At 48.9% G+C, this 142,455-nt stretch overlaps 2 protein-coding genes, 1 long non-coding RNA gene and 1 pseudogene across 4 annotated transcripts in view; 3 read left to right on the forward strand and 1 right to left on the reverse strand.

The window, feature by feature from the left end:
• The first annotated feature begins 2,540 nt into the window (after positions 1-2,540).
• On the forward strand, positions 2,541-60,802 carry NKAIN1 (sodium/potassium transporting ATPase interacting 1). Of its 2 annotated transcripts, XM_004025336.5 has the most exons (7): positions 2,541-2,625; positions 52,326-52,463; positions 55,196-55,276; positions 56,509-56,706; positions 57,925-57,985; positions 58,597-58,678; positions 58,826-60,802. In XM_004025336.5, exons 1-7 carry the CDS (start codon positions 2,572-2,574, stop codon positions 58,833-58,835), a joined length of 624 nt encoding a protein of 207 aa, XP_004025385.3. In that variant the 5' UTR covers positions 2,541-2,571; the 3' UTR covers positions 58,836-60,802. The 2 variants fall into 2 exon arrangements, with proteins under 2 accessions (XP_004025385.3, XP_063556966.1); XM_063700896.1 differs by lacking the exon at positions 55,196-55,276.
• A 22,017-nt stretch (positions 60,803-82,819) lies between these two features.
• On the reverse strand, positions 82,820-83,556 carry LOC134758512 (uncharacterized). Its single transcript, XR_010133769.1, has 2 exons — positions 83,468-83,556; positions 82,820-82,922 (listed from the first exon to the last, which is right to left on the reverse strand). It is a non-coding gene; the product is annotated as an uncharacterized lncRNA (long non-coding RNA).
• A 48,329-nt stretch (positions 83,557-131,885) lies between these two features.
• LOC115934015 (large ribosomal subunit protein eL21-like) lies at positions 131,886-132,366 on the forward strand (annotated as a pseudogene).
• A 5,607-nt stretch (positions 132,367-137,973) lies between these two features.
• Positions 137,974-142,455, forward strand: part of LOC134759130 (selenoprotein W-like) — a 7,572-nt gene continuing 3,090 nt past the window's right edge. The window contains exon 1 of the mRNA XM_063709599.1: positions 137,974-138,031. Coding sequence (XP_063565669.1) covers positions 137,974-138,031 — 58 coding nt within the window. The remainder of the gene's footprint in view (positions 138,032-142,455) is intronic.

The raw sequence follows: 142,455 nt of genomic DNA on the forward strand, positions 1-142,455 counted from the left end.
TCTTATTATTATTTTTTTTTTAGATGGAGTTTTGCTCTTGTTGCTCCAGGCTGGAGTGCAGTGGGACGATCTCAGCTCACCACAACCTCTGCCTCCTGGGTTCAAGCAATTCTCCCACTTTAGCCTCCTGAGTAGCTGCGAATTACAGGCATGTGCCACCACACCTAGCTAATTATTTTTTGTATTTTTAGTAGAGACAGGGTTTTTCCATGTTGGTCAGGCTGGTCTCGAACGCCTGACCTTGTGATCTGCCCGGGCCTCCCAAGTGCTGGGATTATAGGCATGAGCCACTGCGTCTGGCCGAAATTCTTAATTTTTTAACAAGAAGTCCTGCATCTTCATTTTGTGCTGGGCCCCCCCAAACTATGTAGCCAGTCCTGGAAGAAAACAGTGACACATTTATTTGCATGCTTACTATGTGAGCAGCAAACAAGTGACAGTGCTGGAACCGGGACCCAGGCCGTTTGGGTCCAAAACCACAGGTCCTAACCTACATCTTACCATACTTCCTGTCTCTCGAATCAAGAGAGCTAGTGAGAGTGGAAAGGAAGGGAAAGAATAAGAACCTTCTGTTTCTCCCACCAGAACACTCTTCACTCCCCTGCCTCTCCTTCCTTCCTATTGTCGTCTCAGTATCAGTTTCATTTCCTCAAAGAGGTGTTTCCTGGTCCCCAAATCTAAATTATGCTCCTCTCATTCTCTCTTTTCTCCCTTAGTATTTTATTTATTATTTATTTATTTTGACAGAGTTTCGCTTTTGTCGCCTAGGCTAGAGTGCAATAGCATGGTCTTGGCTCACTGCAACCTCCACCTCCCGGGTTCAAGCGATTCTCCTGCCTCAACCTCCTGAGTAGCTGGGATTACAGGTGCCTGATACCATCCCTGCCTAATTTTTGTATTTTTAGTAGAGATGGGGTTTCACCATGTTGGCCAGGCTGGTCTCGAACTCCTGAACTCAGGTGATCCACTCACTTTTGGGAGGCCGATCTCCACTCAGGTGGAGGTTGCAGTGAGCTGATTCGGCCTCCCAAAGTGCTGAAATTACAGGTGTGAGCCACCGTGCCACGTTTCTTCTTTAATATTCTTTAGTGTATTCATCAGAACTTTGCGTATTTATTTGTATATTTCCTTGTTTTAATGACAATCCTTCACTAGACTGTGTGCTCAATGAGGGCAAAGATTTTGTCGGGTTTTGTTCCCTTATCCCCAGCAGAGAACCTGGCACATAGTGGGTATTTCATAAATGTTAGTTGGAAAGTACAGTTTATAGAATGTAATGACAGATCAGATGTAATTGTAGGGAAGCCTGGAGGATGACCTAGGAAATTCCACTTGGGTGATGCTAATTGCCAAGGTGAATATAGGAAGTTAGGAGTGGGACAGGAATGATTATGTGGATTTGAGATGTGTCCAGTTCGAGGGCTTTTGGGGGTGGCTTGGAGAAGGCAATCTTCTGCTGGGAAACTTCTGACTCTGTCCCTACTGCAGCCCAGGGTAGGGGCTCCCTACCTCCACCTGGGCAGATCTCTGCCATCACCCATCTCACTGGCGTGCTCTTGGGAGCCTATCTGTTCCCTGGGTGGTGCAGCTCTACGGGATTTGGAACAGTGTTGCAGGTCTCATCTCTGGCTCGCAGGGCCCCCAGGGGTGTGTATGCAGTCAGGGCTCAATAAATGCCAGTAGAAGGAAAGAAGGAAGGCGAAAAATGTGGCCAGGCACTCAGGGGAGAGGCTGGGGTGAGGAGCAGATCTGGGTACGTAAATAGAACTAGAAGTCCAAGTTGGAACCCTGGAGCCCTAGAGACAGGGTGGACAAAAAAGTGTTCCAAGCCAGGAGGCCAGGCACAGGGCTAAGCGCTTTATTCACATGACTGCATTTCATCTTCATATCTACACTAAAGAGGCATAATTATTCCTACTTTGTTCATGAGAAAACAGGTCCAGAGAGGTGACGTGATTTGCCCAAGGTCACACAGCGAGTGAGCAGCAAAGTCTGGATTTGACTCAGGGCTGTTGTCCCCTAAGCCCGCACGCACTCTTCCACTTCACTCCCTGGCTCTCCAACCCTCCACCTCCCTATCCCTCTCCCCTCCCCTCCCGCGGCTGCCCCGCCCCACCCCTCTGCCGTTCCCCCCCCCCCAACTCCCTCCCTGTCGGTGGCGGCGGCGGAGCCACGTGGTGGGGCCGGGAAGCCGCGGCCGACGAGAGCCCGGGCGACTGCCCCAGCTGGGCAGTGCTGCTCTGCGCTGCGCCGCGCTCGGGGCTCGCTCTCCTTGCTCCGCGCTCCCCGCCAGCCGCCCCGGGGCAGGAGGCGCGCCTGACGGACGGCCCGCTAGACAAAGGAGGCGCGGCTCGGCGGGGCCAGCGCGCGGACGGACGGACCATGGACTCGGAGCGCGGGCGGCCGGCCCCAGCCTTGGGGACCGGACACTCCCGGGCCCGGCCCTAGGCGCCCGGCCCCGCCGCCCGGCGCGCCCAGCGGGGAGGACGCGGAGCCCGCGCGGCGCGAGCAGGCGGCGGCCGCGGAGCAAGAAGGGCGCCGCGGCGGGCGGCCCACGCAGCCCCCGGAGCCATGGGCAAGTGCAGCGGGCGCTGCACGCTGGTCGCCTTCTGCTGCCTGCAGCTGGTAAGCGTCGCGTGCCCAGGCAGTCGGGGCAGGGTGGGGCGCGGCGGGGCGCGGTCCCAGGGCGTGCGGGTGGGGTTGCGTGTGTCTCTGTGTGTGTGTGTGGTGCGTGTGCCCGGGCGGGGGGTGGTCTGGAGTCTCGGAGCGGTCGGGCGGAGCCTGCTCCCGCTGGCCGGGCTGTCTCTTTGTGTGCGCTTCTCGCTGCTGTGCCCGGCGCTCCTCCGGTCCCCAAGTGCGTCCTGTGCGCGAGTCCCCGGCCCGCCCGCACTGTACAAGTAGCCTCCTGTTGGGCGATGCGCTGTGGGACGGTGGCTTGCTGGGACTGGGGGTGTGTCTGAGGCTGATCTGTGGATCCGCTGAGGTCCTGCTGTGTGTTTCCCTCTAGATCCCTCGCTTGCATGGGTCTCTCCCTTCCTCTGGGTCTCTGCCTCTGATCACCACCCCTGTGTGAGCGTTTCTCACAAAGTCTCTGCTCCGGCGTGTGTCTCTCTGGGTTTCTCTTTGGTGTGTCTCTAGATCGCTGACCATTTCTGGTCCATGTTCATCTGTGTTCTGGGATCTTAGACTCCAAGAACCCTCCAATCCTTTGTGCTGTTTCTGCCTCCCTTCACCTTCCTGACCGGGCAGTCCCGGGAAAGGAGAGCCACCTCCCTGGAGAGGGTCACCAGGAGCTGCCAGATCCTGGGCCAGCCTGACCCAGCCTGGACCACACTTTCTGCTTTGGTCTGGCCGCTGTGGCCATGGGGGTTCCATCAGTCATCAGTTCCACCCACCAGAGCAGCTCCTCTGCCGGGACCAGCAACAGTGGGGGTGGGGACACATGGGTGCCCCAGGGAGGACCAGAGCATCTGAGGACACTGTGCCTAGCCCCAGCATAGGGAACTCAGGTTCTTGTCTCAGGGAGGAGTGACTGTAGTGGACCAGAAGAAACAGCCCTGCCCTTCAAATCAGGCCCTGGCAGGGGAATTTGGGGGGGTGGTTAAGGAGAGGCAGGGGTCTCCTACCTACCCTAGAGCTGAGATTGAACAATTAGGGAGGTTGAAGCTGTGCTTCTCCTCTAGGCAGAGGTGCATGGGGACCTCCATCGCCAAACCCAGGTCTGAGAGTGGGCAGCGAGGAGCCTGAGCACCCCTCATGCTGGACTCCTTGTTCTGGGTTTCCACTCTTGCCTGCATCCATCACGCCCTCCCCACCACAGGAGCCAATGATAATGTAGAGTGAAGCTTTGAGCCTGGACATGCAGACCTCCTCATTCGTCTTGCTTCTCTCCTCCTGGGGACACCAGCTTCAAACATGCCATCCACAGACCTGGCCTGGGCAGTGGTGGAAACAGCCCTAGCTCTGGAGATTGTAGCCCTGCTCCCAGCTGTGGGAGACTGGACAAGTGACTTCCCCCCACTGGCCGGCCTCAGTCTTCTTATCTGTAAAATGATTATCCCTGAGGATTGCAGAGGGGATTAATTTAATTAAGATCAGGTGGAATGGGAACTCCAGAAGGGCAGAGATTGTCTTTTTTTCTTTATCTACTTTGAGGAACATGAAATGCCAAGAAATGTTTAAACCTTTCAGAGGATTCTTCTGTGTTTGTTAATTTTTAAATTTTAAACTAGGGGTTTTTTTAAATTAGAAAAGTAATATACATATATTGTAAAAAATAAATACATACATAATCAAACAGGACAGATAAATAAAAAGTAAGTTTTCTAGGCCAGGCATCGTGGCTTATGCCTGTAACCCCAGCACTTTGGGGGGGCGAGATGGGCAGATCACCTGAGGTCAGGGGTTCGAGACCAGCCTGGCCAACATGAAGAAACCCCATCACTGCTGAAAATACAAAAATTAGGCGTGGTGGCACGCATCTGTAATCCCAGCTACTCGAGAGGCTGAGACATGAGAATCACTTGAACCCGGGAGGCGGAGGTTACAGTGAGATGAAATCACGCTGCTGCACTCCAGCCTGGACAACAGAGTGAAACTGTGTCTCAAAAAAAAAAAAAAAAGTTTTCTTCTCTCTATAACTAGACACCTCCCCAAAGGTGAACCTGTTAGCAGTTTGTCCCATGCTCATTCTCTGTTGGCGGTAATAACAGTTAGCTTTGGAGAGCCCTTGACTAAGTGTCAGGTACTCTTGGAAGCACTTTTCCATGTATTAACTCATTTAATCCTAACAACCCTATGAAGTAACTTGTCCAGAATTCTACAGGAACTAGGACCCAGGCTTTGTTTTGGGGGTTTTGTTTTTGTTTTTGTTTGAGACATGGGCTCGCTCTGTCATCCAGGACAGAGTGCAGTGGTGCAATCATAGCTCACTACAGCCTTGACCTCCCAGGCTCAAACAATCCTCCCACCTCAGCCTCCTGAGTACCTGGGACTACAGGGGCACACCACCATGCCTAGCTAATTTTTTTGTTTTAGAGATGGGTCTCATTCTTGTTGCCCAGGCTGGTCTCGAACTCCTGTGGTCAAGCCATCCTCCCACTTCAGCCTCCCAAGTGCTGGGATTATAGGCATGAGCTACCACATCCAGCCAGGATCCAGGCTTTGAATCCAGGCAGTTGGCCAGGTCCTCTGTTGCCTTCTTAATTATAAAATAAGTAGTTCTGGCCCTGGTAAGTCTGGGGCCCCATGGGAGGAGCTCATGGCTCTAGAGAGAAATGAAGGTGGTAGAGAGTCTCTCTGCCTCCCACTTCCCTTCCTCCATAGTTCTCCCTTGCTAAGCTAACCCCACTCTTCCACTTAGAGGAGCTCACTAGCACTAGAGGCTTGAGTTAGATGAGACCTGGGTGGGATTCCGGTTCTCCCACATCCCGGCTGGGTGGCTTTGGGCAGCTTGTGAAGGTTGCACAAGATCATTTGCGGGAGGGACTTGAAAATTGCTCTCTTGGCTCTGTTGCACTATCTGGGCTCATTGCAGAGTGGGCCCTCCGGTTGTCACTAACCCCCATGAGCCCCTACTGCCTGATAGCTTCCATAATGTGCCCCGGGATGTTGGAATTCACCAGCCTGAGGGGAGAAGGGAGTCTTGGTTTTCTCATCCAAGGGACTGAAGGGAAAAAAGAGGCTGTTAAATATCTTTCAGCTGAAAACTCAGGAGGAACTGTGTCATTTTTCTTTCTCAAATGGAGTTTAACCGTTACAATGAATCAGGCCAATTCGAAACATTCTTCCTCAGTTGGGATAGATATGATTTGGGTGAGGGAGTGAGATGTGAGGGTGCCATGGGGTTTAAGGGAAGCAGGTAGGGACTGTGCCTTTCAGATGGATAAGTGTGGGATAGTAGTTAAGGCTCTGGAATTTGACAGGACAGACCTGGCTTTTAGACCTGGTTCTGTCACTTCCTGGCTGTGCAATTTTGGGCAAGTTGCTTACCGTCTCTGAGCCACATAGTTTTGTCATCTGTTAAATAGAGAGAATATAAACCAGTTCCTAATCCTTAGGGTTGTTGTGAGGACTCAGTCCATATAATGAATTTAGCACTCTGGCAGGTACAGAGTGAGTACTCATTAAACTGTAGCTTATTGTTATTATCTTAATGATTCATATCATGGGATGTGTCTGTGGCACTGTAGCCCAAACATATCCAGGTGACCCCCTGCACTGTCCTTTGTGGACTGTCCTTTGTGGGAAGTAGCAAGTAGTTGGGCACTGAGCTGAGAGGCAAAAGACCTGGATTCAAGCCTGGCTCTGCTTCTGACATCCTGCAATTTGGGGCAAGTCTCTTCCACACTCTAGGCTTTGGTTTTTCCATCTGTAAAATGGGAGGAATTATTGGTCTGGCTCGCTGGGATCCTGCCAGCTGTACTTGTCAGAAACTCAGGGTGATGCCTGGACTTGCATGTTTTGTTTATTTATTTTTTATTTTTTAGAGATAGGCGTCTCGCTGTGTTGCCCAGGCTGGAGTGCAGTGGCAATCATAACCCACTACAGCCTCAAATTCCTGAGCTCAAGTGACCTTCCCACCTCAGCCTCTCAAATAGCTGCAGCCTGAAATCCCTGAGCTCAAGTGATCCTCCTACCTCGGCCTCTCAAATAGCTGGGACAACAGGTGCATGTCACCACACCTGGCTTTGGCATGGCAGTTTTGTTGCATCTTGATCCGGGTCCTTTCTGTAGAACATCTTGGGTCCCTTGCTTTCCAGAATTCTTTTTGGTGTATCATTTTGACAACATTATTAACATATTCACCCTCTAATTTTTTTTTTTTTTTTTTTTTTTTTTTTTTTGAGACGGAGTCTCGCTCTGTCGCCCAGGCTGGAGTTCAGTGGCGCGATCTCGGCTCACTGCAAGCTCCGCCTCCTGGGTTCACGCCATTCTCCTGCCTCAGCCTCCCGAGTAGCTGGGACTACAGGCGCCCGCCACCACGCCCGGCTAATTTTTAGTATTTTTAGTAGAGACGGGGTTTCACCGTGTTAGCCAGGATGGTCTCGATCTCCTGACCTCGTGATCCACCCGCCTCGGCCTCCCAAAGTGCTGGGATTACAGGCGTGAGCCACCGCGCCCGGCCTTCACCCTCTAATTTTTAATCCCGTGCCTTTTCTCTCTCCTGTCCAAACCCAGCTCTTCCTTGTTCACCTCCTTCCTGAAACCTTACAGGCCACTCTGTTCTTCCTGGAAGGGGATGAACCAGTGAGATTTGCCCTAGGGAATCCCCATCAATTTCTTCATCATCATCATTATCATTCCCATTTCAGGAGTCCTGTGCTAAGCACTTTATATGCATTACCTCATTTAACCAAATGAGCATACATATGTAAAGTGCTTGGCAAAGTGCCTGGTACATGTTAAACGATCAATAAACGTTAGCTCTTTTACTGCTTTCATCCTTCTTATTGCAATTCCACACAGTGGGATAGATGTGTTTATTATCCCCTTTTTCAGGTGAGGAAATTGAGGTGTGAAGGGGTGTGATGTTTGCCCAAGCTCGCTAAGCTAGTCAGTGACAGAACCAAGATGCGAGGACTCTTCTGTCTGAACAGAGAGCCACCCTCTCAGCCCCGTGCTACTCTACTGCTCGCGTTTAACCAGTGTCTCACCCCAGACAGGTCCAAGCCTGCGTTTCCTCATCTGAAAATGAAAATGATCATATTTCGGTAGCCTCATGTGTAGTGCCTGCACTGTGAGCCAGTGAGTGCCCAATAATAGATCACTGCCATGGTTGTTTCTGTCCCAGCTCTGTGTGACCTTGGACACACGCATTCACTCCTCTGGCCACAGTTTCTTCCTTTGTAAAAGAGGAAGAGTCATCTCTAGCCCACAGAGTTGTAGAAAGGGCTTCCTTGGCCAGGTGCCAGACACATAGTAGGTATCCAGAAAAATGTTGGTTTCATTCTTTTCCCTTCTAGAAAGCTCTTTGCCTTCTGGAAGGTGGGGGCGGGGGGCGGGATGTAGCTTCCAGCTGAGCTGCGAGTAATGGTGTGAAACATGGTCAACCTGATTGATGTCGTTATTAGCAATAGTGACGGCGAAGACCAAAGGGAGATGGGCTCCAGCAGGGGCCTGCACTCTGGAGCAGCTGCAGCTGCAAGCTCACGGCTTCCTCGGGAGGGTCTGGTTCTGCTTTGGGTGCTTGAGGTCCTTGGGCCGGGTATCAGAGTCAGGAGCGTGAAATTATGCAGGCCACTGGCCCCTTTTGTTCCTCATACCCCTTTGGACAGAGTTGGCAGGGATGATCAACTCCCTTTTGTGAATGAACAGACTGAAGCCAAACTGCCCTCAAGGCCCTTATGAGATGGGCGGAGCAGGGTAGAATGGAGAAGAAGGCCTCCAGGGGACCTGGGGATGGCCCTGGTTCTCCTCTTTTATAAGGGTAGGTGAGTGGATGGTTTTTAAATAAGCAGCCCATAAATGGCAGCTTCGCTGAGATCTGGCACAGGGGCTAGGAGCACTACATCTGGGATCAGGCCTTGCTTTGTGACTCCCAGGAAGTCCTGCACCCTTTCTGAGCCTCTGGCTTCTTACTTACAAAGTAGTCAGAAGAACAGCTTCTACCCCACGAACGAGCCCATGGCAGTTTGGGGAATTCGCAAGCTGATGCCGGGATAGCCAAGTACGGTCCCTGGCCTAGGAAAGTGCTCTCCAGGGCTAGCTATGATTTGCCTTGAGACTTGGACAAGTCACGTCAGCCCCATCTCTGCCTGTATTAGAGGATTTCGTGATCAGGGTCATTCCCACAAACACTCCAGCTCTTCTTTATGTGGAAAATATGGGGCTGAGTGGGAAATTAACATAATGAGAATTTCTTTTTGTTTGGTGTCTGCTATGAGCCAGGCATTGTACTAGGCATTTTACATATGTCTCTTGCTACTGTGTGGCTTATCCGTGGCCACATAAATGATAGGTACAGAATGAGTATTCAAACTCAGATCTGGGACTCCACAGCTTCTCCCTGCATGCCCCATTGCCCCCTGCTAGTATTGTGGGACGCTGGAGTGGAAGCAGGTGGAGAAATCCAAACCTTTCCTCAGCCACAGGGCTTGTTACCAGATGCCAGATCTAACTGCTTACACAGATGCCCCCTCTCCCCATTCTACCCACCCCCAAGCTCTGTGCTGGACTTAAAAGAGCTGTGATGCATGGCTGGGTGCGGTAGCTCACACCTGTAATCCCAGCACTTTGGGAGGCCGAGGCATGCGGATCACTTGAGGTCAGGAGTTCGAAACCAGCCTGGCCAACGTGGTGAAACCGCATCTCTACTACAAATACAAAAAATTAGCCGAGCGTGGTGGTGGGCACCTGTAATTTCAGCTACTCGGGAGGCTGAGGCAGGAGAATCATTTGAAGCTGGGAGGCAGAGGTTGCAGTGTGCCGAGGAGCTGTGATACAGGTTGAGAAAACCAGGGAATAAACTAACCTGTATCTACAAGTGATCCATCCTCATAACAGCTCTATGAGATAGGTGTGGTTTTTATACCCATTAACTGATGGACATACTGAGGCTCAGAAGAGTAAAATGACATCTCTCCAAGGAAACAGGAGATAATAGTCTGAGCCTCAGAGTAGTCATCAAGGGGAAAGGGTTTGAGAACAATTGTTATAAAATCTGGACCAAGCAGAGATAGTCAGCTCTGATCACTGGAACATGTTGTCTCCTCTAGTCAGTCCTTTTATTTTTTATTTTGTATTTTTTTATTCTATGTGGTAGGAGACTCCCAAACTACTCTTCTCTAGTATTAAGGAGAGATGGGTGACAGGAAGGCGGACTAAGGCTACAGGTATATTTTTAAAAACTAGTTCCAGGCCAGGTGCGGTGGCTCACACCTGTAATCCCAGCATTTTGGGAAGGCAAGGTGGAAGGATCGCTTGAGCCCAGGAGTTTGAGACCAGCCTGGGGAACATAGTGAGACCTCCCCCACTCTCTCTCTCTCTCCCTCTCGCTCTCTCTCTCTCTCTCTCTCTCTCTCTCTCTCTCTCTCTCTCTCTCTATATATATATATATATATATATATATATATGAAGTAGGCCGGACACGGTGGCTCATGCCTGTAATCCCAACACTCTGGGAGGCTGAGACGGGTGGATCACCTGAGGTCAGGAGTTCGAGACCAGCCTGACCAACATGGTGAAACCCTGTCTCTACTAAAAATACAAAATTAGCCAGGCATGGTAGCTCATGCCTGTAATCCCAGCTACTCGGGAGGCTGAGGCAGGAGAATTGCTTGAACCTGGGAGGCAGATGTTGTGGTAAGCCAAGATCACGCCATTGCACTCCAGCCTGGGTAACAAGAGCGAAACTCCGTCTCAAAAAAAGAAAAAAAAAAATGTAAAAAGTTAGCTGGGCATGGTAGCATGCACCTGTAGTCCCAGCTACTGAGGCAGAGGGGAGGATTGCTTTTGCCCAGGAGCTTGAGGCTGCAGTGAGCCATGATTGCACCACTGCCCTACAGCCTGGGCAACACAGTGAGATCCTGTCTCAAAAAAAATTAAAAAAAAAAAAAAAAGCTAGTTCCAGCCAGGCACAGAGAGACAAACTTCAGATGTTCTTACTTATTTGTGCGAGCTAAAAATTAAAACAATTGAACTCGCCAGGTGCAGTGGCTCACGCTTGTAATCCCGGTACTTTGGGAGGCCAAGGCGGGCGGATCACAAGGTCAAGAGATCGAGACCATCCTGGCTAACACTGTGAAACCCTGTCTCTACTAAAAAATACAAAAAAGTAGCCGGGCGTGGTGGCGGGCGCCTGTAGTTCCAGCTACTCAGGAGGCTGAGGCAGGACAGTGGCATGAACCCAGGAGGCGGAGCTTGCAGTGAGCTGAGATGGCGCCACTGCACTCCAGCCTGGGTGACAGAGTGAGACTCCGTCTCAAAAACAACAACAACAACAACAACAACAAACAACAACAAAAACAATTGAACTCATGGAGATAGTGTGTAGAATGAGGAGGTTGGGCACTGTAGGTCACGCCTGTAATCCCAGCACTTTGGGAGGCCAAGGTGGGTGGACTGCTTGAGCTCAGGAGTTGGAGACCAGCCTGGGTAACATGGCAAGACCCTGCATCTATTTAAAAAAAAAAAAAAAGAAGTAGAATAAGGATTACCAGAGGCTGGGAAAGGTAGTCGGGGAGTGGGGAGGTTGTATAAAAACATGGTTAGATAGGATGAATAAATCTTGTCTTTGATAGCACAACAGTGTGACTACAGTCAACGAAATTTACTGTACATTTAAAAATAACTGGATGGTGCAGTGGCTTCCACCTGTAATCCCAGCACTCTGGGAGGCCGAGGCGGGTGGATCACTTGAGGTCAGGAGTTTGAGACCAGCCTGGCCAACGCGGTGAAACCCCATTTGTACTAAAAATACAAAAAATTAGCTGGGCATGGTGGCGGGCACCTGTAATCCCAGCTACTCAGGAGGCTGAGACAGGAGAATCACTTGAACCTGGGAGGCGGAGGTTGCAGTGAGCCAAGATTGTGCCACTACACTCCAGCCTGGACAACAAGAGCAAAACTCCGTCTCAAAAAAAATAAATAAAAATAACCCAAAGAGTATGACTGGATTATTTGTAACACAAAGAAAGGATAAATGCTTGATTTACCCTGATGTGACAATTGCACAGTGGATGCCTATATCAAAATATCTCATGTGCCCCATAAATATATATACCTACTATGTACCCACAAAAATTAAAAATTAAAAACATTTTTTAAATTGAACACTAGATCCAGGCCATGGGGGGAGAGCTGGGTTTAGGCCCAGGAAGCCAAGTCCCAGTGCTTTGCCTGGCTTTCCCTGCCCTGGCCTGGAGAGGGATGTCGATTGATTCACAGACGAGGGAGAGCTTCAGACAGCAAAGCAAACTTCACCTAGAGGCACTGAATGAGCACTAAGGTTTTAGAAGAGCTGTTAAGTGTGGCTGCAGGTTTTCCTGATTTACGTTGGCCTCCTGGCCCCTCTCAAAGCAGCTGACAAATCCAGAGACAAGGAGGTGGACTGGGAACTGGGAAGAACCCGGGCTTTGGGGTCAGGCTGGGATTTGAGTTCCAGCTTTGCCTCTTTGTAGCTGGATGACCTTGAGCAAGAAGACACCTAACCTCTCTGAGCTTCCACTTGCACTTCTCTAAATCAGGATAATAATCATCTACTTCAGAGAGTTGTTGCGAGGCTCCTTTGAAATAAAACGTGTGGAGTGGGAGCTCACAAAGGGGGTACACTCTTGAATGCCCAGGAAATGAGGCTGCAGGTTCTGCAATCCGAGTACTGCGGGGTAGGAAATGAGATGACTCCCCTTTCTCAATGAATGGAAGGCTCAAGCTGGAGCAGCAGTTCTTCTTCATCTGTGTGGTCTTGGCATTGCTGGACCGTGGTCTTCTCTTCTGTAAAATGGGAATAATAATAGCACCTACCTCATAGGACTGTAATGAGGGCAACCTGAGATAATGCAGGGAGAGCCGTGGGCACAGGCTGCCACTCACTAAGAGGGGTTCCAAGATGAAGGCATGGCCTCTGTGGGCCTCTCTCTTGCTCTGTACGGGGAAAAGGTTGGACTCATCATCTCAAAGGACCCTTCCAGCTCTGAGTCAGTAATGAGCTCCTTCTCTTCCCAGGTGGAGGTCAGAGGTGCTGCCTGGCCCACCTTGTTGTAGGCAGTGGTGACTGATGGAGTGTCAGGGCCTGGGGTCAGGAGGAGACTTCTGCCTCTGATGGCTTGCTCAAGACTTTACACCTGGGTGTCAGGTTGTCAGGGATTCTGGTGACCTCATCTTTCTCCTGTCTGTCTGTCTGTCTGTCTGGTGAGCTGAGATCATGCCATTGCACTCCAGCCTGGGTAACAAGAGCGAAACTCCATCTCAAAAAAAGAAAAAAAAAAAAAGTAAAAGATTAGCTGGGCATGGTAGCATGCACCTGTCATCCCAGCTACTGAAGCAGAAGGGAGGATTGCTTTTGCCCCGGAGGTTGAGGCTGCAGTGAGCCATGATTGTACCACTGCACTACAGCCTGGGCAACACAGGCTGCACTGCTCCCACCCCAGATGCCCATGTAGCATATTTTGATTGTAAGATCAAGTCTCAAACTACAGAGATTCAGAGCTGGGAGGCTTGTGGCCCATCACTCACCTCCAGCTCACCATAGGTGAGCTTCCTGAACTACAGAAAGACTAATACTCTTGGGTCAGAGAGTGAGAATTGCCTCTAGCTAACTCTACCTGGAGTTGAATCCAGCAAATATTTATCAAGCACACACAAACTGCCATGCATGATTCTAGGTGCTGAGTCACCTTAGGGTGTGAAACATGCCCTCAGCTGCAAGACAGAATGCCTGGGTTCTAGTACTCACTGCTGTGCAACTTTGAGTTGGGCCTGGCCTTCTCTGGGCCTCATTTATCACAGCCTATGAAGTGGGAAATGAGAGGAGAGTACTGAACTCTGTTAGCAGCTTTCAGACCCTCCAGAGGCTGGCTCTGCAGGGGTGGGGGCTGATAACCAGGTGGTGAGTTTCCTGTCCTAGGCAGTGGGATTTATGTGTGGCCAGGCCTGGTGGCTCATACCTATAATCCCAGCACTTTGGGAGGCTGAGGCCGAAGGATGACTTGAGGCCAGGAGTTCAAGACCAGCCTGGGCAACACAGTAAGATCCCATCTCTACAAAAATTTTTTTTTAATTAGCTGGGCATGGTGGTGCCAGCCTGTGGTCCTAGCTACTGAGGTGGCTGTGGTAGGATGATCACTTGAGCCCAGGAGGTCAAGTGTGCAGTGAGCCGAGATCATACCGCTGCACTCCAGCCTCAAAAAAAGAAAAAAAGCAAGAAAGAATTTATGTGTAGGTCGGATGACTGCTTGGACATGTAGTGGATCTAGTGATGACCCAGATCCCTTGGAACCACTCAGTGCTGGTTCTAGGTCCTGAGAGGACAGTGCTAACAGCACACAATGATATCTATAATTATGAACATTTCTGTGAGCTCACCATGTCCCCTCTCCTTAGCATACTCCTTCCCACCCCCTACCTCAAATCACAGGGCCTGGTGAGCTCATGGTACAGGCAGTAGGGGAAATGGAAATCTATAGGCATTTTATCCCTTTGCCTGCTCTGGCCACCCCTTGCCCTAGAAGGACAAAAATTCTGAGATTTTCAGGATAAGGATTGGTTCCTAAGCCTGTTTTTTGGGAGGAGGTGGGCATGTTCCACAGCCCCAGCCTGAACCAGAGATGTGGGTTTTCAATTACACAATTAAATGCACAATTAGGCATAATTACCAGTGCTCAGAGCCCGAGACTGCTCATAATAGGCGTGTAATCTACTGCAGCCTCTGTTTATACTACTCAGCGCGCTCCCTAATGATGCCAGGATGCCTTCACACTGCACTGTTGCCATGGAGACAAGCCCGCCACCACCATGCAAAGCTGACAAATGGTGTTCTGGTCTTGGGCCTTTGGATTGTTTCTGAGGCTTCTAACAGCCAGCACTGGAGTGCAGGGGCTGGCCAGCGGGGCAGGAAGGTGGGTCAACCCTCCCTGGACTCTGACTCACCCCACTGGTTCAGGCCAGCGTTGGAGCCACCAGGGAGGACAGGGGAGAGGAGCATCAGCCACCTCTCACTCCTAGAGTCCTCAAGCCATGAGCAGGATGGCCCGGGGCCGTGAAAGGTCTTGTGGTTATCCATTCATACATCTCACGCTATCATGGAATCAAAGGTCTGGACAGGGGGTCCTGCCTACACCAGGTTCAAAGATAGGCCTGTCTCTGCTGTGAACTGGCTCTGTGACATTGGGCAAGTCCTTGGCCCTCTTGGGGGCTGTGCTTCCCCGTATATAAAATGGACTGCAGGGTCTCTGCACATGGCATAGTCTAATAGAGGAGATTTACTGAGCACTTATGACCCACCTCATTCTGCTGTAACTGCTTTACCTGGAGTGGCTCATTCATCCTCATGGCACCCTGTGGGGTGGGCACAGCTACTACCTCTATTTCACCGAAGCAGAATCTGAGGCTGAGAGCAGTCACATCCAGCAGTGGCAGAGCTGCGCAAACTCAGGTCTTGCCCTTAACCCCAGTGCCACATAGCTTCACATGTGCCACCTGAGGTCATCCTCACAACAGCCCTAGAGGTGGAACTTTGTCACACCCATTTCCGTTTCCTAGATGAGGACTCTGAGGCTCAGAGAACTGAAGTCATTTGGCCAAAGTCACGCAACGAGGCAGCGGCAGAGCAGAGTCTGGCTGGTGCCAACAGCCAGGGTTCCTACCTTTGGCTTCTTAGTGGAACTCATAAAGGGGTAAAAAGATTTCCTTTGGCTGGGCACAGTGGTTCACACCTGTAATCCTAGCACTTTGGGAGGCCAGGGCAGGCAGATCACTTGAGGCCAGGAGTTTGAGAACAGCCTGGCCAACATGGTGAAATCCCGTCTCTACTAAAAATACAAAAATTAGCTGGGTGTGGTGGCGTGCACCTGTAATCCCAGCTATTCAGGAGTCTGAGGCACCAGAATCACCTTGAACCTGAGAGGCGGAGGTTGCAGTGAGACGAGATTGCAACACTGCACTCCAGCCTGGGCAACAGAGCAAGACTGTATCTCCAGAAAAAATGATTTTCTGGCCGGGTGCGGTGGCTCACGCCTGTAATCCCAGCACTTTGGGAGACGGAGGCGGGCAGATTACCTGAGGTTGGGAGTTCGAGAACAGCCTGGCTAACATGGTAAAACCCCGTCTCTACTAAATATACAAAATTAGCTGGGTGTGGTGGTGCACGCCTGTAATCCCAGCTACTCCAGAGGCCGAGGCAGGAGAATTGCTTGAACCCGGGAGGTGGAGGTTGCAGTAAACCGGGATCGTGCCACTGCACTCCAACAACCTGGGCGACAGTGAGACTCCGTCTCAAAAAAAAAAAAAAAAAAAGATTTTCTTCAACAAGCACATACCATGGAGCCCCGATATCCCCATCTGGCCTGGCTCCAGCCACCGAGGAGTCAAGGAGCCCCAGGGTCCCTTAGACCCAGCACTTCACTTTGATCTTGAAGGAAATTTTGGTCTAGCTCTTCCTCTATCAGCTCACCCACACCTTGGTCACTAGAAGTGGGGCTTGTTTTTACAGGATTTTTTTTTTTTTGCTGCATTTCTCTGTAATTCAGCACATTATTTATGGATACCTACTATGTGCCAGCCCCTGGGGACACAGATGGATCACACAGTGGGTTCAAATCCTGGCGCTTAACGCGGGATGCTGGGCAAGTTGCTTGACGTCTCTATGCCTTGGTTTCTTCATCTGTAATGAAGGCGACAGCCTGTTCCTTGCAGGGTTGTTGGCAATGTTAGCAATAACAACTACCACTTATCAAGCACTATGTGCCAGGCAGTCAGCTAAACCTTTTATATTCCCTGGGTGAAGCTTCATAACATAATCTGTCATTCCCATTTAACAGATGAAGCAACTTAAGGCTCAAGAAGCATAAGTTGAGTGAGGTAAGTGGCAGAGCAGGCACCTGAGTCCAGAGCCCTTGCTCTTCCCCACCCAGTGTCCCACCAGCATGGAGGTGGCAGTCACCGAAATGTGAGTTTCTCCCACCTCTTCCCTACAGCCTCCAGCCAGCTTCTCCTGGAGGAATGAGGCATTTGAATGGAGGGGTAATCTGAGGGAGGCAGTGCCCACCTGAGAGGGGCATAGCCCAAGACTCTATCTAGCTGGATGAGTGCCCCCTGGACATCTTAAATTCTAGTTTTCTGAGAGGGGGGCTCTCACACATCACCTCCACCTTCACACTATGTAGCTGGGAAAACTGAAGTCCAGAAATGGACTATGAGGCGTGGTGGCTCACACCTGTAATCTCAACATTTTGGGAGGCCAAGGTGGGTGGATCACTTGAGGCCAGGAGTTCAAGACCAGCCTGGCCAAGAGTGCAAACCCTGTCTCTACTAAAAATACAAAAATTAGCCAGGCATGTCGGTGGGTGCCTGTAGTCCAATCAGCTGGGTGAGGCATGAGAATCGCTTGAACCCAAGAGGCAGAGGTCGCAGTGAGTCGATATTGTGGCACTGCACTCCAGCCTGGGCAACAGAGTAAGACTCTGTCTTTAAAAAAAAAAAAAAAAAGGCCGGGCGTGGTGGCTTATGCCTGTGATCCCAGCACTTTGGGAGGCTAAGGCGGGCAGATCATGAGATCAGGAGATCAAGACCATCCTGCCCAACATGGTGAAACCCCATCTCTACTAAAAATACAAAAATTAGCCAGGCGTGGTGGCGGGTGCCTGTAGTCCCAGCTACTCGGGAGGCTGAGGCAGGAGAATCGTTTGAACCCAGGAGGTGGAGCTTGCAGTGAGCCGAGATTGTGCCACTGCACTCCAGCCTGGCAACGAAGTGAGACTCCGTCTCAAAAAAAAAAAAAAGAAAAGAAAAAGAAATGGGCTATGGCTTGCCCAAGACCACAGTCTAAGTCAAGGGTATTTGATCCACAAATCTCCATGTGCAGTGTCCGCTGGCTTCGGGTCCCACTCTCAACTCTACCCTTGTCAGGTGGGCACTGCCCCCCTCAGATTGCCCCTCCATCCAAATGCCTCATCCTCCAAGAAAAGCTGGCCACCCTCCAAGAGAGGAGGCACTAGGGAAGAGGCGGGAGGAACCCACATTTGGTTGACTCTCACTTCCGTGCTGGTGGGACACCGGGTGGGGAAGAGCAAGGGCTCTGGATCCAGGTGCCTTCTCTGCCACTCACTGGCTCTGAGGCCCTGGGCAGGGCACTTACGCTTCATGAGCCTCAAGTTGCTTCATCTATTAGGAAACTTCTTGTTAACTTCCTTTTATCCCCCACCAGTCTGTTGGAGAGGGACATTTGGGGGCTGTGGTATGTTTCTGTGTATGTACAGCTAGCTGGTCCCCAGCTTACAGCTTACAGTGGTTCAACATGGTTTTTTGACTTACGATGGGTTTATTGGGGTGTGGAATGCATTTTCGATTTAGGATGGCTTGATTGGGACGTGGCCCCGTCGTAAGTCAAGGAGCATCTGTATTCGAAACTGCACACTGCTGCATGCCCCAGCATTTGTGGGGCGGACACTGGCACGTAGAGATTTGTGGATCAATAAACATCCCTTCCCGCTTCCTCCCTGTTCATTTATTCATGAACTCTGAACTCCTTGGCTCCAGAGAAACTGCCTGGAAGAAAGCAATTAGAGCATAATTAGAACGACTCCTATCATCGGCTCTCAGAGGGAGGGAAGGGGGGGGCTGCTGGGGCATGGGGGGATGTCCCCAACCTCTGCAGCTGCCCATTCAGCTCCTACTCACCCCATGGAGCTCAGCCTCCCCAGAGTCCTGGACACTGGAAACCGCTTTACAGGGAGATGCCTCATCCCTGGAGGCATTCAAGCAATTGATAAGGCTAGGGAGGAGAGCTGTCTGTCTTGCATACTGAGTTAGAGTAGATGATCTCCAAGTCCCTTCCTTGCTGAGCTTCTTGGGTGCTCCCTGCCAGGGACTGGAACAGGCATTGCAGGAAAACTAAAAAGTATAACATAGCTCCTGCTTTCTAGAAAACATTCGTTCAGCAGATTGTAGTGAATGAAGACTACAAGGACAATAGGAAATGCAAATTACCTGGAGGAAGCAATTTACCAGGCAGGGTTCCATTCATTGCCAGGTGATTAATGGTAATAATAACAGTACCAGCAGTCAGCTGGGCGCGGTGGCTCACGCCTGTAATCCCAGCACTTTGGGAGGCCAAGGCGGGCGAATCACGAGGTCAGGAGATCGAGACCATCCTGGCTAACACGGTGAAACCCCCGTCTCTACTAAAAATACAAAACATTAGGTGGGTGTGGTGGCAGGCGCCTGTAGTCCCAGCTACTTGGGAGGCTGAGGCAGGAGAATGGCGTGAACCCAGGAGGCGGAGCTTGAAGTAAGCGGAGATCGCGCCACTGCACTCCATCCAGCCTGGGCAACAGAGCGAGACTCCGTCTCAAAAACAAAACAAAACAAAACAAACAGTACCAGCAGTCAATGTTTATGGAGTATTTCTTTCTTTTTTTTTTTGAGATGGAGTCTTGCTCTGTCTCCCAGGCTGGAGTGCAGTGGAGCAATCTCAGTTCATGGCAACCTCTGCCTCCCAGGTTCAAGCAATTCTCCTGCCTCAGCCTCCCGAGCAGTTGGGATTACAAGCACCTGCCACCATGCCCAGCTAATTTTTGTATTTTAGTAGAGACAGGGTTTTGCCATGTTGGCCAGGCTGGTCTCAAACTCCTGACCTCAGGTGATCCACCCACCTCAGCCTCCCAAAGTGCTGGGATTACAGGCGTAAGCCACCGCGCCCGGCCGTTTATGGAGCATTTCTGATCCCAGAGCCGCTGCTTTTCCCCAGCAAGTGTCCCAGCATCAAGGAGTAGCCGCCTGAGAGCAGGTGTTCCTCCCTCCCTGAAGAAAAGAGGACAAGACGCAGGGAGGTGCCAGGCACTGTGCATCTCACTTCAGATGCATTTCCTCAGTTGGTCCTGCAGTAACCCTAAGAGGTAGACACTATTATATGGATACTATCTCCCATGTACAGATGAGGAAACTGAGGCTCAGGGAGTGACAGAGCCTGCCCAACATCACACAGTATTGGTTCAGGACTCTAACCCAGGCCTTTTGGACTCCAGACTCCTTGAACTTTGCACTTCACCAGGTTTGAGGGTGCAATTTGCTCTCTCTTCCTTTCCCCTCTCCTGAGCTTCAGTTTGGGCCTCAGTTGTTCTGAGCTTCCTTGTTGGGGAGCCTTGAAAAGCTGTTTAATGTGCTCCTCTGCATCTGTCTCCTGGTTGAAGGGGATGCATTGAGTCCTCCTGTTCCTCTTCCTCTCACCCTGCACCAGCTGAAGAGAGAATGGGAGAACCCCACCACTGGTGACGGGTCACCACCCCCAGATGGGTCCATACCCTGCCTTGGCAAAGGAAAGTGAAGTCCTGGCAGATGACAGTCTCTGGCCTCTTGAGTGAAGGTCCCCATGGATGCAGAAGCCTGGGCTGTAGCCAAGGAGACAGCCCCCCAGCCCTTAGAGTGTGACAAGGAGGGTGTAGCTTCATGATGGGAAGGGGAAGAAACCACCTCCTGGGGCCCAAATGGACAGAGGAGGGGAGGATGGGCTAGATGGGGTCAGGGAGGAACTTAAGGCTTTGGGGTCAGTGGTGGTCCCTCCAGGGAATGGGAGTGAGGTACCTGGGGACATCCAGGCTTCCTTCTTCCCCTACCATGCCCGACCTGAGGGGAGGTTGCCATGACAACCAGCTCCCCAACTTGACCCTCTGTAGGACTGTGCCCCCTTTATCTGAGTGACAGGTGGTCACCCTGGCAACAGGCCCTTTGCCCAGCAGGGGTCCCTGACTTCCCAGTAGCCACTTCCCTTTCACGTGTGAAGATACACACATGTTCTGCAGCCACAGCAGCTCTGTCCAGCTGGAGGGAGTCTCCATGTCAGGCCAGCTTTCAGATGTGGGTTTTTACCAGCCCCTCACCAGACTGCCCTGGACCCAGGCTGCGCAAGCAATCTTAATAAAATGCAGTTCTGCCGGGCACAGTGGCTCACGCCTGTAATCCCAACACTGGGAGGCCGAGGCGGGTGGATTCCCTGAGGTCAGGAGTTCAAGACTAACCTGGCCAATATGGCGAAACCCTGTCTCTACTAAAAATACAAAAATTAGCCAGGTGTGGTTGTGGGCGCCTGTAATTCCAGCTCCTCAGGAGGCTGAGGCAGGAGGATTGCTTGAACCCGGGAAGTGGAGGTTGCAGTGAGCCAAGATCGCACCACTGCACTCCAGCCTGGGTGACAGAGTGAGACTCTGTCTCAAAAAAATAAAATAAAATAAAATGCAGTTCTGATACTGCCTCGCCTCTGTTTAAACCCTACCCCTGGCCCCTCATTGCCTTCAGGATAAAGTCTAAAGCTGTGTTTCTCAAACTTTAGCATGCATCAAAAGCACTTGGAGGGTTTGTTGAAATATGGATTTCCAGGTCAGGTGCAGTGGCTCATGCCTGTAATCCCAGCACTTTGGGAGGCCGAGGTGGGCAGATCATGAGGTCAAGAGATCGAGACCATCTTGGCCAACGTGGTGAAACCCCGTCTCTACTAAAAATACAAAAATTAGCTGGGCTTGGTGGCGCGTGCCTGTAGTCCCAACTACTCGGGAGGCTGAGGCAGGAGAATCGCTTGAACCCGGGAGGCGGAGGTTGCAGTGATCCGAGACTGCACCACTGCACTCCAGCCTGGTGACAGAGCGAGACTCCGTCTCAAAAAATATATATATATGGATTTCCAGGCTTCACCCCCAGAGTTTCTGATTTAGGAGGTCTGGGATGGGGGCCAAGAATGTGCATCTCTACCAAGTTCCAAAGTGATGCTGATGCTGCTAGTCCAGGGACCACACAATGAGAATTATTCGTCTAGACCAGAGAGACACTGAAAGCCTGCCCAGGCTTGCCTGCTAACCGAAACTCACCACTTCCGTGTCCCTAAACTCAGGTTGCATGGACCTAAACACCCTGGGTTGTTTCACACCTCAGAGCCTTTGCCATTTGCTGTGCCTGCCTCGCTGGAAGCTCTTTCCTTCTTTATCTCCTAGGCCTGCTAATCCATCATTTCCTCCTCGGAGCATCTCTGTACTCCCGCATCCTCACCACACTGACTTCTTCCTCTGGGCCCTGACAACTTGTCCCCTGCCTCCATCACAGCAGGTACTATGCTGTTGTAATTCTGCTCTATTTCCATATCAAATCCCTCTCCCTAGACTGGGAGCTCCTTGAGGCCTGGAAGTGTCCACTGAGTGTGGACATGGAGTGTGGCCCTCAGAAGGAACTCAGTGAATGTGTGATGCTTGAATGAACCCCAAGAGCAGATGGAAGGCCCAGGTGAATAATCACAAATCACAAAGTTTCATAGTTTATCCAGCCAGTCAGATATTCACTGGATGCTTTTTTTTTTTTTTTTTTTTTTTTGGAGATGGAGTCTTACTCTGTTGCCAGGCTGGAGTGCAGTGGCACGATCTTGGCTCACTGCAACCTCCACCTCCCAGGTTCAAGTGATTCTCCTGCCTCAGCCTCCCAAGTAGCTGGGATTATAGGTGCATGCCACCACACCTGGCTAATTTTTATATTTTTAGTAGAGACAGGGTTTCGCCATGTTGGCCAGGCTGGTCTCAAACTCCTGACCTCAGGTAGTCCACTGGCCTCGGCTTCCCAAAGTGCCAGGATTACAGGCGTGAGCCACCGTGCCCGGCCACTGGGTGCTTATTCTGTGCTAGGTAGGTGCTGGGGATACGGTAGTATGGGAGGCAATGTCCCTGCCCATGTGGACTCAGATGCTATCAGTGATCATGTTGGGACACAGATAGTGAGCGTTATACAGGAAAAGAAGATCGTAAAAGATCTGAATGTTGCCAGGTGTGGTGGCTCACGCCTGTAATCCCAGCACTTTGGGAGGCCAAGGTGGGCAGATCACCTGAGGTCAGGAGTTCGAGACCAGCCTGACCAACATGGAGAAACCCCGTCTGTACTAAAAAAAAAAAAATACAAAATTAGCTGGGCGTGGTGGCACATGCCTGTAATCCCAGCTGCTCAGGAGGCTGAGGCATGAGAATCGCTTGAACCCGGGAGGCAGAGGTTGCAGTGAGCCGAGATCACACCATTGCACTCCAGCCTGGGCAACAAGAGCAAAACTCCATCTCAAAAAAAAAAAAATCTGAGTGTTCTGAAGCAGGTTTAGCAGCAGTGACCAGGGTGGAGTTGAATAGCCTGTGCAAGCAAGGCACAAACATTTCACAGACCTTACTGCACTCATTTGCTCCTTCATATAACTCTGCTAGGCAGAAACTGTCATCCCTGTTTTACAGATGAGCAAATGGGAACCAACAGGGGAATTTGCTGGGCCACAATCACAGCCAGCACATGGCAGAGCTAGGACTTGAGCCTGCATTTCCTGATCCCAAGGTCTCCAAACCCTTGGGCTACTCCTGGAGTCTAGGCACCTGTGTGGCCTGAGACCCTCCTTTGGGAATGTGTCTCCAGTGATGATTTACGAGTTTGCTCACAACAGACACCACAGCCCCGCTACAGGGGACCTGGGCGGTACCGGAAGCATTAGGGGGCCTTCTGTGGCCCTCCTCTGGCCATGCCCCTTTCCCCAAGGCGGGCAGTCCACAGGATCAGGGGGACATGCTCACTGGAAACCTATGCCTACGCTCCCACCCTAGACTCCACCCCAGATACTCAGGACCCCAGATTCCCCCATCCAGTCAGCCCCAAGCCCACTGTCAGGGCCTGCCGGGGCTTCTCCAGAGGACAGCCTGCACTGCCAGTGTGTGTATGTCCACCCATAGACAGCGCCAGCTGCTTGGAAGGAGGGGCAGGTGTGGACATAGCTTACACATGTGTCCTAGGATCCAGACCTGCGTATGAGACCCCAGCCAGAAATGGGACTGCTAGCTGGGGCTGGCTTTCCCATATGCTGGAAGATGCTACTACCTTCTGGCTCAGAACTCCAAGAAGTCAGAGGAATTGAAATTCACAGCCTGGCCTACCAGACCATTAAGTCTATTAGAAGACAGAACATATATTTAGGAGGTTGTTAGTTTCGTTTGTAACTTAGATATTTAGGCATGTGAGGGGTAGACCTGCATTGGTGCTCCTGCCCTGGTCCACAAGGCCCCCAAATGTTAGAGAAGGGTCTGGACTTGAGGGCAGAATGCAGGCCAGGGCTCCCCTGGGTGTCTGATCAGCCTCGGGTGATGCCAGCTGCTCAGCCTGTCACTGCCTGTCTGCTGGTCAGCAGCCCCACGAGTCATCTGAGCGCACTGCCGTCCCCAGGCTGCCGCTAGCTGTCATCCTCAAGACAGGCCACCAGAGACAGGGATCATCCACTGAACTGAGAGGCTGTCTGGGGCCCAGCCTGGGAATCACACTGTGGTTGTCGACTATGACAGGCTGGGCTGGTTGGTATCAGGGACAAATAGGACAGGAAGTGGGGACGTGAGGAGGAGGGTACAGGGGCACAGTTTATCAAGGCCTGCTATGGCCAAATGCTTGATGCACCTGATCAACTCTCACTCTCCCAGCAGCACGAGGTGATGGTATGATTTCCTCCCGTTTTGCAGAAGAGGAAGCTGAGGGGGTGGAAATCCTGCATCTGTTACTTCCTAAAAGTGTGAACGGAGGCAAGTTGCCCAGCCTCTCTGAGCTCAGTTTCAAGTTTCTTCATCTGTAAGGTGGAGATGAGTGTACCTGCCTCTTAGAGCCATCCAGCAAATTCAGTGAGAGAATCCATGAAATGCACTCAGCACAGCAGCACCTGGCACTTAGTTAAGGCTTAGAAAATGGTAGCTGCGGCCAGGTGCGGTGGCTCATGCCTGTAATCCCAGCACTTTGGAAGGCTGAGGTGGGAGGATCATGAGGTCAGGAGATCGAGACCATCCTGGCCAACATGTTGAAACCCCCATCTCTACTAAAAATACAAAAATTAGACAGGCATGGCAGTGTGCACCTGTAGTCCCAGCTACCCGGGAGGCTGAGGCAGGAGAATTGCTTGAACCTGGGAGGCAGAGGCTGCAGTGAGCTGAGAATGCACCACTGCACTCCAGCTTGGGTGACAGAGCAAGACTCCATCTCAAAAAAAAAAAAAAGAAAGAAAGAAAGAAAGAAAGAAAATGGTAGCTGCTGTAATTATGGCCAATACGAATCATTATTAGATGCTTAGAGGACAGGAGTGCCTATGAAGCATAAATCATGATTGTTTGCTGAATGGAGTCCTCCCAGGCACAGAATCCTGGAATCCAGGAGCCAAGAGGGTCCCTAGAGAACATCCCTGCAGCCCTTTGTTTATACAGATGAGTACACAGAACCCCAGGGACACAGTGGGGCCTGTTAGGTCCAACTCCTGTCTCCTTTCCTCACTGCCCCAGGAGAGGACAGGGAGCCTGGCACTGAGGCCCTTCATGTGCTGTTCCAGGAAGCAGGCTGATGCCACTTCTGGGAGGGATGGAGACTGGGCGTGTAATTCCAGACAAAAATACCTGGAACAAGAATAAGATCCCCCAGTGGGTGGAAGCAGTCAGCTACTCTCTGCCCAATTCTGGGCAAGAGTCTGCTGCTAGAGCCTTTCCCCATGGTCTCGATGTTTCCGGGTGGGGGTTGGTAGGGAGCAGTGGTGAGGGTGCCCATCAGTCTAGGAGGTGCCACTAAATAAATCATAATGCAAGGCCAGGCATGGTGGCTCACACCAGTAATCCCAGCATTTTGAGAGGCCAAAGCAGGAGGGTCTCTTGAGGCCAGGAGTTTGAGACCAGCTTGGACAACATAGTGAGACCCCCGTCTCTACAAAAAATACAAAAATTAGATGGGCATGTTGGCACACACTTGTAGCCCTAGCTACATGGGAGGCTGAGGCAAGAGAATCACTTGAGTCCAGGAGTTGGAGGCTGCAGTAAGCTATGACTGTGCTGCCACACTCCAACCTGGGCAACAGACTAAGACCCTGTCTCTAAAACAAAAAGTCAATGCCGCGGCACGGTGGCTCATGCCTGTAATCCCAGAACTTTGGGAGGCCGAGGTGGGCGGATCAGTTGAGGCCAGGAGTTCAAGACCAGCCTGGCCAACATGGTAAAACCCTGTCTCTACTAAAAATACAAAAATTACCTGGGCATGGTGGCACGCGCCTGTAATCCCAGCTACTCGGGAGGTTGAGGCGGGAGAATCGCTTGAACGCAGGAGGCGGAGTTTGCAGTGAGCCAAGATCGCACCATTGCACTCCAGCCTGGGCAACACAGAGAGCCTCCATCTCACACACGCACAAAAATACAAAAATTAGCTAGGCGTGGTGGCAGCCACCTATAATCCCAGCTACTCGGGAGGCTGAGGCAGGAGAATCACTTGAACCCCGGAGGTGGAGGTTGCAGTGAGCCGAGATGGTGCCACTGGACTCCAGCTGTCTCAATAAATAAATAAATAAATAAATAAAAGTCAATGCCACAGGCGTTCCTAGGAGATCAAACCCCACTGATGATTGCCTCGCCCCTCCTCTGGAAGAAAAGTCCTCCAGCTCTCCTAGCAGGGCAGCGAGTCTGTTAAACTCATGGACATGAGCCAGGGGACCTGGTCCAAATCTTAATCTGCCATATGACCTCGGGCAAGTTACTTTTTGATGTGCTTCAGTGCTTTCATATGCAAAGCGGGCTTGACCTTAGGCTGTACCTGGCATGTTTCTTTGAAGATTAAATGAATCAAAGTGTTCTAAACTTGGAGAGATGCTTGACATAGGGTAAGCATTAGCTATGATTCCCTCACAGTGTCATTCTGGGGATGAAAGGAAATGCCACCTGTGAAGAGCAGCGCTCGGCATATGCACATTCAGACTAGGCCGTGAGAACCAGGCCTTCCTTGCCCTCCTCGCTCCACTCCTGCTCCCACGTGCAGACGGCAATTGCTTCCTCCAACAGATCCAACCAGCCGTCTCTGGCCCAGGGCCAGGAAATGATTGTTCCATTCCGTTCCCCCGTGCTCCTCTGCCCTCCCCTTTAATCTTCCCAGCCTGCCTGTGATATAGAGGGAGAGAAAGTCTCCTCCCAAAGCTGCAGTGGGGCCTGCAGGTATCTGCTTAAGAGCTCAGGCTCTGGGACCAGACCACTTGGGTTTACTGCAGCTGTGCCCCCACTCCAGCTCTGAGATCTTGTCCCCTTCGTAGAACGAGGGGGCAGTAGCCCATCCCTCATTTGTAGTTGTGAGAGCTGAATGACATGGGGCACAAAAAGTGCTGGCCCAGAGTCCATGTGCATATCTTAGCCATTGTTATTAGTGCTTGTATTATAGGTCAGAGCCAGGTATTCTGAAGGGAAACCCTTCTAGCATAGTCACTGGGGGTAACCCGTCAGAGATGCACCACTCATGGCCTCTGCCATGATTCCTTCTTACTGCTCCAGTGGTAACAGGCCCCAGGTCATCCCTCCCAGGGCCTTCGGTTGGGCCAGACACCCCCATCCCTCATATATGATGGATTACCAGGAAAGGGACTGAGGGGAGGGGTGGAGGAGGTGTCATTTATTCCTTCGTGCTGCAGGAATCAGAGCAGGAGGCCTGTGCTGATAATCAGAACCTCAGCATAGGGATGAGTAGTGCAGTGCCAGGGAAGGACACCAGACTGACAGACCCCCTACACCTGTCTGAGCCTCAGTGTCCCGGGCGGTCTGATGGGGATAACAGTCCCATATCACGGGCAGCGTAAATCACAATCTGAGTGGTGAAGTGCTGTCCAGATGTTGGTGCCTGCTGTGATTCTCCACTGGAAAGAGAAGCGGGAAGCTGGGTCCGAGCCAAGACTGGGACAGAAAGTAGGTAAGGGGGATCCCGAAGCCCTGGGTTGGGGGGAGTACTGCTGTGCAACTTTGCCCGAGGGGCTCCTGACACCCACTGCTGTTGCTAGGCAGACTTCCCCACCTGGCTTTTAGTCGGAAGGAGAAGTCAGAAGTGGTTGCTGTTGCCATAGCAGTGAGACTGGTTTTCATCAGAATTTCCTTCCTGGGAGAATCAGTACAAGGAGCTGCCGCTAAATAAGTCAGGGAATTGGATTTTTTTCTCCTCCCACGAGGTCACATGAAGAGCGGCCTCAGCCAGAACAAATGACCTCCGGGCTCCTTCCAGATGCTGACCGGGAACACTTGACTCCCCACCATAGGTGCTTAACGCCTCCAGCATGATGTTTGGCCCTAGGGGGCACCCGGAGGGCTTAGTGTCCCATCCCAGGCTGCTTTCTCTGTTCAGGCCATAGGGCACGACGGCCCTTCCAGCCCTTCCCTTTGGTGTCCCTCCCTCGCATTCCCCCAGCTCTAGCCACCTGGGTCCTTTCCAGCGCCTTCTATTATGTCCACCTCCCTCCCTCCACAGGACCTTCGCACAGGCGCTCATCTCTGCCTGATTCTCCCTCCCTTTCCTCCTTATCCTGTTACCTCTTCCTTCAGATCACTTCCTCGCAGAAGTCTTCCTTGACCACTCTCATCATAGCTCTTGTCCTTGGCACCCTTCCTTCAGAGCACTGGGCACAACAAGGATTTTGTGCTGCACAGGTGTGCACACACACGCATGCACAAACACATGCAGACACACACATGCATGCACACAAACACATGTACACATACACTGAATGTAAGCTCTATGAGGCCAAGATCCGTTTCTGGTTTTTTTCTTTTTTTTTTTTAATTTTATTGAGATATAATTCACATACCATAAAATTGTTCCATTTTAAAGTGTACAATTCAGTGGTTTTCAGTGTATTCATAAAGTTGTGCAGCCATCGCCACTATCTGATTCCTGAATATTTTCATCATCCTAAAAAGAGACCCCCAAACCCATTAGCAGTCACTCCCCACTCCCCCTTGCCACCAGCTTCTGGCAACCACTAATCCACTTTCTATTTTTCTGGATTTGCCTATGCTGGACATTTTGTATAAGTGGAATCATACAGTAGGTGATCCTTTGTGACTGTTATCCTTCACCTAGCATAATGTTTTCAGGGGTCATCCATGTTGTAGCAGGTATCAATACTTCATTCTTTCTTATGGCTTAATAATATTCTGTTGTATGGATATATCACTTCTTAAATTTTTATTTTGTTTTATTAATTAATTAATTAATTAATTAATTTTTTTGAGACAGGGGCTCACTCTGTGGTCCAGGCTGGAGTGTGGTGGGTGATGTGATCACAGCTTATTGCAGCCTCAATCTCCCGGTCTCAAGCAATCCCCATGCCTCAGCCTCCCAAGTAGCTGGGACTACAGGTGTGCACCACTACACCCAGCTAATTTTTAAATTTTTGGTAGAGACAGGATCTCCCTGTATTGCCCAGGCTGGTTTTGAATTCCTGGGCTCAAGGGATCCTCCCGCTTCACCCTCCCCAAGTGCTGGGATTACAGGTGTGAGCCACTGCACCCAACTTGTGTTGCAGTTTTTTATCCATCCATCAGATGATGGACATTGGGTTGTTTCCACTTTTTGGCTGCCATGAATAATGCTGCTATGAGCATTTATGTACAAGCTTTGTGCTAACTTTGTTTTCACTTCTCAGGTGTATATACCTAGGAGAAGAAATGCAGGGCCGCATGATATCTCTGTGTCCAGCTGTTGGAAGAACTAGCCCCATTTTCCACAGCAGTTGCACCATTTTACATTTCCACCAGCAACACATGAGAGTTCCAGTTTCTCTGCATCATCATTAACACTTGTTATTATCTGCCTTTTTTATTAGAGCCACCCTAGTGGGTGTGAAGTATGTCACACTTTTGATTTGCATTTCCCAAATGACTATTTTAAGCATATTTTTTTGTGCTTATCAGCCACTTGTATACCTTCTTTGGAGAAATTCTTTGCAAATCCTTTTTCCATTTTTAATTGGGTTATTTATCTATTTACTGGCGAATTGCAAAAGTTCTTTATATATCCTGGATTTTGGACACTTATTAGATGTATGATTGGCAAACATTGTCTCATATTGTATGGGTTGACGTCTCACTTTTTTTTTTTTTGTAACCTCAACAACTTTATCTGTACAAATTTTCACTTTCTTGATAGTACCCTTTGATATACTAATGTTTTTCAAAAAAAAAAAGAAAAACAAAGCTTTTTATTTTGTGTATTTATTTATTTATTTTTTGAGACAGAGTCTTGCTCTGTCACCTAGGCTGGAGTACAGTGGCACAATCTTGGCTCACCACGAGCTCCACCTCCCGGCTTCACACCATTCTCCTGCCTCAGCCTCCTGAGTAGCTGGGATTACAGGCGCCCGCCACCATGCCCAGCTAACTTTTTGTATTTTTAGTAGAGACAGGGTTTCACCGTAGCCAGGATGGTCTTGATCTCCTGACCTTGTGATCTGCCCACCTCGGCCTCCGAAAGTGCTGAGATTACAGGCGTGAGCCACCGCGCCTGGCCAAGCTTTTTATTTTTATGGCTGGGTGCGGTGACTCACGTCTGTAATTCAAAAGTTTTGGGAGGCCAAGGCGGGCAGATTGCTTGAGCTCAGGAGTTCGAGACCAGTGTGGGCAACATGGTGGCACCCTGTCTCTATCAAAAATCCAAAAAGTAGCCGGGTTTGGTGGTGTGTGCCTGCGGCCCCAGCCACTCTAGAGTCTGAGGTGGGAGGATCACTTGAGCCTAGGAGGTGGAGGTTGCAGTGAGCAGAGATTGTGCCACTGCACTCCAGCCTGGGTGACAGAATGAGACCTTGTCTCAAAAAAAAAAAAAAAAAAAAAGAAAGAAACTATTACCTAATCCAGAGTAATACAGATTTATACCTATGGTTCAGTCCAAGGATCTTATAGTTTTAGCTCTTACATTTAGGTTTTTGACCCATTTTCAGTTAATTTTTGTATATGGTGTGAGGAAGGAGTGCACCTTTATTCTTTTGCATGTGAGTATCCAGTTGTCCCAGCAACATTTGTTGAAAAAACTATGCTTTCTCCATTGAATAGTCTTGGCACCCTTGTTGAAAATCAATTGACAATAGATGTATGGATTTGGTTTGGGACTAGTCTGTTCCATTTATCTGTATGTCTATCCTTATGCTAGTACCACACTGTCTTGATAACTGTAACTTTGTCATTGTAAGTTTTGAAATCAGGAAGTATGAGTCCTCAAACTTTGTTCTTTTTCAAGATTATTTTGTTATTTGAACTCCATATATATATATATATTTTGTTTTGTTTTGTTTTGTTTTGTTTTTGAGACAGAGTCTCGCTCTGTCTCCCAGGCTGGAGTGCAGTGGCGCAATCTTGGCTCATTGCAACCTCCGCCTCCTGGGTTCAAGCGATTCTCCTACCTCAGCCTCCTGAGTAGCTAGGACTACAAGCATGCGTCACCACGCCTGGCTAATGTTTTGTATTTTTAGTAGAGACGAGATTTCACTATGTTAGCCAGGCTGGACTCGAACTCAAGCAATCCACCCCCCTTGGCCTCCCAAAGTGCTGGGATTACAGGCATGAGCCACCGTGCCCAGCCAAGATTCCACATATTTCCATATGAATTTTAAGGCCAACTTATACATTCCTGAAAAAAAAAAGGTAGTTGGAATTTTGATACATTGCATTGAATCTGTAGATCAATTTGGGAAGTATTACCATTTTAACAATATCAAGTCTCCCAATCCATAAATTTGGGTCTTCTTTAATTTCTTCAATAATGTTTTGTTTTCAGCCTACAGGTCTTGCACTTACTTGGTTAAATTTATGCTAAGCATTTTCTTCTTTTTGATGCTATTGTAAATGAAATTGTTTTGTTAATTTTATGTTTAGATTGTTCTTTGTCAATGTGTAGAAATTCAAGTGATTTTTGTGTATTGATCTTGGACTCCGCAGCCTTGCTGACCTAAATTAGTAGCTCTAGTTGTTTTTTGGGGATTCTTTAGTTTATTCTACATACAAGATCATGTCATCTGCAATTAGCAAATAGTTTTACTTCTTCTTTTCCAGTGTGGATGCCTTTGATTTCTTTTTCTTGCCTAATTGTCCTGGCTAGAACCTCCAGCACAGTGTTGAATAGCAGTGATGAGAGCGGACATCCCTGTCTTGTTCCTGATCTTAGGGGGAAAGCTTTCAGTCTTTTACCGTTAAGTATGATGTCAGCTGTGGCTTTTCTGTAGATGCCCTTCACCAGGTTGAGGAAGTTCCCTTCTCTTTCTATTTTGTTGCATGTTTCTGTCAAGACAGGGGCTATGTCTGCTTTTGCCTTTGTCCACTGCTTTGTCTCCACTGTCTAGTGTTATGATTGACATCCAATAAATATTTATTGGTTTAACAAATCAGATAAGAATGGAGAGGACTCACAACAGCTGATGGAGCCCAGCCTCCCCAGGCCCTTCCTTCAGGGATTCTAAATGTCCATGTCCCTAACTTCAGGGTTGGACCCTTTCTCCTTACTCACCCCTGTCAACCTTTCCCTGGCCTGATGCACAGATGTGGGTTCTGTTAGAAATGATCTCCATTTCAGATGAGGAAATGGGCTCAGCTGTGTTGAGTGACCTAATGTTAGGTTTGGTGCAAAAGAGATTGCGTTTTTTGCCATTGAAAGTAATGGTAAGCCGGGTGTGGGGGCTCACGCCTGTAATCCCAGCACTTTGGGAGGCCAAGGCGGGTGGATCACCTGAGGTCAGTTGTTCGAGACTAGCCTGGCCAACGTGGTGAAACCCCGTCTCTACTAAAAATATAAAAATTAGCTGGGCGTGGTGGTGGGCGCCTGTAATCCCAGCTGCTCAGGAGGCTGAGGCAGGAGAATTGCCTGAACCCAGGAGACGCAGGTTGCAGTGAGCCAACATGGTGCCACTGCACTCCAGCCTGGGCGACAGAGTGAGACTCCATTAAAAAAAAAAAAAAAAAGAATGGCAAAAACCACAATTACTTTTGCACCAAACCTAATAGCTTTGTGGCCCGTGGGTATGGCTGGCTTCTGAGGTTGCAGTTCTTGTACCTGCTGGCTTGGGAGAAGGAGGGCGCTGAGCCCTAAGAGATGCATTACTAAGACATAATGCATTTCTGCAAAGCATCATTCTACCCTGAATTTGGTGGGCGTGAACTAAGGAGGAGGCTCTATTTCAGAGTAGAATGCTGGATGATGTGTTGGATGATGCTGGATCAGCCATTGTGAGTCCTCTTCATTCTTATCTTTTTTTTTTTTTTTTTTTAATAAGACAGGGTCATGCTCTGTTGCTCAGGCTGGAGTGCAGTGGCCCAACAATAGCTCACTGCAGGCTCGACCTCCTGGGCTCAAGGGATCCTCCCACCTCAGCATCCTGAGTAGCTAGGACTACAGACATGCACCACCACACCTGGCTAACTTTTTTCTTCTTTCTTTTTAGAGACAGGGTCTCACTCTGTCACCCAGACTGGAGGGGAGTGATGTGATCACAGCTCACTGCAGCCTTGACCTCCCAGGTTCAAGTGGTCTTCCCACCTCAGCCTCCGGAGTAGCTGGGACTACAGGCATACACCACTATGTCTGGCTACCTTTTTATTTTTTGTAGAGACAGGGGTCTTACTATGTTGCCCAGGCTGGTCTCAAACTCCTGGGCTGAAGCAATGCTGCATCAGCTTCCTAAAACATTGGGATTACAGGCATGAGCCATCATGCCTGGCTATACGTATTCTTTTAGGATAAAAAAGAGTTCCAGGAGACTCCCTTTTTGCAGGAGACTCCCTGGAGGTAGACTCTGCTGTTGGGATTCTCAGCTGGGAGAGGGGTGGAGGCTGTACTCTGCTGGGCTGCTGGTTGTTTTTTTGTTTTGTTTTGTTTTGTTTGAGATGGAGTTTTGCTCTTGTTACCCAGGCTGGAGTGCAGTGGCGCAATCTCGGCTCACTGCAACCTCCGTCTCCCGGGTTCAAGCGATTCTCTTGCCTCAGCCTCCCAAGTAGCTGGGACTACAGGTGCCCACCACCAAGCCCAGCTAACTTTTGTGTTTTTAGTAGAGACCAGGTTTCACCGTGTTGGTCAGGCTGGTCACGATCTCCTGACCTCAAGTGATCCACCTGCCTCGGCCTCCCAAAGTGCTGGAATTACAGGTGAGAGCCACCGCTCCAGGCCTGGGCTGCATTTCTTGGCCCAGTCTTGGCCCAGTGAGATGGTCTTCCTGTTAAAGCCACGGAGGGCATCTTCCCTGTGAGGGGAGAGCTTGATGGCTCCCAGGATGTCAGTTACCCCATTGGATCCACTCCCACCCCCTGGGAGGTGAGAAGGGTAGGAGTTATATTGCCCACTTTACAGATGAGAAAACTGAGGCCCTGGAACATCAAGTGTGATTTGCCCAAGGCCTCAGTATCACAACTCGCAGAGTCCGACAGCATGTTACAGACCCACACCAGAGTGTGGCACGGAACAGGAAGAGCCAGAGTTCCTGAAAGTCAGGAGGTTTGTGTAACGCCTCTGCTGTAGACAAGGGCTGACCGCTCTCCAAGTCTGGGGCAGCTTCAAGGGAGCATTTTGAGGGAGGCCTGTGGCCTAACAAACTGTGCACTTACATCAGAGGTTTCCAGGGCCCCCCTCCACTATGTGGGGGCCACATAGACCTTGGGTTAATTGCAGGATCCTGTGAGCTTTGGTGTCTCTGTGTCTGGGATCCCCACCCCCAGGGGTGCTGTGAAGGCAGGTAGGCTTCCCTGCTTGATAGGGTAGCAAAGGCCTGTGGGTAGGACTTCTGCATTTTCTCTTATTAGCAAGGAAGAAAGGCTTCTGGAAAGAATGAAAGAAACCTTCACGAAAGGAAGCCGGGAATGAGAAAGCTGCAGTAGAGGCGGATCTCCAACAGAACACAAGTTTCCATAAGCGGGGGGTGGAAGAAAGAATTGGACTCAGAGGAGACCAAAGAATGGCATTTGTTGGGTGCTTCTTCTGTACCAGGCATTATGCTTTGCATCCTTTAGTGTCACAGTGACTCTGAGGTTTTATTCTTTTCCTTTTTATAGATGAGGAAACGGGCTTAGGGAGATTTAAACACTTGCCAGAGGTCACACGGCTAGTAAATGATGGAGTGGGGATTTGAACAGAACACATCTCAGCCATCATCGGTGGCATGAGCGGATCCATTGGGAGAGTTTCCAGTTCCAGTAGTGCAGGGAGTCAGGCCACAGCGGTGATGCTTTGGGGGCCCAGCGGCCATCTGTGGACCAGGAGAGCTAGTGGGGAAACCTGGGGTGGTGGCAGACAGGCTCTAGAGCCTGCAGATCTGTGTTCCTGCCTCTACCGCTTCCTGACTGTGTAACCTGGGATCTGTTACTTCACCTCCCTGGGCCTCAGTATCCATGTATGTAAAATGACACTTCTCCAAGGGTTGAGAGGAGTACATGATATGGACATCAAGCAGCGTGTACAGGGTGGGCTCAGTGCAAGTCCCCAGAGGGTGGGCAGCATCAGTTTCAGTCCTTGCCCTCTTCCTTAGGCTTGTGTAATTTGATAATTGAAGTTCGTCTGTGTCACCATAGACTTGGCACAGCTCGTGGCCAGGGCAGGGGCTGTTCCTCTTTGCACCCAGGGTCAGTGCCCATGAATGCTTCATGGGCAAAGAAGAACAAGAGTGGGGCAGGGGTGTCAGGCAGCTGCTGGGCTGCTTGGGGATGAGTGGGGTGAAATACCACCTGGCCTCAAAGCGACCTGCACATTAGGACAACTGTGATCCTTTCTCCTTCAGTACATGAGTCCTCTGTATGAGCAACACAGGCCCAGAGTCTGCACTACAGGGAACAATCATCGTAGCTAACACTTCTATGGCTATGAACCAGGCAGTGTTCTGAACATTTGACACATATTCCCTACTTAAGCTTCACAACATTCGCTTGAAATGGGTACTGTTATCATCATCCCCATTTTACAGTTGGCTAGTAAATGACAGAGCCGGGATTTGAAATTAAAGAACAGAGAGGTTAAGTGACTTACTGAAGGTCACACAGCTAAATAAGTATTAAAGATAGGATTCAAACCCAGATAGTTTGGCTCCTAGGCCATATTTTTAAGCTCTATGGTGTACAACTTCTTGGGGAACAAGCAGCAAGAATCTGATCTTGGTATGAAACCAAGGATTTAACAATTATCCTAATAATGGCACATGTGGGCACAGCACTACACAGTTTAAAAAGCACATACAGCCAGGTGGGATTACAGGATCACACTTTTAATCCCAGCACTTTGGGAGGCTGAGGCATGTGGATCACTTGAGGTTGGGAATTCAAGACCAGCCTGGCCAACATGGCGAAACCCCATCTCTACAAAAAAATAAACTAGCTGAGCGTAGTGGTGCATGCCTATAGTCCCAGCTACTCAGGAGGCTGAGGTAGGAGGATCTCTTGAGGCTCAGAGGTTGGGGCTGCAGTGAGCCATGATCATGCCACTGCACTCCAGCCTGAGCAACAGAGTGAAACCCTGTTTCAGAAAAATAAAAACAGGCCAGGTGCAGTGGCTCACACCTATAATCCCTGCACTTTGGAAGGCTGAGATGGGCAAATTGCTGGAGCTCAAGAGTTTGAGACCAACCTGAGCAACATGGTGAAACCCCGTCTCCACCAAAAATACAAAAAATTAGCTAGGTGTAGCGGTGTGCACCTGTGGTCCTAGCTCCTCAGGAGGCTGAGGCAGGAGGATCGCTTGAGCCCAGGAGGCAGAGGTTGCAGTGAGCCAAGATCACGCCACTGCATTCCAGCTTGGGCAAAACAGTGAGACCCTGTCTCAAAAAACTAAATACATAAAATAAATAAAAATTAAAAAAATAAAATAAAAATAAAAACCACATACTACTATATAACTTGCTTTCATGGAATAAAAACCACATACTACTATATAACTTGCTTTCATGGTTGTGATTTACTCAGTTCTCTAACTTCTCTATGAAGAAGATAGGGCTTTATTGGCTTCTTTTTTTAAATGTTTATTTCTCATTTAAACCAGAGAGTTTATTTATTTTTATTTTATTTATTTATTTATTTATTTATTTATTTATTTATTTATTTTTGAGACGGAGTTTTGCTCTTGTTGCCCAGGCTGGAGTGCAGTGGTGGGATCTTGGCTCACTGCAACCTCCTCATCCCGGGTTCAAGCGATTCTCCTGCCTCACCCTCCCAAGTAGCTGGGATTACAGGTGCCCACCACCACGCCCAGCTAATTTTTGTATTTTTAGTAGAGATGGGGTTTCATCATATTGGTCAGGCTGGTCTCGAACTCCTAACCTCAGGTGATCCACCCGCCTCGGCCTCCCAAAGTACTGGGATTACAGATGTAAGCCACTGCACCTGGCCTAAACCGGAGAATTTAAAATGCTTGTCTGGGCCGGGCGCGGTGGCTCATGCTTTTAATCCCAGCATTTTGGGGTGCCAAGGCAAGCGGATCACCTGAGGTCAGGAGTTCGAGACCAGCCTGACCAACATAGTGAAACCCTGTTTCTACTAAAAATGCAAAAATTAGCTGGGTGTGGTGGCACACACCTGTAATCCCAGCTACTTGGGAAGTTGAGGCAGGAGAATTGCTTACACCTGGGAGGCGGAGGTTGCGGTGAGCCGAGCCGAGATCGTGCCACTGCACTCTAGCCTGGGTGACAGAGTGAGACTCCATCTCAAAAAAAAAAAAAAAAAAGCTTGTCCGGCTGGGCGTGGTTGCTCACGCCTGTAATCCCAGCACTTTGGGAGACTGAGGCGGGCAGATCACGAGGTCAGGAGTTCGAGACCAGTCTGGCCAACATAGTGAAACCCCATCTCTACTAAAAATACAAAAATTATCTGGGCATGGTGGGGCACGCCCGTAGTCGTGGCTACTCAGGAGGCTAAAGCAGGAGAATGGCTTGAACCCAGAAGGCAGAGGTTGTGGTAAGCCGAGATTGTGACACTGCACTCCAGCCTAGGCAACAGAGCCAGACTCCGTCTCAAAAAACAAACAAACAAACAAACAAAAAATTAGCTGGGTGTGGTGGCAGGCACCTGTAATCCCAGCTACTCGGGAGGCTGGGGCAGGAGAATTGCGTGAACCCGGGAGACAGAGGTTGCAGTGAGCCGAGATCGAGCCATTGTATTCCAGCCCAGGCGAGACTCCGTCTCAAACAAAAAAAAAATTGCTTGTCCAGTCCGTGATAATTTATTGAACAGTTACATGCAAAGTCATTCATTCACATTACCTCATTGAATCCTCCCACAAATCCAGGAAGTAGATATTATTGTTCCCATTTTACAGTTGAGGAAACCGAGGCACTAGGAGGTGGCTTTCCCAGATCTTACAACTTGTGAGAGCTGAGACTCACTTCCAGGCCTGCCTGAGTGCAGAGCCTGAGCTGATAATTACCGGGCTCTCCAGCAGCCTCAGTCCCATCCTGGGTAGATGTTACCTCCTGCTTGTTTTCATTCTGGCCTTCCCCCCATCACTTCCATCCCTCTAGCCACTCCTGAAATTCCGAACACTGCCTTAATTAATTCTCTCTACCTAAGTGCCCGCTTCATTAGGTGCTTTCTGCCGTGAGTTTTTGGCTTAATTATGTGGTGTTCTTCATTGTACTTAGTTGGGGAATCTGATTAATCACCATTTTATTTATCCAAATGTTCATTTATCTGCAGCCGGCGTCTCCTGGGAGAGCCTTGTTTTTGCTGAGCTTGCCCTTCCTGGATTGTCTTCCCCTTCACCCCTGTCTTAAGTGCTCCTCTTTGGAGGGCACCTTCTTTCCAGGCCTTGGCTGCCCACTCCAGAGCTTGCCGGGGTCCCGGCATCTGGGAGATGGGACTGGGGATGCCTCAGTAGTTTAGACATGGGAACATGGGCAGAAGTAGAGTAGGAATTGACAAGATGGGAGTCCTGGGAGAGTGGGACCTCAGGCATGGAGGATGCTGGGCCCTGTCTCAGCATCTCCTCCTGGTCTCCCACTTCCAGTCCATCCTCCTCCTGTAGCCAGACAGCACTGCGCCCAAAGCACCCAGCTTCCATGTCTCTATGCTCAGACCTTCCCTGCCTCCTAGGGACTAGCAGAATAAAGCCCTGGGTCCAAGGTCCAGCCACATCTCTTCCCCACCCTGCCACCCCTCATTTCATTCATCCAGAGCCACCCCAGGCCTCCAAGCTGTCCATACCCTCTCCATATCATGTGGCCAGCTTGTCCCAGTTTGCCCAGGACTTTTGGAACTTGTCCCTGAAAGTGCTGTGCTCTAAGAAATCCCATGGTCTCAGGCACACTGGGACAGTTGGTCATCCGCAGCTCAGGGTCACCCACAGTCTCAGGCAGACTCATGGGGGCATGCTCATTTGTCCCCATCAGTTTTGTCTTTGAATGTGTTTGTTTACTTATAAAAATATTACTCATAGGCTGAGCGCAGTGGCTCACACCTGTAATCCCAGCATTTTGGAAGGCCGAGGTGGGCTAATCACTTGAGGTCAGGAGTTCAAGACTAGCCTGGCCAACATAGTGAAACCCCATCTCTACTAAAAATACAAACATTGGCCAGGCGTGGTGGTGGGTGCCTGTAATCCCAGCTACTCAGGAGGCTGAGGCAGGAGAATTGCTTGAACCTGGGAAGCAGAGGTTGCAGTGAGCCAAGATGGTGCCACTGCACTCCAGCCTGGGCGACAGAGCGAGACTCCGTCTCAAAAAAAAAAAAAAAATTACTCCTCTATGTAAAAACCTTGCAGAAATACATCTGGCTGAATCTCAAAGGCCCCCATAATCCCATTCCCTAGAGTTAACAAATTAACAGTTTGATGATTCTTTGTTTTGTTGTTATGCATGAAAACAGCGTTGTCCTACTCAAGTCGCTCTGCAGCGCCGTTTCAAACGTGGTAGCTTGGCCCTCTTCCCACACTCCATCGTAATGGCTGCATTGTGTTCCATCGCGTGGAGGCACTGTCATTGACTGTGACCCCTTCTGAGGGACATCCACAGTGTTTTCATTATTTTTTATTTATTTTATTTTATTTTTTATTTTTTTGAGATGGAATCTCGCTCTGTCACCTAGGCCAGAGTGCAGTGGCGCAATGTCGGCTTACTGCAACCTCTGCCTCCCGGGTGCAAGTGATTCTCCTGCCTCAGCCTCCCGAGTAGCTGGGATTACAGCCACCATGCCTGGCTAATTTTTGTATTTTTTGTAGAGATGGGTTTCACCATGTTGGCCAGGCTGGTCTCGAACTCCTGACCTCAGGAGTCCGCCCACCTTGGCTTCCCAAAGTGCTGGGATTACAGGCGTGAGCCACTGCCCCTGGCCTTTTTTTTTTTTTTTTTTTTTTTAAGACGGAATCTCGCTCTGTCACCAGGCTAGGGTGCAGTGGTGTGATCTTGGCTCACTGCAACCTCCACCTCCTGGGTTCAAATGATTCTCTTGCCTCAGCCTCCCGAGTAGCTGGGACTACAGGTGCACACCACCACGCCCAGCTAATTTTTATATTTTTAGTAGAGACAGGATTTCACCATGTTGGCCAGGATGGTCTCAATCTCTTGACCTCGTGATCCGCCCACCTCGGCCTCCCAAAGTGCTGGGATTACAGGGATGAATGAACCACCCTGCCTGGCCCCTGGCCTGATTTTTTTTTAGACTTCCGCTTGGTAGCACCCTGGGCCGTTTGGCTCAGGATTTATGCAAATTAATGTAGATATATGCTAATTAGATCACTGCCAGGCACTTTGTTCTAATGGAGCTGCCAGCTCAGAGGTGTAGTGGATCTGCCCAGAAGGGGCTTGCAGAGCCCCCCAGCTGGGGAAGGGGTGGGGATGGGTCAGCGGTCACTGAGATGAGGGGATGGGGTTACCATGGAGACAGAGGCCAGGCCCCTGCCGCTGCTTCCTGACAAGACCAGGGCTGGCCCAATCAGTCGCATCCTGGGCCTCCCTAGCAGCTCCAAGCTGGTCTCTGAGGGCTAATGATGCAGAAGGTGAGCAGATGCTCCCTGGCTCCCCAGGCCCAGCGGAGGTAGAGGGCTGGGCCGCAGCAGGAGGGCGTGCAGACAGGCAGATGGCAGTCAGGGGATTGGGGGTCCAGGACCTGTCCCGAGGAGGAGGAAGATTACCCCTCTAGGGTGGAAGGCACCTCCAGCAGCGCCATAAGGGGTGAGACTCCCAAATGCTGGGGCATGCAAACAGGCTGGGCGGCCAAATCTGAAAGAGCACCGTGGTAAGAAGTGGTGGAAAAGAGCAAGGGTTTGGCCCCAGACTGGTTGGAGTCAGCCGTTCTGCGTCCCCTTAGGCAAGCCTGCCACTGCTCTGGGCCTCAGTTTCCTCATTTATAAAAAGGGGTAGGATTGGCCAGGCGCGATGGCTCACGCCTGTAATCCCTGCACTTTGGGAGGCCCAGGCGGGAGGATCACGAGGTCAGGAGATGGAGACCATCCTGGCTAACACGGTGAAACCCCGTCTCTATTAAAAATACAAAAAAAAATTAGCCGGGCATGGTGGCGGGCACCTGTAGTCCCAGCTACTGGGGAGGCTGAGGCAGGAGGATGGCATGAACCCGGGAGGCAGAGCTTGCAGTGAGCCGAGATAGTGCCACTGCACTCCAGCCTGGGCGACAGAGCGAGACTCCGTCTCAAAAAAAAAAAAAAAAAAAGGGTAGGATTAAAAGGTGTGACATGAGCATGAGGTTTATAGACAATGAGCGCTCCATAAAGTATCCTAAGGTAGACCCCTTGAGAGAGGTTACTGATCTTCTGGGAGATTTGGTTTGTTTTGTTTCCTAATGGGACAGATGTTACTGGTGTCTGCTCTGAGGAGGGAAAGGGCAAGACTGTCATCCCCAAGAGGACAGGAACTGGGTGCACTGTATTCACCACTGTGTTCTCGGGATTTAGCACACAAGAGGCACTCGAATTCCTGACCTCGTGATCCACCCGCCTTCGCCTCCCAAATTGCTGGGAGCGTGAGCCTGGCCAAGATGGCGAAACCCTGTCTCTACTAAAAATACAAAAATTAGCCAGGCATGGTGGCGGGTGCCTGTAGTCCCAGCTACTCAGGAGGCTGAGGCAGAGAATTGCTTGAACCAGGGAGGCAGAGATTGCAGTGAGCTGAGATCGCACCACTGCGCTCCAGGCTGGGCGACAGAGCGAGACTGTCAAAAAAAAAAAAAGGCACTCGAGAAATGTTTATAAGACGAATACATGTTATGTACTCAGAATACTGTCTAGATCAAATAGGAGATAAATAAATGTGGCCGGGCACAGTGGCTCACACCTGTAATCCCAACACCTTGAGAGGCTAAGGCAGGGGAGGATCACTTGAGCTCAGGAGTTTGAGACCAGCCTGGGAAATATAGTGAGACCCTTGTCTCTACAAAAAAGTTTTAAAAATAGCCAAGTGTGGGTGGCAGCTGCCTGTAGTCCCAACTACTCAGGAGGCTGAGGTGGGAAGATCACTTGAGCCCAGGAGGCTGAGGCTGCAGTGAGCCTGGATCATGCCACTGCACTCCAGCATGAACAACAGCAAGACCCTGTCTCAAAAAAAAAAAAAAAAAGAGAGAGAGGAGACTTCTGGTCCAACTTTGTTGTAAGACATTCCGGAACTATAGAAGTGCATATAGTTAAGATTCAAAGTCTCCCCATCTCTCCACTCCCTAGAAATAACATCTCATAACTGTTTATGTAACTCCCTGGCTTTTGGTTCTGTGTTTACAGTCGCACGCGTTTGGTGCCTTTTGGGGGAGGTGTTTACACGAACGGAATCATGTTGCTTTTTTCACCTAACAGTGATGGTCTTGGCCATTTCCCAGTGGGATCCGGGCTGGGATAGAGAGGCAGAAAGGCTGCAAAGGCCCTGGAAGAAAGACAGGAGAGAGGGGTGTGCGTGCGTGTGTGTGAATGCGTGTGCGCGCATGTGTTTGTGCGTGCGTGCGCGTGTGTGCGCGTGCATGTGTGTGCATGTGTGCATGTGTGTGCATGTGTGTGCATGTGTGTGTGTTCGGGGACTAGGGAGGCATCTTCACAGGTCCCTAGGCACAGTGGAGGGGAACCTGGCAGAGAAGCCCCCATCATCAGCTCATCAGCTCCCAGAGGACAGTGGTCTCTGTCTCCAGACGAGCTCTCTGAGGCAGGATCCACGCCATCTTGTTCACTGCCATATGTCCAGGGCCCGGCACATTGTAGGTGCTCAAGAAATATTTGCTCAATGAATTGAGTCCTTACTGGGCCCATCTTCTTTGGCAGGGTCAAAGACCACTTGGTCTCTGTGACTGTTCCTTTTAATCTTATGTTGAGTTAAATCTCATTTCAACTCATGCTCAGATGGCAGTGACCCCAGATGGACCCCCGGAGATGGGGAGATGGGGGCAGAGCTCAGGGAGAGGGAGGAGCCCCTCCCCTCAGGCACATCACTGCCGCCTCTGCTGTCAGTTTGCTCACCTCCCTAATGAGGGGGTTGGGCCAGCAGATCTCAGGGGTCCTTCCAGCTCTGTTGTCTGCGGCTTTCATCCCACTCCCTCATTTCACGGATGAGGGGTTGAGTCGAGTTTAATTTTGTCAGCTGCCTCAGAAATCCATTGGGAAAAGGGGGGTCTGAGGTTGGGGATGCAACAAAAGCTGTTGCCATATAGTCAGCACCAACTGCGTGCCAGACATCCGGCTGGCTGCGAGCTTTATGGGCACCGTCTGAATCCTCAGGACATTTCACTAATGAGAAAACTGAGGCTCAGAGAGGGGGATAACTTGCCGAAGGTCACACAGTAAGTCGATGAGAACTGGGGCTGGAACTCAGGCCTCCCTGTCCTTAAATGGAGAGCTCGTCCCTCAGTGGACTGAAGTCAGTGAGAGAGACAGAACCAGGCTGGACCAAAGCTTTCTCCAGAAACTTCAAGGGCCCATCCCTCATCTTTCCCCAGACAGGCTGACTTCTGTGTCTAAGGCCTATGGCGACATGGCTGGAATTTTGTCCAGGAAAGTAGTTGACTTGCCAAATTGGCTGGCAAGGGTGGGGCACGAGAGACTTCTGATGGGTTCAATGGCCCTGAGCCTGGGCCCTACGCTACCTTCTCTCCCAGCCAGCTTCCTGGGGCTAGGGTGGGCCCATCTGCATTATTCAGCCCTTGTCCCTCACTCCCCACCTTGTGTGGGCTCCTGGGGTTGGCGTCTAGACAGACAAGAGCATCCTACTGAGAACAGAGGCAGCCCTGACTCGGGGCTGAAGGTTCCTATGGCAACAGCATCCCCCTTCAGCTGGCAGCTACCTGATAAATAAATAATTAGGGGTGGGGGCGGGGAGCGAAGGGTAGGGGGAGGGGCAGCAGAGAGCCTCAGGGAGGCCCCACTCTGGAGAGCAGAGGGGCCAGTTAGGTTTGAAGTAGGGTGGAGGGCAGGGGGGTTGGCATTGCTAGGTGAGAGAAAGTGGACGGAAAAAAGTGGCCAGATATGAGAGATTTGGAAGATCCCAGAGAGCCAGGGCTTGAGGACAGGCTGCGGGGAGTGGGAGACATGGAACAAGTGGGGAGCATGAGGGAGACTGAAACCTAAAGTGTAGGTTCCTAGCTCAAGCGGCTGGACACATCGTGGGGCCCAAAACACTGGACATGGACCAGGTTTGGGCATATGGAGTTCACAATGAGCTGTTCACTGAGTCATTGGTTAGAATGCAGCTGGGGGCTGCACGTGAGCAGGTAGTCACTGAAGCTTGGGTGGGCATGCGTTTCCTGGGATAAGTGTGGCATGAAGAGGGCCTGGGGTGTAGCTTTGGGGCACTCTAATAGTTAGGGGCCTGCTGCTCTAGAACGGGGTAGTAGCCAAGGAAGGTGGAGAATTTGGTTTTAGCACCTGGAGTGTGCCAAGCACTGCTCTCACCACTGAAAATACGGCAGTGAACCACACAAGCAGAAATTCCTGCCCTCACAAAGCTTGCCATCCACTGCAGGAGACAGACCATAACTAAATAGTGTGTAAAACAGTGTGTTTGCCAATGATAAGCACAGGCCAGCGTGGTGGCACATGCCTGTAGTCCTAGCTACTCAGGAGGCTGAGGTGGGAGGATTGAGCCAAGGAGTTCAAGGCTGCAGTGAGCCGTGATCACACCACTGCACTCCAGCTGGGTGACAAAGCGAAAATCCCATCTCAAAAAATAAAAATAAAAAGTAAAAAACCACCAGGTGCAGTGGCTCATGCCTATAATCCCAACACTTTGGGAGGCCACGGTGGGCAGATCACTTGAGGTCAGGAGTTTGAGACCAGCCTGGCCAACATGGTGAAACCCCATCTCTACTAAAAATATAAAAATTAGCTGGGCTTGGTGGCAGGTGCCTGTAATCCCAGCTACTCCAGAGGCTGAGGCAGGAGAATCGCTTGAACCCGGGAGACAGAGGTTGCAGCAAGCCGAGATCGCGCCACTGCACTCCAGCCTGGGCGACAAAGCTAGACTCCATCTCAGGAAAAAAAAAAAAAAAAAAAGGCCAGGCACGGTGGCTCATGCCTGTAATCCCAGCACTTTGGGAGGCCAAGGCGGGCAAATCACGAGGTCAGGAGTTCGAGACCAACCTGACCAACATGGTGAAACCCCATCTCTACTAAAAATACAAAAAATTAGGCCAGGCGTGGTAGCTCACGCCTGTAATCCCAGCACTTTTGGAGGCTGAGGCGGGCGGATCACGAGGTCAGAAGATCGAGACCATCCTGGCTAACACGATGAAACCCCATCTCTACTAAAAATACAAAAAATTAGCCGGGCGTGGTGGTGGGTGCCTGTAGTCCCAGCTACTCGGGAGGCTGAGGCAGGAGAATGGCGTGAACCTGGGAGGCAGAGCTTGCAGTGAGCCGAGATTGTGCCACTGCACTCCAGCCTGGGCGGCAGAGTGAGACTCTGTCTCAAAAAAAAAAAAGTAAAAATCCAATCATAAGCACTGTGGAAAAAATAAAGGAAGGAGGGAGGTAGGGAGTTTTGCAGAAAAATATAATTTTAAATAATACTGACTCTTCTCCCAACCCTATGAGGAAGATACTGTGAATCATACCCATTTTGTTAACCAAAAAACAGGCACAGGAAAGTTAGTGCCATGCCAAGAGTTGTATAATAACCAGCACACCAGGATTCTGACTCAGGCTTTGCTCCTGACCACTAGGTCATCCTGCCTCTGGGACGGTGCCATGGGGCAAAAGCCAGAAAAGAGTGCTGCTGGCAGGAGAGAGGGCAATTGAGGTCAGGTAAGATAAGGACTGAAATTCATCTGCTGAATTTATTATTTATTTATTTATTTATTTATTTATTTTTGAGATGGAATCTCTGTTGCCCAGGCTGGAGTGCAGTGGTGTGATCTTGGCTCCGCCTCCTGGGTTCACGCCATTCTCCTGTCTCAGCCTCCCGAGTAGCTGGGACTACAGGCGCCCGCCACCATGCCTGGCTAATTTTTTGTATTTTTAGTAGAGACAGGGTTTCACCGTGTTAGCCAGGATGGTCTCGATCTCCTGACCTCGTGATCCGCCCGCCTCGGCCTCCCAAAGTGCTGGGATTACAGCGTGAGCCACCGCACCCGGCCAATTTTTGTATTTTTAGTAGAGGCGGGGTTTCACCATGTTGGCCAGGCTGGTCTCAAACTCTTGACCTCAAGTGATCCACCCACCTCAGTCTCCCAAAGTGCTGGGATTACAGGCCTGAGCCACATCACCCGGCCTTATCTGCTGAATTTAATGACAAGGAGATCGCCAGTGACCTCAGTAAGAACTGTTTCAGTGGCCAAGCAGAAAGTCACTCTGGCAGATTGAGTGGCAGGGAAGGCCATGGAGACCTTTTATGTAGTTTTGGGTGTGAGAGTGTTGAGATAGATAAGGCTGATATCAGCTGGAAGGTGGTAAGAAGCTTTTTTTTTTTTTTTTTTTTTTGAGACAGGTGGGCTATCACAGCTCACTGTAGCCTCAGCCTGCTGGGCTCAAGCAATCCTCCCACCTCAGCCTCTCAAGTAGCTGGGACCACAGACGTGCACCACCACGCCCGGCTGAGTTTTTGTATTTTTTGTAGACGTGGGGCTTTATGCCATGTTGCCCAGGCTGGTCTCAAACTCCTGAGCTCAAGCAGTCTACCCACCTGGGCCTCTCAAAGTGCTGGGATTACAGGCATGAGCCATTATACCCAGACACTTTTTTTTTCTTTTTTTAATGGGAGAGGCTTTGAGCTTGTTAAGAGCCAGTGAGAAGGATCTGGGGAGAGGGAGAGGCTATGTTTACAAGAGAGAAGGGACTGTGGATGGTGTGGGCTCCTGAGAAGACAGGAGGAGCTGGATCCAGAGTGCAGGTGGCGGGGGCCAGCCACAGCGGCAGGGCAGGGCAAGGCAAGGCAGAAAGAAAGAAAGAAAGGCCAGGCGCGGTGGCTCATGCCTGTAATTCCAGCACTTTGGGAGGCTGAGGCAGGTGGATCACCGGAGGTCGAGAGTTCAAGACCAGCCTGGCCAACATGGTGAAACCCCATCTCCACTAAAAAATACAAAAAATTAAGCCAGGCATGGTGGCGGGTGCCTGTAATTGCAGCTACTGGGAAGGCTGAGGCAGGAGAATAGCTTGAACCCAGGAGGCGGAGGTTGCAAGTGGGCCTAGATCGCACCACTGCACTCCAGCCTGGGCAACACAGCGAGACTCAAAAAAAAAAAAAGGAGGAAGGAATATATAGAGAAGAGAGAGAAAGAGAGAAAGAGAAGAAAAAAAAAAAGAGTCAGGTGCAGTGGCTCACGCCTGTAATCCCAACACTTTGGGAGGCTGAGGCGGGTGGCTTATGAGGTCAGGAGTTCGAGACAAGCCATGACTAACATGGTGAAACCCCATCTCTACTGAAAATACAAGAATTAGCTGGGCATGGTGGCACTCGCCTGTAATCCCAACTACTTAGGAGGCTGAGACAGGAGAATCGCTTGAACCTGGGAGGCGGAGATTGCGGTGAGCTGAGATCCCGCCACTGCACTCCAGCCTGGGAGATACAGCGAGACTCTGTCTCAAAAAAATAAATAAATAAATAAAAAATAAAATAAAATTGAGATTGTTTATAAGACGCTGAATCTGATTTTTTTTTAAATAGAGATGGGATCTCACTATGTTGCCAAGGCTAGTCCCAAACTCCTGGCCTCAAGCCATCCTCTGGCCTTGGCCTCCCAAAGTGTTGGGATTACAGGCATGAGTGACTATACCCAGGCTGCATCTAAATTTTTTAAAAGATATATTTAGGCCAGGCACGGTGGCTCACGCCTGTAATCCCAGCACTTTGGGAGGCCAAGGTGGGTGGATCACATGAGCCCAGGAGGGTATGAGACTAGGCTGGGTAACAGGGTGAGACCCTGTTCTCTACAAAAAATACAAAAATCCACTGGGCATGGTGGGATGCGCCTGTAGTCCCAGCTACTCGGGAGGCTGAGGCAGGAGAATGGCGTGAACCCCGGAAGTGGAGCTTGCAATGAGCTGATATCATGCCATTGCACTCCAGCCTGGGTGACAGAGCGAGACTCCATCTCAAAAAAAAAAAAAAAATTATTTAAATCTGCACTCACCATCGGAGGAAGAGACGGCCTTTTTCAGGCCTGGGTCATAGCCCTGAATACCCCGGTTTGTACTGATTTCCTGTCCCCTCCTCTACTAAGTGGGTCCTGAGTTCCCAAAGGGCAGGGACCCCAACTTCTTCACTTCTGCATCCCGGAGCTAGCACAAAGCCTGACATAGACTAAACGTTCTGTGAATAAATAAGTGATGAACCCTGGCTGGGTGAGGGCATGTCAGATGTGGGATGGATGGATAAATGGGTCTAGCTAGTTATAGATAAATGAGTGAATGATTGTTGGGTGTGAGGATGAAGGAAGGCCAGAGCCATGCTGAGAGTGGGAAGAACAGCCCCCACTCCATGTCAAGTGGAGAGAGCAGTGCCTGTGGGCCAGTCAGGGAGGCCTTCCTACCAAAAGAGGGAACTGAGCTACACTGTGAAAACTAAGGAGGACTTGGATAAAGCCAAAGGGAGGCCCGGCGCAGTGGCTTGTGTCTGTAATCCCAGCATTTTGGGAGGCCAAGGCAGGAAGATTAATTGAGGCCAGGAGTTCAAGACTACTCAGGGCAACATAGTGAGACCCAATCTCTACAAAATATTTTAAAATTACCCAGATGCGGTGGCACATGCCTGTAGTCCCAGCTACTAAGGAGGTGAGGCAGGAGGATGCCTTGAGCCCAGGAATTTGAGGTTACAGTGAGCTGTGATCACCACATTGCACCCCAACCTGGGCAAAAGTGCAAGACTCTTTCTCAAAATAAAATATAAAATAAAAAATTAGGCAAAGGCAAATGAAGGTAGGACTTTAACTGTTGTTACAGCCTCTTGGGGGCAGGAGCTGATGGGAAATACAGGATTGAGCCAGATCCTAGTGGGCCCTCAGTGCCAAACTAAGAAGCTTAGACTGTTAAGCCTTCTATTAATTAGCCACTATGTATCAAGTCTAATTGTCTATTAGTTTATGTGATATCTCTATATCCCCACAACAACTTCTCAAGAGAAGGATTATCTTCTCTATTTATAGTTGAAGAAATAGATTCAGAGAGGGAAAGTGACTTGCCCTAAGTCACACAGCAGAGCTGGAATTTGAATCTGAGTTTAAATGACTACAAATCTGCTACTGCTTTAAAAAAAAAAAAAAAAAAAACCTCTCTCTGTTTTCTATCAATAAGGTCACAGAGAACAGAGGGGGTTTGAGTGGGTGCCACTTTGGCTGGAGATGATATCACCTCTTAGGTGGATTTTTTTTTTTTTTTTTCTGGAGACAGAGTCTTGCTCTGTCACCCAGCCTGGAGTACAGTGGCGCGATCTTGGCTCACTGCAGCCTCTGCCTCCCAGGTTCAAGCAATTCTCCTCCCTCAGCCTCCCAATCTGCTGGGAATACAGGCATGTGCCACCACGCCCAGCTAACTTTCGTATTTTCAGTAGAGATGGAGTTTCACCACGTTGGCCAGGCTGGTCTTGAGCTCCTGACCTCAAGTGGTCCGCCGACCTTGGCCTCCCAAAGTGCTGGGATTACAGGCATGAGCCACTGTGCCCAGCCTTAGGTGGAAATATTTGGCAGGGTGCCTCCTCAGCTGCACCATGAGCCTGGATTGCTCTGTCACAGCCTCCTCCATCCTCTGATGGAGACCTTCTCCCTTAGGGCCAGGTAATAGCTGAGTCAAGAACATCAAGCTGGACCCCAGAACACCAAGGCTCCCAAGGCCAGGCAGAGTCAGGGTGGAAGGAGGAAGAGTGGAGTGGTGGAAGTGTGGGATAGGAGCAGCAGACAGAGACTGTAGCAGAGGCCCCTGCACAAGCCTGGGGAGTTTCTCACCCAAGGCCAGCAGCTGATGGAAATCAAGGCTGGAAGGGCCCTTGGAGATTACCTAGTCCAGTGACTTCCATGCATGGAAGAGGAGCCCCAAACCCAGCGGGGAAAGTGGGCTGCCCAAAGTCACCCAGGAGTCAGAGGCAGACTTCCCACCACAATTTACACCTCTTGGCTCCCTTACCAGTGCCAAGATGGGAAAAGGTGGTGCCAAGATGGGACAGGTGGCTGAGAAAGGCCTATTCTGCCACCAACCTGCTGTGTGACCTTGGACAAGTCACTTCCCCTCTCTGAGCCTCATGTTCTCTTTCCTCAAAATGAAATAATGATTCCAGCTCTGCCTTTCTGCCAAGGAGCATCCAGTGAGAGATGAGCTTTACAATCTGCAGATCCCTGGGAGGGGAGTCACCGACAAGAGGCAGGCTGGTGCCAAGTGGGTAAATGCCAAGGTTGGGCCTGGCACCACCAGGCTTCCCTCACCACCTTACCCAAGCCTGCAGCTTCCTTGGTGTCTGCCCAAGCCTTGCCATCTGTGTGGTAGCATCAGCTCCACCTCCTCCTGCCTCCCTGCCTGGAAAAAGGCTTCTTATATCTTCTCACTTTATCTGAATATTCCCTCCCCCTCCCCAGCCAGACCCTCTTCTCTCCTCTTCTGTTGTAGTTAGGACTCTTTGTTGCAAATGACAAAAATCGGCAGGACAAGGAGGGAGAACCAGCTTTAGGCATGGCTGTATTCAGAGGCCTGAAAGATGGCTCAGGACATTCCCTTGTGTGTTCAGTCTTCCTCCCACACACACTCTCTCTGTACCTTAGCTATGGCTTTCTCCTCAGGCGGGCCATCCACCTGAGGTGGCCAAGGCAGCCACCAACAGCTCCAAGCTCACACCACACCCATTCAGGTATTCTGGCAGGATAACAGCTCTGTTCCGATTGTTCCAGCAAATATCTAGGGTGATTCTCAGGGGCAGAGCATGGGGTGAGCGCCTATCCCTAAATTCATCATTGTCTTTGATTATTTGGCTAGACTTGGCTTACCTGCCCACCCCAGAAACTAGAAATGAGTCAGCCCCACTCAAGCCATGTGGACAGAGTGGTAGGAAGTGGTTCTTTAAAGCAAAATTTGGCTGGGCGCGGTGGCTCACACCTATAATCCCAGCACTTTGGGAGGCTGAGGTGGGTGGATCATTTGAGGTCAGGAGTTCAAGACCAGCCTGGCCAACACGGTGAAACTCTGCCTCTACTAAAAATACAAAAATTAGCTGCATATGGTGGCAGGTGCCTGTAGTCCCAGCTACTCGGGAGGCTGAGGCAGGAGAATTGCTTGAACCTGGCAGGCGGATGTTGCAGTGAGCTGAGATAGCTCCACTGCACTGCAGCCTGGGCGACAGAGCGGGACTCTGTTTAAAAATAATGATAATAAATATTTAGAAATAAAAAATAAACAACCGTTTTATTTAGTTCATGATTCTGTGGGTCAGCTGGGAGATTCTTCTGGTCTGGGCTATGTGTCTGTGGTCAGCTAGTGATCCGGGGTGATCTAGCATGGCCTCGCTCACATGGTTGATGGCTGATGGGCTATCAGCTGGGGTGCCTTCGCTCTCCTCCCCGTGGCCTCTCATCCTCCAGCAGGTCAGCTGGGGCTTGTTCACAAGGTGGTCTTGTTACAAGTGAAGCAAGTGGGCAAGCTCCAATGAACGCCGTTTTTTTCTTTTCTTTTCTTTTCTTTTTTTTGAGACGGGGTCTCACTCTGTCGCCCAGGCTGGAGTGCAGTGACATGATCTTGGCTCACTGCAACCTCTGCCTGTTGGGCTCAAGAGATTCTCTCACCTAAGCCTCCCGAATAGCTGGGACTACAGGTGTGCACCACCACACCTGGCAATGGTTTGTATTTTTTGTTGAGCCGGGGTTTCACCACGTTGCCCAGACTGGACGCATGCATTTTTCAAGCCTTTTTCAAACACGGTTTGCATCGTGTTTGCCAAAGTCCCTTTAGGCAAAGCAAGTTGCATGGGCAAGCACAGCATTAGTGTGGAAGGGCACTACTGAAGAGCATGGAAATAGGAAGAGGAGGATTCGAGGCCAATTTTGCAATCTATTCCAGCTCCTTCAAGGAAGGGGAGTGAAAAGCATTCCTTCTCTGTAGCCCAGGAATGCCATGGGCCAGGGCAAGCTCCAGATGGGGATCCTTGGAAAAGGTGACTCGGGCTCCAGGACTTCCTTGCCCTCCAAGGCTAGGGGTGGCAGTCTGGATTCTGATCCCACCATCTTCTCCACATGGAGAAGGTGCAGGAGCTTGAGCCGCTAGAGGGAAGGGCCTCCTTGGCAGGGAGGAAGGTGTTCTGAACCCTCACTCCTATCACCTTTCAGCCCACCCCAAAGTGATGATCAGGCTTAAGGACCCCCCAGCATCCCTTTGGTAGTGAAGGACTGGATTGTTCTGAGACTTATGCCTCATCACCATGGTAACTGGTGCCACCTGCTCCCCAAGGTCAAGCAAGAATCCCTGTACTTCCCTTTTAGGGGGGTGACAGTGGCCTCAGCCTGTCTCTTCCACAGGTGGCTGCGCTGGAGCGGCAGATCTTTGACTTCCTGGGCTACCAGTGGGCTCCCATCCTAGCCAACTTCCTGCACATCATGGCGGTCATCCTGGGCATCTTTGGCACCGTGCAGTACCGCTCCCGGTACCTCATCCTGGTACGGCTCACCTAGCCCCTTCCCAAGCCAACTCCTCTCCTCACCTCTGCCCACTCCACCCCTCCCTGCTCCTCAAAACCAGAACTGCCCCCCAACACTGGGGCACTGGTCTTGGCTCCACCCAAAACAAGATGGGGTGAATGTGCACAGCCCAGTGCTTTTTTGCTCAGAGGAGACAAGGGGTTTTTTTTCCTGAAGAATTTTTTAGGGAAATAATCCAAATATAAACAAAATGGATCATGTAGTGAGTGCCTGGCATGTGCCAGGCACACTGCTAAATTTCACATGCTTCATCTCATGTCTACAATAGCCCTTTGAGGTAGATCTTAACAGCTCCATTTTCCAGATGAGGAAACTGAAGCTCAGAAAGGTTGCGAGTCTTCCTAAGGTCACACAGCTAATGAAAGCAAGGCGGGATTAGAACATCAGATCAACAGTAAAGGCTCCTGCTGGCACCACATGGCCTCAGGAAGGGGTGGGTGCAAGGACACAGGAGGGATGGGCTTCATCTTATTTAGTTTCTCAAGAAGCTTCAGGAAGGCTTGGCATTTGTCTCTCTTGCCCAATGTACATCAAGGATGTGTTCTGGAGCAGCTAGTGTGGCTTTGAGGTCAGTGCCTCCCTGCACTCCAGCCCCAGGAGTCTGGGTCTCTCTCCTCCTCCCCGACAGCCTCTTCCCAACTCCTGGTCCCTGATGGTCTCTGTCAAACTCCTGCTTTCAGCTAGATTCACCCATATTCCCTGCTGTTCCTCAGTGACCTCTTCACATGGCTCTCTTGAGGGAAAAGGCTTTTCACTAGATTTACTACATACATGCTTGACACCTACAATCACAATGACATGCAATGTCATGCTGCCTCCAGAGCCCACACACACTCATTCTAGGACTTCTCTCCCCACCTCCACAGGCTCAGCTCCCAGAAGCCAGGTGAACAGGACCCTAACAAGGCTCTCTCTCATCCAACATAAGAGAACACTTCTCTCCAGTTCTCAGGAAAGCCCCAGACACCACTGTCAACAACACTGTCTGCCAGGTGACAGCCACTAGAATTGCAGGCACAGGACTTGGATAGAAGCATCCAGATCTCAAATAGACCCTAATCTCCTCTCCAGCTCACTACCGTGGGTGGAATGCTGTTCTCCCCAGAGGTGGCCACATTCGGGATGTGGGAAAACTGAGGGGCCCAGGGGCCTCAGTGCTGACCTAGCATTGCTGCTCCAGCATTGCTGCTCCCAGTCCCTCCCATCCCAGCCCTCTCCTTCCAGACAGATGGAAAGATTGCTGGAGCGGGGCACATTGACCTGTGTCATTCAAGTACAATTTATAGAGCAAGGAAGGGAGGGAGGAAAGTGATGGAGTGAGGGCATCCAGGGCCCAGGCTGGACTCCCGTTCTATGCTTGGGGTGTCAGTTTGGTCTGCTCACCCCAGCCTTTCTCCAGGCCCCATCCATGATCCTGCCTCCACCTGCCCTGGTTCCCTTATACCCAGACTCCAGCCACAGCCATGTGAGAAGATGTCACACACATACTCAGGCACAAGGCTGCAGGATAACCTCCTGTCTCTTTTGGTCTAAAGTTCCCAGCATCCACTGCCCTCCAGCCTGGGTGACAGACCTAAATCTTGTCTAAAAAAAACAAAAAACAAAAACAAAAACACAAAAGAATTAAGACTTTTTTTTTTTTGAGACAGAGTTTCGCTCTTGTTGCCCAGGCTGGAGTCCAGTGGCATGATCTCAGCTTACCACAACCTCCACCTCCCAGGTTCAAGCGATTCTCCTGCCTCAGCCTTCCGAGTAGCTGGGATTACAGGCATGCGCCATCATGCCTGGCTAATTTTGTATTTTTAATAGAGACAGGGTTTCTCCATGTTGGTCAGGCTGGTCTCAAACTCCCGACCTCAGGTGATCTGCCCACCTTGGCCTCCCAAAGTGCTGGGATTACAAGCGTGGAAGCAGGGACACTGCGCCTGGCCTCTTTTTTTTTTTTTTTTTTTTTTAATATGGGTTTTCTCCATATTGCCCAGGCTGGTCTTGAACTCCTGAGCTCAAATGATCTGCCCACCTCAGCCTCCCAAAGTGCTGGGATTACAGGTATGAGCCACTGCACTTGGCCCATTTCCTATAGTCTTAATGGGTTCATCCAGCTATTCTGTGCTAGGCACTGGCATTGCAGTGGTGAGCCAGGCAGGCAGAGTCCTCGCCCTCTAGTGGCTTACCACCTGGAACATGTTTCTGAAAGTGTCATCTGAGTCACAATCTCCTAGGGATTGCTTAAGCAATCCCTTTTAAACATCCCTAGAAATTCAGAATCAGTAGGTCTAGAGGTAGGACCCAAGAATCTGCATTTTTGACAAACATCCTTGAATGATTCCAGTATTCTAGAGACAGCTGGTCTAGAGGATGTTGTTAGCACAGTGGATGGGATTAGCTATCAGAGAACTTGGATTTGAGTGGCAGCCCTACCTCCTCCTAGCTGTGTGATCTTAGAAACCTTAAACTTCCTTTCAGCTTTAAGTTAGTTCTCTCTAAAAGAGGGCAGTGCCGACCTTGCAGGGCTGTTGTAAGGCCTGATGGGTGTGTAAATGATTTGTAAGCTACACTGTGCTCTCTGGGTGAGGTATTCTCATAATTTCCCCTGCCCAGATCTCCTCATCCCTGAGCTCTGTCTCCATTGACACTCCCCATCCCCCACTCCCCAGGCCCCACCCTGATCCCACCTCTGCTTTCCCCAGTATGCAGCCTGGCTGGTGCTCTGGGTTGGCTGGAATGCGTTTATCATCTGCTTCTACTTGGAGGTTGGACAGCTGTCCCAGGTAAGCCTCAGACCTGGCAGTGCCATAGGGCAGAGCCTGACCATTCCCATCCCCTGCCCTAAGGGTACTGTGGTATAGGACCAGAGCATCATGTCTTGAAGAAGTCTCTCTCTCCTTACATGCCCAAATAATCTGTGTGCCCCATTTCCTACCTACACAATTTATTTCTGGCTTCCTCAAACACAATGATGGAGCAGATAAGGCTGAAGAGCAGTCCGTGTGAAGATGAGCCAGGGGTCCCAGTTGATCACAAGCTCAGTAAAAACCAACAGTATGTGGGAGCCCAGAAAGCTACTCTTAGGCCCCGCTAATAGAGGTAGAGTATTCAGAGCAAGGGAGGTGAAAATGCCATGCGCTTTGCAGTGCTTAGACCACAAAGATTTGGGTTAATTCTGATCAATATTTTTCAGAAGGGAAAGAGACTAGTTAGAATTTGTTCAGGGAAGATTGAGCAGACCAAGAAAGTAGGACTGTTTCGCTTGAATAAGAGCAAGCCCAGAGAGACACAACTTCTATTTTTAGATATAAAGGAGGCAAAATATGTGAATTTAAGAGCATTGGCTTTGTAGTTTGACCCTGCTAGATTCAAATCCCAGCTCTAAAACCTTCTAGCTGTATTACCCTGGGCAAGTGGCTGATCCTCTCTGAGCCCCAGTTTCCTCATCTAGTAAGTGGACGTAATAGCAACTGCAACTTCATGTGGTTGCTGAGGGGATAAAATAAGGTCACACATCTGAGTGCTTGGCCCCTGGTCGGCAGGCAGTGAGTATTTATCTGCTGAATGAGTGACTGCATGGATGGGCACATGGGTACACACCCTGGGTAAAAACTTCTGATCTAGGCCAGCCCCTTCTCCATTTAACAAATGTGGAGACCAAGGCCCCAAAGGAGAGGTTCGTCCAGGGTCGCACACAGGGGGAGCAGTGGAGATACTGAATGGGCTGTTAAGGGGCTGGTACTGAGGATTTCACCTGTGGCTGGGAAACTGTTAATGTTCCTTCCAGCTCTGAAAATTCTGAGGCCCCTGTGAGTCCACACAAACACCTTCCTATCTCAGTGACAAAAGAGTGAGGCCTATGTGGTCATTAAGTGCCACCTGTTGGTCAAATATGGACTTGCAGGTGCAGGCTCCCTGAATCCCTTCACCGATCAATATAGTCTTCCTGGGCTGGGGAAGTAGCTCCCCACTCCCTCTCCCTCACACTCAGTATCCCAGGCCCCTTTGCCCCCAGGACCGGGACTTCATCATGACCTTCAACACATCCCTGCACCGCTCCTGGTGGATGGAGAATGGGCCAGGCTGCCTGGTGACACCTGTTCTGAACTCCCGCCTGGCTCTGGAGGACCACCATGTCATCTCTGTCACTGGCTGCCTGCTTGACTATCCCTACATTGAAGCCCTCAGCAGCGCCCTGCAGATCTTCCTGGCAGTAAGTCCTTCTGTCCCCCACCCTACACACACTTCCCGATCCCTTTCTTTAGCTCTGGTTGAGGGGATGGGTTGGGCGCGGTGGCTCACGCCTGCAATCCCAGCACTTTGGGAGGCCATGGCTGGTGGATCACCTGAGGTCAGGAGTTCAAGACCAGACTGACCAACATGGAGAAACCCCGTCTCTACTAAAAATACAAAATTAGCCAGGCATAGTGGCACATGCCTGTAATCCCAGCTACTCAGGAGGCTGAGGGAGGAGAATTGCTTGAACCCAGGAGGTGGAGGTTGCGGTGAGCCAAGATTGCACCATTGTACTCTAGCCTGGGCAACAAGAGTGAAACTCCATTAAAAAAAAAAAAAAAAAAAAAAGAGGGGATGAACCTAGGTCTTCCGCCTGTCTGTCCTTTTGTCTGGATCTGTTTCCATATCCTGTACCGTCTTCCCTCACCGCTGCCCCAGCCCCTGTGCAGAGAGTGAACAGGTTTAGTGAGTAGGATGAGGCATCAGACTATGAATCAATCCTGGGTTTAAGTGCTCAATACACCCACTATGTGACTTTGGACAAGTCACCTGCCTTCTCGGAGCTTGTTTCCTTATTCACAAAAAAGAATGACAATACCAGCCTCAGAGTTGTGAGAATAAGAAAGTGACCCCAGTGGGCATGATACCTCATGCCTGTGGACCCAGCTACTTGAGAGGTTGAGGCAGGAGGATCACTTGAGCCCAGGAGGTTGAAGCTGAAGTGAGCCATGATTGCACCACTTGCACTACAACCTGGGTGACAGAGTGAGACCCTGTCTGAAAGAAAGAAGGAAAGGAAGGGAAGGGAAGGGAAGAAAAAAAAAGAAAGAAAGAAACTCCAAGATAGGAGTAGTTCCTGTTTCTAGAAGGGCCAGCCCTGTCCTAGGCACTTTGTACCCACAAAGTCACATAATCCTCTTTCTTCTTAACAAGCCATAAGGTATTGCCCAAGTCCAAGTGGGAAAACTGAGGCTCAAAGAGGTAAAATGATTACTTGTCTCAAGTTACACTTTCAGAAGAGTTAGACCATGTATGTTTGACTTTAAGGTGAAAACATTTAACTGGAAGTTGTTACGGTTTGCCTTCATCCTGGCATGCCTCCTCCCTTGCCAGTCAGGGCGTACAGGGCCCGGCAGGGGGTGGAGGAAGGGTTCCCACTCCTCCTTCCTCCCTGACGTGTCATCTCCACTCCCAGCTGTTCGGCTTCGTGTTCGCCTGCTACGTGAGCAAAGTGTTCCTGGAGGAGGAGGACAGCTGTGAGTAAGGCGCCCCTGGGGAAGTGGGGAATCTGGCCCTGCGCCTTCAGCACCCTGGACAGAGGCCTGTGACTGGCCCCGGCGGGAGGGAGCCCAGCGTCGGCCACGGGCCCCTTTCGAGGGGAAGAGGCGGCTGGTATGGAAGGCTCTGCATACCAGCCCGTTCCAGGCTGGGGTCCAGACGTCCAGGTGCCCAGTCCCTGGCCCCAGCACCTCCTTTCCCCGGCCCCAGCACCCCCTTTCCCCAATCTCGCCCCACCCCTATCAGAGGTCTTGTCCCGTTTAGAGGCTCTAGCCCCGCCCCCGAGAGCCTTCTCTCCCACAGGACTGCCCGGCCTCCCAGGCCCAAGCCTTAAGGACTGGGGCCTGACCCTCCACTGGCCCGGCCTCGCCGCCTCCAGACCCCCAGAGGCCCATCCCTCAGGGTCCAGCCGAAGCCCCGCCCCAGGCCCTGCACGGGGTCTGACCCTCGCCCCTCCCCTCCTCATGGCTTCTCTGGCTCCGCTTCCTAGGGTGGGAGTCCTGCCCTCAGATTCTTCCCCTTCAGGACCCAGTCTCCCTCTCCTCGCCCCCGCCGCCGATCCCTAACATGCGCCGCCCCTCTTCCGCAGTTGACTTCATCGGCGGCTTTGACTCCTACGGATACCAGGCGCCCCAGAAGACGTCGCATTTACAGCTGCAGCCTCTGTACACGTGGGTCACGGCCCCCTGCTGGCTTGGGGAGGCCTGGGCGTCGGGGTTGCGAAAAGGAGGGGATGGTGGAGTGGGCAGGGCGACCGGGTCTCTCCGCCCCCATACTTTTGGGATCCACTCTCCCTAACCTGCCTTTGTTTCCTGCAGGTCGGGGTAGCCTCTGCCCCGCGCTCACCCCGGCGCCTCGCCCTGGGCCGCTGGACTGACCGCAGCTGCCGCGAGCTCTGGCCAACGCGCAGGCGCGTCCCCCTGGTGGCCCGCGCTCTCACTGCAGCCTGTGCCCAACCCCGGGTCTGCAGCTGGAGATGCGGACTTGGACGTGGACTTGGACTTGGACTTGGATTTGAGCTTGGCTCTTCGCAGCCCGGACTTCGGAGGAGTGGGGCGGGGCGGGGGAGGGGCACCACGGGTTTTTGGTTTTTTGTTTGTTTGTTTTTAATCTCAGCCTTGGAGTGAGCTGGGGCCTTCCTCTCTTCTCCAGCCTCTCCCTTTCACTCTTCACCCAGCATCCTGCCCCCCTGTCCAAAAACAGCAGGACATCAGACCCATCTCATCCCACCACACTCACTCACCAGCTCTGGGGAAAGCTACTGTGAACTAGGAGCAGGATTCCTGGGTTCTAATCGCAGGTCCATCGCTGACTGTGACGTCTAGCAAAGCCCTTGCCCTCTCTGAGCCTCGGTTTCCGCACCTCAAGTAATTAATCCCTTAGCAAATGGACTCTTTTAGACTTCTCATTTAACTCAATTCCCTGAGCTAGACTGGGATTAAAATTCTCATTTTGCAGTACATTAAAACTGAGGCCCAGAGATGTGATTTGCTTGAGGCCACACAGCTAGATTTTTGGTGGAAGTGGGCCTTGAACACAGTGTACTTTCTGCAGTTTCTGACTGTAAAACCCAGTGTCTGCTCTCTGAGTTCCATTTCCAAGCCCCCCTCCATCTTGGACCTATGTGGTCTCCACCATATTCACACACCACCGCCACCACTTGCCAATGCCTCTCTTAAAGCAATATACCTATTCGTTCTCTTATTGGGAACTGGATGGATGAAGCCCTAAATTCAGCCCCACCCACAGAGAAGCCTTCCTACGCTCAGCCTCTGTCCACCCTTGGCAAATCTTTCAAGCTCTCTCCTCCAGGAAAGTGGGGCCCCAACTCAGTCACTCCACCCCCTTCCAGGTCCCTGAGGCTGTTTCTACTGTATCCCCATCACCTCCACAACTCCACTCACCCCTGACGGCTCCATCCACCTCACCAGTTGGAAGGCTTGTGGTTTCAGAGAGGAGCAATGCTGGTCAGCGCTGCCCAGACTCTAGTGTTTACAGATCACCAGCATTTACAACCAATCCAATGGCCAGAAGCCTCCTCTAACAAGCCCAGAAGGAGTTCTGAAGGGGCAGATGGGGGTGTGAGTAGTCGGGGGAGTCGGGATTGCCAGCACCCTCACCCTTCCTTGGGGGCAAGTAGAGGTGAGAACACTTTCCCCACCTCCCTCCTCAGACACTCCTGAGGACGCTGCATCCCACGCACTGCCTGGTGCGTCCATAGAGAGAGGATCAGGTCTCAGCATTTCATCTGTGAAAGAGGCATGGCCCTGGGTTAGAAAGGAGGGCAGGAGACATGGAGGAACTGGGGGGCACCCAGATGGTGCAGATGGTTTGCACACCTGAGCCTGTCTGTGGTGACCATTCCGCTCCTCTCCCACTACCCTCCAATCTATCATTCCCTACTCTCTAAGGCCAAAATATCCTGAGCGAGGCTGGCAACCCCACCCCACCATCCCAACTGCAAGCAGCCAGGCCCAGGAGTTCCTCTGGCCCCCACAGGCATGGAGCTCCCAGCTGGTGGGTACAGCTTGAGAGGGGGGCAGCTCCCTCAGGCTAAGCTACTGCCCTTCACTGGGCCAGCCCTGCCTCCAGCCCTCACCTCTCTCACCCCAACTCTCCCCCAAGCCCCTTTCTACTCAACGGGTGTAGCCACTGGTGCTTTGAAGCCTTTTGTTTTTATAAGACGATTTTTGCAAGGGGACCAGGTTCTCTTTTCACTGGGACCTTGCAAGGAGGGGAGTGCTCTCCTGGTTTCTGTGCAGGCGGGTTGATTAAAGATGGTGTTTTCTTCTCTATCTTCCTGTCCTGCCCCTTGGGTCTATAGAACTTTCTAAGTGAGAAGTCCCTGCATGAGGGCAGGCAGGAATGATTTGATGTTGATGTTATCAAATATTCCTGGGGTGGCCAGGCACGGTGGCTCATGCCTGTAATCCCAACACTTTTGAAGGCTGAGGTGGGCAGATCACGCGAGGTCAGGAGTTTGAGACCAGCCTGGCCAACATGATGAAACCCTGTCTCTACTAAAAATACAAAAATTAGGCAGGGTCGGGAGGCTGAGGAAGGAGAATCACTTGAACTTGGGATGCAGAGGTGGAGTGAGCTCAGATGGCGCCACTCTACCCCAGCCTGGGTGATAGAGCGAGACTCCGTCTCAAAACAATAAAAAAGAAACAAATCCTGGGGCACTGGCCTGTAACTCTGACTGGGTGTGTAGCTTTAGGCAACTCACTCTCCCTCTCTATACTCATCCAAAAAAAAAAAAAAAAAAAGCAGAGGTCAAGCAAAATCAGTGGGTTCCCAAATGTGGCTTCATAATCCCTTAGAGATCTTCCTACTTCTTTTCCTGATAAAATGCATTTTAAGTTTATGCTTTCAAATATCCTTTGCATCTTGGCTCTTCCTGAGAATTCAGTTCCGGGAGTGGAATGAAGTGACACACAGTGCTTTAGACACGGATTCCTGCATCCAACCTTTGATATCCTGGATACTTTTCTGGGGATACAGCCCAAGAATCAGTATTTAGAATGTTTTAATTTGTGTGTCGGCAGGTATGTGGGTGAACGGGTAATATGTATATAAGGTACAGAAGTCAGAAGGTCCCAGTGGGATTATATACTCATACCCTTTTTTCATATCTTTCCAAGGATAGGCCTTTTTTAAATTATACAATTTTTGGTCAGGCATGATGGCTCATGCTTGTAATCCCAGCACTTTTGGAGGCAGAAGCAGGAGGACTGCTTGAGCCCAGGAGTTCCAGACTCACCTTGGGCAACATAGGGAGACCTCATTTCTTTAAAAAAAGAAAAATGTAAAAATTAGCGGAGCATCGAGTGGCACATGCCTTTAGTCCCAGCTGCTCAGGAGGCTGAGTCAGGAGGATTGCTTGAGCCCAAGAAGTTGAGGTTGCAGTGAGAGCTGAGATTGTGCCACTGCACTACAGCCTGGGAAACAGAGTAAGACTGTCTCAAAAACAAACAAACAAAATTACACATTTTTTTGTTTTTCACACAAATGGCAACATATTCTACTTACTCTTTGACCCCCTGCTTCCCCCCCCCCCCCTTGAGATAGAGTCTCACTCTGTCTCCCAGGCTGAAGTGCAGTGGCGCAATCTCAGCTCACTGTAACCTCCGCCTCCTGGGTTCAAGCAATTCTCCTGCCTCTGCCTACCGAGTAGCTGGGATTACAGGTGCCTGCCATCACACCTGGCTAATGTTTGTATTTTTATTTTATTTATTTACTTATTTATTTATTTTTGAGATGGTGTCTCGTTCTGTTGCCCAGGCTGGAGTGCTGTATTTTTAGTGGAGATCGGGTTTCGCCACGTTGGCCAGGCTAGTCTCGAACTCCTGACTTCAAGTGATCCACCTGCCTTGGCCTCCTAAAATGCTGGGATTACAGGAGTAAGCCACCACACCTGGCCTCTTTCACTTAATCTTGGAACTCCTCCCCCAATAATTCCTGTGGAGCGTCCTCTTTTTCTTCCATGGTGACAGGTCTTGATGCAGCTGGCAGGTAAGAATCAGAGGTCCTTAAATAATGATGCCCCAGGTCAGTTATGCAAACCCCTGTGGACCACTCCTGACCATGGGGTCCAGAGGAAAATAAGCCACAGACACAGAACCTCCAAGGAGCTTCTGATCTTCTGCTGATAGCGGGCAGTCAATGCTGAGGGCACAGAGTAGAGTGAAAGGCAATCATTAATAGGAGTTCAGGAGAGAGATCTGAGTGCCCCAGCAGAGGCAACAGCATGAGCAAAATGGTGGAGGTAGGAAAATACATAGTGGCCGGGTAAGAATAGTTGGAGACGAATTGGTTGGAGAAGGCTTCAGTAGATAATATATTTGTTTATATTCGTTTCCTATTTCTGTTTTTCTTTCTCTTTTTTCTTTCTTTTTTTTTTTTTTTTTTTGAGATGAGAGACAGGGTCTTGCTCTATCACCCAGGCTGGAGTGCAGTAGCATAATCATGGCTCACTGCAGCCTTGCCCTTCTAGGCTCAAGCGATCTTCCCCCTTCAGCCTCCTGAGTAGCTGGGACCACAGGTGTGTGCTCAGGAGGATAGCTTGAGCCCAGGAGTTTAAGCCTGCAGTGAGCTCTTATCATACCACCGCACTCCAGCCTGGGTGACAGAGCAAGACCCCAACTCTCCCATCTCTCTCTCTTATTTATTTATTTATTTTTGAGACAGTCTCACTCTGTCACCCCAGGCTGGAGTGCAGTAGCTTGATCTTGGCTCATTGCAACCTCTGCCTCCCGGATTCAAGCAATTCTCGTGCCTCAGCCTCCCATGTAGCTGGGATTACTGGCATGTGCCACCACACCCAGCTAATTTTTGTATTTTTAGTAGAGACAGGGTTTCGCCATGTTGGCCAGGCTGGTTCTGAACTCCTGGCCTCAAGTGATCCTCCCATCTCAGCCTCCCAATGTGCTGAGATTACAGGCATGAGCCACTGCAGTTGGTAGAGACCCAGTCTCAAAAAAAAGAGAGTTGTATCTAGGTTACAGCAGTCCTGATTGTTGAATCAATGCATCAGCCTGAGTGATAGCGATGGGGAACTATTGAAGGATTTCCATCACAAGCTAATCAATTAGAGCCATACTTTAGAGAGAGTGGGCAGGGCTGGAAGGTTAGGCTAGAGGAGGAAAGCAGGAAGCAATGTTCTGTCTGCAAGAGGCCTAGCGTGTCTCACTTCTGCATGTAGGCATGTGTCTCATGTGTGTGATGATGAGCACTCTGGGTATTAACTTGGGAGAGCTAGTACGGTAATAATCAGCATGAACTGCAGGAGTCAGGCAGACCTGGATCCAAATATTAAATTCCCCACTCTGGAACCAGTCGAGCTGGTCCTCCCAGGCAGTCCAGTGGATGTTCCCCCAGCTCCTGCCATCCTGAGGCCATCTTCCAACAACCTCTGCATATTAAAATAATCCAGGTAGGGCTGACCATCTTCCAATAACTGCTGAGTCATAAAGGTGCCCATGGCATTCTTTGAAGCAATGAAATGTGAACTGACCCATGGTGCATTTGACAAGCACAACAGTCTACTGGGACTTAGGGACATAATGTTTTCTTCAGTGCATTGGAATGTGAGTCTTGCAACTTCTAAACAGATTAGGGATGAAGTAGGTCCTGACACCAAGGCCTCATTCCTTTCTAAGAAGATTCATTATTCCAAAGGGCCAGGGCAGTCATTTTCAATCTTACAGAATTTTTTTTTCTTTTTTGGAGATGGAGTCTCGCTCTGTCACACCCAGGCTGGAGTACAATGGCGTGATCTCAGCTCACTACAACCTCCACCTCCTGGGTTCAAGCAATTCTCTTCCCTCAGCCTCCCGAGTAGTTGGGATTACAGGTATGCGCCAGCACGCCCAGCTAATTTTTGTATTTTTAGTAGAGATGAGGTTTCGCCATGTTGGCCAGGCTGGTCTTGAACTCCTGACTTCAGGCGATCCACCCACCTAGGCTTCCCAAAGTGCTGGGATTGCAGGCATGAGCCACCACGCCTGGCCCAGTCTTGCAGAATTTAAGAATCCCTTAAAATCCAGATTCCTGAGCCCCAATTACTCTGAGACACACTGAATCCAACATCCCCTAAGCATTGATGGGAATCTGTGCTTTTCACCAGTGCCCCAGGTGATCCAGGTTTGGGAAATCTTAGGCCCTAGTGAAGAGGCATTCAAACAGCTTTGAAACCCACCTATGTCACTGTCTTCAAGACCCTGTCAAATTATGCCTGCCAGCTCCCTCATATCAAGAGCTGGCTTTAAGAATATTTTCTCAAGCCAGGTGCGGCAGCTCACGCCTGTAATCCCAGCACTTTGGGAGGCTTATGCAGGTGGATCACAAGGTCAGGATTTTGAGACCAGCCTGGGCAATATGGTGAAACCCCATCTCTACTAAAAATACAAAAATTAGCCGGGTGTGGTGGCAGGCACCTGTAGTCCCAGTTACCCAGGAGGCTGAGACAGAAGAATCACTTGAACCCGGGAGGCAGAGTTTGCAGTAAGCCGAGATCATGCCACTGCGCTCCAGCCTGGGTGACAGAGTGAGACTCCATCTCAAAAAAAAAAAAGAATATTTACTCAAAGCTGGCCGGTGCAATGGCTCATTCCTCTCCCAGCACTTTGGGAGGCCAAGGCAGGCAGATCACCTGAGGTCAGGAATTTGAGGCCAGCCTGGCCAACATGGTGAAACCCAATCTCTACTGAAAATACAAAAATTAGCCAGGTGTGGTGGCACGCACCTGTTGTCCCAGCTCCTTGGGAGGCTAAGGCAGGAGACTCACCAGAATCCGGGAGGTGGAGGTTGCAGTGAGCCGAGATCACGCCAGTGCACTCCAGCTGGGGCAACAGAGCAAGACTCTGTCTCACAATATAAAAATAAGAATATTTTCTCAAAGCTGAATTACATTTAAGCTTAATTTTATTTATTACTGACAATCTTAAAATTTTTAAAAATGGATTAGCCATTTCAAAGGCTATAACCCAATTCCTGAAATTGAGCATTGGTTTAACTTCACCACTAGATTAGTTTGGTCAAAGACTGGGGTCCTGGTGTAACCGCCCAATGAATTCTCCTTACCCACTGCCTAGACAGTGCCGATTTATCAAGACAGGAGAATTGCAATAGAGAAAGAGTAATTCATGCAGAGCTGGCTGTACAGGAGAACGGAGTTTTGTTACTCAAATAAGCCTCTCTGAAAATTCAGAGATGGGAGTTTTTAAGGATAATTTAGTGGGTAGGGGCTCAGGAAGTGGGGACTGCTAATTGGTCAGGTTGGAGATAAAACCAACAGGAACCATGAGGTTGAGGTGAGTTTTTCTTTCTTTTTTTTGAGACAGAGTCTCACTCTATTGCCCAGGCTGGAGTGCAGTGGCACGATCTCAGCTCACTGCAACCTCCGCCTTCCAGGGTCAAGCAAAATTCTCCTGCCTCAGCCTCCCTAGTATCTGGGATTACAGGCATGTGTCACCAGGCCCACCTAATTTTTTTGTAATTATTGTAGAGACGGGGTTTCACGTTATGATCCGCCTGCCTTGGCCTCCCAAAGTGCTGGGATTATAGGCATGAGCCACCGCACCCGGCCCCTATGAAGTGAGTTTTTCATGCTGTCTACTGTTTCAGGGTGAGATCAAAGAACTGGTTGAGCCAGATTATGGGTCTGGATGGCGTCAGCTGGGAACAGCAAGGTCTGCAAAATATCTCAAGCACTGATCTTAGGTTTTACAACAGTGATGTTATTCCCAGGAGCAATTTGAGGAGGTTCAGGCTCTTGCAGCCAGAGCCTGCATGGTTCTTAAACCGTAATTTTTTTTTTTTTTTGAGACTGAGTTTTGCTCTGTCACCTGGGATGGAGTGCAGTAACAGGATCTCGGCTCACTGCAACCTCCACCTCCCAGGTTCAAGCCATTCTCCTGCCTCAGCCTCCTGAGTAGCTAGGATTACAGGCGCCCACCATCATACACCCAGCTAATTTTTGTATTTTTAGTAGAGATGGGGTTTCACCATGTTGGCCAGGCTGGTCTTGAACTCCTGACCTCAGGTGATCTGCCCGCCTCGGCCTCCCAATAAACCATAATTTCTAATCATGTAGTTTCTTTTTTTCTTTTTTTTCTGAGATGGAGTCTTGCTCTGTCACCCAGGCTGGAGTGCAGTGGTGTGATCTTAGCTTACTGCAAGCTCCGCCTTCCGGGTTCATGCCATTCTCCTGCCTCAGCCTCCCGAGTAGCTGGGACTACAGGCGCCCGCCACCGTGCCCAGCTAATTTTTTGTATTTTTAGTAGAGATGGGGTTTCACCGTGTTAGCCAGGATGGTCTCGATCTCCTGACCTCGTGATCTGCCTGCCTCGGCCTCCCAAAGTGCTGGGATTACAGGCGTGAGCCACCGTGCCCGGCCAATAATTTCTTAGTCCTATGAAGGCAGACTAGTCCCCAGGCAAGAAGGGGGTTTATTTCAGCTGGGTGCAGTGGCTCACGCCTGTAATCCCAGCACTTTGGGAGGCCAAGGTGGGTGGATCATGAGGTCAGGAGATCGAGACCATCCTGACTAACATGGTGAAACCCCATCTCTACTAAAAAAATACAAAATTTAGCCGGACGTGGTGGCAGGCACCTGTAGTCCCAGCTACTGGGGAGGCTGAGGCAGGAGAATGGCGTGAACCCGGGAGGCAGAGCTTGCAGTGAGCTGAGATCGCGCCAGTGCACTCCAGCCTGGGCGGCAGAGCAAGACTCAGTCTCAGAAAAAAAAAAAAGAAGGGGGTTTATTTCGGGAAAGGGCTATTATAATTTTTGTTTCAAAGTTAAAGTATAAACTGAATTCCTTCCCAAGGTTGCTTTGGCCTACACCCAAGAATGAACAAGGGCAGCTTGGAGGTTAGAAGCAAGATGGTGTCGGTTAGGTCAGATCCCTTTCGCTGTCATAATTTCCTCAGTTACAATCTTTGCAAAGGTGGTTTCACTTGAAGGGAGGGGGTCCCACGAATGGGGAGGCAGTCTGAGCTCTCTGCCTGTCCCTCTTCCGGCCTCAGCCTCAGTCACCCAGAGGAGGTGGGGGCAGTCCCACTCTGCCCCACCCCTAACCAGGTGATGGAGGCCACGCCCTGCCTTGGGCCTCAGTTCCAGTGACTCAGCAGTTCCCCTCAGTCAGCCCTGGAATGAGACTGAGCAGGCCCAGGCCAGCTGGAGCTCCAGGGATCCTTGTGTTGGGTATCCGACACTACTGTTGGCACTAGTTCTTTCTCTGTCAACAACCTGTGACCTTGGGGAACTACTCCCATGCTGCTCTTGGTGATGTCATCTGTGAAATGAGAGGGCTGGACTTTGCTTGCATGATATTCACTGGCTGCTTTACTGCTGACATTCTGGGATAGAGCTTCTCAACCTTCACTATACTTGGGATGCCTTTCTAAAATACAGATACAGCTAGGCACGGTGTCTCATGCCTGTAATCCCAACACTTTGGGAGGCTGAGGTTGGCAGATCACTCGAGGCCAGGAGTTCGAGACCAGCCTGGCCAATGTGGCGAAACCCCGTCTCTACTAAAAATACAAACATTAGCCAAGCGTGGTGGCCCACACATGTAATCCCAGCTACGGGGGAGGCTGAAGCATGATAATTGCTTGGACCCGGGAGGCAGAGGTTGCAGTAAGCTGAGATCGCACCACTGCACTCCAGCCTGGGCAACAGAGCAAGACTCTGTCTCAAAAATAATTTATAATAATAAAATAAAATATAGATTCCACTAGGCTCAGTGGGGTGCACCTGTAGTCCTAGCTACTTGGGAGGCTGAGACAAGAGGATCCCTTGAGACCAGGAGTTTGAGTCTAGCCTGGGCAACATAGTGAGATCCTGTCTCCTAAAATAAAGTTTATAAACATATATACGTATAAATTTTTTAAATAAAATACAGATTCCTGGGCTCTACCTGCATAACAGGTTATAATTCATTGGAACCTGGAGCCCATGCATCTGAATTCATCCTTCAAATGTTTATTAAGCACCTGCTATGTGCCAGAAATTGCGAATAAGCAGTGAACTAAACAGACAGTAATCCCTGCTCTTGGTAAGGATGTCTCCTGGGAGGATGCGCACCATAAATAAACAAGGGGCCTGGGGAAGTGGCTCACACCTGTAATCCCAGCACTCTGGAGGCCAAAATGGGAGGATTGCTCGAGCCCAGAAGTTCAAGGCCAGTCTAGACAACATAGCAAGATACTGTGTCTACAAAAAATTTAGAAATTAACCAGCTGTGGTTGCACATGCCTGTGGTCCCAGCTATTCAGGAGGCTGAGGCAGGAGAATCACTTGAACCCGGCAGGCAGAGGTTGCAGTGAGCCAAGATCGTGCCACTGCACTCCAGCCTGGGCAAGAGAGTGAGACTCTGTCTCAAAAAAAAAAAAAAAAAAAAAAAAGAAAAGAAAAGAAAAAAAAAGAAAAAGAAATGCTTAATGAATACCTACTATGTTCCAGGCACTGTCCTAGATACTGGGCTACAGCAGTGAACAGGACAGACAAGGCCCTAGATTTCTTTCTTACAGCTTACCTACTGGACAGAATCAACGTAAATGCTCTTGTTAGTCTTCCTAACAATCCTAAGAAAGTAAGTTCTATTACCACCAGCTTATAGATGGAGAAACGAAAGCTGGCATAGATAAAGTCACTTACCCAAGTCTACACAGCTAGTAAGTGGCAGCATCCGCATTCAAGTCCAGCCTCTCTGACTCCTGAGCTCAGTCTCTAACCACTGAACACATATTGTTTCACGGCAAATTCCTTTTCATTTTTTCCCCATCAGAATGGGGAATTCTGATGCCTAGCCAGAGCCATGAACCACTACCCTAAAACTTGGGGGACTCTTAATTTTTTATTGCTCGCATAGCAAATCACCCCAAAACAGTGGCTAAAACCAACAAACATTACTTCCCACAGTTTTTGTGGGTCAGAAATTCGGGAGCAGCTTAGCTGAGTGGTGCTGGCCAGAATCTTTCATGAGATTGCAGTTAAGACTTAGGAAGCTGGGTGTGGTAAAGCACACCTGTAATCCCAGCAATTCAGGAGGCTGAGGTGGGAGGATCACTTGAGTCTAGGAGTTCAAGGCTGCAGTGAGCTATGATTGTACCACTGCCTCCCAGCCTAGGTGACAGAGTAGGACCCCATCTCTAAAAAATGAATTTTAAAAATTAAAAAAGGGATGGGAGTGGTGGCTCATGCCTGTAATCCCAGCACTTGAGGAGGCCGAGGTGGGCGGATCACTTGAGGTCAGGAGTTCAAGACCAGCCTGACCAACATGGTGGAACCCCCATCTCTACTAAAAATACAAACATTAGGCCGGACGCAGTGGCTCATGCCTGTAATCCCAGCACTTTGGCAGGCTGAAACAGGCAGACCACAAGGTCAGGAGATCGAGACCATCCTGGCCAACATGGTGAAACCCCCTCTCTAGTAAAATACAAAAAAAAAATTAGCCAGGCATGGTGGTGGGCACCTGTAATCCCAGCTACTTGGGAGGCTAAGGCAGGAGAATCGCTTGAACCTGGGAGATGGAGGTTGCAGTGAGCTGAGATCATGCCACTGCACTCCAGCCTGGGCGACAGAGACACTGTTTCAAAAATAATAATAATAAAATAAAAATTTTAAAAAGTTGGGCACAGTGGCTCAAGCCTGTAATCTCAGCACTTTGAGAAGCCAAGATAGGCACATCACTTGAGGCCAGGAGTTCAAGACCAGCCTGGACAAAGTGGTGAAACCCCATCTCTACTAAAAATATAAAAATAATTAGCCGGGCGTGGTGGCGGGCGCCTATAATCCCAGCTACTGGGAGGCTGAGGCATAAGAATCGCTTGAACTCAAGAGGTGGAGGTTGCAGGGAGTGGAGATCACACCACTGCACTCCAGCCTGGGCAACAGAGTGAGACTCTGTCTCTGTTTTTTTGTTTGTTTGTTGTTGTTGTTGTTGTTGTTTTGAGATGGAGTTTCCATCTATAGCCCAGGCTGGAGTGCAGTGGTGCCATCTCGGCTCATTGCAACCTCCGCCTCCCAGGTTCAAGCGATTCTCCCACCTCAGCCCCGCCGGGGTAGCTGGGATTACAGGCACGTGCCAACCACACCCGGCTCATTTTTGTATTTTTAGTACAGACAGGGTTTCTCCATGTTGGCCAGTCCTTATTCCTGGGGAGAGCCCTCAGACTGGATGGGGAGAAACTTAATACAAAAAAAAATACAGAATCAATGCTCTAATGGCAGTAGGATTCCAGGGCAGGTGGAGGCTCATGGTGGAAGCACAGAAGAGGGCAATCAAGGGAGTCTTCACAGAAGAGGTGGCACCTGAACTAAGACTTGAAGGATGAAGAGGAGTGTATTTGGAAGACACGCGTGGGGAGAACAGCATTCTAAGCCAAAGTACAGCTTGTTCAAAGAGGTCAAACAGCATAGGGGTGTGATAGAGCCTAGCATGTTTTGGGAATTTCAGAATTAGAAGGAACCTGATATCGTTGAGTGGAAACCCCATGGCATCTCCTACTAATAGTAATGGCCAGCATTTTCAGAATGCTGAAATTGCCAGCACTGTGCTAAGCACTGTGATTGGATTGTCCAATTTAATCCTCACAATGACCCAAAGGGTAGATACTATTATTATCTGCAGTTCATAACTGAGGAAACTGAGACTCCGAGAGGTTAAGTACCATGTCCAAGGTCACACAGTAAGTTGTAGGGCTAGGACCTAAATCAAGATCTTTCTGACATAAAATCCTGTGCTTTTAACCTCTGCACTGTACTACATCTACATTGGTAAGTGGCCCTGTGGCCTCAATTTGCACAACTGAAGTGACAGAAAGCCTCCCACCTCTCTGGCAAGGACACAGAGGCTGTGGGGTCTTTCACAAACATCCCAGTCCTGGAAAAGCCACCAGCCTAATTGAAGCAAGAGATCAATAGACGAAAGACACTCACTGTGTTTTCTGGTTTGTTTGTTTTTTTGTTTTTTGAGATGGAATTTCACTCTAGTTGCTTAGGCTGGAGTGCAATGGTGCGATCTCAGCTCACTGCAACCTCCACCTCTCAGGTTCAGGCTATTCTCCTGCCTCAGCCTCCCGAGTAGCTGGGATTACAGGCACCTACCACTATGCCCAGCTGATTTTTGTATTTTTAGTAGAGACATGGTTTCACCATGTTGGCGAGGCTGGTCTCAAACTCCTAACCTTAGGTGAGCCACCTGCCTCGGCCTCCCAAAGTGCTGGGGTTACAGGCGTGAGCCACTGCGCCCAGCCCTAACTGTGTTTTAAGCCAATAAGCATTTACTGAATATACCTTCAATACCATCTGCCCAAAGAGCTCTGGATAGAGGCAGGACAACCAGCCCTGTTAACAGCACGGCTGGTGGCTGCAGGGGCTACAGGGAGGAGCAACCTCTCCTGGGTGGGGAGTCAGGAGAGGCTTCCTGGTGTGACCCAGAGGGAAGGGCATACATTACTTTAGATCAGAGTTTCACAAGCTCAGCAGTGCTGCCATTTGGGGCTGGATAGTCCCTGGTTGTGAGAGGCCATCCTGTGTTACTGGAGGATGTTTAGCAGCATCCCTAGGCTCTAGCCACAACATGCACCCCCCACCTCTGGTTGTGACAACCAAAAATGTCTCCAGACATTGCCAAATGACCCTGGAGGACAACACTCACACTTGAGAACCACTGTTCTAGGCAGAGGAAAGACAGTTAGTAAAGTTACCATGAAGGAAAAGTGAGCCTTTAGATCTTGAGCCTTATTTTTCTCATCTGTAAAATGACATAATATATCAGAGCTATTGTGATAATTAAGGAGAATGCTTATAAGCCACCTGACACATAGTATGTCCCCAATAAACGTTAGTTCTTTTCTACTACAGGACAATGACAACCCCAACCCCTGGTCTTAACAAAAACTAGACTGTGACCTTTGAGCTTCAAACTAGGGCCTCAGTGTCTCTGCCTGTAAAATGGTGTTTGAGTTAAAGTGAAGAGTGTAAGCTAGATCAGCATTCCCACCTTTTTTTTTTTGTTCCTGAGATGGAGTCTCGCTCTGTTACTCAGGCTGGAGTACAGTGGTGCGATCTCGGCTCACTGCAACCTCCCCTTCCTGGGTTCAAGATATTCTCCTGCCTCAGCCTCCCCAGTAGCTGGGATTACAGGTGCCTGCCACCACGCCCCGCTAATTTTTCTATTTTTAGTAGAGACAGGGTTTCGCCGTGTTGGCCAGGCTAGTCTTGAACACCTGACTTTAGATGATCCACCTGCCTCGGCCTCCCAAAGTGCTGGGATTACAGGCATGAACCACTGCACCCGGCCACTCCCGCCTTTTTTTTTTTTTTTTTTTTTTTTGAGATAGGATTTTGCTCTCTTGCCCAGGTTGGAGTGCAGTGGCACAATCATGGCTCTCTGCAGCCTTGACCTCCTGGGCTCAAGTGATCTACCTCAGCCTCCCGAGTAGCTGGAACTACAAGTGTGCACCACCACACCCAGTTAATTTTTTTCTTTCTGTAGAGATGGGGTTTCACCAGGTTGCCCAGGCTGGTCTCGACCTCCTGGGCTCAGGCAATCTTCCCATCTCGGCCTTGTTGTGCTGGGATTACAGGCATGAGCCACCTTGCTCAGCTGCTCCCCACTTTCTACCATCCACAACCAGGTCCCATTTTTAAAAACAGAGTATTGGTTAAGAGTTAATTAGTTTTCCATTTGCCAACAACAGCTGTCCCAGCAGCTCTGCTGGGCAGGACACACTATGTGGCATCCTAGAGAGCTGATGATAGCCCCAAACAGAGATTCTTCTGTGGGCCTGAGCAACCTCTTCCCATTTAACTATGGGATGGTTCTCTGGATTTCAGAAACATCACACTGGCATGAGGACCCCAGTCTGCCATCACGGGTTACCAAATATTAGATTAAGAACCACAGCTTTGGCCGGGTGTGGTGGCTCACACCTGTAATCCCAGTACTTTGGGAGGCTGAGGTGGTTGGATCACGAGGTCAGGAGATCGAGACCATCCTGGCTAACACGGTGAAACCCTGTCTCCACTAAAAATACAAAAAATTAGCTGGGCGTGGTGGCATGTGCCTGTAGTCCCAGCTACTCCAGAGGCTGAGGCAGGAGAATCGCTTGAACCTGGGAGGTGGAGGTTGCAGTGAGCTAAGATCATGCCACTGCACTCCAGCCTGGGAGACAGTGAGACTCTGTCTCAAAAAAAAAAAAAAAAAAAAAAAAAAGAATCAGAGCTTTAGTGGCCGGGCACAGTGGCTCATGCCTGTAATCCCAGCACTTTGAGAGGCTGAGGTGGGTGGATCACCTGAGGCCAGGAGTTCAAGACCAGCCTCTCCAACATGGCGAAACCCTGTCTCTACTAAAAATACAAAAATTAGCTGGGCATGGTGGCAGACACCTATAATCCCAGCTACTTGGGAGGCTGAGGCACAAGAATCGCTTGAACTCAAGAGGTGGAGGTTTCAGTGAGCCAAGATCATGGCATTGCACTCCAGCCTGGGCAACATGAGCGAAACTCTCTCTCAAAAAAAAAAAAACAAAACACAGCTTGGGCTGGGGGTGGAGGGGTGGGGGTGACTCACACCTGTAATCCCAGCACTTTGGGAGGCTAAGGCGGTCAGATTGCTCAAGTCCAGGAATTCAAGACCAGCCTGGGCAACATGGTGAAACCCTGTCTCTCTGAAAAAATACCAAAAAATTAGCTGGGTATGGTGGCACATCCCTGTAGTCGGAGCTACTCAGGAGGCTGAGGTGGGAGAATCACCTAAGCCCGGGAGGTTGAGGCTGAAGTGGGCTGAGGTGGTGCCACTGCACTCCGGCCTGGGCAACTGGGGTGAGACCCTGTCTCAAAAAATAATAAAATAAAATAACCACAGCTTGGTTGGTGATCTGTGATGAGACAGCAGGGGTCCCAAGCCCCCAACACCAGTGCCAACAAGCCCTTCAACTACTGCTATTTGAATGCCCACTCTGTGCCAGACACTAGGCTGGAGTTTCACATTCGCCGTTGGCTCTTTCACTGATATCCATTTCATAGACAGGAAAACTGAGTTTTGAGCAATGATGTCACCTGCTGATGGACACCAGCTTTTTTTTTTTTTTTTTTTTTTTTTTGAGACGTAGTCTTGCTTTGCTGCCCAGGCTGGAGTGCAGTGGCGCCATCTCAGCTCACCGCAACCTCCATCTCCCAAGTTCAAGCAATTCTCCTGCCTCATCCTCCCAAGCAGCTGGGACGACAGGCGCATGCCACCACACCCGGCTAACTGTTGCATTTTTAGTAGAGACGGGGTTTCACCATGTTGGCCAAGCTGGTCTCAAACTCCTGACCTCAGGCAATCCACTCGCCTAGGCTTCCCAAAGTTCTGGGATTACAGGTGTAGCCGCCACGCCCGGTCGACACTGACTTTCAAACCCTCTCACCCTCCAGAGCAAACACACCCTGAACACATCTCTGTCCTCCTCAGTATCCTGCCCTTGTGTCCAGAGAGAGTCCTTGGTGTGACAAGAGGTCTACACAGGTGGGGGGAATAAAACTCTGGGAGCCCAGCAAGGCAGATTGTTGCTGACAGGAGGAAAATAATCAACATTAAACCTTTATCAAGTCCTTACAACATGCCAGATGGACATTAACTCTCTGAATCTTCACAGCATCCTATTTTATAGATGAGGAAACGGAGGCACAGAGAAATTAAGAAAAATAAGGCCAGGCACGGTTTTAATCTCACCATTTTGGGAGGCTGAGGCAGGAGATCACTTGAGCTCAGGAACTTGAGACTTGCCTGGGCAACACTGCAAAAACCTATCTCTACAAAAATACAAAAATTAGCGCCTGCCTGTAATTTCAGCTTTTGGGGAGCCTAAGGTGGGAGAATCACCTGAGCCCGGGAAAGTCGAGGCTGCAGTGAGCTGTGATCGTGCCACTGCATTCCGGCCTGGGCAACTAAGTGAGATCCTGTCTCAGTGAGAAAAGAAAAATCACACACACACACACACACGAAAAAGAAAAATGACACAGGTGGTAAAGTTCCTAGAAAATAACCCCTGTTTGTTGAGCATCTGGCTGGGCATTTTTCCTAAGTGATATTGTTCAACCTCCCTACTATCTCCAGCAGAGGTATGGCCCGTGTTTACCATCGCTATCTCTTCCCTGTCTACACAATCTTAATCCGACTCAAATATCTCACTCTGCTCTTTCCATCAGAACACCAAAGAGAATGGGTGTCACAGCGACACCTGCTGGCTGGCGCTATATCTTCGCTGCCCCCAGACTTTTTGTTTTGTTTTGTTTTCCAAAACGGAGTTTCGCTCTTGTTGCCCAGGCTGGAATGCAGTGGCGCAAGCTCGGCTCACTGCAACCTCCGCCTCCCAGGCTCAAGCGGTTCTCCTGCCTCAGCCTCCTGAGTAGCTGGGATTATAGGCGCCTGCCACCACACCCAGCTAATTTTTGTGTTGTTAGTAGAGACAGGGTTTCACCATGTTGGCCAGGCTGGCCTCGAACTCCTGCCCTCAGGGGATCTGCCCACCTCGGCCTCCCAAAGTGCTGGGATTACAGGTGTGAGCCATCGTGCCCAGACTTTTTTTTTTTTTTTTTTTTTTTTTTGAAGGAATTTCACGCTATCAGCTGGGCTGGAATGCAATGGTGCAATCTCAGCTCACTGCAACCTCCGCCTCCCGGGTTCAAGCGATTCTCCTGCCTCAGCCTCTCAAGTAGCTGGGATTACAGGCGCCCGCCATTATGCCCAGCTAATTTTTTTGTATTTTTAGTAGAGACGGGGTTTCACCACATTGGCCAGGCTGGTCTCAAACTCCTGACCTCGTGATTCGCCTGCCTCAGCCTCCCAAAGTGCTGGGATTACAGGAGTGAGCCACCACGCCCAGACTTTTTGTTTTTTTCTTTGAGACAGGGTCTCACTATATCACCCAGACTAAAGTGCAGTGGCATGACCACAGCTCACTGTAGCCTTGACCTCCCCCAGGCTCAAGCAATCCTCCCATCTTAGCTTCCTGAGTAGCTGGGACCACAGACACACACCACCACACCCGGTTTTTGTTTTGTTTTGTTTTTTGTTTTTGTATTTTTAGCAGCAGCAAGGTCTTGCCATGTTGCCCAGGCTAGTCTCGAACTCCTGAGCTCAAACAATCCACTTGACTTGGCCTCCCAAAGTGCTGAGATTACAAGATTACAGGCGTGAGCCACCACATCTGGCTGCCCAGCTAATTTTTGTAGTTTTTGTAGAGACAAAACATGCAGTTTGTCTGTTTTGGACCAGGCATCTAGACTGGGAGGAAACTATCCCTCCCTGCCAGTTGACTGGCCTCAACCCCATCCCCAGCACCTCCCCCGTGCACCCCCCGGCCCCAGGAAGTTCAAGTCCTCCTGCATGTGTGATCATCCTTCTGCCTAACCAGAGCCCTCCATCTCCCTCTCCATTTTTGGTCTTGGCTCCTGAAAGGTCATGCGCTTTGGACTAGACCAGGGGGAGTTCATATCCCAGCTCTGCCAATTGCTAACTGGGTAATCTTGGGCAACTCATAATTTCTCAGAAGCTCAATTACTTCATTTGCAAACTGCCTCACCAGGCAAGGTTCTAGGAGGATCACAGCAGGTAATAGATGTAAAATTCCCTTTCTCTAGCGTCCAGGCATTTGTGGGGTTTTTTCGTTGTTGTATGTTTTTTTTTTTTTAAACGGAGTCTCACTCTGTCGCCCAGGCTGGAGTGCAGTGATGCAATCTCGGTTCACTGCAACTTCCGCCTCCCGGGTTCACGCGATTCTCCTGCCTCAGCCTCCTGAGTAGCTGGGACTACAGACGTGTGCCACCACGCCCAGCTAATTTTTGTATTTTCAGTAGAGATGGGGTTTACACCATGTTGGCCAGGCTGGTCTTGATCTCTGGACCTCATGATGCGCCCACCTCAGGCTCCCAAAGTGCTGGGATTACAGGCATGAGCCACCGCGTCCGGCCCGGCATTTGTGCTTTAACAATGCCTGAATTGAAGACAGTCTTAATGGTGGGGCATAAGGCCTTGAGTTTGTGGAAGGGGCTGAGGAAGGAAGAGGAAAAACTTGGGGACATGAATGTCCTTTTTTCCTGCCCAGAGCCAGAGTGTGATACAGTAGGATTTGCCTCCAGACTACCTCCAAATCTTTGACCTTCTCAAGTCCCTTACCTCCTCTTGAAAGGTAACAGCTCAGCCAGGCGCAGTGGCTCACACCTGTAATCCCAGCACTTTGGGAGGCCAGGGTGGTTAGATCACTTGAGGTCAGGAGTTCGTGACCAGCCTGGCCAACATGGTGAAACCCCGTCTCTACTAAAAATACAAAAATTAGCCGGGCGAGCCAGGCATGGTGGCGCATGCCTGTAATCCCAACTACTCGGGAGGCTAAGGCAAGAGAATCGCTTGAACCCAGGAGGCGGAGGTTGCAGTGAGCCAAGGTCGTGCCACTGCACTCCAGCAGTGAGACTCTGTCTCAAAAAAAAAAAAAAAAAAAAAAAAAAATTAACAGCTCCTGGATTACCATGGATGGGGATCGGGAGGTTTCAAGCCTCCAGGAGAGTTTAGGTTGGGGAAAGGTCAGTGGGGAGATGGAAGGAGTGGGGATGGGCTAGAGCCCTGGGAGTGACCCGGATGCTGAGTTTTGTCTCTGCTGAATGCTTCACTTTAGGCAGGTTAGCCTGATATTCTTAGCCTCAATACTCCCACCCGTAAAATGGCCTGAATAATGTGTACCTCAGAGTCATAGAGGGTAAGGGTAAGAGCTTTGAAAATTGTAAACAGTTGTGCACATAGGAAGACCTCTTATTATATTTTGGATGGCCTGAGACCCCCTTATCAGACCATACCCTAGAGCAGGCCTAGAGGGACTTGAGTCTGGGCTCTGACTCCCAATGGGGCTTACAGAGGTTTCTCCAGCCTGGGGCATCTCTGGAGGCTGCTTAGACTGTTTTGCCAGCTCCAGCCTCTCTCCATTTGCCTCTGCAGCACTCGTCTGCCCATTTGGGATGGCCTATCCCACTGACAGAGCCTGGCCTGAGAAACAGCCACTATTTCCTCCTGCCTTCTCTCTACCATGTGATCTGCTTATCTCCCTGTGGCCTTTGCCTTTATGAAGCATCTCCAAGCCTCCACCATGATAAGCACTCCCATTCCCCAGAATTTAACGTGTAGCCTCCACTCTTACTGTGCCATGGTCTGCACAGGGCTCAGGACTTGGGTTTAGCTGTGCAAGGGCTCAGGACAGCTTCAAGGAATTTAGGAGACATAGTCCCCAAGACTGCTTTTTTAATGCTGGAGCCGTTGGGAAGTACACTCTCTCTTCAGGGACCCAGAGCTATAAAGTCAATGAAAGCCTAAAACTGCTTGTAGCCACAGTCATCTTTCTGTTTTCTTTTCTTTCTTTCTTTCTTTTTTTTTTCTTTTTGAGACAGGGTCTCACTCTATTGCCCAGGGTAGAGTGCAGTGGCACAATCATAGCTCACTGTAGCCTCGAATTCCTGGGCTCAAGGAGGGATCCTCTCACCTTAATCTCCTGAGCAGCTGGAACTACAAGTGCAAACCACCATGCTCAACTAATTTTTTTCTTATTATCTTTTGTAGAAATGGGGTCTTGCTATGTTGCCCAAGCTGCTTTCAAACTCTCAGCCTCAAGCGATCCCCCCACCTTAGCCTCCCAAAGTGCTAGGATTTACAGGTGTGAACCACTGCACCTGGCCCTAGAACGGCTAGTAGCCATCTTGCTTGGCTGCCTATAAGAGAGAATTGAGGGATAACGAGAGACATGGAGCTGTGAAACCTTCTGTTGAGCCCCTGGGATCCAGCCATACTTAACATACTTCAAAACATACTTCCGGCAAGGCACGGTGGCTCATGTCTGTAATCCCAGCACTTTGGGAGGCCGAGATGGGTGGATCACACGGTCAGGAGATCGAGACCCCTGGCTAACACGGTGAAACCCCGTCTCTACTAAAAATACAAAACATTAGCCAGGCATGGTGGCAGGCGCCTGTAGTCCCAGCTACTCGGGAGGCTGAGGCAGGAGAATGGCGTGAACCCGGGAGACGGAGCTTGCAGTGACCCGAGATCGCGCCACCGCACTCCAGCCTGGGTGACAGAGTGAGGCTCTGTCTCAAAAAAACAAACAAACAAACAAACAAAAACATACTTCCAGAGTTTGTCAGTAAATCTTCCCCTCCCTGCTCTAATCCTCTCACCTCAGCCTCCCAGTAACTGGGACTACAGGCATGTAATGTCACCCCTCACCCTGGCATTTTTTTTTTTTTTTGGCAGAGATGAGGGGTCTCGCTATGTTGCCCAGGCTGCTTCTTAAACTCCTGGGCTCAAGCTATCCCTGTAGGCCTCCCAAAGCCTGGAATTACAGGGAAATTTACTACAACAGGCCTGTGTTATGTTTCTGTTACTTGCAACTGCTAGAATCCCGGTTGATACAATGTTTGAAATAAGTCCGATCTAGATCTTAGGTGGACTGGAGACCAGAGCCAAATCTTAAATGGTTTAGCATAGAACCTGGCACATAATAATAAGCACTGGCTGCTCAGAAAACATTGCTCCTGTAGTTCCCTGTACTTCTCCACTAAGGTGCATATGATAATTTTTTTTTGGACAGAGTCTCACTCTGTTGCCCAGGCTGGAATGCAGTGGCACGAACTCAGCTCACTGCAACCTCCGCCCCCCACGTTCAAGCGATTCTCCTGCCTCAGCCTCCCGAGTAGCTGGGATTACAGGCACCCACCACTACGCCCAGCTAATTTTTTGTATTTTTTTAGTAGAGATGGGGTTTCGCCATGTTAGCCAGGCTGGTCTCAAGCTCCTGACCTTGTGATTAGCCCGCCTCTGCCTCCCAGAGTGCTGGGATTACAGGCATGAGCCACCGTGCCCGGCCGCATATCACAATTTTAATTGAATAACGATTCATATTGTTAATTGTTCAGTCTTTCAACCAGCCTGCAAGCTTATTTGTGTAGGAACTGTAACTTGTTCACTGTATTCCTCAGCACATGACCTAGCAGAGTGGGTATTTCACCATGTTGGCCAAGCTGGTCTTGAACTCTTGACCTCAGGTGATCCGCCTCCCAAAGTGTTGGGATTACAGGCGTGAGCCACCGCACCTGGCCGAGACAAAATTATGAGAAATTTAGTATAAAAATATCAGTTGGCTTTATTTGCGATTCCACAATTGGGCAGCACCTCATTCTATAAAACAGAATAAGTATGTCAATGATCTGAGCAGAAGAGCTTGGCTTTATAGACACAGAAGGGTTAAAGAAAGCATCGGCAAAGAATAAAGAGTATATTAGGCCCAGAGCCCTGGATCACACCTGTAATCCCAGTGATTCAGGAGGCTGGGATGGGAGGATCCCTTCGGCCAGGAGTTTCAGGCCAGCCTGGCCAACATGGTGATACCCCGTCTCTACAAAAATTTTAAAAATGGGCCAGGTGAGGGGGCTCACTGGAGGCCGAGGTGAGCGGACCACCTGAGGTGAGGAGTTCCAGACCAGCCTGGCCAAGATGGTGAAACCCCGTCTTTACCAAAACTTCAAAAATTAGGCCGGGCATGGTGGCTCACACCTGTAATCCCAGCACTTTGGGAGGTCAAGGTGGGTGGATCATGAGGTCAGGAAATCAAGACCACCCTGGCTAACACAGTGAAACCCCATCTCTACTAAAAATACAAAAAATTAGCCGGGTGTGGTGGCAGGCGCCTGTAGTCCCAGCTACTCCGGAGACGGAGGCAGGAGAATGGCGTGAACCCAGGAGGCGGAACTTGCAGGGAGCCGAGATGGTGCCACTGCACTCCAGCCTGGGGACAGAGCGAGACTCCGTCTCAAAAAAAAAAAAAAAAAAAAAATCAAAAATTATCCGGGTGTGGTGGAATTTTTTTTTTTTTTTTTTTTTTTTTAACGGCCAGATGCAGTGGCTCACGCTTGTAATCCCAGCACTTTGGGAGGCTGAGGCAGGTGGATCACTTGAGGTCAGGAGTTCGAGACCAGCCTGGCCAACATGAAGAGACTGTGTCTCTCTCTACTAAAAATACAAAAATTAGCAGGGCATGTGGTGCACGCCTGTTATCCCAGCTACTCAGGAGGATGAGGCACAAGAATCGCTTGAACCTGGGAGACAAGAGGTTGCAATGAGCTAAGATAGCATGACTGCACTCCAACTCCAGCCTAGGCAACAGAGTGAGACTCCGTCTCAAAAAAAAAAAGGCCAGGTGCGGTGGCTCACACTTGTAATCCTAGCACTTTGGGAGGCCGAGGCAGGCGATCACCTGAGGTCAGGAGTTCGAGACCAGCCTGGCCAACATGGCAAAACCCTGTCTCTATTAAAAATACAAAAAAACTAGCCAGGCGTGGTGGCATGTGCCTGTAATCCCAGCTACTCGGGAGGCTGAGACAGGAGAATTGCTTGAACCCAGGAGGCGGATGTTGCAGTGAGCCGAGATGGCGCAAGACTCCATCTCAAATAAAAAAAAAAATTAAAAATAAGCAGAGCGTGGAGGTGTCCACCTGTGGTCCCAGGTACTCAGGAGGCTGAGGCAGGAGGATCGCTTGAGCCCAGGAAGTCAAAGCTTCAGTGAGCTGGGGTTATGCCACTATGCCACTGCACTCCAGCCTGGGTGACAAAGCTAGACCCTGTATCTTAGAAAAAAGAAAAATTTTTAAAAAAGGCCGGACACAGTGGGTTATGCCTGTAATCTTAGCACCTTGTGAGTTCTAAGCGGGTGGACCACTTGAGCTCAGGAGTTCGAGACCAGCCTGGCCAAAATGGTGAAACCCTGTCTCTACTTAAAAAAAAAAAAAAAAATTAGCTGGGCGTGGTGGTGTGCGCCTGTGGTCCCACTTACTTGGGAGGCTGAGGCAGGAGAATCGCTTGAACCCGGGAAGCAGAGGTTGCAGTGAGCTGAGATTGCACCACTGCACTCCAGTCTGGGCGACAGAGCAAGACTCTATCTCAAAAAAAAAAAAAAAAAGAGTATATTAGTTATTTTTCAAAGTTACTTTTACTTTTCTTGTAAGGCAGGACAGACCAATAGAATAATAACCGATTGGTTACTATCAGGTTCTTTCAGGCCACCTTTTTTTGCGTAGGATTAAAGCAGGGAAATGTGATGTTGATTGAGGATTTAAACTGGCCTGTTTGGGAAATTGGCTGTTGTCTCTTGATTTCTCCCCAGGTTAGATGGCAACTCAGTTTCCATTTGGTAATGTGGAACTTTAGCATGGGTGACTCTTTTGATTTTTAGTCTGGTCGGCCGGGGCCTGGTGCAGAAACTTAGTCCAAAACAATGGCCTATAATGTTTATTTAACGGTAGGAAGCACATGTTAGTTAAGGTGATGGTGAAGCCTTCCTCTTCACTTCCATTCTCTCAACCCACTCTCCCAGGGCCCTGCAAAACAAGAAGGGCCATCGTCATTTCACAGAAGCGGAAACAAGACCCACGCAGGGAAGGACTTGCTCCAGGGCTCGGCGGGGAGCCGCACAGCCTGGGACCTGCGGGTCCTCAGGACAGACGTGTGGCGGGGCCAACAGTGCGGCGCTCAGGGATAGTGGGGCGCGCAGACTCCACGTGGCCCCGGCGCCGCCCTCTGCGCCCCCTCCCGGCCTCTCCCGGGCCACCCGCGGATTCCCCCAGATAGGATCGCGCCCTGAACCCGCCGCCCCCGGCTCCTAAGCCCAGGCCTCGCCTCCATTCCTGCCCCGCGCCCTCCCCCTCTCCGGGGCCAGGAGGCCCTCCAAGCTTCCGGGTCTCCAGCCCCCAAAAGGGCCCCGCTCTAGCGGCGACTCCCCGCCCGCCTCTCCCGGGACTCGGGTCCCGCCTCCAGCACCCACTTTAGCCTCCCCCAGATAGGTCCCGCCAGACCCCACACCCCCAACCCCCACACCCCCAGCCCCTTCCCAACTCCCCTCGTCCCCACCTCCCCTCGTCCCCACCTCCGGCCCCGCGCCCGCGCCCGCGCCCGATCCTTCACGGACTCGTTACGAAGATCCAGCCTCGCCCTGCCCCGCCCAGGGCCCGGCCGCTCCCCGCCCTCGTCCCCCGGCCCGGGCTCCGCCCCTCCCTCGACTCCGGCCCCGCCCCTCCCCCCCGCTCCCTCCGGTCCCCGGATCGGGCCCCGCCCCCGCCCCGCCCCCGCCCCAAGGACTCTCTTTGTTCCGGAGTCAACCGGCTCCGGTCCTGGGATCGCTGATTCCACGGAGGAGAGCCAGACCTGGGCGTCTCCACCCCCACCCCACTGTCTCTGGAGACCAAGGCCGGCGCCGGGGGAGGCGGGTATGCGGGCGCGCGGGCCGAGCCCTTTGTTCAGGAGAACATTCCTCAGCGCCAGCCTCCCCACCTGGAGAGCCTGTGGTTCCTGTTTCAGGCTTTGCCTTGGAGAAACTCTCGCCGAGTATACAGCTCTCAAGCCTGGCTTCTGGCGCATCCTACTTCATGGCCTTCAACGGGTCCTTTTACCTCCCTGAACCTCAATTTTCTCACTTGTAGAATGGGAACCAAAATTCTGACGTCGAATGATCGCTGTGAAATTAAATTAAATGCCAAGACACAAATGTAGAGTATCTGCAGGCATAAGGTGAATGAATGTTACATACTTGCGTTTGGAAGACCTTCACCGAAAGAAGCTAACATTTTTGTACTGAGTTCACCCTACTCCCCCATCCCGCTTTGTATGGGCAATTTGTAGTCCTCCCAAATCTTTGAAATCTCACTTTCTTAGTAAAGACTTTCCCTGATTTCTGGGGCACACCCTCATGGAGTCACCCTCTGGCATATTTCCATAGCATGCTGTAACGTCTATTAAAATATTTGCAATTACTTTTTTTTAATTGAGACTTAATTTGCATTCAGTGAAATACACACAACTTGGCCGGGCGCGGTGGCTGGCGCCTGTAATCCCAGCACTTTGGGAGGCCGAGGCGGGCAGATCACCTGAGGTCAGGAGTTTTGAGACCAGCCTGGCCAACATGGCGAAACCCCATCTCTACTAAAAATACAAAAATTAGCCGGGCCTGGTGGTGCGTACCTCTAATCCCAGCTACTCAGGAGGCTGAGACAGGAGAATCACTTGAATCCAGGAGACGGAGGTTGCAATGAGCTGAGATTGGGCCATTGCACTCCAGCCTGGACGACAGAGCAAGACTCTGTCTCACAAAAAAAAAAAAAGAAAGAAAAAAAGAAACTGCCAAGCAGTCCTCTCAAGTTATATAGTTATATCCTTTTACATTCCATTCTTTACATGCGTTTTTTTTTTTTTTTTTTTTTTTTTTTTTTTTTGAGACAAGGCCTCACTCTGTCACCCAGGCTGGAGTGCAGTGGTGTGATCATAGTGATCATAGCTCAGCAGCCTCGACCTCCCGTGCTCAAGCCATCCTCTCGCCTCAGCCTCCCAAAGTACTGGGATTACTAGCTTGAGACTCTTTGCCCAGCCCCATTTTCCATTCTCACCAGCAGTTATAAGCATTCCAGTTGCTCCACATCCTCTTGAGCATTTGACATTGCCAAACATTTTACTTTTAGCCATTGGAATGGGTGTAGTGTATCTCATTATGACATTACTTTTTAAAAATGAGTAATACAAGTATTCAGTTCTAAAGGTACAAAAGCCTATTAGTCTATTTAATTTTTCTCCCTGAAAAGTATGTTTCATGAGTGGCTTGTGTCTCCATTTACACTGACATTTCTTTTTGACTATCTGTCTTTTTTCCACTAGAATATAAGCCCCAGGAGGAGAGGGACTGCCTATGGTGATCATAGCTGTCATCTCAGCTCCTTTCTAAAGCTAGTAAAAGCCTAATAAATATTGGTGAATGAATGCCCAGCACTATTCTTCTAGACAAGTCACATCATCTATTACATTATCACATTTTGATTCAAGAGAGTAGCAGATTCCTTTGGGACTAAGTGTGGAACTGAGTGATATCAATACAAAGTTGTGGCCGGGTGCGGTGGCTCACACCTGTAATCCCAGCACTTTAGGAGGCCGAGGTGGGTGGATCACGAGGTCAGGAGATCGAGATGAGCCTGGCCAACATGATGAAACCCCATCTCTACTAAAAATACAAAAATTAGCTGGGCGTGGTGGTGTGTGCCTGTAATCCCAGCTACTCCGGAGGCTGAGGCAGGAAAATCGCTTGAACTAGGGAGTCAGAGGTTGTGGTGAGCTGAGATCGCGCCACTGCACTCCAGCCTGGCGACAGAGCAAGACTCTGTTTCAAAAAAAAAAAAAAATACAAAGTTGTAAAATGAATGAATGTTGATGAAGGAGCTCTCGGGGTGTTCCTGCATGCAGTGCAAGCTGGCTTTTTGAAAACAACAACATCTATATGTTAAGTGCTATGCAAACTTTGAAAATAAACATCTGTTACTTCTGCTGCCCAGCATTACTTCACCCTTCTAGTAACAGGACACCAATTTTTCTCTGGGAAATTGTCCTCCTCCACTCAGTCCACACCTCCATCAGCTTCAGGGCATGTGACTCAACCCCAACTAATCAGAGCATCTCAGCCCCTTGACAACTGTGATTGGTTCAGGGATGTGCCCACCCAATTTGGACCAATGAAAGCCAGCCCTGTCTTGTTGGGCAAGAAAGCTCTTTTTCCTTCAGGACTTGCAATTGTGGTGATGAAAGACTAGGAGAAATGAGATCAAGGGGAATCGAGCTATTAATGAAGTGATGGAGGGAACATCCCTGGTATTAGGAAGAACAGGAAGAAGGCCACTGCAGTACAGGGAAAAAGGAAAGAGGCAGAGGATGAGAGGATGAGTTCAGGGGCAGGCAGAGGCCAGATCTTTTTTTTTTTTCAGACAGAGTCTTGCTCTGTTCCCCAGGCTGGCTTGCAGTGGTGCGATCTCAGCTCACTGCAACCTCCGCCTCCTGGGTTCAAGCGTTTCTCCTGCCTCAGTCTCCCGAGTAGCTGGGATTACAGGCACATGCCACCATGCCCAGGTAGTTTTTGTATTTTTAGTAGAAACGGGGTTTTGCCATGGTGGCCAGACTGGTCTTAAAATCCTGGAGAGGCCAGATTTTGAGGGGCCTCAAGGAAGATCCTCAAGGATCATGGGAAGGATTTGGAGTTTACCGTTTTTTTTTTTTTGAGACAGAGTCTTGCTGTGTCACCCAGGCTGGAGTGCAGTGACGCGATCTCAGCTCACGGCAACCTTCACCTTGTAGCTCACTTGCAAGCAAAGTTGCAAGCTCACTGCAACCTGGGCTCAAGCAATTGAGCCCGAGCAGCTAGGATTACAGGTGCCTGCCACCACACCCGGCTAATTTTTATATTTTTAGTAGAGACAGGGTTTCACCATGTTGGCCAGGCTGGTCTCAAACTCCTGACCTCAAGTGATCCACCTGCCTTGGCCTCCCAAAGCGCTGGGATTACAGGAGTGAGCCACGGCACCCAGCCTGGAGTTTACCTTGAGAAGCTATTAGAAGAATTTGAGCAGAAGAGTCAATGATCTCAATAACTGGTTTTTGCGACCAAGTCTTGCTTTGTCACTCAGGCTGGAGTGCAGTGACACAGTCATTGCTCACTACTGCAACCTCAACCTCTTAGGCTCAAGGGATCCTACTGCCTCAGCCTCCTGAGTGGCTGAGACCATGGGTATGTGTCACCATGCTCAGCTAATTTTTAAAAATTTTTTTGTAGAGATGGGGACTTGATACGGTATTCAGGTTGGTCTTCAACTCTCCTATCTCTGCCTCTCGAAGTGCTAGGATTACAGGTGTGAACTACTGCACTGGTCAAAAAGTATTTCAGTGACATATCAATACAGGAAAACACATAGCTTGTAGCTCATCCTTTAAAACCAGAATAGCCAAGTGAAAAGTCAGTACAGCTTCTTATTTTTACTTTAAAAAAGACATCAGCCCAGGAGCAGTGGCTCACGCCTGTAATCCCAGCACTTTGAGAGGCCAAGACAGGCAAATCACCTGAGGTCAGGAGTTCCAAACCAGCCTGGCCAACATGGCAAAAACCCGTCTCTACTAAAAAAAAAAAATTAGCTGGGCATGGTGGCAGACGCCTGCAATCCCAGCTGCTCGGGAGGCTGAGGCAGGAGAATCACTTGAACCCAGGAGACGGAGGTTGCAGTGAGCCGAGATCATGCCACTGCACTCTAGCCTGGGCAAAAGAGAGAGACTCTGTCTCAAAAAAAAAAAAAAAAAAAATTCAAAGGTACGCATTAGGAATTGAACTACTACGTTTTTTCTTCTTCCTAGAGATGTGACATACATGTTTTCTGGTAAGTAACATTCTACCAAACATTGTCTTAAACCAAAGCAGAGAGATGACCAGTGAAGCTTCTTACTACCCTCTACGTACTAAGGTGGGAGGATTGCTTGAGCCCAAAAGTTCAAGGCTGCAGTGAGCAGAGATGGTGCCACTGCACTCCAGCCTGGCCATCACAGTGAGACCCTGTCTCAGAAAAAACCCAGGATACTTTTTAGGCTATTTCTAGAACACAGTATACATGCATTGGTGCCCAGTAAAATAGGAACCACCACCAACGTAGAAGGTATTTTTGCCTTCATAACACTAACAACTAAAAAGCACAGGGCATGTGATACTTTGATTTTTTTTTTTGAGACAGAGTCTCGTTCTGTCACCCAGGCTGGAGTACAGTGGTGCGATCTCGGCTCACTGCAACCTCTGCCTCCCAGGTTCAAGCGATTCTCTGCCTCAGCCTCCAGCGTAGCTGGGACTACAGGCGCACACCACCACGCCTGGCTAATCTTTGTATTTTTAGTAGAGACAGGGTTTCGCCATCTTGGCCAGTCTGGTCTCGAACTCCTGACCTTGTGATCTGCCCACCTGGGCCTCCCAAAGTGGTAGGATTACAGGTGTGAGCCACTGCGCCCAGGCTTTTTGTTTGTTTGTTTTGTTAGACGTAGTTTCCCTCTTGTTGGCCAGGCTGGAGTGCAATGGCATGATCTCAGCTCACTGCAACCTCCGCCTCCTGGGTTCAGGTGATACCCCTGCCTCAGCCTCCCAAGTAGCTGGGATTACAGGCATGTGCCACCACACCCAGCTAATTTTGTATGTTTAGTAGAGACAGGGTTTCTCCATGTTGGTCAGGCTGGTCTTAAACTCCCAACCTCAGATGATCCACCCGTCTCGGCCTCCCAAAGTGCTGGGATTACAGGCGTGAGCCACTGCACCCAGCCTGATATTTTGATCTTTAAGTGGGTAATCATGGGTGTTTCCAGATTATATCCACTAGGTTAGCCGGAGTATTCGTCTATAATATATATTCTCAAATATTATGCTTACAGCCAGATGCTGTGGCTCTTGCCCATAATCCCAGGATTTTGGGAGACCAAGGCAGGAGTATCACCTGCGACTAGGAGTTCAAAATCAGCCTGTGCAACACAGGGAGACCCCATCTCTATTTATAATTTTTAAAAATTAAAATTAAAAATAATAATAGTTAAAAGAGACTTCTAGGGGTTGGGCGCAGTGGCTCAACTTGTATGGCACATTCAAGCAACTAGGGGAAGGCTGGTATGGCTGGAGTGAGCAAGAGGAGATAAAACATAAGCCACTGGGCAGGACCAGATCAGGCCACTCCTGCTGCACTGTGAAAGCATTTGGATTTTATTCCAAATGCAATGGGAAGCACTACTATGTCGACCTAAAGGGAAAAAATGAGGCAAACTTAGAAGTAGAGAGTTTATTTTGGCCAAATTTGAGGGCTGCAACCCAACAGCATAGATTCAAGTTGTCCCGAATATACACTCCGATTAGTGACAGTTACAAATGAGGTTTTTAAAGGAAAAGAGGCCAGGCATAGCGGCTGACGCCTGTAATCCTAGCACTTTAGGAGGGTGAGGCAGGCAGATTGCCTGAACTCAGGAGTTCGAGACCAGACCGGCCAAGATGTTGAAACCCCATCTCTATTAAAAATACAGGCCGGGGCCAGGCACGGTGGCTCATGCCTGTAATTCCAGCACTTTGCGAGGCCGAGGTGGGTGGATCATGAGGTCAGGAGTTCAAGACCAGCCTGGCCAAGATGGTGAAACCCCATCTCTACTAAAAAATACAAAAATTAGCTGGGCGCGGTGGCGGGCGCCTGTAATCCCAGCTACTCAGGAGGCTGAGGCAGGAGAGTTGCTTGAACCCAGGAGGCGGAATTTTCAGTGAGCCGAGATCACGCCACTGCACTCTAGCCTGGGTGACAGAGCAAGACTCTGCCTCAAAAAAAAAAAAAAAAAAAAAAAATACAGGCTGGGTATGGTGGCTCACGCCTGTAATCCCAGCACTTTGGGAGGCTGAGGTGGGCGGATCACAAGGTCAGGAGTTCAAGACCAGCCTGACCAACATGGTGAAACCCCGTCTCTACTAAAAATACAAAAATTAACTGGGCATGGTGGTGCACACCTGTAATCCCAGCTACTCAGGAGGCTGAGGCAGGAGAATCACTTGAACCTGGGAGGCAGAGATTGCAGTGAGCTGAGATTGCGCCATTGCACCGTAACCTGGGAGACAGAGCAAGACTCTGTCTCAGAACAACAACAACAACAACAAAAAATTAGCCGGGCATGATGGTGTGCACGTGTAATTCCAGTTACTCAGGAGGCTGAGGCACGAGAATCACTTGAACCCAGGAGGCAGAGGTTGCAGTGAGCCCAGATGACACCATTGCATTCCAGCCTGGGCGACAGAGCAAGACTCTGTCTCAAAAAAAATAAATAAAAAATAAAAAATAAATAAAGGAAAAGAGAAGGCAATTCCTAAGCTGTTTACCAGGAATTTACATGAAAACAACATAAGCTATTGATTGGCTATACATTGTTCTTTGTATCACAAATTCCTGGAACGTGAAGATAATGGGTGAGGTAGCTAGTTAGAAACAAAATGCTTTTAAACAATTGCCCCTGGGCATGAGTGGAGAGGCATGACTGAAGTCCCATGTTTATGTCTCTCTGGGCTTGATATATTTTGCATATCTCACTGAGCTCAGGCTGCTCTGTGCATTTTTCTTTCCTCAACTTCAAGGCTTTTAAGGAGGGGAGCAGCCCGATGTCACAAACGGTTTAGGAAGGTCACCCTGGAGGCAGGTCCATATGTGCTGACATGGAAGAACACTCAAGACAGACTCTCAAAGAAAAGAAGCTGGTTGCCAAATGAAACAGAGCTATCCTAGTTATGAAAACACAACCAAACAAAATACAGGTCTGAGTGAAAACACACAGTCAAAGGTCTAAAAGGACATACAGATAACTAATAACACAATTTACCCTCTTGAGGAGCAGAGGACTTGGAATTTGTGAAATTTAACATTGCTTTGTGCTGAATTTTGCTTGGATTTTGCAATGATAGTAAATGCCTGTATTACTTGCGTAATTAAATAAATGACCAAATAAATACATAAATTCTGTTTTAATAAAAGCAAATAAACAAATAGGTTGGTTTTTCTTTTTCATTTTTCTTTTGTTTTTTTTTTTTGAAACAGGGTTTTGCTCTTGTTGCCCAGGGTGGAGTGCAGTAGCACGATCTCAGCTCATTGCAACCTCTGCCTCCCGGGTTCAAGTGATTCTCCTGCTGTAGCCTCCCAAGTAGCTGGAATTACAGGCATCTGCCACCACGCCCAACTAATTTTTTGTATTTTTAGTAGAGATGGGGTTTCACCATGTTGGCCAGGCTGGTCTTCAACTCCTGAGCTCAGGTGATCCACCTGCCTCAGCCTCCCAAAGTGCTGGGATTACAGTCGTGAGCTGCCACGCCTGGCCCACAGGTTGGTTTTTCAAAAGCAGACCCCAACATGGGAATTCTTGCACGAGTGCTTAATTAAGGAGGGCTCTACGGAGAAACTGGTAAGGCAGTGGGGAAGCAGGAAGGTGAAGGGGAAGAAGACAAACAAGGGTGTGATTTCAGACAAAATTCCCAGAGGGGTGCATTGCCAGCCTGACCCGACCTGGCAATTCCAGGTTGGGTGGCGGGGCCGGGGGAACTACTGCCTGTCCTGAGGTAAGAGTGCTGGTGTTCATTTCTATTCTGCTCAATCATTGGCCAAAGCATGTCCAGAGGGCAGGACATGGGGAGGAGGAGAGAGCAAAATTTCCAGGTACTTCCAAGTACTATTGCCAAGACAGGGTAGCTCCAGCAGCTGAACAGTCTTCTGAACAAGGTCCACGTGATCCACTGGAAACTAAGGCACCAGCTCTGAAACTAGGAAACGAGCACACAGAAATGATAAGAAGAGATCCAAGGGAATCTGGATTGAGCATCAACAGTCTCCACTTTGGGAGGCCCAGGGGGGTGGATCACGAGATCAGGAGTTCGAGACCAGCCTGACCAACATGGTGAAACCCCGTCTCTACTAAAAATACAAAAATTAGCCAGGCACGGTGGCACGTGCCTGTAATCCCACCTACTTAGGAGGCTGAAGCAGGAGAATCACTTGAACCCGGGAGGTGGAGATTGCAGTGAGCTGAGATGGCGCCATTGCACTCCAACCTGGGCAACAGAGCGACTCCGTCTCAAAACAAAAAAACAAAAAAAAAACGGCTACACCATAGGCAGAGCTGCCACAAGGGCTGCTGGTTGGAAAAAAAAAAAATTAATAGGTAGTATATTAAATTACCTATTAAGCGGCCAGGCACAGTGGCTCACACCTTTAATCCCAGCACTTTGGGAGGCCGAGGCGAGCAGATCACGAGGTCAAGAGATCAATACCATCCTGGCCCACATAGTGAAACCCCGTGTCTACTAAAAATACAAAAAAATTAACTGGGTGTTGTGGTCCACACCTGTAGTCCCAGTTACTCTGGAAGCTGAGGCAAGAGAATCGCTTAGAACCTGGGAGGCAGAGGTTGCAGTGAGCCGAGATCGCGCCACTGCACTCCAGCCTGGCAACAAAACAAGACTCCGTCTCAAAAAAAAACCTAGCCCTTGTTGCTTTGCCTCAGAAGGACTATGTTTCCAGAGATATTCTATGCCTGTAAAAGTATGTATGAGGCCGGGCACGGTGGCTCACACCTGTAATCCTAGCACTTTGGGAGGCCGGGGCAGGCGGATCACCTGAGGTCGGGAGTTTGAGACCAGCCTGACCAACATGGAGAAACCCCATCTCTACTAAAAATACAAAATTAGCCAGGCATGGTGGCACATGCCTGTAATCCCAGCTACTCGGGAGGCTGAAGAAGGAGAAGAGCTTGAACCCGCGAGGCGGAGGTTGCAGTGAGCCGAGATTGCACCATGCACTCCAGCCTGGGCAACAAGAGAGAAACTCTGTCCAAAAAAAAAATTATGTGTAGGCTGGGCACAGTGGCTTACGCCTGCAATCCCAGCACTTTGAGAGGTTGGGGCAGGAGAATCACTTGAGCCCAGGAGTTTGAAAACAACCTGGGCAATATAGTGAGATCCCGTCTCCATAAAAAATTTAAAAATTAGTTGGGCCTGGTAGTATCGGCCTTTAGTCCCAGTTACTCAGGAGGCTGAAGTAGGAGGAGAAGTTGAGCCTGGAAAGTCAAGGCTTGAGCCTGGAAAATGAGCTGTGTTTGTGCCACTGCACTCCAGCCTAGATGACAGAGACATCTTGTCTTAAAAAAAGGAAAGAAAGAAAAGAAAAAAAAAGTATGTACATATTATTTCCTATCTTCTCTAAAAAACCAAACAATAGTAGCATATTATCCATATTGTTTCTTACTTTCCTTATTTCACATCCTGAAGATGGTACCATGGCGATACATTTAGATAATCCTCATTCTTTTCAGTGATTGCATAATATTATATTACATGGATAGGCTTGACTTTATTTAAGCATTCCCTTATTGAAGAACATTTTAATTGTATCCAGTCTGTACTCTAACAAACAAGATTGCAATGAATATTCTTTGTATATCTTTGTGTACATGTACAAGTATATCTGGTAAGTCAGATTTATAGAAGTAGAATTATTTGATCTAAGGTTATATGAAATTAATTTTTTTTGTTTTGAGATGGAGTCTCATTCTGTCGCCCAGGCTGGAGTGCAGTGGCACGATCTCCGCTCACTGCAAACTCTGCCTCCCGGGTTCAAGTGATTCTCCCACCTCAGCCTCCAGAGTAGCTGGGATTACAGGCGTCTGTCAGCACGCCTGGCTAATTTTTGTATTTTTAGTAGAGATGGGGTTTCACCATGTTGGCCAGGCTGATTTCAAACTCCTGATCTCAGGTGATCCTCCTGCCTTGGCCTGCCAAAGTGCTGAGATTACAAGCCTGAGCCACCACACCCGGCCTCATTGGGGTTTTTTTATATTTATCTAGGATGTTCCTCAAACCAGCTTCCCATCTTGAGGTTTCTGAATCTCCTATGATCACAGCTTGTCTTGTCTTTAGGAATTAACTGAAAAAGATGTCCTTTACCTAAAAGCTATATGTGAAACTCCACTCCTAGTTTTACATTTGCAGTCCTTATATCACTATGTTTTCTGCTGGTTCTGATGTAGTCTCACTCTTTCTAGAAGTCTCTTTTTTTTTTTTGAGATGGAATTTCACTCTTGTTGCCCAGGCTGGAGTGCAATGGCGCCATCTCCACTCACTGCAACCTCCGCTTCCCGGGTTCAAGCAATTCTCCTGCCGCAGCCTCCCGAGTAGCTGGGATTACAGGCGCCTGCCACCACGCCTGGCTAATTTTTGTATTTTTAGTAGAGAACGGGTTTCACCACGTTGGCCAGGCTGGTCTTGAACTCCTGACCTCAGGTGATCCACCTGCCTTGGCACATTATTACACCAAGGCCTTTGCACACCCTATTTCTTTTTCTTTTTCTTTTTTTTTTTCTTTTTGAGATGGGGTTTCGCTCTTGTTGCCCTGGCTGGAGTGCAATGGTGCGATCTTGGCTCACTGCAACCTCTGCCTCCTGGTTTCAAGCGATTCTCCTGCCTCAGCCTCCTGAGTAGCTGGGATTACAGGCATGTACCACCACGCCTGGCTAATTTTGTATTTTTAGTAGAGACAGGGTTTCTCCATATGGGTCAGGCTGGTCTCAAACTCCTGATCTCAGGTGATCCGCCCTCCCTGGCCTCCCAAAGTGCCGGGATTACAGGCATGAGCCACCACGCCCAGCCTGCATACCCTATTTCTTATCCTTTTTTTTTTTTTTTTTTTTTTTTTGAGACAGAATCTCGCTCTGTCACCTAGGCAGGAATGCAGTGGCAAGATCTCAGCTCACTGCAACCTCTGCCTCCTGGATTCAAATGATTCTCATGCGTCAGCCTCCCAAGTAGCTGGGATTACAGGTGTGAGCCACCATGCTCGGCCCCTATTTCTTCTTTCTACAATATTCTTTCCTCTTGCTCTTTGTCTGGCTAGCTCCTACTTATCCTGGAAGTCCCAGCAGAAAATTATTCCCTGAGGCCCCAGGCTGGGTGACATCCCATGTCATATGTCTTTTCAATTTTGTTATGTCTTTATTTTATTTATTTATTTATTTATTTATTTATTTTGAGTCTGTCTGTTGCCCAGGCTGGAGTGCAGTGGCACGATTATGGCTCACTGCAGCCTTGAACTCCCAGGTTCAAGTGATCTTCCTAAATTAGCCTCCCAAGTTGCTGGGACTACAGAGTTTCCCTCTTGTTGCCCAGGCTGGAGTGCAATGGTGCGATCTCAGCTCACTGCAACCTCCGCCTCCCAGGTTCAAGCGATTCTCCTGTCTCAGCCTCTGGAGTAACTGGGATTACAAGCATGCGCCACCATGCCCGGCTAATTTTGTATTTTTAGTAGAGATAGGGTTTCTCCATGTTGTAGAGGCTGGTCTCAAACTCCCGACCTCAGGTGATCCATCCACCTCAGCCTCCCAAAGTGTTGGGATTACAGGTGTGAGCCACCACGCCTGGCCTGTTGTTTTTTTTAATGGAGATGGGGTGTCTCACTGTGTTTCCCAAGCTGGTCTTAAGCTCCTGGGCTCAAGCAATCCCACCTGGGCTCCCAAAATACTGGGATTACAGGTGTGAGTTACCATACCCAGCCCTAAGTTGTTTTTGTTGTTGTTGTTGTTTGAGAAGAAGTCTTACTCTGTCACTAAGGCTGAAGTGCAGTGGCAGGATCTCGACTCACTGCAACCTCCACCTTCTGGGTTCAAGTGATTCTCCTGCCTCAGCCTCCCCAGTAGCTGGGACTACAGGCGTGCATCATAACACCCAGCTAATTTTTGTATTTTTAGTAGAGATGGGGTTTCACCATGTTGGCCAGGCTCGTCTCAAATGGCTGACCTCAAGTGATCCACCCACCTTGGCCTCCCAAAGTGCTGGGATTACAGGTGTGAGCCACCATGCCCAGCCTTTTTTTTTTTTTTTTTAATATGTCTTTAGAGTACACTCTATTTTACCTTTGGAGCACTTACAAATAATTAGTCTTGTCATGAATTCACATCTGTAATTATGACTCTGGAGATGTCCTCCCAGAGTTAACAAGAATTCCGGACAGATATACAGTTATAATTGAGCATTATCAAGGCTGCACTTTGACCCACTTCCTTGTGATCAAAAGTCAAGTAATGCTAGATAATGACCATTTGTGTCCCCACAGTTCCTCTAGATAGGATTTCTGACTTAAAATCATAAGGCTTTCTTTAAGAATTGCTTAAGCAGGGCAGGGTGCGGTGGCTGACGCCTGTAATCCCATCACTTTGGGAAGCCGAGGCAGGTGGATCACTTGAAGTCAGGAGTTGGAGACCAGCCTGACCAACATGGTGAAATCCTGTCTCTATTAAAAATACAAAAAAATTAGCTGGGCATGGTGGTGGGCGCCTGTAATCCCAGCTACTTAGGAGGCTGAGGCAGGAGAATCGCATGAATTCAGGAGGCGGAGTTTTCAGTGAGCCAAGATCATGCCAAGATCATGACATTGCACTCCAGCCTGAGCAACAAGAGCAAAACTCTGTCTCAAAAAAAAAAAAAAGAATTGCAGGGCTGGGCGCGGTGGCTCACGCCTGTAATCCCAGCACTTTGGGAGGCCGAGGCAGGCGGATCACGAGGTCAGGAGATCAAGACCATCCTGGCTAACACAGTGAAATCCCATCTCTACTAAAAATACGAAAAATTAGCTGGGCATGGTGGCAAGCACCTGTAGTCCCAGCTACTCAGGAGGCTGAGACAGGAGAATGGCATGAACCTGGGAGGCAGAGCTTGCAGTGAGCCGAGATCGTGCCACTGCACTCCAGCCTGGGCAACAGAGCGAGACTCCGTCTCAAAAAAAAAAAAAGAATTGCTTAAGAAGAACCTAAATTCCAGAGGAACAGCTGACCAACCAGTTTAAAGACCCTCACCAGCCGGACATGGTGGCTCATGCCTGTAATCCCAGCTCTTTGGGAGGCCGAAGTGGCTAGATCACCTGAGGTCGGGAGTTCAAGACCAGCCTGACCAAAATGGAGAAATTCCATCTCTACTAAAAATACAAAATTAGCCGGGCATGGTGGCACATGCCTATAATCCCAGCTACTCAGGAGGCTGAGGCAAGAGAATTGCTTGAACCCAGGAGGCGGAGGTTGCAGTGAGTCGAGATCGTGCCACTGTACTCCAGCCTGGGCGACAAGAGCTAAACTCTGTCTCAAAAAAAAAAAAAAAAAAACCAGAAAACAAAAAAGACCCTCACCAAGGAACTGAACCAGCATGAGAATGCCATTTCCACATCTCCCTGACCTATCACTTCACCCTGCACTCTTTGACCAGTGATCTCTACACTTCGGCCCACTCCAAAACCTTTAAAAACCCTAGCCCCAAACTTGTCAGGGAGACTGATGTGAGGTCTCCTCTCCTCTCCTCCTTTGATAGTCTTGTGATTAAACCTCTTTCTCTGCTGCAACCTGGTGTCTTGGCATATTGACTTGCCGTATGCATTGGGCAATGGCACTATTAGAGTTACAATTCTAATCAATGAAATCATAGGCTGGGCGCGGTGGCTCACCCCTATAATCTCAGCACATTAGGAGGCTGAGGTGGGCAGATCACTTGAGGCCAGGAGTTCAAGACCAGCCTGGTCAACACGGCAAAACCCCGTCTCTACTAAAAATACGGAAATTAGTCGGTTGTGGTTGTGTAAGCCTGTAATCCCAGCTACCTGGGAGGCTGAGGCAGGAGAATAGCTTGAACCTGGGAGGCAGAGGTTGTAATGAGCCAAGATCGTGCCACTGCACTCCAGTCTGAATGACAGAGCAAAATCCTGTTTCTCTCTTGTTGCCCAGGCTGGAGTGCAATGGTGCGATCTCGGCTCACCGCAACCTCTGCCTCCTGGGTTCAGGTGATACCCCTGCTTCAGCCTCCCGAGTAGCTGGGATTACAGGCATGTGCCACCACACCCAGCTAATTTTGTATTTTTAGTAGAGACAGGGTTTCTCCATGTTGGTCAGGTTGGTCTTGAACTCCGGACGTCAGGTGATCTACCTGCCTTGGCCTGCCAAAGTGCTGGGATTAAAGATGTGAGCCACCGCGCCTGGCCTAAAAAAAAAATTCTAATTAATGAAATCATTATCCACGCGGCTATGTGTTTCAGTATTTCTCCCCCACTGGAGTGTGTGTGCCAAAAGGGGAAGGCCCTCTTCAGTCTTGTTCATCCATATACATAATGACTTGCACAGTTACAAGCAAGGAAGAGAGGCTCAATAAATGGTTGCTACGTGAATGAAAGGAAGGACTGGAAAACTGTTAGCTTCTCTCTGTCTCCCTCTCTCTGAGGCAATGCTGTCTTTTGTCTCTCCTTTGCCCTTGGGCCTTCTGGATTCTTCTCTCTGTCTATATCTATCTATTTATCTATCTATATATCTACAGATAGATATATAGATTTTTTTTTTTTTAGATGGAGTCTCGCTCTGTCTCCCAGGCCAGAGTGCAATGGTGTGATCTTGGATCACTGCAACCTCCGCCTCCCGGGTTCAAACAATTCTCCTGCCTCAGCCTCCTGAGTAGCTGGGACTACAGGCACCCGCCACCCCGCCAGGTTAATTTTTTTGTGTTTATTTTCTCGTAGAGATGGGGTTTCACCATGTTAGCCAGGATGGTCTCGATCTAACCTCGTGATCCGCCCGCTTCGGCCTCCCAAAGTGCTGGGATTACAGGCGTGAGCCACCACACCCGGCTCTGTCTATATTTTTAAATCATGTTTCTTTGTCTGTTTTGTTTTTTCTTTTGTTTTGTTTTGTTTTGTTTTTGAGACTGAGTCTTGCTCTGTTGCCCAGGCTGGAGTGCAGTGGCGCAGTCTTGGCTCACTGCAACCTCCGCCTCCTGGGTTCAAGCAATTCTCCTGCCTCAACCTCCTGAGTAGCTGGGATTACAGACACGTGCCACCATGCCTGGCTAATTTTTTTGTATTTTTAGTAGAGACGGGGTTTCCCCATGTTGGCCAGGCTGGTCTGAAACTCCTGGCCTTGTGATCTGCCTGCCTCGGCCTCCCAAAATGCTGGGATTACAGGCGTGAGCCACCAAGTCCAGCTGTAAATCATGTTTTTAATTAAAAAGAACTTTTGTGCTGGGCACGGTGGCTCACGCCTGTAATCCTAGCACTTTGGGAGGCCAAAGTAGGTGGATCACCTGAGGTTGGGAGTTCGAGACCAGCCTGACCAACATGGAGAAACTCCATCTCTACTAAAAATACAAAATTAGCCAGCAAGGGGGCGCATGCCTGTAATCTCAGCTACTTGGGAGGCTGAGGCAAGAGAATCACTTGAACCTGGGAGGTGGAGGTTGTGGTGAGCTGAGATTGAGCCATTGCACTCCAGCCTGGGCAACAAGAGCGAAACTCTGTCTCAAAAAAAAGTTTGGCTGGGTGCGGTAGCTTGCGCCTGTAATCCCAACACTTTGGAAGGCCAAGGCAGGAGGATCATTGAGTCTAGGAGTTTGAGACCAGCCTGGGCAACATGGCGAATCCTTGTCTCTACAAAAAATACAAAAATTTGCTGGGCATGGTGGTGTCAGAAGCATTTGAACCAGAGCAACTCCATCTTGAATAGGGGCTGGGTAAAATAAGGCAGAGACCAGGGCTGCATTCCTGGACAGTTAAGGCATTCCCGGACAGTTAAGTCCCAGGGTGAGACAGGAGGTCGGCACAAGATACGGGTCATAAAGACCTTGCTGATAAAACAGATTGCAGTAAAGAATTTGGCTAAATCCCACGAAAACCAAGATGGCGACAAGAGTGACCTTTGGTCGTCCTCACTGCTACATTCCCACCAGTGCCATGACAGTTTACAAATGCCATGGCAACAGCAGGAAGTTACCCGATATGGTCTAAAAAGGGGAGGCATGAGTGATCTATACCCATTACTTAGCATATAGAAATAAAAATAAACCATAAAAATGGGCAACTATCACCCCTCAGGGCTGCCTTGTCTATGGAGTAGCCATTTTTTATTCCTTTACTTTCTTAAATAAACTTGCTTTCGGCCGGGTGCGGTGGCTCCTGCCTGTAATCCCAGCACTTTGGGAGGCCAAGGCAGGGAATCACAAGGTCAGGAGATCAAGACCGTCCTGGCTAACACGGTGAAACCCCATCTCTACTAAAAATACAAAAAATTAGCCAGGCGTGGTGGCACACGCCTGTAGTCTCAGCTACTCCGGAGGCTGAGGCAGGAAAATCACCTGAACCCATGAGTCAGAGGTTGCAGTGAGCTGCGATCATGCCACTGGCACTCCAGCCTGGGCAACAGAGCAAGATTTCTTCTCCAAAAAAAAAAATAATAATAATAATAAAAACTTGCTTTCACTTTATTCTATGGGCTCTCCCTGTATTCTTTCTTGCACGAGATCCAAGAACCCTCACTTGCGGTCTGGATCAGGACCCTTTTCCAGTAACAGTGGCACAAGCCTATATCCCAGCTACTAGAGAGGATGAGGTGGGAGGATCACTTGAACCCAGGAAATCAAGGCTACAGTGAGCTATGATGAGGCCACTGCACTCCAGCCTGGGCAACAGAGTGAGATCCTGTCTTAAATAAAAACCTTAAACATTTATTTATTTTTTAAATTTAATTTATTATTATTATTATTATTATTATTATTATTATTAGTATTATTATTTTGAGACAGGATCTTGCTCTGTTATCCAGGTTGGAGTACAGTGGCACAATCTCAGCTCACTGCAAACTCCCCCTCCTGGGTTCAAGCAATTCTCGTGCCTCAGCCTCCCGAGTAGCTGAGATTACAGGAGTACACCAACACACCCGGCTGATTTTTATATTTTTAGTAGAGACAGGGTTACTCCATGTTGGCCAGGCTGGTTTTGAACTCCTGGCTTCAAGTGATCCACCCACCTCGGCCTTCCAAAGTGCTGGGATTAAAGGTGTCAGCTGCCACACCCGGCCTATTATTGTTTTTTTATAAAGCCAGGTTTCTCCATGTTACCCAAGCTGGTCTTGAACTCCTCCTCTCAAGTGATCAGCCTCCTGAAGTTCTAGGATTATAGGCATGAGCCACCATGCCAGACCAAAAAAACCCATTTTTTTTGTTTGTTTTTTTGGTTTTTATTTTGAGATGGAGTTTCGCTCTTATTGCCCAGGCTGGAGTACAATGGTGTGATCTCGGCTCACTGCAACTTCCGCCTCCTGGGTTCAAGTGATTCTCCTGCCTCAGTCTCCTGGGTAGCTGGGACTACAAGTGGGCACCACCATGCCTGACTAATTTTTCTATTTTTAGTAGAAACGGGGTTTCACCATGTTGGCCAGGCTGGTCTCGAACTCCTGACCTTGTGATCCACCTGTCTCAGCCTCCCAAAGTGCTGGGATTACAGGCATGAGCCACTGTGCCCAGCCAAAAAAAACTTTTTTAGAGATGGGGGTCTCACTCCATTTCCCAGGCAGGAATGTAGAGGCTATTCACAGGTGTGATCATGGTATACTGGAACCTCAAACTCCTGACTTTAAGCAATCATCCTGAAATGGGATAGTTTCCTTGACCCCTTCACAGGACTTGGGAAGGGGTGGGCTCATTTACTCACCCCAAAGCTCTGAAACCCTCACAGGAGGGGGGACATGCAGGTGAGCAGGTGCAGGGTCCAGATGAGTGTTTTTGGGCACGGGCAGGAGCAGAACTCCACGTGTCCCTGCAGCAGTTTCTGGGGGGCGGGGTGGATACTCACAATCCCCAGAGCCCCAGAGGGCTTGTGTTACGTGTGTTCTTTTAGCTTTGCCATCCACGGATGGCTTAAGTGTTTTTGTCTTGTTTTGTTTGAGATACAGTCTCACTCTGTGGCCCAGGGTGGAGTTCAGTGGCATGATCTCAGCTCATTGCAATCTCCATCTTCTGGGTTCAAGCAATTCTTGTGCCTCAGCCTCCCAACAGAGCTAGGATTACAGGAATGTGCCACCAAGCCCAGCTGATTTTTGTAATTTTAATAGACATGGGGTTTCACCATGTTGGCCAGGCTGGTCTTGAACTCCTGGCTTCAAGCAATCCACCTGCCTCAGCCCCCCCAAATGCTGAGATTATAGGCATGAGCCACTGTGCCTGACTGACTTAAATGTTTAACAGCTCAGTGGAGGCTCAGGGTGACAGTCTTTTGCACCCACCCTCTCGGTACCTGAGTTCTTGTCCAGCATCCAGGAAGAATCAGGTCACATGAATGAATTGAAGGGTGGTGAATGTGGAGGATTTTATTGAGCAGTGGAAGTGGCTCTCAGCGGGATGGGGAGCAGGAAAGGGGATGGAGTGGGAAGGTGGCTAAAGTCCCACTGTCAAGCCATCCCGCTGAAGTCAAGCTGCTTCTCTTTAAGGGTCTGGCTGCTTCTTCTCTTCTCTCCTTCTCTGCCACTCCACTCTTCCACTCAGCTGCTCTGCTGCTCTGCTGCCCCTCTGCCATTGGAGCCTGGGGTTTTTATGGGTACAGGATGGGGGGTGGGGCAGGCCAAAAACAACATATGAACAGGAAAACAGGAATGCATGTTCTCACTTTGGGCCGCTGTCCCAGGCTTGAGGGTGTGGCCCTCACAGGGGACTGCCCTCTTCTACCCAGTATTTCCCTGCCTCCTGTCCATTTCAATCCTGTCTCAGCCTCCCAAGTAGCTAGGGGTATAGGAACAATTCCCAAGCTGGGCTCTCTTCTCTCTATAGACCAACTTACAACACTCAAAGTTAGTTGCTGCTCTCCCAACACTTTGGCCTCCCTGAAGTTCGGGCTTGCCCCTGGGCCCACCATGGTCCTGACTGTATATGAGGGCCTTTCTGCTCTAGAGCCAGCTGCCAACTGACCACACCCTTTGGGTCTCTTTGCTTACATTCTTAGAAAAGACTGGGCATGGTGGCTCACGCCTGTTATCCAAACACTTTGGGAGGCCGAGGCAGGTGGATCACCTGAGATCCGGAGTTTGAGACCAGCCTGGCCAACATGGCTAAACCTCATCTCTACTAAAAATACAAAAATTAGCCAGGCATGGTGGCACGTGCCTGTAATCCCAGCTTCTTGGGAGGCTGGGGCCAGAGAATTGCTTGAACCTGGGAGGCAGAGGTTGCAGTGAGCCGAGATCGCATCACTGCACTCCGGCCTGGGCAACATAGTGCGACTCTGTCTCAAAAGAAAAAAAAAATTATTGGGAAAGAGTCTCCATCACCTCAATCCAACAAAAAGATTAGTTTCCCTTGGGCCAGGAATCCACCCTGGCCATTTCTCTCTGGCAAGGATAATAGCACGAAAGAGTGCAGGAACCGGGCCAGGTCAAGCCAGGAGGGGAAATTGAATGTGGCCAGAATCTGACTGGCATTTTTGCCACAAATGTAAAAGGAACCAATATATAGTACTTTTTTTCTTTTTTCTTTTTTTGAGATGGAGTCTCGCTCTGTTGCCCAGGCTGTAGTGCAGTGGCACAGTCTCGGCTCACTGCAACCTCTGCCTCCTGGGTTCAAGTGATTCTCCTGTCTCGGCCTCCCAAGTAGCTGGGATTACAGGCGCCTGCCACCATGCCTGGCTAATTTTTTTTGTTTGTTTTTGAGACGGAGTCTCACTGTGTCACCCAGGCTGGAATGCAGTGGCGTGATCTTAGCTCACTGCAACCTCCCAGGTTCAAGCGATTCTCCTGCCTCTGCCTCCCAAGTAGCTGGCATTACAGGCACATGACACCAAGCCTGGCTAATTTTGTACTTTTAGTAGAGACATGGTTTCACCATGTTGGCCAGGCTGGTCTCGAACTCCTGACCTCAGGTGATCCACCTGCCTCGGCCTCCCAAAGTGCTGGGATTACAGGCATGAGCCACTGCGCCCGGCCATACTTTTTTTTCTGGTTTAAAAAAGTTGAAGCTGGCCATAGTAGTGTGTGCCTGTAATCCCAGCTAGTTGGGAGGCTGAGGTGGGAGGATCACTTGAGCCCACAAGTTAGAGGCTTCAGTGAACCATGATTAGGCCACCGCACCTAAGCCTGGGCAACAGTGCAAGACCCCATCTCTAAAAATAATAAATAAATAGATAGGTAGATACATTTTAAGTCGCTTCTTCACACCCGTAGAACCATTTTAAGGTATCTGTCCAGCCCTGATTCTCTGGGAACTAACCTCTCCCACAGTGAAGGGTGGGCATATGATCATAGCTGATTGGTCCAGGGGTGAACACCTAACTCAAGTTGGGCCAATCAGCATCTTTGTACTGAGAATTTGGAATTTACCATAAAGCTCCAGAACCAACTCAGTAATTTACTACCAAATGCTCAGAAAGGCAAGAAAAAGAGAAAAAGCTGACTACAAAGATAAATATTTATTCATTAAATAAATATTCAATAAATACTTTTTTTTTTTTTAGATAAAGTCTTGCTCTGTCACCCAGGATGCAGTGCAGTGGTATGATCCCAGGTCACTGCAATCTGTCTCCCAGGTTCAAGCAAGTCTCGTGCCTCAGCCTCCTGAGTAGCTGGGACTACAGGCATGCGCCACCAGGCCTGGCTAATTTTCATATTTTTAGTATAGATGCAGTTTCATCATGTTAGCCAGGCTGGTCTCAAACTCCTGACCTCAAGTGATCCGCCGCCTTGGCCTCCCAAAGTGTTGGGATTACAGGAGTGAGCCATCGTGCCCGGCCTGAATAAATACATTTTGAAAATCAGTGATGGGTCAGGCACTATTCTGTGTGTTGGGGACGCATCAGTGAACCATGAAAGTAAAAACCCCTGCCCAATGGAGGTTACATTTTGTTAGACGAGAGACAATAAGCAAGATAAATTTAAAGAAAAATAAAAGTTAGATGATGATATGAGCTAAGGAGAGGGGAAAAAATGCTGGGGTGGAGGACAGGAAGTATCTGGGCAGGAGAAGGCAAGTATTGAAATGTTGGTTAAGGTGTTCAAAGAAGTCTTCACTGAGAAGGTGACATTTGGGTAAGATCTGAAGGAACGGAGGAAGCAAGCCATATGGTCCTTGGGGAAAGAACAATCAAGGGAAAGGGAATAGCTAGAGCAGAGGCCCTTAAGTGGGAGAGTGTCTGGGGAGCATTGCGGTTGAAGAAAAGTGGGCAAAGGGGAGATGGTAGGAGATAAAGTCAGAAAACCCATAGAGGCTGGTTCTGCAGGGCTTTGTGGATAAGAAAGCCATTAGGAAGGCTTTTGTTTTTTTTTCTTTTTGCGGTGGCAGTCTTGCTCAGTCGCCCACGCTGGGGTGCAGTGGTGCGATCTCGACTCACTGCAACCTCTGCCTCCCAGGTTCGAGCGATTCTCCTGCCTCAGTCTCCCAAGTAGTTGGGATTATAGGTACACGTCACCATGCCGAGCTAATTTTTGTATTTTTTTGTAGAGACAGGGTTTCATCATGTTGGCCAGGCTGGTCTCGGACTCCTGGACTCAAGTGATCTGCCCGCCTCGGCCTCCCAACATGCTGGAATTACAGGTGTGAGCTACCGCACCTGGTCTTGTTTTTTTTTGTTTGTTTTTTTTTTCTTTAAGATGAGGTCTCCTGTCACCTAGGCTGGAGTGCGGTGGTGAGATCATAGCTCCCTGCGGCCTCAAATTTCTGGGCTCATGTGATCCTCTTGCCTTAGCCTCCTAGGTAGCTGGGACTACAGGTGTGCCCTATCATTCCTGGCTCCTTGGGAAGTTTTTTCTTTGTTTGTTTGTTTTTTCTGAGACAGAGTTTCACTCTTGTTGCCCAGGCTGGAGTGCAATGGCATGATCTCGGCTCACTGTAACCTCTGCCTCCTGGGTTCAAGTGATTCTCCTGCCTCAGCCTCCTGAGTAGCTGGGATTACATGCATGCACCACCCACACCAGGCTAATTTTGTATTTTCAGTAGAGACTGGGTTTCTCCATGTTGGTCAGGCTGGTCTCCAACTCCCGACCTCAGGTGATCTGCCCACCTCAGCCTCCCAAAGTGCTGGGATTACAGGCGTGAGCCACCGCACCCGGCTGCATCTTTGCAATTTTTGATTAAGCACAACCAGTTTCACAAAAAAAATTATTATTATTATTATTATTATTTTTGAGATAGAGTCTCTCACTCTGTCACCCAGGCTGCACTGCAGTGGAGCAATCTCGGCTCACTGCAACCTCCATCTCCTGGGTTCAAGAGATTCTTCTGCCTCCGCCTCTTGAGTAGCTGAGATTACAGGCGCCTGCCACCAACTCCAACTAATTTTTGTACTTTTAGTAGAGACGGGGTTTCACCATGTTCTCCAGGCTGGTCTCAAACTCCTGGTCATTTTTTTTTTTTTTTTTTTTTTTTGAGACAGAGTCTCGCTCTGTCGCCCAGGCTGGAGTGCAGTGGCACAATCTCGGCTCACTGCAACCTCCACCTCCCGGGTTCACGCCATTCTCCTGCCTCATCCTCTCCAGTAGCTGGGACTACAGGTGCCCGCCACCACACCCGGCTAATTTTTTGTATTTTTAGTAGAGACAGGGTTTCACCGTGTTAGCCAGGATGATCTCAATCTCCTGAACTCATGATCCACCCACCTCGGCCTCCCAAAGTGCTAGGATTACAGGTGTGAGCCACCATGCCCGGCCTTTTTTTTTTTTTTTTTTTTTTGAGACGGAGTCTTGTTCTTGTCACTCAGGCTGGAGTGCAGTGGTGTGATCTCGGCTCACTGCAACCTCTGCCTCCCAGGTTCAAGCAATTCTCCTGCCTCAGCCTCCCGGGTAGCTGGGATTACAGATGTGTGCCACTATGCCTGGCTAATTTTTGTATGTTTAGTAGAGATAGGGTTTCACCATGTTGGCTAGGCTGGTGTTGAACTCCCGACCTCAGGTGATCCACCCTCCTCGGCCTCCCAAAGTGCTAGGATTGCAGGCATGAGCCACCTTGCGTGGCTAATTTTTTTTTTTTTTTTTTTTTTTGGTGACAGGATCTCACTCTGTCACCCAGGCTGGAGTGCAGTGGCGCCAACTCGGCTCACTGCAGCCTCTGCCTCCTGGGCACAAGTGATTCTTCCACCTCATTATCCTGAGTAATTGGGGCTACAGGTGTGCACCACCACGCCCAGCTAGTTTTTATACTTTTAGTAGAGACAGTGTTTTGCCATGTTGCCCAGGCTGGTCTTGAATTCCTGAGTTCAGGTGATCCACCTGCCTTGGCCTCCTAAAAAATGCTGGGATTGTAGGCATGAGCCACTGCGCCCCACTGATTATGTTCTTTTTTAAAAAATGTACGGGCCAGGCGCGGCGGCTCATGCCTGTAATTTCAGCACTTTGGGAGGCTGAGGTGGCTGGATTACCTGAGGTTAGGAGTTTGAGACCAGCCTGTCCAATGTGGTGAAACCCCATCTCAACTAAAAATACAAAAATTAGCCAGGTGTGGTGGCGTGTGCCTATAGTCACAGCTACTCGGGAGGCTGAGGTGGGAGAATCGCTTGAACCTGGGAGGCAGAGGTTGCAGTGAGCCGAGAAAGCGCCACTGCACTGCAGCCCGGGCGGCAGAGTGAGACTCTGTCTCAAAAAAAATTTTTTTTAATTGGGCCGGGCATAGTGGCTGGGTTCAAGCAATTCTCTGGGTTCAAGTTCTCTGGGGTCAAAGAAGTTTGTTCTTTGTTTTGCATGTAGAGATGCTTTTAAAAAGCTAAAAAACACCAGGCACGGTGGCCCACATCTGTAATCTAAGCACTTTGGGAAGCCGAGGCAGGCAGATCACCTGAGGTCAGGAGTTTGACACCAGCCTGGCCAACATGGTGAAACCTGTCTCTACTAAAAATACGAAATTAGCTGGGCATGGTGGCAGGCACCTGTAATCCCAGCTACTCGGGAGGCTGAGGCAGGAGAATTGCTTGAACCCAGGAGGCAGAGGTTGCAGTGAGCCGAGATTGTGCCACTGCACTCCAGCCTGTCAAAAAAAAAAAAAAAAACTAAAACAGTTTTCTGTGTAAAATCATGTTTGACACACATATAAAACAGGTATTGAAATAAAAATGACAATAGCAATGAAAATTAGAATAGAAGAGTTCGAGTTATGTTACAGGAAGGTCACAGAAAATAGTGCAAAACAACATCGACAGAAAATAGGGCCAGGTATAGTGGCTCACACCGGTAATCCCAGCACTTTAGGAGGCCAAGATAGACTGATTGTTTGAGTCCATAAATTCAAGACCAGCCTGGCAGCATGGTGAAACTCTGTCTCTACAAAAAGTACAAAAATTAGCTGGGCATGGTGGCATGTGTCTATAGTTCCAGCTACTTGGGAGGCTGAGGCAGGAGAATCGCTTGAACCTGGGAGGTGGTGGTTGCAGTGAGCAGAGATCATGGCACTGTGCTCCAGCCTGGGTGACAAAACGAGACCATGTCTCAATAAATAAATAAATAAATAAAATAGGGCAGAAATGAGAAAATCAGAGGGCCTGTCTAGGAAGTGTAATATTTCAGTTTCAAGAGTTCCAGAAAAAGCAGAGGAAACAGAGGGAAAGAAATCCTCAAAGAAAACTCAAGAAGTTTAAAGAACATTGGTTTCCATAGGATCTACTAAGTTCCTAGACAATTGGATGAAAATCGGTTCATGCCAAGGTAACCTGGCAAAAATTTCAGAACAAAGAGACAAAAAGAAGATGTTACAAGATTACAGAGAGAAAAACAAGTTTTCCAATCCTGTGTTCAGAAGAAAATATGCTGATGTAAACTGCACAAGCATGCACACAGAGTCTGGTCATTGATGTTAAATCTTTATAAACAAAAGATACCCATTCTGTTACTAGACAAAAAACAGTATGGGCAAGGATTTTTTTTTTTTTTTTTTTTTTTTTTTTTTTTGGATGTAAGTGAAGTTACAGTGAACTCTATTGTTTTATCTGCCCCGAAACTACACCTCACTCTTCTGGGGAATGTTCCTATCCTCCTTTCCCCCACATACACCATGTGTTCCAAATGGGTGCCCCCAAGTCTTACAGGCCCCACCTCCCTGGCCATGTTATGTCAAAGTGTATTTAACCCCAAGATTGCTTAAACCTGTAGCTAGAGAGAATGACTCTGACTTCCAGTTCAGTGGTGAAGATGGGAGACTCTATGGCCACTGGCCACCATGACTCCAGTGTAGGTTTGGAACAATAGAGTTCAGGTGGAAAGAAGCAGAGATGAGAGACTGGGCAGCATCTGAGACCCTGGATCTAGCCATCCCTGAACCCTTGCAACCTGGACCCTTGCACTTTCCATGGTGATGCCAGTCTTCCAAAAGAACACAAAATAAAAACCATTTGTCTGATCTGGGTTTCTGTCACTTGCAACAAGTCATGGCTGATACAGAAATGTGAGAGGGCAACTACTCTTGCTTGTATCAAAACTAATTATAATGCACATACTGAGAATTAGGATGCACCAGGCGCTGTTTGAGCACTTTCGTCTCGTGTACTCTGAACAGAAAAGAAACTGAGGATGCTGGGCGCGGTGGCTCACGCCTGTAATCCCAGCACTTTGGGAGGCCGAGGTGGGTGGATCACGAGGTCAGGAGTTCTCGACCAGCCTGGCCAACATAGTGAAATCCCGTGTCTACTAAAATTACAAAAATTAGCCGGGCATGGTGGCACATGCCTGTAGTCCCAGCTACTCGGGAGACTGAGGTAGGAGAATAGCTTGAACCTGGGAGGCGGAGGTTGTGGTGAGCCGAGATTGTGCCACTGCACTCCAGCCGGGACAACAGAGCAAGACTCCATCTCAAAAAAAAAAAAAAAGAAAAGAAAAGAAACTGAGGACAGAGCAGGTGGGTCACTCATTCATAGTCTGGGGTTTAAGCTCAAGTATATAAAAGACCATCAGAGACCTCCCCTCACTGGGATACTCGCCTCCCGCTCACATCTACTTCCCCTCCTCCCCCCAGGCCACATCCAGCCCTGTCACTTTGCTCATGAGTTATCGTCTGTGAGACGGTCCTTTCTCCCAGCTCCGGCAAAATCCTATTTGCCCTTCAAGGCCCACTTAAATGTCTCCTGCCCTGCTCCTCTCTGGGCCCCTCATCCACAAATGCAAGTTAAAACCTCATCTCCTCTGTGTCCTCACTGCATTTGCAAAATATGAAATTGAGAGTGCGCTGGGCGCGGTGGCTCACGCCTGTAATCCCAGAACTTTGGGAGGCTGAGGCGGGCGAATCACCTGAGGTCGGGAGTTTGAGACCAGCCTGGCCAACATGGCAAAACCCCATCTCTACCATAAATACAAAAATTAGCCAGGTGTGCTGATCCCAGCTACTTGGGAGGCTGAGGCAGGAGAACCGTTTGTACTCAGGAGACAGGTTGCAGTGAGCCGAGATCACACCACTGTACTCCAGCCTGGGAGACAGAGCAAGACTCCCTCTCAAAAATTAATTAATTAATTAAGAGCACAGCTCTTATTTATTTATTTATTTATTTATTTGAAACAGGGTCTCACTCTGTCACCCAGGCTGGAGTGCAGTGGTGCGATCACGGCTCACTGCAGCCTCAATTTCCCGGACTCAAGAGATCCTCTCACCTCAGCCTTCTGAGAAGCTGGGACCACAAGCATGTACCACCATGCCAGGCTGATTTTTGTATTTTTGGTATAAACTGGGTTTCACCATGTTGCCCAGGCTGGTTTCCAACTTCTGGGGTATATCATCCACCTACTTTGGCCTCCCAAAGAGCTGGGATTATAGGCATGAGCCACCACACCTGGCCACCTTACTTTTTCTAAGCCTCAGATTCTTTTTTTTTTTTTTGGCACAGGGGATGGAGTTTCACTCTCGTCACCCAGGCTGGAGTGCAATGGTACAATCTTGGCTCACTGCAACCTCTGCCTCCCAGGTTCAAGCAATTCTCCTGTCTCAGCCTCCCAAGTAGCTGGGACTACAGGCACGTGCCACCATGCCTGGCTAATTTTTGTATTTTTAGTAGAGACGGGTTTTCACCATGTTGGCCAGGCCAGTCTCAAACTCCTGACCTCAAGTGATCCGCCTGCCTTGGCCTCCCAAAGTGCGCCCAGCCTCAGATTCTTTATAATGTGGAAATAATGATAGCCCAGCCTTGTAGGATTGCCATGAAGTTTAGATCAGCTACTGTTTGTTAGGCACATAGCGTATCATCAACACGGGCTGGTGGTGCCAGCAATTGATATCTCCGTCTATATGGGGAGTTTTCCCAGTATATTTTTCTGGGGCTTTGTCTCCTCCCCTAGGCTCTGGCTCTTTGAGGGCAGATACCCTATGTGGTGATTCAAGTGGCCGCTCACTTAAGACGTCTCTCCCTGGCTTCCAAGTGATTAGCTTTCCAGTTAGGAATTCAACATTTGAGTCTGGTTAGGTTATTTTAAAAATAGTTCCTGACTGCATGTGAGACACACCGATCCAGTCTCCTTATAAAAAATGTATGCATTACAGCTAAGGCAAAGATCTCCTATGAGCATCAAACCAATCCCAAACCTTTTAGAGGCTACCACAGCTATCAGTTTGATGTGTTTGATGACTTATTTTTATTGAAGCTACTCAGTATTTGGGTACTTTTAATCTGAAGGCTCATGTCTTTCTTCTATTCTGGAAAAATCCTCAGATCTTATTTCTTAAAGTATTTGCCATCCACCCCATTCTCAACTCCTGGACTGTATGTTAGATGCTCTCAGAATGGTCTCCCTATTTCTTATTTTCTCCCTCTTTTCCTTTTCCTTCCCTTTTCCTTCTGGGTCAATTTCTTAGTACTACATTTTTTCCTGCAATTTTACTATTATTATTATTATTATTTTGAGACGGAGTTCCACTCTTATCATCCAGGCTGGAGTGCAATGGCACGATCTCAGCTTACTGCAACCTCTGTCTCCCAGGTTCAAGCGATTCTCCTGCCTCAGCCCCCTGAGTAGCTGGGATTACAGGCACCTGCCACCATGCTGGCTAATTTTTATATTTTTAGTGGAGATGGGGTTTCACCATATTGGCCAGGCTAGTCTCGAACTCCTGACCTCACATGATCTGCCCGCCTTGGCCTCCCAAAGTGCTGGGATTACAGGTGTGAGCCACCGTGCCTGGCCACAATTTAATTATATTATAATAAAGCAATAAAGAATGTTTCAGAGCCTAGTGATGGATCATTTAGTCTAATATCTCATAACAACTTTGAAAAGCACAAGATATCAAATTTTTTTGTTTTGTTTTGTTTTGTTTTTGAGACAAAGTTTCACTCTTGTTGTCTAGGCTGGAGTGCAGTGGCACGATCTTGGCTCACTGCAACCTCCGCCTCCTAGGTTCAAGTGATTCTCCTGCCTCAGCCCCCCAAGTAGCTGGGATTACAGGCATGCGCCACCATGCCTGGCTAATTTTGTATTTTCTGTAGAGATGAGATTTCACCATGTTGGCCAGGCTGGTCTCGAACTCCTGACCTCAGGTAATCCACCTGCCTCAGCCTCCGAAAGTGCTAGGATTACAGGCGTGAGCCACCGCACCCGGCTGATATCAATGTTAAAATTGTGGCATATAGAAAGTTTAATAAAGAAGGAAATGTGGAGAGTAAAATGTAGTTGTAATCCTATTAAAGGCCTTGTCCATTTTCTTTTTTCGTCTGCCAAGAACAAGCAGAGAGTCTTGTCCGTGATGAAAGACTGACAGTGTATTAAAATTTTTAAAGTATTAGGAGGTGGAACACACTTTCAAAGGCAGTTAATAACATTCGCCATATGAATAGTCTTTTGATTTAGCACCATAATCTCAGAGTGAAATGTGTAATTTTGCACATAACTGAGTGGCCCCTCCATCTCTGCTACACAGCTCACAGCTCCCTAACCTATCCCGCCCCAAGTCTGACCATCATAAATGCACATCCTCTTTACCTCACTCAGGAATCCAAGTCCCATAATGATTACAGAATGGCTGCTCAGATTATACTCAATAGCCCCGAGATGGGAGAGCCTGAAAGCTAGCCAGTATCAACGACTTTCACCAGGAACAAAGAACTTAATGATCATTCTCCAGCAAACTAACTTATTTTCCAATACCTCCTTAACCTGGGACCTAACTACATGTGGTCTCTTTGTTGCTATTCTTGTTTACTAATTATGACTGCAAGAGATATTTTAATACAGATATGCTCAATGTATTTCTATTTCCTAATGACAAAGAAGGCTTCATGTACACAGTGCGATGGGTTATCTTTTGTTCCTTTTACTGTGCCCTGATTTGTTACCCATTAAGGCATATTTGGGCAGAAAAAAGAAAAACTGGGAAGTGGATTGCAACACACACATTTCTTTCTTTTTTTTTTTTTTGAGACGGAGTCTCGCTCTATCACACAGGCTGGAGTGCAGTGGCGTGATCTCGGCTCACTGCAACCTCCGCCTCACAGGTTCAAGCGATTGTCCTGCCTCAGCCTCCTGAATAGCTGGGATTACAGGTGCCCGCCACCTCGCCTGGCTAATTTTTGTATTTTTAGTAGAGACGGGGTTTTGCCATGTTGGCCAGGCTGGTCTTAAACCCGTGACCTCAGGTGATCCGCCCACCTCGGCCTCCCAAAGTGCTGGAGTGAGCGAGCCACCGCACCCTGCCAACACACACATTTCTTTTTTCTTTTCTTTTCTTTCTTTTTTTTTTTTGAGATGGAGTCTCGCTCTGTCGCCCAGGCTGGAGTGCAGTAGTGACACAATCTCAGCTCACTGCAACCTCTGCCTCCCAGTTCAAGCAATTCTCCTGCCTCAGCCTCCCAAAAGCTGGGATTACAGATGTGTGCCACCACACCCAGCTAATTTTTGTATTTTTAGTAGAGATGGTGTTTCATCATGTTGGCCAGGCTGGTCTCGAACTCCTGATCTCAGGTAATCCACCTGCCTCTGCCTCCCAAAGCACTGGGATTACAAGTGTGAGCCACTGCGCTTGGCCAACACACAAATTCCTTAAACTGAGAAACCTCTGAAAACATGTGATCTAATTCAGCTTTTCCCTAGAAAAAAACTAAAGAGGCTGGGTGTGGTGGCTCATACCTATAATCCTAGCACTTTGGGAGGCTGAGGCAGGCAGATCGCTTGAGCCCAGGAGTTCAAGACCAGCCTGGGCAATGTGGCAAAACCCAATTTCTTAAAAAAATACAAACATTAGCCAGGCGTGGTGGCACACACCTGTAGTCCCAGCTACTCAGGAGGCTGAGGTGAGAGGATCACTTGAGCCCAGAAGGTCGTGGTTGCAGTAAGCCAAAATCATGCCACTGTCTCCAGCCCGGATTAAGCAACTTTGGTGCTTGTTCAAGCACTCATATCATGGTGTCAAATTCTAGCATAAATTATAACACTCAAAACATATGTACTTTTAAAAGAAAAATAAAAGCAAGCCATTTAAAAATAATATTTTTGGTCAGGCATGGTGGCTTGTCCCTGTAATCCCGGCACTTTCGGAGGCCAAGGTGAACGGATTGCTTGAGTCAGGAGTTCGAGACCAACCTGGGCAACATAGGGAGATTCCATCTGTACAAAAAAATTTAAAAAATTAATCAGGCGTGATGGCACACACCTATAATTCCAGCTACTTGGGAGGCTGAGGTGAAAGGATCCCTTGAGCCCAAGAGTTAAGAGGCTGCAGTGAGCTATGATCGCACCACTGCACTTCAGCCTGGATGACAGCATAAGACCCTGTCTCAAAAAACGAAATAAAACACAAAAATCAAAAAAAAATTTTTTTTTTCTAAATGTCACTTGATGGTTTTTTGTTTTTGCTTTTGTTTTTTGAGACAGAGTTTCGCTCTGTCACCCAGGCTAAAGCGCAGTGGTGCGATCTCGGCTCACTGCAACCTCTGCCTCCCGGTTCAAGTAATTCTCCTGCCTCAGCCTCCGGAGTAGCTGGGATTACAAGTGTGCACCACCACACCGGACTAACTTTTTTCTTTTTTCTTTTTTTTTGTATTTTTAGTAGAGACAGGGTTTCGCCATGTTGTCCCGGCTGGTCTCGAACTCCTGACCTCATGCTATCTGCCTGCCTTGGCCTCCCAAAGTGTTGGAATTACAGGCGTGAGCCACTGTGCCCGGCCTAAAAACTAAATCTTACTATTGGGCTATTTTGCACATCTTTTGGTATCCAGATCAAAATTAGTGGAAGTGAAATGGAAATATAATCTAAAAGAATTTCTGTCTGCTGGATTCTTAGGCCCAGAATCTTCTGAATGGCAGGGAAAGGAGGTTCTGCTCATCTTACTAATTATCCCTTTTTTATCTGGAAGTAACTGCTGCTTTCTGGCTGGTTTATTTGTGCCACTTTCTTTTTCTTTGTAGGAAATGGTGTAAATGGGGGTAGATCTTCTTGGTTTATGTTCAGGAGAATGTTTCTGATCTTTTTTTTCCTATTAATATTGCAAAACAGCGTTCCTCGGGGCTTCCCAAGCTTTGGTCTCTTGGCAACAGACTTCGGTCAGAGCACAGTTACCAATAGGCTGTGGAGGGTCGAATTCAGCACGACACACACAGCACTGGCTCCAGGGATCCAGGGAGTGGGAATGCTGTGCTTAGCAGTCTTCGAAGGCAGGCTGGGGTTGAATATTGTGCCTGTCAGATAAACCTCATCCATTAGCCACTCTAGTAGGTGCGGCTTTTCAGCTGCATCACATTGTGGAGGATCCCATGGACAATGGAAGGCTTTTTTTTTGTTTTTTTGTTTTTTTGTTTTTTTGTTTTGAGACAGGGTCTCTGTTAACCAGGCTGGAGTGCAGTGGTGCAATCACAGCTCACTGCAGCCTTGACTTCCTGGGCTCAAGTGATCCTCCTGTTTCCTCCTGGGACTACAAGCACGCAACACCATGCCTGGCTAATTTTAAATTTTTCGTAGAGATGGGGTCTCTCTATGTTGCCCAAGTTGGCCTCCAATTCCTGGGCTCAAGAGGTCCTCCCACCTCAGCCTCCCAAAGTTGCTGGGATTACAGGCATGAGCCACCACACCCACCCAACAATGAACATCTCCACTGAACACCGACGTCTAGTTCCTTCAGCACGTGGTCTTGGAGCAGTTGCCTGCTGGAGACACATTTTAGCTGGAGTGCGATGATGCTGGACAACAGAGTGTACTTGCCAGAGCCTAGGGCCCCCAGGCTCACTGTGATCAGCAGCTGCTTAGAGACATCTGTGCTGGAGAGAAAATCAGGCTGCCTCCAGGCAGACCGGGAGGAGAGTTTTGGCTTGCCTGGCCTGCTCACCCAGCTCTTTCTCATCTTCACTTGCTAATTTGCATGCCTTTTTTGGAGGGGGGATGGGCAGAGTTGGTAAGTCTTTTAACTCACTTGCACACTTACTTGTCATCTATAATCATGCTCCTCCACTTTTTAACATCTTTTAACAGGGGTATAATTTTCTTAGAATGAAATCCTTAAATTTTAAGTGGAGTTGGTTGAGTCTTGACAGAAGCATACACTTCTGTAACCCACACCGTTCTCAAGATAAAAGCACCTCCACTGCCCTGGGAAGGCACTCCCTGCCCTTCTCTGTTCATCTCCCACACCCCCATCCCAGTACAATAAGCCACAGGAAGAGTTTGGTGTCCTGAATTTTTTCTGTTTTTTTTTTTTGTTTGTTTATTTTTATTTATTTATTTTTTTGAGACGGAGTCTCACTCTGTCCAGCAGGCTGGAGTGCACTGGCATGATCTCAGTTCACTGGAACCTCCATCTCCCAGGTTCAAGCAATTGATTCTTGTGCCTCAGCCTCCCGAGTAGCTGGGAGTACAGGCATGCACCATCACGCCTGGCCAGTTTTTGTATTTTAGTAGAGACAAGGTTTCACCTTGTTGCCCAGGCTGGTCTCGAACTCCTGACCTCCAACTATCCAGCCACCTTAGCCTCCCAAAGTGCTGAGATTACAGGCATGAGCTATTGTACCTGGCCACATTATGATTTTTTTTTTTTTTTGAGACAGAGTTCTGCTCAGTTGCCCAGGCTGGAGTGCAGTGGCATGATCTCAGCTCACTGCAACCTCCGCCTCCCAGGTTCAAGCAATTCTCCTGTCTCAGCCTTCCCGAGTATCTGGGATTACAGGTGCCTGCCACCATGCCTAGCTAATTTTTTTTTTTTTTTTTTGTATTTTTAGTAGTGACAGGGTTTCACCACGTTGGCCAGGCTAGTGTCAAACTCCTGACCTCAAGTGATCTGCCCGCCTCGGCCTCCCAAATTGCTGGGATTACAGGCATGAGCCACTGCGCCCAGCCTGCACTATGATTTTTAATCATTGTTTTATATTGTAAGCAATTGTTCATGGTAATACACAGAAGGAAGCCATATTGACTGACTGTCAAGTACTTTGTGAATATTATCTCATTTATTTCTCACAACAACTTTCTCAGGTATCATTATCCCAGTTTTACAGATGAGGCAGCTGAGACCCAGAAAGGTGGAGCTGCTTAGCTAGGCAGCATGGGCCTTATATGGTGGGGCTATTATTAGGAACCAAGCCTGTGCAATTCCCCAGTTCCTGCCCCCACCCTGTCCACACTGCCTCAATAAAAACCCTTATGAGTGACAGTCTTTGAAATACCAGGGTCCTGTGCAGGTGGGACAGAGGCAAGACTTGATCTAGAAGGTGTCAGAACCCTGGGTCTGTACGTCCTTGGGAAGGGCCTTGAGTTGACTGTAATGTGCTGGAGTCTGCGCGCCTCAGCTCCTGAGCGCTGACTGCTTAATTTTCAGGTTGATGTCAAGTTGGTAGCTTGAAATCGGCCACAGTGAAAGACTTCACACCAAGGAAATTGGCACATGCTACAAACCAGGGCTGCCTTTGTACCCCAGAGAGCTGGTTGTTAAACACGTACCAGCACGCCACTGGGGATACGCACCATGCTGACTACGGTTTTCTGAGCGGAATCATCCACAATCTGATAAGCCTTCCTACATGGTTGAGTGAAATGGCACAGGAGCCTAGGGTCTGATCTGAGTTTGGGAGCCCACCGGGCATGCAACTGTGAGCATGGTGCTCCTACTCTGGAGTTTCAGGTTGGTTTTCTGCAATGAAAAGAACAGCCAAGGCACATGGAGTGAGGGTCCTAATAGCGTGTCTGGCCCCAGCTTTCTGCTTCTCCCAGGCTATAGGGTGGAGTTAGAGAAGGGCAGGACCAGGCAGGTTTTAATAGTCTCTTAGCCATTAATAATGTAGAAAGCTGCCTGGAGAGACAGATCTTAATTTTGGTTTGGCAAGAGAAGCTGCTATTTAAAAGTTACTGGTTATTTTTCAGCCTGGAAGGACACGGAAAGTCAGTTGGAGGCTGAGCTGTCCAGGGCTGCTTTGCTCCCAATCTCTCTCTGTGTGTGTGTGTGTGTGTGTGTGTGTGTGTGTGTGTGTGTGAAAGTATCCTTTGCACACTGACAGAAGCTGCCTCTCTAAACTGGTGTCTATGAAGACAGGAGCAAGGAAAAAAATTTGCCGCCTTTTTTTTTTTCAGACAGGATCTCACTCTGTTGCCCAGGCTGGAGTACAGTGGTGTGATCTCTGATCACTGCAAACTCCACTTCCGGGGCTCAAGTGATCCTCCCACGTCAGCCTGCCAAGTAGCTGAAACTACAGGCATGTGCCACCACACCCAGCTATTTTTTTTTTTTTTTGAGACTGAGTCATGCTCTGTCACCCAAGCTAGAGTGCAGTGGCGTGATCTTGGCTCACTTCAACCTCCGCCTCCCAGGTTCAAGTAATTCTCCTGCCTCAGTTTCCCAAGTAGTTGAGACTATTTGCATGCACCACCACACCCAGCTAAATGTTTTTGTATTTTTAGTAGAGATGGGGTTTCACCATGTTGGCCAGGCTGGTCTCGAACTCTTGACTTCAGGTGATCTGCCCAATTCAGTCTCCCAAAATGCTGGGATTACAGGTGTGAGGCACTGCGCCTGGCCCTCTGGCTAATTTTTATATTTTTTGTAGAGACAGGATCTCACCATGTTGGCTAAGCTGGTCTTTTTTTTTTTTTTTTTTTTTTGAGATGGAGTCTCGCTCTGTCTATTGCCCAGGCTGGAGTGCAGTGGTACAATCTAGGCTCACTGCAACCTCCGCCTCCCGGGTTCAAGTGAATCTACTGCCTCAGCCTCCCGATTAGCTGGGATTACAGGTGCCCGCCACCATGCCCAGTTAATTTTTGTATTTTTAGTAGAAACAGGGGTTTCGCCGTGTTGGCCAGTCTGGTCTGGAACTCCTGAACTCAGGTGATCTGCCCGCCTTGGCCTCCCTAAGTGCTCAGATTACATGTGTGAGCCACCTTGCCCAGCCCAAGCTGGCCTTAAACTACTGGATTTAAGCAATCTGTCCGCCTCAGTCTCCCAAAGTGCTGGGATTATAGGCATGAGCCACTGAACCCACCCAAAATTTGCATTCTAGGAATAATCAGCTGGAGATGCTAACCCTTTCCCTTTGAAGGTCTGTGTGGTTCGACTATCTGTGAAGCCGTACAATGCCTTTTCTCTTTCTATTCTCTCTGGTATTCCTAGTAGATCTTATCCCTCCTTCTGAATGTATTTATCCCTTATCTTTCCTTTCAGATTCGAAATTAATTTGAAAAAATAGAAAATATAGATAAACAAAATTAAGGCGGGCAAAGCAGGCATTATGAGAGATGACCACTCCAAATTCACAAGCACATATACCACCATGAACTCCTTGCCCATATCCATTCAGGCTGCCTTTCAGATATACACAAATATGGATGTAGAAGAGGACTTACTGAAGATGTGCTGTATGTAGCCTGTTATTTTCCCTTGACAATGTATATCTTAGACACATTCAGGTTATAAATATACATGGGGAGAGATCATCATGAATAAATAAATATAAAATATATCAAGGGATGATAACTGCCATAAAAAATAGTAAAGCAGGCTTAGGGGTAGGAAGTGATCAGAAAGACAATCTTAGATACATTCGCTCTGATCAGGTGACATTTGAGCAGTGATTTGAATCATGTGAATCACTGGAAGAATATTCTTGGCAGAAGTGAAGGGCTGGAGGTGAGTATGTGATGATGTGCTTTGTGGATTAGGGGTTAAGCACAGAAGGGACAGTTTTCGAAGGTCACTGTGGCTGCTGAGTGGAGAATAGACTATAGGTGGGCAATGGTGAAAATGGTTAACAGCCAAATTAAATAATTGGGAGAGAGATGAGGGCGGCTTGCCCTAGGGTGTTGACTGTGGAGGTACCAGATATACATGTGTGTGTGTGTGTGTGTGTGTGTGTGTGTGTGTGTGTGTGTGTGTATAGATAGATACATACATATTACACATATATATTATGTATTATACTTACATATTATGCACACATACATATATTATAACATACATATACATGCATACATATACATACATAAGCATACATATATTTTTATATACATATAAAATATACATTATATATGTATATACATATGTATGTTATACATGTTATATATAATATAAAATACATGTATATAATATATAAATACAATAGATGTATGTGTTTATGTATATATGTATAATATATGTATGCATCTATAATATGTCTTATACCTCCACAGTCACCACCCTAGTGCAAGCCACCTCATCTCTCTCCTGGATTATTTAATTTGGCTCTTAACTATTTTCACTTTTGCTCACCTACATACATACACACATATTTATATATATTATATATTATATTATATATATATATTTTGAGACAGAGTCTCACTCTGTCACCCAGGCTGGAGTGCAGTGGCATGATCTCGGCTCACTGCAACCTCTGCCTCCTGGGTTCAAGCGATTCTCCTGCCTCAGTCTCCCAGGTAGCTGGGATCCAGGCACCCGCCACCACGCCAAGCTAATTTTTGTATTTTTAGTAGAGATGGGGTTTCACCATGTTGACCAGATTGGTCTCGAACTCCTGACCTCAGGTGATCTACCTGCCTTGGCCTCCCAAAGTGCTGGGATTACAGGCATGCACCACAGTACCTGGCCTTATATTATATATATTTATACTTTATATATATTATATATATTTTAATATATATAATATATATGTGTTTAATATATGTATGTATATATATTTTTTGAGATGGAGTCTCGCTCTGTCTCGCCCCAGGCTGGAGTGCAGTGGCATGATCTCAGCACACTGCAGCCTGTGCCTCCTGGGTTCAAGTGATTCTCCTGTCTCAGCCTCCTGAGTAGCTGGGAATACAGGCGTGCCTAGGTAATTTTTGTATTTTTAGTAGAGACAAGGTTTCATCATGTTGGCTAGGCTGGTTTCAAACTGCTGACCTCAGGTGATCTATCCACCTCAGCTTCCCAAAGTGCTGGGATTACAAGTGTGAGCCACCACGCCCAGCCTATATTTATATTATATATATTATATAATATATATTTTTACAAATATATATAAATATATGTATATGTTATATGCATATATAATATATAATGTATTATATGTCTATATTATCTATTTTATATGCATATTATACATATTATATATATGTATATAGGATATTCACTATGTTGCCCATGCTGATCTCAAACTCCTGGGTTCAAGCAATCCTCCTGCCTTAGCCTCCTGAGTAGCTGGGATTATAGGAATGTGCTTCTGCATCCTGCTAGGGATCTATTTTGAAGACAGCTGACAGCATTGCTGATGGATAGAGAAGGGAGATATGAGAGAAGAATCAAGAAGGACACAGTATTTTTGGCCTGAAAAATCAGATGAATAGAGCTGTCACTAATGAGATGGGAGAAGAGTGGGAGAAGAACAGGTTTTGTGGGGAAAGTAAAGATTTAATTTTGGTTATATTCAGTTTGAACCACCATGACTTACTTTTTTTTTTCTTCCTTTTTTTAATTGACAAGATTTTTATATCATCAAGTGGAAAAGGTTACCAGGCAGTGAGATTCTTTGCCTGGGGGTCAGGGGAGAGGTGAGAGTTGGTGACACAAATCTGGGGTTGTTGGAATAACAATGGGATTGAAAGCCATGGAATTGGATGACAGTGCCTCCAAAGGGAATATAGGTAAGAAGAAGTCCAAGGGCTGTATCTTGGGGACTGTCACCATTTAGAGGTTGAAAAAGTGAGGAGGTGGTGGCTTACACCTGTAATCCTAGCATTTTGGGAGGCTGAGGTGGGAAGATCACTGGAGCCCAGTAGTTTGACACCAGGCTGGGCAACATAGTGAGACCCCATCTCTACAAAAAATAAACAAAATTAGTAGGGTGTAGTGGTAAGTGCCTGTAGTCCTAGCTACTTAGGAGACTGAGACAAGAGAATCGCTTGAGCTATGATCCACCACTGCACTCCATCCTTGGTGACAGAGCAAGAAGACACTGTGAAAGAAAGAGAGAGAGAGAAAGACAGAAAGAAAGAAAGAAGAAAGAAAGAAAGAAAGGAAAGAAAGAAGGAAGGAAGGAAGGAAGGAAAGAGGGAGGAAGGAAGGAAGAAAGAGAGAGAGTCCAGGCGCGGTGGCTCATGCCTGTAATCCCAGCACTTTGGGAGGCTGAGGTGGGCGGATCACGAGGTCAGGAGTTCAAGACCAGCCTGACCAACTTGGTGAAACGCCGTCTCTACTAAAAAGACAAAAATTAGCTGGGCATGGTGGTGGGCACCTGTAATCCCAGCTACTCAGGAGGCTGAGGCAGGAGAATCGCTGAACCTGGGAGGCAGAGGTTGCAGTGAGCCGAGATCGTGACATTACGCTCCAGCCTGGGTGACAGAGCGGCACTCCATCTCCAAAAAAAAAAGGAGAAAGAAGAAAAGAAAAGAAATCATATTTAGCCAGGCATTGTGGCTCATATCTGCAGTCCAAGCACTTTGGAAGATCGCAGAGGAGGACAGCTTTAGCCCAGGAGTACGAGACCATCCTGTGCAACATGATGAAACCCCATCTCTACAAAAAAATTAAAAATTTAGCAGGGTGTGGTAGCATGTGCCTGTGGTCCCAGCGACATGGAAGGCTGAGACAGGATGATCGCTGATGCCCAGGATTTTGAGGCTGCAGTGAGCTATGATGGTGCCAGTGCACTCAGCCTGGGCAATAGAGAGACCCTGTCTTTCAAAACTACAATACCAAGGTTGGGCGCAATGGCTCATGCCTGTAATCCCAGAACTTTGGGAGGCTGAGGCGGGTGGAACACTTGAGGTCAGGAGTTCGAGACCAGCCTGGCCAAAATGGTGAAACCCCGTCTCTACTAAAAATACAAAAATTAGCCAGGTGTCATGGCAGGCGCCTGTAGTCCCAACTACTTGAGAGGCTGAGGCAAGAGGATCGCTTGAACCTGGGCCACTTGAACCTGGGAGGCAGAGGTTGCAGTGAGCCGAGATTGCACCACTGCACGCAAGCCTGGGTTACAGAGAAAGACTTCGTCTCAAAAAAAAAAAAAAGAAAATAATAGGCCGGGCGTGATGGCTCACGCCTGTAATCCCAGCACTTTGGGAGGCGGATGCAGGAGGATCACTTGAGGTCAGGAGGTTGAGACCAGCCTGGCCAACATGGTGAAACCCTATCTCTACTAAAAATACAAAATTAGCTGGGCGTGGTTGCGCTCACCTGTAATCCCAGCTACTTGGGGAGCTGAGGCAGGAGAATTGCTTGAACCCGGGAGGTGGAGGTTTACAGTGAGCCAAGATCCCGCCATTGCACTCCAGCCTGGGCAAAAAGAGCAAAACTCTGTCTTAACAAAAAAAAAAAAAAAAAAGAAAGAAAATAAAATAATAGCAATTTAGTCACTTTCCAATCTCTATTTCTTCCTCCTCCTCCTCCTCCTCCTCCTCCTTCTTATGTTGTGACTTGGATAAATCTCTTCTTGATGGCTGGCCTTTTCAAGTTTTCTATTTATTTTGGGGTCAGTTCTCAAACTTCCTGCATTCTGGGAAATTTTATCACCTTTTATTTCAAGTACTTCAACTACAATTTGTTTTTTAATTTTAGCAACCAGATTTTTAGTTCCAAGAGGACTTTCTTGTTCTCTATTCATTTTTCAGGGCACCCTGTTGTTGTTTAATGGGTGCAATAGCCTCACATTTCCCTAAAAATACTAACTAGGATCTCTTAAATTATCTGTGCTACCTCTGAAATCCCTTTTTATACTTGTTTATGTTGGTCTTCTTTCACATAGCAAGCTTTCCTCAAATGCCTGGAAAGTCTTGTTTGGTGTTTGTTTGGGGTTTTGTTTTGTTTTGAGACAGGGTCTCATTTTGTCACCCAGGCTGGAGTACAGTGGTATGAACAGCCTCCACCTCCTAGACTTAAGCAGTCCTCCCATCTCAGCTTCCTGAATAGCTGGGACTACAGGCGTGTGCCATCACACCTGGCTAATTTTTGTGTTTTTTTATAGAGACAGAGTCTCACTATGTTGCCCAGGCTGGTCTTTTATTATTATTATTATTATTATTATTATTATTATTATTATTATTATTATCATTAGAGATGGAGTCTCGCTCTGTCACCCAGGCTGGAGTGCAGTGGTGCGATCTTGGCTCACTGCAACCTCCGCCTCCCGGGTTCAAGCGATTCTTCTGCCTCAGCCTCCCAAGTAGCTGGGACTACAGGCATGTGCCACCACACCCAGCTAATTTGTGTATTTTTAATAGAGACGGGGTTTTGCCATGTTGGCCAGGCTAGTCTCGAACTCCTGAACTGAAGTGATCCACCTGCCTCGGCCTCCCAAAGTGCTGGGATTACAGGTGTGAGCCACTGTGTGTGGCCCCAGGCTGGTCTTGAGCTCCTGAGGTCAAGCATTCCGCCTGTCTCAGCCTGCCGAAGTGCTGGGATTATAGGCATGAGCCACAACACCCGGCCTGATGTATTTTTTTTTTTTTATTTTTTTCTGAGGCAGAGTCTTGCTCTGCCGCCCAGGCTGGAGTGCAGTGGCGTGATCTCGGCTCACTGCAAGCTCTGCCTCCCGGGTTCACGCCATTCTCCTGCCTCAGCCTCCCGGGTAGCTGAGACTACAGGCACCCACCACCACACCCGGCTAATTTTTTGTATTTTTTAGTAGAGACGGGTTTTCACTGTGTTAGCCAGGATGGTCTCGATCTCCTGACCTCGTGATCTGCCCGCCTCGGCCTCCCAAAGTGCTGGGATTACAGGCGTGAGCCACCGTGTCCGGCCAACTTTTGTATTTTTAGTAGAGACAGGGTTTCACTATGTTGGCCAGGCTAGTCTCGAACTCTCAACCTCAGATGATCCGCCTGCTTCGGCCTCTCAAAGTGCTAGGATTACAGGCATGAGCTACCGGGACTGGCTGCATTCACTCTTTCTTAAAAATGCACATCAGGCAGGCCGGGCGCGGTGGTTGACTCCTGTGATCCTGGGAGGCAGAGGATGCAGTGAGCCGAGATCACGCTACTGCACTCCAGCCTGGGTGAAAGAGCGAGACTCCGTCTCAAAAAAAAAGAAAGAAAAAAAGAGTGAATGCAAAGGCTCTCCAGGATTTCGCGTGTACTTGCTAGATTTCTGACTGAAGGCTTCATTTCGGGAGGAATGGGAGGGGCCATGACGGTGAAAGGGTACCTCTAAAGGAGGAATTTATTTGGGACGGTAGCTCCCGCTTCAACTGTCTTCATTATCTTCAGAGTGTGTTTAGTTTCTCTCCCCTACCCCACTGCCTGACAAGGTCAATTTCTTTAGAAAAGAACCCTCCCGTTTTAGTCTGCTGTGCTGTGTGGTGGAGGGTTGTTTGAGTGGAGCATTCAATTAACACTTAGATTTACAGCCCATTTATTACTTCAACTCTTTATCTCAATTCTCATTTCCCAGTCAGAAACTTCTCTAGAATTTTACCATTAAAGGAGACTCTCTTTTCCAACGTCCTCCCCACCCCCCCCACCCCCATTTTCTAATTTGTTGCTTTCTCCAGTATGGTTCATTATTAACTTTTACCTATTCAGTTTCCGTCACCGGGACATTTGTTAAAACCTCTAGTTCAGCTGGGCGTGGTGGCTCATGCCTATTATCCCTGCACTTTGGGAGGCCAAGGGGGGTGGATCACCTGACGTCAGGAGTTTGAGACCAGCCTGACCAGCATGGCGAAACCTCGTCTCTACTAAAAATACACACAAATTAGCCGGGCGTGGTGGTGCAGGCCCTGTAATCCCAGCAACTTGTGAGGCTGAGGCAGGAGAATCGCTTGAACCCGGGAGGGCGAGGTTGCAGTGAGCCAAGATTGTGCCATTACACTCCAGCCTGGGCAACGAGCAACGAGAGCCAAACTCCGTTTCAAAAAAAAAAAAAACACACACCTCTAGTTCACTGGTGAATGAATTGCCTCTTCTGCTTCTTTTAGGTGTAGGTATCTCATTTTTATATTTATTTATTTATTTGAGACAGGGTCCCAAACTGTCACCCAGCTGAAATGCAATGGCACAATCTTGGGTCACTGGAACCTCTCCCTCCCAGGTTCAAGCGTTCCTCCCACCTCAGCCTCCTGAGGAGCTGGGACCACAGGAGTAGACAACCACACTCGGCTCATTTTTGTAATTTTTTTTTTTTGTAAAGATGGGGTTTTGCCATGTTGCCCTGGCTGGTCTTAAACTCCTGGGCTCAAGTCTGGTCTCGAACTCCTGGCCTCAAGCGACCTGCCTGCCTTGACCTCCTAAGGTACTGGGATTACAGGTGTGAGCCACCGTGCCCAGCCACAGTTGTTACTTCTGATTTACTCTCTTAGGTGTCTAATCAAAATCTGATTTATGGGTCACTTTTCCTACTACTGCTTCTGATGACAATTCTACTGTGTATTTACTATGAGGCATTGTGCTCATATTTATTTCATTGCCACAGCAACACAGGGAAGTAGATATTATTTCCATTTTATAGGTGAGTGTGTCTGCCTAGCCAGAGTCATCCTTTTGAAACACAGCTCTTAAAACCCCAAGTCCTTTCACAGCTTTCTTTCTTTTCTCTTTTCTTTTTTTTTTTTTTGAGGCAGAGTCTTACTCTGCCGCCCAGGCTGGAGTGCAGTTGCGCAATCTTGGCTCATGGCAACCTCCGCCTCCTGGGTTCAAGTGATTCTCCTTGTCTCAGCCTCCTGAGCAACTGGGACTACAGGCACACACCACCATGCTCAGCTAATTTTTGTCTTCTTAGTAAAGACGGGGTTTTGCCATGTGGCCAGGCTGGTCTCAAACTCCTGACCTCAAGTGATCCGCCCGCCTTGGTCTTGCAAAGTGCTGGGATAACAGGCGTGAGCCACTGTGCCCGACCCTTTCATAGCTTTCTGTTGCCCTCAGAATAAAAATCAAAGTAAAAATTCCTTAACTTGGTTTACAGGAAACTCATCGCCTGGCCCCTAGAGCTCTGAACTCACCTCACACACTGTGGGCTCCAGCAACACCGACGTTTTCTCAGTTCCTTTCAACACAGTAATCCTGTTCTTGCCACCGGTTTTCTTCACCTGAACACTCTCCTGTTCCTACCACCAGCTCCCATTCACCGTTCAGACCTCAGCCTCCGCATCACTCTCCTCTCCCCTCATATTTCTGTCCCCACCCTGAACTAGGTTAAGGCACTCATAGAATGAGTTATCACAGCACTTATTCCATTTCACTGTTATTGCTGGTGAAACAAACATGGTAATTACATATTTCTTCCATCTTTTCCCTTTACCCCGGGTAGTAGAGTCTTCTGAGGTCAGACAAGATCGGGTGCGTTCTGGGTGGTATGGCCGCAGACAGTAATAGAGTCTTTAATGACAGGTAGATCAGATTCCATAACTTCTCAGTCTCTTTCAGCTATTAAAGATGTGTCCAGTTTGACATATTACAACAGACTACTGGAAGGATCAGTATGGCCTATGGGCCAAATCTGCTCACTCTAATTTTATGTATAAGGTTTTATTGAAACAGTCACACCTCACTCATTCTACATTGTCTATGGCTGCTTCCGCACTACATCATTAGAATTGAGTAACTGCTGGCTGGGAGCGGGGGGATCATGCCTGTAAGCCCAGCACTTTGGGAGGCTGAGGCAGGCAGATCACCTGAGGTCAGGAGTTCAAGACCAGCCTGGCCAACATGGTGAAACCCCATATCTACTAAAAATACAAAAATTAGCTGGGTGTGGTGGTGGGCACCTGTAATCCCAGCTATTCGGGAGGCTGAGGCAGGAGAATCACTTGAACCTGGGAGGCAGAGGTTGCAGCAAACCAAGAGGTTGCAGAGTGCCACTGTACTCCAGCCTGGGGGACAGAGCGAGACTCCATCTCAAAAATAAATAAATAAATAAACTTATGCAGCTAGCCTGGGTGCAGTGACTCATGCCTATAATTCCAGCACTTTGGGAGGCTGATGCAGGCAGATCACTTCAGTCCAGGAGTTCAAGACCAACCTGGGTGACATGGCAAAACCCCATCTCTACACAAAACACAAAAATTAGCTGGGTGTGGTGGTGCATGCCTGTGGTCCCAGCTACTCAGGAGGCTTAAGTGGGAGGATCCCTTGAGCCTGGGAGGTGGAGGCTGCAGTGAGCCATGATTGCACCACTGCACTCCAGCCTGGGTGACAGAGTGAGACCCAGTCCAAAAACAAATAAACAAACAAACAAACAAAGAAAAAAAAACAGATGCAGCAACTTTGGAAAACAGTTGAGCATTTCCTCAAAATGTTAAACATAGAGTTACCACGTGACCCAGTAGTTCCACTCCTAAGAATATACTGAAGAGAATTGAAGACATATGTCCATACAAAAACTTGTGCACAAATGTTTATAAATGTAGTGTTCATGATAACATCTAAAAGACTGGAAAAAAGGCCAGGCATGGTGGCTCACGCCTGTAATCCCAGCACTTTGGGAGGCCAAGGCGGGTGGATCACCTGAGGTTAGGAGTTCGAGACCAGCCTGGCCAACATGGAGAAACCCCATCTCTACTAAATATACAAAATTAGCTGGGTGTGGTGGCGCATGCCTGTAGTAATCCCAGCCACTCGGGAGGCTGAGGCAGGAGAATCACCTGAACCCGGGAGGCAGAGGTCGTGGTGAGTCGAGATGGAGCCATTGCTCTCCAGCCTGGGCAACAAGAGCGAAACTCCATCTCAAAAAAAAAAAAAAAAAATTATGCTGAACTTGATTGTGGTGATGGTTGCACAACTCCAAGTATACCAAAAAGCAATGAACTGTACACTTCAGATATGTGAATTATATGAATGTGAGTTATAGCTCAATAAATCTGTGAAAGAAAGAACAAATAGAAGGAAGAAATAGAAGGAAGGAGGGAAGAGAAGGAGGAAGGGAAGGAAAGGAAAGAAAGAAAGGAAAGCAAAGCAAAGCAAAGCAAAGGAAAGGAAGAGTGTTCAGTTTAAAAGTCCAGTTTCATGCTGAAACCCCGTGTCTACTAAAAATACAAAAATTAGCCCTCTCCCTCTCCCTCTGCCCTTTCCACGGGCTCCCTCTCCCTCTCCCCTTTCCACGGTCTCCCTCTCATGCCGAGCCAAAGCTGGACTGTGCTGCTGCCATCTCAGCTCACTGCAACCTCCCTGCCTGATTCTCCTGCCTCAGCCTGCTGAGTGCCTGCGATTGCAGGCGCGCGCCGCCACGCCTGACTGGTTTTCGAATTTTTTTGGTGGAGACGGGGTTTCGCTGTGTTGGCCGGGCTGGTCTCCAGCTCCTAACCGTGAGTGATCCGCCAGCCTCGGCCTCCCGAGGTGCCGGGATTGCAGACGGAGTCTCGTTAACTCAGTGCTCAATGGCACCCAGGCTGGAGTGCAGCGGCGTGATCTCGGCTGGCTACAACCTCCACCTCCCAGCCGCCTGCCTTGGCCCCCCAAAGTGCGGAGATTGCAGCCTCTGCCCGGCTGCCACCCCGTCTGGGAAGTAAGGAGCGTCTCTGCCTGGCTGCCCATCGTCTGGGATGTGAGGAGCCCCTCTGCCTGGCTGCCCAGTCTGGAAAGTGAGGAGCGTCTCTGCCCGGCCGCCATCCCACCTGGGAAGTGAGGAGTGCCTCTTCCCGGCCGCCATCCCATCTAGGAAATGAGGAGCGTCTCTGCCCGGCTGCCCATGGTCTGAGATGAGGGGAGCGCCTCTGCCCCGCCGCCCCGTCTGGGATGTGAGGAGCGCCTCGGCCCAGCCGCGACCCCGTCTGGGAGGTGAGGAGCGTCTCTGCCCGGCCGCCCTGTCTAAGAAGTGAGGAGACCCTCCGCCTGGCAACCGCCCCGTCTGAGAAGTGAGGAGCCCCTCCACCCGGCTGCCACCCCGTCTGGAAAGTGAGGAGCGTCTCTGCCCGGCAGCCACCCCGTCTGGGAGGGAGGTGGGGGTCAGCCCCCCGCCCGGCCAGCCGCCCCGTCTGGGAGGGAGGTGGGGGGGTCAGCCCCCTGCCCGGCCAGCCGCCCCGTCCGGGAGGTGAGGAGCGCCTCTGCCCGGCTGCCCCCACTGGGAAGTGAGGAGCCCCTCTGCCCGGCCACCGCCCCGTCTGGGAGGTGTACCCAACAGCTCATTGAGAACGGGCCATGATGACAATGGCGGTTTTGTGGAATAGAAAAGGGGGCAAGGTGGGGAATAGATTGAGAAATCGGAAGGTTGCTGTGTCTGTGTAGAAAGAAGTAGACATGGGAGACTTTTCATTTTGTTCTGTACTAAGAGAAATTCTTCTGCCTTGGGATCCTGTTGATCTATGACCTTACCCCCAACCCTGTGCTCTCTGAAACATGTGCTGTGTCCACTCAGGGTTAAATGGATTAAGGGCGGTGCAAGATGTGCTTTGTTAAACAGATGCTTGAAGGCAGCATGCTCGTTAAGAGTCATCACCACTCCCTAATCTCAAGTACGCAGGGACACAAACACTCTGCCTAGGAAAACCAGAGACCTTTGTTCACTTGTCTGCTGACCTTCCCTCTACTACTGTCCTATGACCCTGCCAAATCCCCCTCTGCGAGAAACACCCAAGAATGATCAATAAAAATAAAATAAAATAAAATAAAAAATTAAAAAAGAAAATACACCAAATTGGTAAAAAAAAAAAAAAAAAGAAACTTAAGTTTTAGCCTAACCTATGATCTATCCTGAATAATATCCCATGTGCACCTGAGAAGAATGTGTATTTCATTGTCATTGTGTAGAGTGTTTGGAACGTATGTTAGATCTAGTTGGTTTATTATGTTGTTCAAGTCCTCTATTTTCTTACTTATCTTCTCTCTAGTTCTATTCATTACTGCAAGTGGAAAATTGAAGACTTTATCATTCTAGAAGTGTTTCTCCCTTCAACTCTGTCAATTTTTGCTTCATATATTTTGATTATTTGTTATTAGGTAACTAAATGTTCATAATTGTTATAAAAAAATCGATGGCAAAAAAAAAAAAAAAATACAGAAATTAGCCAGGTGTGGTGGTGGGCACCTGTAATCCCAGCTACTCAGGAGGCTGAGGCAGGAGAATTGCTTGAACCTGGGAGGTGGAGTTTTGCAGTGAGTTGAGATCGCGCCACTGCACTCCAGCCTGGGTGACAGAGCAAGACTCCATCTCAAAAAAAAAAAAAAAGTCTTTTTTCAGTTGGTTTGTTTAATCAGGTTCCAAGCGAGATCCATGCACTATATTTGGTTGGTGTGGTTCTTAAGGGTCTTTTAATCTATAACAATTCAGTTTTTTTTAAACGCCACTTATTTGTTAAAGCAATTGGATTAGTTGTCTTGCTTTCTGGATTTGGATGATTGTATCTTCTTTATATTATTTAACATGTTCCATTATCATTAAAAAAAAAAAAAAAAAAGTCCAGTTTCTTTTTCTTTTTTTTTCCCCAAGAAGGAGTCTTGCTCTGTCACCCAGGCTGGAGTTGAGTGGCGCAATCTCCGCTCACTGCAACTTCCGCCTCCTGGGTTCAAGCAATTCTCCTGCCTCAGCCTCCTGAGTAGCTGGGATTACAGGCACCCGCCACCATGCATTTTTGTATTTTTAGTAGAGGCGGGTTTCACCATAGTGGTCAGGCTGGTCTCGAACTCCTGACCTCAGGTGATCTGCCCGCCTCAGCCTCCCAAAATGCTGGGATTATGAATGTAAAGCGCTGTAGAATAATTTTGCTCATGGAAAATGCTCAAAGTTGAAACAGGCTTAGTAGAAATGAGAAGAAAAATATATACAGATGAAAAACATACAGATGAAAATAGAGGTTGGTGAGAAATGAAAATAGAGTCTTTTGGCCAGAACCGCTGTCTTCCAGTAATGATGAACACAAAGGGAAAGAGGACAGGCATCCGATATATGTTCTCTAGGCCTTTGAGAAAACATGGAGTTGTTCCTTTGGCCCCATATATGCAAACCTATAAGAAAGGTGATATTGTAGACATCAAGGGAATGGGTACTGTTCAAAAAGGAATGCCCCACAGTGTTACCATGTCTAAACTGGAAGAGTCTACAATGTTCTTCAGCGTGCTGTTGGCATTGTTGTAAACAAACAAGTTAAGGGCAAGATTCTTGCCGGAGAATGGATGTGCGTATTGAGCATATTAAGCATTCTAAGAGTCAAGATAGCTTCCTGAAGCGCATGAAGGAAAATGATCAGAAAAAGAACGAAGCCAAAGAGAAAGTTACCTGGGTTCGACTGAAGCGCCAGCCTATTCCATCCAGAGAAGCGCACTTTGTGAGAACCAGTGGGAAGGAGCCTGAGCTGCTGGAACCTATTCCCCATGAATTCATGGCATAATAGGTGTTAAAAAGAAAAAGAAAAAAAAAAAGACCTCTGGGCTGTTAGAAAAAAAAAAAAAGGAAATGAAAATGGAGGTTGGTAAATAGTGAGAAATGCTATTATAATAAGCAAATACAATTCAGCCCACATGTCTGATCCCAGGAGTTTAGAGTTTGCAAGCGTAACTACTTTGCTGTGAAACAAACCTCATGCAAACGCAGGACATGACATTTGTATATATTTCTTTTGTTTGTTTTCCCCAGTCACCATTTTAAGTATATATTTATTTACATAGATTGCTTCCCTTTCTTCTTTCAGAGGCACCAAACTGGGCTGGATGCGCTGGCTCACGCCTGTAATCCCAGCACTTTGGGAGGCCAAGGCGGGCAGATCACGAGGTCCGGAGATCAAGACCATGCTTGCTAACGCGGTGAAACCCCGTCTCTACTAAAAATACAAAAAAATTAGCCGGGCGTGGTGGCGGGCGCCCGTAATCCCAGCTACTCAGGAGGCTGAGGCAGGAGAATGGTGTGAACCCAGGAGGTGGAGCTTGCAGTGAGCCAGCCTGGGCGACACTCCAACCTGGGCAACAGAGCAAGACTCCATCTCAAAAAAAAAAAAAATTATCAAAGGCACCAAACTGGTAACAAGTTATTTCCAATACAACAGAATGATAAGTACAAAGAGTATACAAAAATTATATCCATATACAAAAATTAGCCAGGTGTGGTGGTGCACGCCTGTAGTCCCAGCTACTCCAGAGATAGGAGAATTGCTTGACCTGGGAGGTGGAGTTTGCAGTGAGCCAAGATCGCACCACTGCACTCCAGCCTGGGTGACAGAATAAGGCTCTTTCTCAAAAAAAAAAAAAAAAAAAAAAAATTAGCTGGGGCAAGCTGTGGCAGGTGCTACAGGGAAGGCGGAGCCACAAGAATCGCTTGAACCCGGGAGGCAGAGGTTGCAGTGAGCTGAGATCATGCCACTGTACTCCAGTCTGGAAGAGTGAGACTCCATCTCAAAATAAATAAATAAATAGAAATAAGAAAGAAAAAAATAAAACATAAGAAGCAAGGAGAAAAACTCAGCAGATTGCCTAAATCACCAGAGTCTAGTTTTGTTTTCCTATTCTGTACTTCCCTCCTTTTCCCCCAGTGTTCTCCTCTTCTTCCTCTTCTCCTTCTTCTTCTTCTTCTTGCTCTTCCTCTTCTTCTTCTTCTTTTTTTTTTTTTTTTCGTTTTTGAGACGGAGTCTTGCTCTTGTCGCCCAGGCTGGAGTGCAATGGCACGATCTAGGCTCACTGCCTCCGTCTCCCAGGTTCAAGCGATTCTCCTGCCTCAGCCTCTCAAGTAGTTGGGATTACAAGCGCCCGCCACCACACCTGGCTAATTTTTGTATTTTTAGTAGAGATGGGATTTCACCATGTTGGCCAGGCTGGTCTTGAACTCCTGACCTCATGATCTGCCTGCCTCGGCCTCCCAAAGTGCTGGGATTACAGGCGTAAGCCACTGCTCCTGGCCTTCTTTTTTTTTTTTTTTTTTTTGAGACAAGGTGTTGCTCTGTTGCCCAGGCTGGAGTGCAATGGCATGATCTCAGCTCACTGCAACCTCCGCCTCCCAGGTTTAAGCAATTCTCCTGCCTCAGCCTCCCAAGTAGCTGGGATTACAGGTGCCCCTCACCATGCCTGGCTAATTTTTTGTATATTTAGTAGAGACGGGGTTTTGCCACTTTGGCCAGACTGGTCTTGAACTCCTGACCTCAGGTGATCAACTCCCCTCGGCCTCCCGAAGTGTTGGGATTACAGGCGTGAGCCACTGTGCCTGGCCTGGTACAATTTTTTTAAGCATATAAGGTGCCACCATATTTGTGTAGCCAAGGCCAGGAGTGTGACTGCTTTGGAATTCTGACTGGGGCACATGTGGTATAATCCTAGCACTTTGGGAGGCTGGGGTGGGAGAATCACTTGAGGCCAGGAGTTTGAGGCTGCAGTGAGCTATGAACATGTCACTGCACTCCAGCCTCAGCAATAGAGTGAGATTCTGTCTCAAAAAGAAACATAAAACAAAAACCAAAAACCTAACCTTTGTTCTGAGAGCCTGCTTCTTTCAGTGTTTCTATCACACCTCTTTTTTTTTTTTTTTTTTTTTGAGACAGGGTCTCACTTTGTCGTCCAGACTGGAGTGCTGTGGTGCTTCCACAGTTCACCATAGCCTGGACCTCCTGGGTTCAAGCGATCCTCCCATCTCAGCCCCACAAATAGCTGGGACCACGGGCACGAGTCACCATGCCTGACTAATTTTTGTATTTTGTGTAGAGATGAGGTTTTGCCATGTTGCCCAGGCCAGTCTTCAACTCCTGAGCTCGAGCAGTCCGCCCGCCTTGGTTTCCTAAAGTGCTGGGATTACAGGCGTGAGCCACCGCACTCAGCATCTTCTATCACACTTGATGGGGAATTAGAGGTTCACATTCCAGGCCTGGCCTGTCACCTGCACACAGCCCTCTGTTCCTACCATAGCAGATAGAAGATTCTTCCCACCCCATCCAGTGAATCACACTGGGAACTTCTTCAGGGTTCTGACGCCACATAGCAGTTCCTGTAGCCAAGGCCTGGTAGCCAATAGATGCTCCATAAATGGTGAATAGAAACATACATGGGCTGGCCGCGGTGGCTTATGCCTGTAATCACAGCACTTTGGGAGGTTGAGGCAGGTGGATCACCTGAGGTCAGGAGTTTGAGACCAGCCTGGCCAACATGGCAAAACCCCGTCTCTTCTAAAACTACAAAAAAATTATCCAGGCATGGTGGTGGGCACCCATAATCCCAGCTACTCAGGACACTGAGGCAAGAGAATCACTTGAACCCGGGAAGCGGAGGTTGCAGTGAGCCGAGATCCTGCCACTGCACTGTAGCCTGGGCAACAAGAACAAAACTCTGTCTCAAAAAGAAAAAAAAAGAAAAAGAGAGAGAGAGAGAGAAACACATGAACAAGCCAGGCATGGTGGCTCACACCTATAATCCCAGAACTTTGGGAGGCCGAGGCCGGTGAACCACTTGAGGCCAGGAGTTTGAGACCAGCCTGGCCAACATGGCAAAGTCCTGTCTCTACTAAAAATACAAAAAAGAAAAAAAAGCAAACAGAGGGGCTGGGTGCGGTGGCTCACGCCTGTAACCCCAGCAGTTTCGGAGGCCAAGCTGGGCAGATCACCTGAGGTCAGGAGTTCGAGACCAGCCTGGCCAACATGGTAAAACCTCATCTCTATTAAAAATACAAAAAAAACTGAGCAAGGTGGCGGGCACCTGTGATCCCAGCTATGAGGGAGGCTGAGGCAGAAGAATTGTTTGAACCTGGGAGGCGGAGGTTGCAGTAAGCTGAGATCTTGCCACTGCACTCCAGCCTGGGTGACAGAGCGAGACTGTCTCAAAAAAAAAAAAAAAAGAAAAAAAAAGAAAAGAAAGAAACATACACAAACAAGTGAACTGAGTGCTCAGTACATGCACTTGGCATTTATATATTATGTCTTCATCTATGCATATTATTATTTTTTCTTTTTCTTTCTTTTTTTTTCTTTAGATGGAGTCTCGCTCTGTCTCCTAGGCTGGAGTGCAATGGCGTGATCTCGCTGCAACCTCCGCCTCCTGGGTTCAAGTGATTCTCCTGCCTCAGCCTCCTGAGTAGCTGGGATTACAGGCGCATGCCACCACACCCTGCTAATTTTTGTATTTTTAGTAGAGAAGGGGGTTTCACCATGTTGGCCAGGCTGGTCTCGAACTCCTGACCTGAAGTGATCTGCCTGCCTCGGCCTAAATGCTAGGATTATAGGCATGAGCCACTGCACCTGGCCTATCTATGCATATTTTTCTAATTACAAAATAATACATGATTACTATATAAAATAGTTATGATTATAGAGGTCTATGAAACATGAGTTTCCCCCACAACCCTGCTTGGCAATAACCACTAAAAGCAATTTGGTTTTTTTGTTTTGTTTTGTTTTGTTTTTTTTGAGACGGAGTCTCACTCTGTCGCCCAGGCTAGAGTGCAGTGGTGTGATCTTGGCTCACTGCAACTTCTGTCTCCCGCGTTCAAGCGATTCTCCTGCTTCAGCCTCCTGAGTAGCTGGGATTACAGGTGCCCACCACCATGCCAGGCTAAATTTTGTATTTTTAGTAGAGACAGGGTTTCGCCATGTTGGCCAAGCTGGTCTCGAACTCTTGACCTCGTGATCCGCCTGCCTCGGCCTCCCAAAGTGCTGGGATTATAGGCATGAGCCACCGTGCCCGGCCCCAGTACAATTTTTTTTTAAGCATATAAGTTTCCACCACGTTTGTGCAGCCAGGACCAGGAGTGCGACTGCTTCGGAATTCTGACTGGGCCAGGTTTGGTGTAATCCTAGCACTTTGGGAGGCTGGGGTGGGAGGATAGCTTGAGCCCAGGAGTTTGAGGCTGCAGTGAGCTATGAACATGCCACTGCACTCCAGCCTGGGTGACACAGTGAGACCCTTTCTATAACAATAATAATAATAAAGAATTCTGAATAGGTAAGACTACTGATGATGATGATGTTGTTGGACTTGGGTTTACCGAGAGTACTAAGTCCCAGGCTCTGTTCAGAGCACCTTACGTGCATTATCTCCTTTAATTCGAAGAGATTCTCTGAGACAGGTACAGGGAGCAGTAGAGCCTAGTGGTACCCGGTTGCCTGGTCTGAAATTTCAGGTATACATGCACAAGATATATGGCCTTAGTAACTTTTTTTTTTTTGAGACATGGTCTCACTCTCACTGGGGCTGGAGTGCAGTGGCACCATCATGTCTCACTGCAGCCTCTACCTCCTGGGCTCAGGTGATCCTCATCCTCCTGTTCAGCCTCCCAAGTGGCTGGGACCACAGGCTCGTGCAACAGCCCAGCTAATTTTTCTACTTTTTGTAGAAATGGGGGTCTCACTATGTTGCCCAAGCTGGTCTTGAACTCCTGGGCTCAAGCGATACTCCAGGCTCAGCCTCAGCCTCCCAAAGTGCTGGGATTACAGGCATGAACCACTGCACCTGGCCCAGTAACATTCTTACCCTCTCTGTGCCTTAGGTTTCTCGGTAAAACAAAGATGATAATAACACCTCCCTCATAGGGTTGTGGCCCGAATGCAATGAATGAATGTGTACCAAGCATGTGACGTGCCTGGCATGATTTTACAGATGAGGGCATGGAGGTGATCCAGCGTAGATTCAAAGCTGCATTCACTGGCCTGGTTCCCTAGCATGAGCGGTCAGTGCCTGCTCAGTCCTCCCAGGCATCCCTTTCTGGGGGACAGCCTGTTCCTGGGTCTCTGAGGCAGTGTGGGGAGGTGGAGTCAGGGAAAGTTCACCTCTTGATCCTTCCTGTGTTTCCTCAGCTGTTGAGCACAACAGTGGCTTTCGTAATTAAACAGTAGACAGTCTTAGGAGAACTAGGAGCAAGCCCTTCCCACTCTAAAACCCTCAGAATTGCTTTGCTGGTTATAAAACGAATTTGTGCAACTCCCTGGGAAGGTCTCAGGGTCACGTGTTTTGTGGGAGAATCATTTCCTGCTTGGCCTGAGGGAAGAGCTGCTTCTTCCTGCTGAGATTCAGGCCAGTGGAGGCAAGCCTGCATGCAGACGCCACAGCCCATCCCTGACCGTCCCACCCCCACCCGGGACTCTGTTGTGGGTAGTCAGGCAGAAAATGAAAGGGAAAGGGGCTCTGTTCACAAAGTTGCTGTGCAAATCATTTATTTATTTGTTTATTTTAAAGTTCTTTTTTTTTTTTTTTTTGATACAGGGTCTTGCTCTGGTGCCAGGCTGGAGTGCAGTGGCGTGATCTCAGCTCACTGCAACCTCCGCCTCCCAGGTTCAAGCAATTCTCCTGCCTCAGCCTCCCGAGTAGCTGGGATTACAGGTGTGCACCACCACACCCGGCTAATTTTTGTGTTTTTAATAGAGATGGGGTTTCATCACATTGGCCAGGCTGGTCTCAAACTCCTGTCCTCTCACCTCCACTTCCCAAAATGCTGCCTTTTTTTTTTTTAGACAGTTTCGCTCTTGTTGCCCAGACTGGAGTGCAATAGCGCGATCTCGGCTCACCTCCCGGGTTCAAGAGATTCTCCTGCCTCAGCCCCCCAAGTAGCTGCGATTACAGGCACCCGCCACCACGCCCAGCTAATTTTGTATTTTTAGTAGAGATGGGGTTTCTCCATGTTGGTCAGGCTGGTCTCGAACTCCTAACCTCAGGTTATCCGCCCACCTCGGCCTCCCAAAGTGCTGAGATTATAGGCGTGAGACACCGCTCCCTGCCTGGAAAAAAGTTTTAAAAGATGCTTATAGAAAAAGGACAAAAATTATTTCTTTTTTTTTTTGAGACAGGGTCTCCGTCTGTCTCCGCAGCTGGAGTGCAGTGGCCTGATCTCAGCTCACTGCAGCCTGAACCTCCCAGGCTCAAGCAATTCTCCCACCTCAGCCTCCCAAGTAGAAATGCATTTGGGATTACAGGCGCATGCCACCACACCTGGCTAATTTTAGAATCATTTCTTTAAAAACAAACAAACAAACAAACAAACAAAAAACACTGAGGTTTAAGAGGGAATGTGAGAAAAAGAGGGCTGCTCCTCATCTGCACTCCCCCAACCCCTGAAGCCCCTTACTAGCAGACGGCGGGCTCCCAGGCCTGAGGGTAGGAGCCAGCTCTGGGAGTAACAGAGCAGAGGGCACTTGGCCAATGGCCCTGTTCCTATTCCTACCCAGAGGCCTTTGCACACCCTGACATCTCCTGGACTAGGGCTCCTCCCCAGGTCAGGGGAAAAGGCCTCCTCCCTCCCCCTTCCTCCACTCTCTACCCCACCCCCTTCTTCCTACTTATCATTTTGGAGAGTCATTTAATTCCTGGGGTTTCTGTGTGTGCTGCGTCTGTGCGTGTGCTGGGAGAAAGGAGCCTGGCTTCTATCCAAATGAAAAGAAAGAGGAATAAACCACAAAACCAAAACACACGCACAAAGACAACTTGGAAGACAATATTTATTCTGATTTTGCTTTTGCTTTAATACGTAATATGTATACATGTTCCAGACAACACATTTGGGAACACGAAATAAAAATAAGATTGCTTATGACCCCAGGAGCTAGCTAACCTTTGCTGACAATTTCTGTCTTCTCTTTGGGTTTCAGGACATGTGTTATGTTGGGGTTTTCTGCACCCTCTGGCTGGGGAAGAGACCTCATCTGTCACCTCACATCTTCATTCTCTCCTCACTCTAGGATTTAGAGGGTGTAGTCAAGGGGGAAGACCTGGGACAGGTTAAACCAGAGGGGTGGCTGGTGCAGAGGACTGGGCAGGGACTGTGACTTTGTCCCTCAGCTGCTGTGGGAAAGGACTTCGTGAACAATGAGTTGACCAGAGAGTCGGGCTTCATCCTACTGCCCAGAGAGGCCACCTTGACTCAGCAGAAAGGTCCCCGGGGAGACAGCATAGTTCCCCAATTTCCTTCATACTTTTTATCTTTTTCCTTTTTTTTCTGAGACACGGTCTTGCTCTGTCACCCAGGCTGGAGTATCGTGGCACAATCATGGCTCACTGCAGCCTCAACTTCCGAGGCTCAAGCAATCCTCCTGCCTCAGCCTCCCAAGTAGCTAGGACTAGAGGTATGTGCCACTGTATCCGGCTAATTTTTATTATCTGGGCCAGGTGCAGTGGCTCACGCCTGTAATCCCAGCACTTTGGGAGGCCGAGGCAGGTGGATCATGAGGTCAGGAGTTCGAGACCAGTCTGGCCAACATAGTAAATCCCTGTGTCTACTAAAAATGCAAAAAAAATTAGCTGGATGTCGGGAGGCCGAGATCGTGCCACTGCACTCCAGCCTGGGCGACAGTGAGACTCTGTCTCAAAAAAAAAAAAAAAAAAAAAAATTAGCCAGGTGTGGTAGTGTGCACCTGTAATCCCAGCTACTCAGGAGGCTGAGGCAGGAGAATCACTTGAACCCGGGAGGCAGAGTTTGCAGTGAGCTGAGATCATGCCATTGCACTCCAGCCCAGGCAACAGTGCAAGAATCCGTCTCAAAAAAAAAAAAATTGTCTGTAGAGTCAGGTGACTCCCTATGCTGCCCAGGCTGGTCTCGAACTCCTAGGTTCAAGTGATCTGCCCACCTGGGCCTCCTGAAGTGCTGGGATTACAGGCGTGAGGCACCAGGCCTAGCCTTCATACCTTTTAAAATGTAGTCATTCACTCACTCATTAAACATTAACTGCTCCCCACCCTGGGCAGGCTCTGGGGCCTCTCAGGTGGAGAAGTTGCCAACTGGGCCCTCCAACAGCCTGCTTCTGACCTGGGGAAAGTAAGATACAAGAAATGTGCCCAAGGAATGCAGGGGAAGGGAGGAGGAAAAGGGGAGAGAAGGAAGGGCGTGTAGCAGTATTCCCTGCATGAGTGAACCATTTGTAAAAGAATATTACATATTACAACAGCATTTTTCTTTGGAAAATGCAAAACAAAACTCTAACTTTGTTCTTAATGCAGACGATGGAAAGTAAATTGTGAGGAAATCTTGGCCCTTGGGGGTTTATCATGGGTCCCTTCAGTTAAGCCTGTGGGGAGGGCAGGGAGTAGGGCAGGCCTTGCCACTCTCCAGAGGCCTCTCAGTAGAACGTGACCTATTTCTATTTACCAGAATGGCAAGGGCAGGGGTGCAGGAATGGGAAGAGGACATACCTGATTGGAGAGCCAAGAATTTGGGTCCTGAGAGTCAAAGGGAGAGGTTGGCAAATTCAGGAACACATAGCTGCGTGTAGTGGCTCTCTCCTATAATCCCAGCATTTTGTGAGGCCAAGGCAGGAGGATCACTTAAGCCTTGGAGTTCAAGACCAGCCTGGGGAACAAAGTGAGATCCAGTCTCTACAAAAAATAAAAAAATTGGCTGGCACAGTGGCTCACACCTGTAATCCCAGTACTTTGGGAGGCTGAGGAGGGCGGATCACCTGAGGTCAGGAGTTCGAGACCAGCCTGACCAACATGGAGAAACTTCATCTCTACTAAAAATACAAAATTAGCTGGGAGTGGTGGCGCGTGCCTGTAATCCTAGCTACTGGGGAGGCTGAGGCAGGAGAATCGCTTGAACCCGGGAGGCAGAGGTTGCAGTGAGCCGAGATCGCACCATAGCACTCCAGCCTGGGCAACAAGAATGAAACTCCATCTCAAAAAATAAAAAATAAAAAATTGTCTGGGCACTGTGGCGTGTGCCTGGTCCCAGCTACGTGGGAAACTGAGGTGGGAGGATCAAGGTGGGAGTTCAAGGTTGCAGTGAACTATGATCCAGCCTCTGTCACACAGGCTGGAGAGCATGACCACCATGTTGGCCAGGCTGGTCTCGAACTCCTGGCCTCAATTGGTCTGCCTACCTCGGCCTCCCAAAGGCTTTGTAGGCCATATGGTCATGGTGGTACCTACTCAACTCAGCTGTGGGGCACAAAAGGAGCCACAGGCACTACTTAATCAACTGGGTCTGACTAGTTCCAACAAAACTTTATTTATGGACACTGAAATTTGAATTTCATATCATTTGCAGAAAAATGTCAAGAAATAGTACCCTTAAAGTTTTTTCCCCACCTTTAAAAATGTTACAATCATTCTTGGCTTGCAGGGGTCCTACAAAAACAGGGAGTCAGGTGGTAATGACGTGTCAATGTAGATTCATCAGTTGTCACAAATGTACCACTCTGATGGGGGATATATTGAAAACGGAGGAGGCTATTAATGTATAGGGGTAGGAAGTATACAGGAAATATGGTATTTTCTGCTCAATTTTGCCACAAACCTAAAACTGATCTTAAAAAATAAAGCCTGTCTGCCAGGTGCGGTAGTTCATGCCTGTAATCCCAGCACTTGGGAGGCCAAGGTTGGGGGGAATCACCTGAGGTCAGGAGTTTGAGACCAGCCTGGCCAACATGGTGAAACCCCATCTCTATTAAAAAAAAAAAAATACAAAATTAGTCAGGCACGGTGGCATACGCCTGTAATCCCAGCTACTCAGGAGGCTGAGGCAAGAGAATTGCTAGAACCCAGGAGGCAGAGGTTGCAGTGAGCCGAGATTGCACCATTGCACTCCAGCC

Source organism: Gorilla gorilla, chromosome 1 (assembly GCF_029281585.2).
Source record: "Gorilla gorilla gorilla isolate KB3781 chromosome 1, NHGRI_mGorGor1-v2.1_pri, whole genome shotgun sequence".
NCBI classification, from domain to species: domain Eukaryota; kingdom Metazoa; phylum Chordata; class Mammalia; order Primates; family Hominidae; genus Gorilla; species Gorilla gorilla.

Bases quoted from the DNA above. Each gene is read 5' to 3' on its own strand.
- NKAIN1 (XM_004025336.5), top strand. From the start codon at position 2,572: ATGGGCAAGTGCAGCGGGCGCTGCACGCTGGTCGCCTTCTGCTGCCTG. The intron at 52,464-55,195 runs GTACGGCTCACC...TGCTTTCCCCAG, and splicing joins GCTCCCGGTACCTCATCCTG to TATGCAGCCTGGCTGGTGCT. The intron at 57,986-58,596 runs GTGAGTAAGGCG...CCTCTTCCGCAG, and splicing joins CCTGGAGGAGGAGGACAGCT to TTGACTTCATCGGCGGCTTT.